This window comes from Malaclemys terrapin, chromosome 2, assembly GCF_027887155.1.
Source record: "Malaclemys terrapin pileata isolate rMalTer1 chromosome 2, rMalTer1.hap1, whole genome shotgun sequence".
Taxonomy (NCBI): domain Eukaryota; kingdom Metazoa; phylum Chordata; order Testudines; family Emydidae; genus Malaclemys; species Malaclemys terrapin.
The window spans coordinates 140829476-140948089 of NC_071506.1; the positions used below are offsets into that span (position 1 = coordinate 140829476).

A 118614-nucleotide genomic window follows, 5' to 3' on the forward strand; every position below is an offset into this window, starting at 1 on the left:
CTATCACACACTTACCATAATGGGTTGGTTTTTTTGTTTTGTCTTCATTTTGGAAAGAATGGTGGGGTTTTATGGTTAAATCCAGAGCCTGATTTATTCCAGTTTGTGCAGTGAGATGTCCCTTGTAAAACAGACAGGCTGCAACCACCATTGAGCTAATATTGCTCTTGGGGCCTTGACTTTTGCATTGCCTGGCTTTCTGTGATTTTAATTATGCAAATACGCTGTATTAAATTAACAATCGGATTTTAGTGTGTGCCTGACATTGCATGCTGGGCAGGTTAAACACCTAGGCAGACAGATGGACGCTGGATTCTGTTCTGTAATTAATTTAAATGCTCTTTTGTTTTTCCTTGGGGCAGTGACATTTTCTTCTCCCCTCCGCAAGTCTTGAAAAAGAGCAGCACCCGGAATGACAGGGCTGCCAAATGGCTCAGTCCTGCTGCCCCAGGAATGGAAACTGGCCGCCTTGCTGAGCAGGGGTGAGTCAGGCTATTTTCTACATTTGCCCAACTGCTGCAGAGAGGGGAAACCATGCAGTGACATTCCTAGCTCACTGCTCAAGCCACAGCCAGACTAGAGCGCTCCACTCCCAGAGCTGTTGGCACTACCAGGGAGAGAAATCTAGGGAAGGGCACCAGCAGCCTTCCTAGAAGTGTGCCCCTAACTCCCAGGTGTTTGGAGCATTACTGCCTGCAGATGCCTCCTTCCTAATCAGTGTCGTGTGAGGGGTTCACAGCTGGATTCTTCCTTCCTCCGGCCCTAGAGCAATGCAAGCTTAGCAGGGCTCTTGTGTGGAGAAACCCATTCTAACAGGGTTTAAAGCAGCTGGAGATTGGGATGTAACTCGAGTCCCTAAAATGTCCCCTCTCTGCCAGATAAGAGACACCTATAGGCTGGAGTGGCAAAAAGCTCCTGGGGATGGAGAGACTGAATCTCTCAGAATGTATTTAGTGCACCTTCAGATAACCCCCTCGCCCACCTTTCCAAGCCAGGTGCTGCTCTGTGTTCCGGGCCTGAGGCGGTGAGAGGGGCAATGCCCCAAGGGGGAGAAATGCTGGCTGAGGGGATTTGTTTCCCCGGGGAAGGCTCCACATTGAACACGCTCACACAGCAAGTTGCAGCTGCAGTTTTATTTCCTTTTGTAAAAACAGGATTAGAGGGGGAAATTTCCCCAGCGACGTAACCCCCTCCACTCCCCACCCCCGACCAAGTAATCATGGGAGGAAATGGGGCAGATTGTGCTGGCATCGTCCTGGCAAGTCACACTCCCTCCAGGCTCGGGGCAGGAGTCTTGGCCCTCTCCAGGGTGGGGGATGTACGCTCCCTTTGAGGGGGGAAGGGTGGCTGGCACTTTTCTGCGGCAGGGGTCCGGCGTTTCTATTTTGTTTCTGGGACTCAGAGTCGCCGGGAATGGCTGTTAATGGGACAGCCCTGCTGGCTGGCTGGCGTACGCTGCCCGGGTGGGCACCGCTCAGAGTTAGCGACAACCACCCTGCAAATGCCGCAGAGAGAGGCTCCATCTTTACAAGTCCACCTGGCCAAGGCAGAGGCAGGAACAAACCGCTCGGCCTTGGCTCACGCGGGGTTTTTGTTTGTTTTTAATAAAAACGGTCTTTAGATCGACTACTGGAAACAGCTCCGAGCATAAAGCACCTTCCTCCAGAGTCCACTTACAAAGGAGTTCAGAAAGGGTCAAATATTGACCAATAATGGTTTGGCTGCTTTTGAATCTCGATTGTGGCTTCAGCAATGTACAGCAGGGGTGGCTGGGGAGGGCGGCTCCTCCTTAGTCAGCTGGCTTGGTGACCAGGGAGAGCGGCTGGGCCTGTAGCACAGCCAGGGCAGCCTGCGGGGAAGGAAGGGCAGCTGGGAAGGAAGGTGGCGAGGTCAAGAGAGCCGTGTGGGTCATTGTGGCAAACGGGATGGGTCTGGAGAGAAGAGGCGACGGGCTGCTAAGGCTGGAGGAGGAGGCGGCAGCCTTACTCGACAGAAAAGCAGCTGAATGGAGAGACAGCTGGGCCCTGGCTTCCGGTTTGGTGGTGAGTGAGAGGGGCTGAGCTTGTTCAGAGTGGGTGGCGGCTGGGGCAGCGGGCGATGCCAAGGCGGTTGATGGGGTGGCAGGCGAATCCAACATGCTGCCATGGGAGGAAGCAGGACTATCGCAGGGTTTCTCAATGGGCAGGTACTGCACACATGGCTTTTTACTCTTGGAGGCCAGAGAGCCTGTAAGGGGCAGAAAAGACACCGGTAAGCCACACTTCAAAGACCCTGTCAGCCGGTCCCCAGGGCCTGTGGTTAGGTTTTGTGGGTTTGCCCAGGCTTGGAAAATAGCAGGTGCAAATCCCATCTGCGGTTGGAACCAGATTCATTAACAGACTGTTGTTGCTCATGGGCAATGCTAATTCAAGAGCCTGCACCTGTGAATGCACAACACGGGTACATCTTCACTGCAGGGTTAACTGGGGTGATTGGCACCTGGATGTGAGCACCCGGTTAGCTTGGGCAGGGCTTTGCACCTGGGCTAAGTGAAGTGTCCCCTCACTGGTGCAGCACTCCCCTGCGGGCATTGCAGGGACACAGCCCTGGTTCTTCGCACTGCCGTCAGCTGAACAGCTCTATGATTCTTTCCCAGTGAATTGCAGAACGTGTCTGTTCTTCTGGGCACACGGGGAACTGGGGGAGGGCAGTGGAGGGCTATCAGCACTAGTGATTTAGCCTGTGTCCTCACTACAAAGTAGGTGGGCTACCAGCCCGAGTGAAAGTCTCACTTGGGCTTAACCCCAAGCCCCAGATGAGCCAGCTAGCCCAGGTTGGAAGCACCACCACACTCGGGTAAGAGGGTTGTGTGTGGGGATGGGAACAGGGTTGGGGGCAACCCCCCCTAAGAGCCTGAGTTAACTCTGCCGGGAGGCCAGACCTTAAGGTACTTACAACTTGCAGGTTGTCGGGCGCTGAACGTTCTGCTCCCCAGTCGCACTGATATAGCCATTCTGAGCATGCTGACATGGGGCAAAGAGCAACGTACTACTGCTGACATTTAACAACAGCACAGTGCAGGGGACCCAGGGGACTGTAATTGTGGCTTTAGTACTTCATACAGTGCATCTCAGTGTGCTTTCACCTAGGGCACTAGGGTGCCATTTTTCCGAAGCATCTAAATGACTTAGGCTCCTGGATCCCATTGAATTTCAGGGCCATTGAGGCTCCGCAGGTAGTCAGGTGCTTTTGAAAATCATGCTCGCGTTCCTGGGCTACACTTTTCTAACTGGATGAGGCACCTAAAGCTGACAGGGATGGTTGGTGAATTCTCTGCTGGCCCTATGGCCTTTCCTCCGCTCCGTATCAGACCAAAGGAGGGGAGCAGGCTGTACTTACTCTCCGTGTCCTGGATCTGCTGCTGGGGCTGCTTCTCTCGCTTTCTCTTCTTCTTTTTCCCCTGGAAAAGAGCATCCCACTTGCAGCTTTTGTCGTTGACTCTCAGTAAACCCCCCAACCTCTCTCCACCCCGATCCATGAGAACTCGCGGGGCTCAGGATAAGGACAGGGCACCAAGTGGAACTGCCCCCAGGGTCTGAGCACTGACCAAGCAGTGCGAGAAGCAGCAGGAAGAGGTGACACTAAATGAGCCATCCAGAGAACTGACAGTTCACATCGTTATACCCCCCACTCCATCCACTCACGTCTCACCCACCTGGTGTGTTCTTTAGACTAAGCTCCCTGGAGCAGGACCTGTCGTGTGTTACATGTGTAGTGCAGTGGGGCTCACCCGGGCTGGCACTACTGCAACAGCAGTGTTAATAGACATTGGGGAACAAGACTCTTCTCTGGAGAAGGGGGCATGAGGCACTTCTGCATTAACCTGGGGCTTATCACAGCCTTTTCACTGGGGCCCCTTGAACTCTGAGCCAGGGTCAACCCCTGAAGAGCAAAACCCTGATGAGGCTGCTAAATCAGACAGGGACAGTTCAGGAGACCTTGCCTTTGATATGTGCTATTTATTGTGTGTGTACTACTCTGCCCGCAGTACACCACCAGCCCAGCCCAGATCTGCAGCGTGCACTGCCACGAGTCACCTTCTGGGTCCTGCTGACCTCAGTCACATGGCTGGGGCAGGCAGAGGGAGGGCCACCAAAGCAGGTTCATGGGCAGGACGCAATGGATGGCCCCTGTGGGCCAGTTTTACCCACTCCAAGGGAACAAGAATGGGGGCTGCTCTTTGGGAGGAGGGATAGCTCAGTGGTTTGAGCATTGGCCTACTAAACCCAGGGTTGTGAGTTCAATCCTTGAGGGGGCCACTTGGGGATCTGGGGCAAAACAAGTACTTGGTCCTGCTAGTGAAGGCGGGGGGCTGGACTCGATGACCTGTCAAGGTCCCTTCCAGTTCTAGGAGACATCTCCATTAATTAAAAAAAATTTCTATTGCTAAGTCTGGCATCAGCATTCACAGGCCCCCGGTTAGAGGCAGGTCACAGGCTCCCAACCGTGGACATTAGCAGACCCATTAGGTGCCATCTAACACATCCGCCCGGGGCCAGTGCAAGCGCATCACTTGCAGCACGTTTCCTGGCCTAGTGCTGCACAGTCCTTAACGTCGCACCTCCCCACCCCAGAAAGGTCTCCCCGATCCGGCGCCTGGGGCCAGCTCTCAGACAATAGAACCTGCCACTTCCTGGCTCTGGAGAAGCAGAGACGGGAGAGCCAATGCCTCACACGCAGTTGCACGTGTAAGGTCGTCTGATTTCATTTCAACCGCTGTGCAAGAGACAGCAGCACCTCCCCGAAAACCCCACCAGGAGCGTGTCATCGCTGTGCAGCCCTTCTAATGGCAGGGCCCTGCTCTGGGCAGTTTGTTCCACCCCTTCATTAAGGCATTTCCCATTTTCTCCTTAGTAGTCCCCTCTTCAGTCCTAGATGGTTATTGCCCATTTTCTCCCCAACCCCACCTGGAAAGAAATGCCTTGGTTTCCAGAAGCCTACTTCTCCCACGACCCAGCCCTACGTTGGGTGTGCTGCCTTTGTATGAACTTGGACATCCAGTAGCAGGGCGTTGCGAACCAAGGGCAGCTGCCTCCAGATGGGGTTAAGCAACATCCAGGCGTGGCTCCCCCAAGACATCCAATGACCACCCTGAGACTGGCTAGGGGAGCGGCAGTGGCTACTTCCCTAGGTCTCTCATCGCACTGGCCCCAAGTTTCCCATCTCTTTATTTGTAGACCCTTGAGGCCACATCCTGATTACAGAATCATACATAGACTGACAAGGCCAGGAGGGACCATTACGACCATCTAGTCTGACCTCCTGCACAGTGCAGTCCTCAGACTGTCACCCAGCGACACCTGCAGAGGACGGGATAAGTCAGTGTGCTGATCTCCCTTCCCTCCAGCAGCTACATGAGGTGGCAACTTACATAGTTATCCCGCGCAGACCAAGTGGGATAGAGCTGTGAATGAAGCTGTCGCTCCTTCCGGGCTAGCTCATAGTACTTGGCTTGTTCCTCACGTGACAGCGAATGCCACTAGATAGGAGAAAAGGAGAGCCAGAGCTGAGATTCGCGGGAGGTTACCCGCCACCCTCCGACAAAGGGCTGAAGCTCACCAGTCTGGGTCCCTTCCCCAAAGCCCAGGTCCCAAAGGTGAGGAAGCGGTCGTTCTCTTTACCGGCTCCTCTGAATTGTGGCAGCAAGACAGTGAAGCTGCTGGGTCATTGTGTTGCACCTCTCAGGAGCAGCAGCCCAGGACTGGGGCTCAGTGTGTACCTCAGAGCAGCCTTACGGGTGCTCTAATTGATGGCAGCTGCCCACAGCCCAGAATAGCTGGAGCACAGGGTGCACTGGCCATGTCCTAGCAGGGCTGCCACCAGGCTGACAGTGCAGCCTACAGTCAGCTTTGTGGGATTCACAGGCAATAGGTGCCCAGGCTCCCTGTTTCAATGCTGCTCCCAACCAGGAGCCCCAATCCCTCCAGCTGGTGAGCTGAGAAAACATGCTACACTCTGTCTCTGTGGCTGGGATCACTCTAGGCAGGTCATGGTGCCAGATTTTCCACAGTGTTTAGGTGACAGGGACATCTGCTCCCCATTTCCCAGGCTTGCCTGGCTGCAGATAGCAGCTGAGTGGCTACAGCAGGGCTCTGCATGGGAGACACTTAGACACTACAGGGGGAGAGTGGGGGGTGTGTGCCAGTAAGAGAACCTGGCTAGGTGGAAAATTGCACCTATGGTGGGTCCCACTTACCCCCTTCACATGTTGCTTTTCCTTCTACACTCCCAGCCCCTCAGACTCAGAGGGGATGTGCAAGCGCATATATTAACACCTTGGGGGAAGCGGACGGGAGCCTGAGTCAAAGGGGGTTGTCTAATGAGCCCAAGGCCCTGTCTACATTCAAGAGATCTGCAGCAGTGTAGTCCTAATGCAATCCCTAGTGCAGACACACTGCACAGGTCCAAAGCAGGTCCTCTTCCCACACCACGCGTCCAGGCAGAGGGAGCCAGCCTACTTGACCCAGAGCCACACACCTACACTAGGGGTTTGCACTGGCAAAACGACTTGGATGTGTTTGCCTCCAGCACCAGTTTCTGCAGCGTAGACAGGGTCTGGACTCACCTCTGAATTGGGCCCATGGAGTCTAGGGAATGGGGAAGAAAGGACAGAGGAGAAGGCGTCTTTACCCTTCGTCCCAGGATCTGGTTGATGGCCGCGCTCTCCTTCAGCGTACACTCCGCCACCACCTTGGCCCGCATCTCCTTCATGTACAACATGAACGCGTTGAGCGGCTTCTTTATGTGGGGCTTTTTCTCCTCCTCCTTCTTCACACTGCCGGGGGATTTCCTGGAATCATCACACGGGCCAGTAAACACCTGCAGTGCCCACTGTTGCCACGCTGCAGAAGAGCTTCCCCTTGCTGCACCGCGTGCAGTTGTGTCTCTTTGTAATAACCGCCAGACACCTAGAGCTCTGGGGGACACATCTTATTACTGGAGAAGGTGAATGCAGACCCCTCCCCCCCACCAACGCCTGTCCAGACGATATCACCCTCTGGTTTTATTCTTCCAGGTGGATTTGACAGCACGTCTTTCACACCGCAGGTAAAATGGAGAGGAGAGCGCGGGGCTGCTTATCGGGAGTGGACACACAAGGCGGGATGGCTAGGATCGCAAGGCTGGCAGAGCGCAGTAAGGGGAGAAGATGCATAACATCCCACTGGGCTGTAAGATGGGGAGTGGGAAGGAAAGGCGGATCTGAGAAGGAAGGAAAATGGTGGCAAGGGCAGCAATGAGGCAGAAATCCAACAGACCAGGAGTAAGAGGCAAGCAGCTACAGCGTGATCAATGTACCTGTCAGTAATCCACTGGGGAGGGTGGGGGCCTAAGGTGGTAACCAGCCACTTAAATAGTAGAAACCAGGGGGACAACAAAGCTGCAAATCAGTTGCTTAGTCAGTCATGGGTTAACTAATGGGACATCGCAAAGGAGAGGGCCAGAGAGTTGGCATAAACTCAGCCCATAACCAGGCGTGAGCACAGCCAGGCAGTTCCTGAAGAACTCTTCCTTGGCACTTGCAATGAATTCACGTGGAACACCTGCTTCCAGGAAAGTCTAGTAAACAAGCCTTTCTTGTTCCTGTCACCACAGAGCTTGCCTTGCCCAGCTATTGTGTTAAAACAGACGTATAGATTGCAAGGGAAGAAGGACCCTCTGTGACCATCTAGTCCGACCTCCCGCATTATACAGGCCATAGGACTGCCCTGAACTAATTCCTCTTTGAATTAGAGCAGATCTTTTAGAAAAACCTCTACGTTCGTTAACTGGTGAATTCCAGCATAACCCCTAAGTCCTTCTCGCAGTCGTCATTTTCCAGGATGCAATCCCCCAGCCCATATGTGTAACCTGCATTCTTTGTTCCTAGAAGTGTGACCTTGCTATTGTGAAACACACGTTGCTTGTCTGCACCCAGTTCGCCAAGAGATCTAGGCCACTCAGGACAGCCAGGCTGGGCTGTACAGATCCCTGTCCCATTTGTCACCTGCCCCATCCAGCTGGTGCTGTGCTGCTCAGTTACTTACGAATTCCCTCCGGGGCTCATGTTGGCCTGCGTGGACTCCTGTTTGACAATGGGTGAGACGATGGTGGGGTGTGGGATTCCCGAAGGGTGGAGGCCATGCGCGGCAGGCGGGACCATGTGGGGGGAAAACCGACTGGACATCAGACTGCAGCATGGGAAATAGAAAAGCAGGATGCAGGCGTTACAAATAAAGGCAACAGTAATCACGCAGTGCAAATCTCTCCCTGTACCCAGCTCCTCACACCCCACCCACAGGTACATGCCCTCCCCCTTGGCCACACCCTCCCCATGGCAGGGGGCAGATAACCCAGTGTCGACAGATGCTGGACTCCTGGCTGAGAAATGAGTCCACATAAGACACAGTTAATGCTGGTAGTGTGAGAAGGGCTGGTGAGGATTAAATCAGCCTCCCTCAATTTAGGGGCCTGGGTCCCTGCCGGATTCTGAGAGCTTCTAGCTACCCCTGGTAGGATGAAGGTGGTTTTTGGATGTAGAACCTTGCCACGCTTACCTAGCCCAAGCCTGGATTATTGAAATGCACTCTCCATGGGAATGTGCCATCGCTTCAGTGCAGAGCACAGGCTCTCCCGCTGACAACACACACATTCCCTGGGAGCTACCAGGTGGGATTTTCATTTTTAAACCCCTAAATGGTTTAGGATCAGCTTACTGAAGATTTGCCTCTCCTCACAAATCATCCTGCCACAGCTGCCATCAGGAACAGAGCTCGAAGGGATCCAAACCATGTGACTACAGAAGGCGTGGTGGAGCCCAGGAAAGCATAATTTAGGAAAGCATCAAAAAAGATATTTGGGGGGAGGGATAGCTCAGTGGTTTGAGCATTGGCCCACTAAACCCAGGCTTGTGAGTTCAATCCTTGAGGAGGCCATTTAGGGATCTGGGGCAAAAAAATTGGTCCTGCTAGTGAAGGCAGGGGACTGGACTTGATGACCTTTCAAGGTCCCTTCCAGTTCTATGAGATAGGTATATCTCCAAAAATAAAAAAAAATAAAAAAAATTATATATATATAGATAGATAGATAGATAGATAGATAGATAGATAGATATAGAGAGAGAGAGAACTTGGAAAAGGTTCAGAAAAGGGCAACAAAAATGATTAGGGACATGGAACAGATTCTGTATGAGGAGAGATTAATAAGACTGGGACTTTTCAGCTTGGAAAAGAGATGGCTAAGGGGAGATGTGATTGAGGTCTATAAAATCATGTCTGTTGTAGCGAAAGGAAGTGTTGTTTACTACTTCTCTTAACACAAGAACTAGGGGTCACCAAAATAAATTAATAGGCAGCAGGTTTAAAACAAATAAAAGGAAGTATTTCTTCACACAACACAGTCAACCTGTGGAACTCCTTGCCAGAGGATATTGTGAAGGCCAAGACCATAACTGGGTTCAAAAAAGAACTAGATAAGTTCATGGAGGATAGGTCCATCAATGGCTATTAACCAGGATGGGCAGGAATGGTGGGGAATGAGCGACAGGGGATGGATCACTTGATGATTCCCTGTTCTGTTCATTCCCTCTGGGGCACCTGCCATTGACCACTGTCAGAAGACAGCATACTGGGCTAGATGGACCTTTGGTCTGACCCAGTATGGCCGTTCTTATGTTTTCCCAATTTGACCCTGCCCAAGCTGGACTATCAGATATGGAGTAAGAGCCTCTCTGCCAATGCGCACCTCTCCGTCACATGAAGGTGTTGTGAAAAAGGCAAACTGTTGTTGGATGTATTAGCAGAAGTATGGTATATAAGACACAGGATGTCATCCTTCTGCTCTATTTGGCATTTGTAAGGCCTCATCTGGAGCACTAGGCCCTATTTTCGGCACTGCACTTTAAAAAAGGTGTAGACAAATTGGAGAGAGGCCAGAGGAGAACAACAAAAATTGTAAGTGGTTTAGAAAACCCGATCGATGAGGGAAGCTTGAAAGAATTGGGCATGTTTAGCCTAGAGAAGAGAAGGTGGAGGGGGGACATGATAACTGTCTTCAAATACATAATAGGGTGTCAAAGAGGGTGGCGATCAATTGTTCACTGAGGCAGGACAAGTAGTAATCGCCTTCCTTAGCAGCAAGGGAGATTTAGGTTCGATATTAGGAAAAGGTTTCTAACTACAAGGGGAGTTAGGCTCTGAAACAAGTTCCCAAGGGAGGCTGTAGAATCCCCGTCACTGGAGGTTTTTAAAAACAGATTGGCCAACCACCTGTCAACGATCGGGGTAGGTTTACGTGGTCCATCTCAGCGTGGGAGGAACGCTCGAGGTCCCTTCCAGTCCTACAATTCTATGATTGATCAACGTGACGAACGTCTGTCACATGAGGCTTGGGCATCCATGATCCAGCTTCTATGACAGCAAATAAAGGATTTCCTGCTCCAGGACTGGTCAGAAATGCTAACACTCATCAGGCCTCCTAGCAATTGCTTGGAGTGACACAAGAAGTGCCCAAAGGCCCTCTGCCTTTGTCTTGGAATTGCAAGTACATTGAATAACTCGTTAAATGGACAGGGACTGGACAAAGGACCGTAGGGCTGTCCAGCTTCTCAAACAAGGTAACAAACAAGCACCTGAAACTCTGACCAGGCACACTGATTCGGTCTGTCACTATCCCCTACTCTGGTTCCAGCTCCGTCGCGGAGATGTGGACAGAATCCTATGAATTCTCATCCTGCGTTACAAGCTGCTGCTGTTTTACTCATGACCACAAGTTGGGGAGAATCAGAGAGGAAAGTGGACAGTGAAATCAGCCCTTCTTTGTGGATGTGGAGCAGACACTCACCTGATCCCAAAACATGTTGAGATGCTACAGACGGCCAGTATGGCCACATGAGCACAAAATCTTGTCTAGCCCAAAGTCTCTTGAGCTCATAACTTGAATAGAGGACGAAGAAAGAACCAACCTCTTTGGTGCTGAGTAAAAAGACTAAGAACCAGATGATCCCACTGGGGAATGTAGGCCTCCCCATATTTAAACTCTTGCGGATGGGATTTTCCAAAGGGCCTAAGCGATACCGACAATCCCACTGCAAAGACAGCAGACTGTTCAGAACACAGCATCACATCCAAGACGGATGATGGTGCTCAACTAGTAATTATGAGACCAAACACAGCACCAAGCTGGGAGCCACAGCAGAGACGGGTATGGGAGCAATTAATTTGTGTCCAAGTTCTGACACAAGGTAAGGTAAAGAGAGTGAGCTAATAGTGCCATAAAAGTCTAGTATAAAGTAAGGACAGCTGACAAGCATCTTCCAGTGTGTAAACATGGATCCAGCAATTTCTTGGCCTTGTTGTGGTGCTTCAGAGAAGGTCTGCAATGCACCGAAGTCGGGCTGGGCAGACCTTCTCTCTTGGTGCTCTGGGACGGGGAGTGAAGGCCTCGTTCTTAAGGAGAACCCGAAGGCATATTTCCCAGTTCCCCCAAATCCCAGGTTGGCAAAAAGGGAAGGTAGTGCTCCCCCACAAAGAATGGCCTTCAGCTAGTCACACAAGGTATAAATCGTGCTGGTCTTGTGTGCAGAGAGGCACATCTCAACCCCAACTAGTTGTAGGCTTCAGCCACAATGGCTCGAACCACAAGAAGTCTGGAAAACACGTATTCACTGTTATTTTTTTCAGTGACAAGAAAACCCCCACTGAAGCTGCTAAGAAGAAATACTGAGAAGTTTCATCCTGAGAACCTCCAACACGAGACCCATCGACAGGCAGAGGAAAGAGGGGCCGCTTGCCGCAGAGCAGAGATGCAACCCCTCCCACAGGTAACAGATTTTAGTGGTTCTGAGGTGCACGTGGGAGCGCTCCTGGCCACTGAGAGTGGAGACAAATTCACAGGACCCGTCTCCGGGGCCTGCAGGAGCCACTGGACAGGGGCCTTCCCCATTCAGCTTGTGGGCCACAGGGATTCAAGCTGTTAGTTGTTAGGCAGAAGTTCGCCTGTTTTCCCCAGCTCTTCTTTGTTCTTCTGCGCTTGTGTCACAGACCTTCTCATTTGCTCAGCACAAATGTTCGTCCAGGAAGACCCCTATAACCACAACCCCTGCCTCTACAGGGAAGGGGGTTTGTCTGCTTGGCACTGGGGGTCCTGTTAATCTTTTGCACTCTCTAGTTCTAATCCCGACTGAACCCTACCCCTGCCAACATCCCTTCCGCTCCAGTGTGGACTCACCTGGACATTGAGGCATTCATAGCTAGGGCAGGGTATGGGTGCCTGAATCCCCCGGGAGGAATGGAGTACACTGGCTGTCCTTGCCTAAAATGGAAGAGCAAGGGGGGGGGGGGGAGGGAGAGGAAGTCCTTACTAGAAGCACAAAAGGAAGAAAAAATATCACACACAGGGAAGCCACAAGAACCAGTTCCCCTCTGATTATGTTCTGAAGATGCCCGTCACAGCTCTGTACTTCAGGCTGACTTTTGTACTTAAAGCAGGAGTCCCCCTCTTTGTTAGGTATGCCAAATACAGCATGTCCTGCACAAAATTAAAGCACTTACTCTTTGAACACAGAATATGTTTTCTGAGAATTTACAAGTAAATCCATAACTTTTTTGAGTTCAAATTAACTTTAAAATGGGTCAAGAACTGAAGCTCCCTCAGTCCTTTTTGAGTGTCTCTTGAATTATCTTAATAAAACAACACAAGACTCTTCAAACCTCCCGCACAGTTAAAACTCACTGAAATCTTGTTCACAGGCTACATCTAAAGAATCTGTTTAGGGTTTCTGATGAGATTTTTCCCCCATTATTCTCCACAACGTAAAGTTTCTTCTTCAGCAGTGGCTGAAGAATAACGTTCTACTTCATCCACGAAGAACTGGCCTTTTGCAAAATGCTACCCATCTCTTACTGTTCTCAATGAGACTGAGAAAAAAGGCTGCCCCTGCTCTGAAAATGCCCTTCTCCAAATGGCAACCATTTCCCATTGTTCCTAGGGGACTGAAGCCACAGATTGCCCTTAGCAAAGATGACTCCTGCCTCTATCCACCTGCTCATTTCCTCCTCCTGACACCCACAACATAGGGGTTTTACTTTCTCCCCAAAGACAGGTTGGCTTCACTTCTACCAGGAACAATGGGAAGTGGTGGCCATTTTTAAAAGAGGGCATCTTAACTGAGGGCAGCATGGGGCCTTGATGCCGCTGAGAACAGCTGAACGTGGCCATTTCGAAAGGAGTGTGTATGTGTGTCTGTGCGCGCGTGTGCACGCACGCCGGACTATGCAAACGAGCGAGAGAAACAGTTTTGTTCCTTCCCAGCTGCTCTGCATTGCTCTGGTGATGCAAAGCCCCCACAAAGCCAGCTTACCTGGCATACATGCTCAGGCTGCTTTCTGCTGCTCCAGAACAGCCGAAGGTAGCAACAGCAAACCAGTGACTCTTCCCCTGAAAGTTTACTTATATATGGAAGGCTGATACTGTACATCTTCAAATCGTTAGAAATATCCCATGGAAATGGTATTTTGGGTTCCTGGCTAGGGTTCAGGTATGCAATTTTTAATAAGTTTTTTAAAGACCAAGGAATACCCACAAAATTACATTACGAGGGAGTCATGGTTACGCATATCTGTTATTAGCAATTCAGGGTAAAATACATTACAGAGCTGTTGTAATGATGACAAAAACAAGCCCTCTAACCCCCCCCAAAATCAAATGTAAGATTAAATTTAAAAGAAATCCGAACATTTTACAGAATAAAAATGCACAGGGATCCCAAACAACCGTATTCTGCCCTGTATGACACAATAAGGAAGAAAAAAAAAAATCTTGTGTCTTTAAATATCAATTTAATCCAATATGGAATCACAAATACTAAAATGCATCATCATAGATGTTACAGGAGGCAATATATAAGAAGGGTTATGGGGGTTAAAATGGATTTCAAAAAGCAGAGCACTGAAGGTATAAAGATCAAATACTAGAAATTCTATAAGTAAATCAGAAGCAGAAAGCCTATGAGTGGACTGGTGGATCTGTTGGATCATCAGGGTTTAAAAAGCACAATTAAGGAAGATAAGGGCATTGTTGAGACGCTAAATGACTTTTTTGTGTCAGTGTTGGAGAGAGACCCATCCTGGTCCCATTCTTGCCTGGTAATACGGATGAGGTGCTATAAGTGATTGAGGTGTCAGAAGCAGAGGTGCTGGAATAAATTGATAGTTTAAGAAGCAAGTCACCAGACCCAGACGGTCCATGCGAGAGTTCTGAAGGAGTTCAAGTATGAAGTGGCTGAGCTGCCAGCAAAGTTACGCAATCTCTCATTAAAAGCAGCTACTGTACCAGAGGATTGGAAGGCTGTAAATGTTATACCTGTATTTTAAAAAGGTTCTAAGGGTGATCTGGGGAATAACAGACTTGTCAGCCGTACATCTGTACCTGGTAAATTTGTTGAAACAATAATTGAAAACAGAATAATAAAACATGGACAAGCATGACATGCTAGGGTCTAACCAACATGGTTTCTCTGAAATAAAATTGTGTCTCACTAAAACTGCGTCTCACTCTTCTGTTGGAATTCTCTAAATGTGTTGATAAAGTAAGGGATAAAGGAGAAGATGACATCATTTATTTAGACTTTGAAAAGGGCTTTTGACAAAGTCTCTCAAGAGGCTACTACAGAAGCTAAATTGACATGGGGTGAGAGGCAAAACATCGTCACAGATCAAAAAGTCGCATGAGAAAAAGCAGGAATAAGTGGACCAAAAAAGGTTAAAAGCAGGGGCCACAAGGCCCTGTATCAGGGCCAGTTTTGTTTAATATATTTATTAATGGTCAGGAAAAGGGGGTGAACAGTGAGGGGTAAAATCTGTAGATGACAAAGGTATTCAGTTAAATCCAGACAGGACTGTGAGGAACTTCAGATTCAGGTGACTGGGCAACAAGATGGCAGACTAAGTTCAATATTGATAAATGCAAAGTAATACCTATTGAAAGGAAACACTTTAATACTCCTTATCAACTCAGAAAAGGACCCTGGGTCTCACAGTGTGTAACGCAATGGAGAGCTCTGCTCCAGGTGCAGCTGCAGTCACACGAGTAACCAGGATGTTAGGCTGCATAAGGAACGGGATGGAGAATAATAGAGAATACTATAAAGCCATTACAGAAACTAATGGGGCAGCCTCATCTGAATCCCGTGTGCAGCACTGAGCACCCCACCGGATAAAGGAAGTTGCGGAACTAGAGGGGTTCAGAGAAGGGTGATGAGAATGATTAAGGGCCTGGTAAAAGCTCTCCTACGGAGAGAGACGGAAATGATTGGCATTGTTTCCCCATCTCATAACGTAAAAACAAGGGGACAGTTCAATAAAACTGAAAGGTGGACAATTCAAAACTGATGAAAGGGAATACTTTTTCCAAATGTGATTAGCCTGTGGAACTCATTGCCACAGGAAGTCTTCAAGGCCAGGAATTTCGCAAGATAGAAAATGGGATTGGGCATATAAATGAACAACAAGAGAAACCAGAGTTAGAATAATTAATTATACAAACATCTTGGGAGGGATAGTAATCTTAAGCTTCAGTTTTAACCCATTTTTTAACAATTAGGGACTACACTGGGGGATCAGGTTATCCCAAAACTGCCTGCTGTGGCGTCTCATGCACCTTCCTGTAATGCATCTGGTGCTGGTCACAGTTAAGGACAAGATGCTGGACTAGATCTGAGGAGGAATAGCTCAGTGGTTTGAGCACTGGCCTACTAAACCCAGGGTTATGAGTTCTCTCCTTGAGGGGGCCATTTAGGGAACTGGGGTAAAAATCTGTCTGGGGATTGGCCCTGCTTTGAGCAGGGGGGTGGACTAGATGACCTCCGGAGGTCCCTTCCAACCCTATAATATTCTATTCTATTCTAGATGGACCACAAGGCTGATCCAGTTTGGCAACAGCTTTGTATAAAAATATTGCTTGAGCATGCAGGGGTGTAATCAGGAAGGCCAAGTCACAACTGGAGTTGCAGCTAGCAAGGGATGTGAAGGGTAACAAGAAGGGTTTCTACAGGTATGTTAGCAACAAGAAGGTGGTCAGAGAAAGTGTGGGCCCCTTACTGAATGGGGGAGGCAACCTAGTGACACATGATGTGGAAAAAGCTGAAGTACTCAATACTTTTTTTGCCTCGTTCTTCACAGACAAGGTCAGCTCCCAGACTGCTTCACTGGGCAGCACAGTATTGGGAGGAGGGGAGCAGACCTCAGTGGTGAAAGAGCAGGTTAAGGACTATTTAGAAACCTGGACATGCACAGATCCATGGGGCTGGATCTAATGCATCCGAGGGTGCTGAGGGAATTGGCTGATGTGATTGCAGAGCCATTGGCCATTATTTTTGAAAACTCATGGCGATCGGGGGGGGGTGTGTGTGTGTGTGTCCCGGACGATTGGAAAAAGGCAAATATAGTCAGGGCCGGCTCCAGCATTTCTGCCACCCCAAGCCAAAAAAAAAAAAAAAAAGCCACAATCTGCAGCAGCAATTGGGGAGGGGGGGGGGGGAAGAGCCGCGATCGGCGGCGGCAGTTCAGTGGCAGGTCCTTCACTCCTAGAGGGAGTGAGGGACCTGCCGCCCCAAATTGCCGCACGTGCTGCCCCTCTCCCTTGGCCGTCCCAAGCACCTGCTTGTTAATCTGGTGCCTGGAGCCGGCCTTGAATATTGTGCCCATCTTTAAAAAAGGGAAGAAGAAGAATCCGGGGGACTACAGCCTCACCTCAGTCCCTGGAAAAATCATGGAGCAGGTCCTCAAGGAATCCATTTTGAAGCACTTGGAGGAGAGGAAGATGATCAGGAACAGCCAACATGGATTCACCAAGGGCAAGTCATGCCTGACCAACCTGATTGCCTTCTATGATAAGTGGCTCTGTGGATATGGGGACGTGATATATCTTGACTTTAGCAAAGCTTTTGATACGGTCTCCCACAGTATTCTGGCCAGCAAGTTAAAAAAGTATGGGCTGGATGAATGGACTATAAGGTGGATAGAAAGCTGGCTAGATTGTCAGGATCAACGGGTAGTGATCAACGGCATGATGTCTAGTTGGCAGCTGGTATCCCCCGGAGTGCCCCAAGTGTCGGTTCTGGGGCCCATTTTGTTCAACATCTTCATTAACGATCTGGATGATGGGATGGATTGCACCCTCAGCAATTTCACAGATGACACTAAGCTGGGGGGAGAGGTAGATACGCTGGAAGGTAGGGATAGTGTCCAGAGTGACCTAGACAAATTGGAGGACTGGGCCAAAAGAAATCTTATGAGGTTCAACAAGGACAAGTGCAGGCTCCCACACGTCGGATGAAAGAATCCCATGCACCGCTACAGGCTGGGGACCGACTGGCTAAGCAGCAGTTTTGTAGAAAAGGACCTGGGGATTACAGTGGACGAGAAGCTGGATGAGAGTCAATAGTGTGCCCTTGTTGCCAAGAAGGCTAATGGCATATTGGGCTGCATTAGTATGAGCATTGCCAGCAGAATGAGGGAAGTGATTATTCCCCTCTATTTGGCACTGGTGAAGGCACATCTGGAGTATTGCGTCCAGTTTTGGACCCCCCCCCATTACAGAAAGGATGTGGACAAATTGGAGAGAGTCTAACAAAGGGCAACAAAAATGATCAGAGGGCTGGGGCACATGACTTACGAGGAGAGGCTGAGGGAACTGGGATTATTTAGTCTGCAGAAGAGAAGAGGGGGAGGGGGGGGAGGGGGATTTGATAGCTGCTTTCAGCTACCTGAAAGGGGGTTCCAAAGAGGATGGAGCTCGGCTGTTCTCAGTGGTAGCAGATGACAGAACAAGGAGCAATGGTCTCAAGTTGCAGTGGGGGAGGTCTAGATTGGATATTAGGAACAACTATTTCACTAGGAGGGTGGTGAAATCTCCATCCTTAGAGATTTTTAAGGCCCAGCTTGACAAAGCCCTGGCTGGGATGATTTAGTTGGGGTTGGTCCTGCTTTGAGCAAGGGGTTGGACTAGATGACCTCCTGGGGTCTCTTCCAACCCTAAGCTTCTATGATTCTATCACATGGTGTCACGTCAGGGCAGAGTTAAGGTTGTTTGCATATCCTATCTGCATTTCCAGACCTTAACATGCTTGGATTTCTTTTAAGTTAAACTTGGAATTTCCTGGGTTTCTCATGCTGTTTTGGGGGCTACCCACAAGAACCCTGTAAGGTATTTGATCCTAAATGACTCACGTGCTCTCCACTCTCCAACTATAGAGTAACATAATTTTTGTTGGTAATATCTCAAAAAAATAGTGACTATGGAGCGAGAGGGAACTCAGTGGACACTCGAAGCACGTGGAACCTGGTCCAATCCACGGCAGGCACAGGGAACAACAGCACGGAGCTGGGAAGGGTCCAGCTGCAGCAGCAATTCCGATTCAGTCGGCTGGGAAGGTGCAGAATTCTATGTTTGCAGAGGGAAATCTGCCACTGTAGGTGAGAAGCAGGAGGAGCGAGGAAGGGAAAGGTTAAAGGGTGAATCTTGATCCTTACTGTGGTACCAGCCAGCCCAATGCATGAGGGATTTGGCCAACAGCGCCAGGAGACAGCGGGTAATAAGGAGACAGTTCTGAAGGGTGAGGTGGTCGTGGAATTCCTATATGGGGGGAAAAAAAACCAAACAAACAGGCATTAAATCACCGTAATGGCATCCCGGGGTCACGGCTGTCAGGCTAGACTGCTGGCACTCCTGCACTACCTCGCCAGTTCAATACACTGAATGCAAGGATGGTGCTCTGTAAATGGATGTGCAGGCTCCCACACCATGGTGCGGTATTTCTTCCTGGCTAGTCCTGGGACTCTGAGCTGTTCTCTCCTGGCAGTCTGCTCAACATGGGGAGATGTTCTTCCCAAAGAGGCCTTCCAGGCAGGATGGCTGAGCACAGAGCTCACTGCAGAAGGAGGAAAGACAGCCCCCTACACATATACACACGTAACAACCTTTAATGTTGCCCAGCCAGGACATGAGACTCAAAGCTACTACCCAATTTGCCCCCGCTCCCCGCACTGCCTGCCTTGTGCTGGTTACCAGGGGCCAGGGAAAGCTGGGGGCCTGGGAAGTACATCGGTTCAGAGGGTGTGAGCTCTCCATATTGGTTTACCACAGGACTTGCTGATTTCTACACAAACAAGAAGTCCCATGGCCACAGCCAGGTCTTTATAAGCCCTGCCCTGGACAAGATGCAGGATCAGGCTCCTCCTAGGTGTGAGCGAAGCAGGTAGGGTGCAGTACCCCATAATGGGCAAGCCAGCCCGATGTGTGGGTGAGATGGCAACAGGGAAAATTCTACTGTCCTGGTTTTGCAGCTGTCAGAGGAGAGAGCACTTGTAGGTACTCCCACATCTGAAGTGTACTGCCGCTCTTCTGGTAAAGAGACACGGGACCATCGCTTGTCCACCAGAGAGTGCTTAGAGCTGAATGGCATATCCCCTTTGTACTATCACCAGTGTTCTCTGTCACCTGGAAATAGGCCAGATTTTCGCCAAAGAGAATGGATAAGGGTCTGATGGTAAAAACCGTCCCAGGCTGTCTGTTCCCTGTCCGATGCTAGCTGTGTGTTTCAGCCAACATCCTGCAGGCGGTTGGCCTGCGTACCGCTGCTTCACTCAACTCCTTCGTTGGGAGTGTTTTCCGACAGGGCGGGGAGAAGCGGAGGAAAGCTGGGAGTGGAACCATGTGTACCACTTCCCATAGAAAGGCTGCGTCAGGCCAACCAATCTAGCCAAAGAATCACCAAATTAACAGCTGGTCCCTCAAACAGCAGGTCAAACACCCTCATGTGCACATTGGCTGATGAAGGCTGCCCATGCTGTGTCCAATGAGGACAGGAATGACATGACTAGTCTGGATCCTCTCTGAATGGGAAGTGCTTGACCCAGAAATAAACACTGTATTGTGCCAGGATAGCTTGGTAACTTGCAATCTTCATGGCTAACCCGCCAACAGGTACATAGGTACATCCCCTACCAAGTATATCTAGCTTCTCTGCATCCTCAGACAAGCTGGGTCTTGCATCTCCCAAAGCCAACTGCTGCTTTAATGTCAGCACAGCCAGGACCACAGATCCCTTTTGAGTAGTTTGTGGGATTTGGTGGGTTTTCCTTTAAAATCTGATGCAGCAGCAGTTCACTGTGGAGGATGGTCCTTGAGTCAGACAGTTAGTACCAGATGGCATTGCAAGAGTTAGGAAAGTCAAAAACCCTCTGCAGCAAAGTCACAAATCTGGAAGGGAAACCGCCCAAAGATTTCTATGGCCCTTGCTAGTATCCTAGGACTCTGCCCCATCTGTCCCTGTGTCTGACCGACTCACTCTGGGAACCCCCTTACATCCCAGCTTCTGTGCCCCAACAGCTCACCCGTCTTTGGATCGATCTCTGGCGAGAGGTGGGAAGGAGGCGAGCCCGGGGAGAAGTGGTCGCTGCTGTACGTGATGAGTGGGGTCAGCGGGTGCATGTGATGTGCGTGCTGCACCACGGGCACTTTGTTCGACTGCAAGAGAAAAGGAAGAAAACATTAGTACTTGAAAAATAAATGCAGAATCCTCTGCAGAAGGAAACAAAAGAGCAGGGTAGAAAGGGATCCAGATACGAATTTCAAAAGGACCCACGTGATGTAGGAGTCTAAGTCCCCTGTCCAACAGCGATTTAGGGTAAAATTATCAAAGATGGCTAAGACCCATTTTCAAAGGTCAATTAGACATTTAGGGGTCTGAATCCCATGGACTTTCAATGAGATTTAGGCTCCTAAGCAGTAAAGCCACTTTTGAAAGTGGGTCTTAGGTGCTTTTGAAAGTTTTACCCTTGCTGACCTGCAGTTTAGCTGTAGGGATGATGCATCCCAGAATTGCTGCCTCTACATCCACCAGAATCCCTCACTGCACCCAGACGGAGGGTTTCATCTCTTAGCGCATTTCCTTTCCTCATATACTACTGGAATGTTCACTATGTTTTTGTAAAAAGAGATACTGTGGGATGCTCTGGAGGTCACCCCCCTTCACAGACTTGGCTCTCTGGCATATCAGGTCCTCCATTTCTAAAGTTACACCAACCCCAGATCTCACACACCCGGAGATCTCCTCCACAGTCTGGATATCCTGTGTCACCCACACCACCTTCACACCAGCAGGCGAGTCACCGAACAGTTCTCACCAACGCCACGCTCCCAGCTGTCTGCATTCCTGATCCACTCCCCGAGCACGCCAGCCTGTCTGCATCTCCCAACATAACAACATAAGAATGGACATACTGGGTCAGACCAAAGGTCCATCTAGCCCATTATCCTGTCTACCGACAGTGGCCAATGCCAGGTGCCCCAGAGGGAATGAACAGAACTGGTAACCATCAAGTGATCCATCCCCTGTCACCCATTCCCAGCTTCTGGTAGACAGAGGCTAGGGACACCATCCCTGCCCATCCTGGCTAATAGCCATTGATGGACCTATCCTCCCTGAATTTATCTAGTTCCAACTGTGTCCCCCTGCCCTGGAACGACGCCTGGGTGCGTGAGGAATCATCAGCCTCCACTAGCGTGGTCACAAAGAGATCCAATCCACCTAGATGCCCCTCCATCATGTGACTCGCTCCCTCAAGCAGAAGATCAGGGATGTTAATTTGGTGGCCTCCTCCACAACGTCTTTCTACGCCTCCTCTGAAGACAGTTCCCTCTCTCTGCTCCTCCAGCTCACCAAGTTTGCTTGTGAGACCTGTTGCACTTGGGCCCTGCAGGCCAGGAGCTGCTCGCTCCGGGTGCATAGCCACTTGGCCACAAGGCAAACAGCTGTTCATTCTGTACTCTCTGCAATTCACTGCGGGCTGGTGGCGCTTACAAATTCAGATGCTTCATCCACAAAGCTTGCAAACACTCCACAAGCTGGCACATGCGTACCAGCCCATCCTCTACTGCACATGCGTCGTATGTAGTTTTCAAGGGGGCATCTCTGTTCAATCTAAAGCAATTCTTTTCAGCCTCATCCTGCTCTATCTCACAGGAGATCTACGTCCAGGCCAAGTTCTCAGGTTTCAGGCGTAACCCTTCCCCTGTAGCCTGCAGAGAAGTGTGACGTTAGTCAATCTCCTAGAACTCAACACGCCTCGAGGGATTTTACTCAAATGTACAAGAATGAAAAATTCACTCTGGGCAGCGGCCAACCCTTTGCAAAGCTCACAGCGAATGGGAACCGGGGGTTATAACGAAAGCAGTTTTTGCAACCTTAGCGATAGAGGATGGAATAAATAAGGGCTGGCAGGGGATGAGGATGAGAAAAGGATCAGAGCAAACACTGCGTGGGATGGGGGGAAGCTGACTGAAATACCAGAGTATCTAATCCCTTGTGCGCACTGAGGTTTCCAGTGACAGGTTTTGAATCATGGACTCTTACAGCACAGAGAGAACCAAACAGCCTCAGGCACCAGGTGAGTCTGTCCAGCTGCAGGATTGAAACAATGGAGATGGGTATTTCTGTATTCCCTCTCAGCTCCCTCCCTAAGAAAATTATTTTGAACACTCCTTAAAAGGTCACCCGCAAAGGAAAAAATTAACTAGGGCTTGGGTCCTTTTTAACTCTTTTACAATGGTTATAGAATGCCTGAAACATTTCTTTTTTTCCTGATTGCTTTTTACATTGGAAATACAAGTCTTGTCTGCCCTGGAAGACTCAATGGCCACTGGAGAATTAGTGAAATTGCGACCTCGCAGAAGAAAGGAAACTGGAAGCCGACCAATTGAGAGGCATTAGGAAATACCCATCTCATTTGCCTTTGGAGAATCCAACCCTTAGTCCAAGGGATCATGGCCTCAACCCTGCAGTTGCATTTCAGGTAGGCCCATTAAAACTCTTTTAAAACTTTGTTTTTGTTAACCTCTTTGTTCCAATGCTTAATGAACAATTTAGGAGGAAAAAACATCTTTGTTAATTTCAGAACCCCTGGCTTTCAACGAACAGGTGAGAGTTCACAAGAAAGATCTGATGCCTCACAACAAAATTCTCCAGCAAAACTGGGAGAGACGAAATCCGGTACAATGCCGAGTGTACCAAACCCTCCCAGGCCTCTTCCTGCAGCATAATCAAGAATAATTACAAAAAATTCCTTTGCAGCCACTAACAGTGATTAGTATATTTGGCCTGGGCTTGGCAGCTACCAACATGGAGGGACAGACACACAGAACGGGAGCCTTGCTAAGTGCTGGGAGACGCCACAGAAAAGACTGTCTGGGAATGCAGTTTATTCCACTCCACCCCAAACATGAGCACACGGGAATCCATCCGCCCACTATCCCCATGGGTCTAGGGACCACTGAGGGACCCGAGACCTTAGGCCAAAATGCTCATAACTCGGATGCCTGAAGTTAAGACGCCTTGAACTCATGCACTACTTCAGCACCAGCATAAAACTGGCTTGATTCTCAAGGGCTTGGAGCACATACAGCCTCCATTAAAGGCAGTGGGAATTGTGCTCTCGTGGACTCTGAAAACCAGGCCTCTTATTTAGGAGCTAATTTTAGGCCCACAGATTGAAAAATGTCATTCTTAATGTGTCATTGCAACCCTTCATCTGCCTTTATTTGTGACCCAGGCTTATCACCTGATACCGCACCAGGTATAGGCACCCACAGAAATCTCTTCTTTCTCCTCTTCTGTTGTCTGCAGTCTCATAGCCAGTTTGGTCCCAGGATATAAGAGAGATAAGGTGGGTGAGGCCATATCTTTTATTGTACCAACTTCTGCTGGTGAAAGAGACAAGCTTTCGAGCTTCACAGAGCAGAAGAGATAAGAGAGATTACCTCACTTGCCTTGTCTCTCCTTTTCTCTTGTCACTCAGAATTGATGCTAACATTTTCACTTCCTGTTTGACATATTCACAGATTCTAAGACCAGAAGGGACCTTCAGACGGTCATCTGATCTGACCTCCCGTACATCACAGGTCAAAGAATGTCACCCAGTGATCCTGGCATCCAACCCAAGAACTCCTGGCTGAACGAGAGCACATCCTATAGAAAGAGATTCCACATCCCTAGGTTATTGTTCCACTGGTTAATTACCCTCACGGAAAACTTTGCTCTTTATGATGTGGTTTCCGGAAGGTGTTTATGGTCTGGGGGATATAACGAGACACACCAAACTGGGGGAGAGCGTTGGGTGGAGATTCTGCCTGTGATTTGTGCCTGGTCAGGTGGACCAGGTGCAGCTACAGGAAGAAAAAGCAAGCTGTGCATGCAGGGAACCCTCTAGCCAAAGCTGTGCAGGTAGGTTAGTGTACAATCAAGCAGAGAAGCACTTACTAAGTGTGCGGGCGATGGAGATCTGCTGTCTTTCAGCGTAGCACCAGCCGGAACGTCAAGAAGCGGCCACTTCATCTGCAGGTACTGGAAGAAACCCAGATTAAAAGGATGAAACAACAACAACGCTGTGAGGAAAGGGGACTCCCCTAAGCCCAGCTGCTTTCACAAGAGGGATTTGTGGGGCATGTCAGAAGTTTGGTATTTAAAACAATTCTGATACCGCAGGGCCTGTGCCTCGGCTCTGGTCAGTCACTTCCAAGGTCAGTGGAGGGTTACAATAATATAGTAATGCCAAACTATAGTCACACAACAGCCAGCTTTAACCACAGCAGGCCTTGAGGAATTGTGAGTTTGTGAGCATCTCTTAGCCAGCTCAGCTAGGAGCAGCTGGGAGGCATCAGCGTTTTGTACTAGGGTGATACATGTCTCTCACCCAAACCCTCCTCGCCCCCACCAAACAGCCCAAATCCTCCCAATCAGTGACTCAGCCACCCTGTGGAAGGTACGGAAAGGGATCATCTTTCTGCTTGTGAGCCATCTGCATGGTCCCAGCGCGGAGCGGCATGCACTTGGACATGGGAACCCTAAGCTGCACCCACACCACCTCTCCTTTGTTAATTACACAGCTTGCTCCCTTAGCACAATCTACCAGCAACAAGTTCCCCTTCTAGTTCCCCCTAGAGGATCATTCCACAACCTCCTGCTCTTAAGTAATAGGCTGTGATTAGCTAAGCGCTTGTCACCCTGGGGCCCACAGGATCTACAGGTCAAGTGTGAATCGCCCTACCAGTTATGTTCTCATGTACCATACTGGAGTCACAGGTCTCCACGCACGGTGGAGCTGTATACAACACAGACACCAATTCCCACGTCTGGGAAATTGTTTCACAATCCTCCCAACTACTCCATCTCCATTAAAGACTGATGCATTTAAGGGCAGCCTGTAAAATCTGCACACAACCCCGCTCCCTGAAAATCTGGCTGGCGACCAGAGAAGTGCAGTGGAGGGGACCCTCTGCTCAGCAGGGGCACGGCACCCTTGGCCGAGTTCTGCAGGAGGCAGTACTACGTGAAGGCTCAGGCATCCTCTGGCAGGGCTGAGCTGAGACAGGGCTGAGCGAATGGTCAGGGAGATTGTGTTCCCGTGGGATCTTGCTGCGCTGACTCCTCAAAGACACCGGCATTGTGTCTCGAGGAGTCAAGCAGAATCCTCCGCAGGACTATTTTTTTTAATCCCATTCCCACCCGCTCCCGCATTGTTTCTTGCATTTTTATCCCGCTCCGACCCACAAAGACCTTAAATCTCACAAACGAGAGAGATTCCCCCATGCTACTAAAAAACAACCCCCCCCCCCACAAAATGCTCAGTTAATACACACACACAATTTTTACCACTAAAAGAATAAAACAAATCTTGCTTAAACCATGTAAAAAACGACTTTAACTCCTGTTATAATAGACACCAAATCTCTTCCAATCCCTCGCCTAAATTTAAGTATTAAAACCCTAATTTAAAAAAAGAAAAATGGGGTTTCCAGGGGCAGAACAGGGAATAGAACCCCAATCTCCTGAGTCCCAGCCCGGTGCTCTGTCCACTAGACCACACCACCTCCAGCACAGCCAATCCCAATGTTATAAAATCATGAGTCAGCAGCAGCCCCCCATGAGATTGCCTTAAAAACCATGACATTTTAAGATAATGCATTTTAGGTTCTATTTATTTGCCTTTTTTGTTTTGGTTTTTTGAATATTAAGGTGCACTGAGGTCACATTTTCAAGCTTTTCTCACCAACCAGGAGAGCCAGAAACTTATTTCTCTTAGGAAAAAAAAACAAAAACACCTCCCAACAACCTCAAAATGGAAATTCTTATGTATTCACGTGACTCCAGAAGTTGAGGCTTTAAGAAAAACACCAGTCATCATAAGAACTGCAACATGCTTATTATGGCTGCGTCCAAGGGCCAACCCAGAGTGCGGCCCTATTGTGCTAGGTGCTGTACAAACACAAAGTAGTAGACGAGAGTTAGCAACACAGAGTTTTTATGAATGGACATGGGCTGTTCACCAGTGTTCCCTGAAGTAGTCACTATTCTGGCTGTGAGTTGTCACCTAGCTCTCATAGCAGCCCCCAGCGAGAGGACTTGAGAGCCAAAACTATTTCCGGGATCACTTCCAAGTCCTAATAATAATTGCTGTTTGTGATGCTGCTGCTTGACCCTCTCCCGCCCAGGGCTCTGGGGACTGATGGCAGCTGCCACTCTGCTGTGGCAGGCGTCCAGCTGTTCTGGGCGGGTGTTCTGCCAAGCACCGAAGACTGCAGCATGACAGGCGCTTGTGGCCTGAGTGTACAGGAGCAAACTACGGACTGTGTGTCTGGCGGAGCATCTGCTGGGCCAGCATTACCAACAGCAGGGTCAGTGCCGCCATGCCCCGCGTGGATTGGAGAAACACTGCCCTGCATGTTCTCCCGGCTGATGCCCTCCCTCGCTCTCTCTGGGTTTGCGGCCTCCAAGAGAAGGCAGCGTGCCATGGCCTGCCTCAACCATGGGCCGGTCCTCCAAGCACAGCCTGAAAGATCCTCACTCACTTCAGCTGGTCTTAGGTGCCTGTGGTTTTCTCACCTGTCACACGGCTCCGGCTCTCCCTGCAAAGCAGGCTCTCTCCTGACATGCCTGACCAAGTAAACCTCCATGAGCCTAGGAAGCAGGCTCCCTGCACAAACAACCCTGTGATCAATCTGCCTCTAGCAAGAAGGGCTAGGCTGATCGCTCACAAGGCCATCTGAACCATCGAGCTTACCCTCTGGAATGGGCTCTGGCATTCCCCACTTGTTTGGTTTAGCTGATAGAATCCAGCTTGTCCCAGGGACGGCAGGGGAAGAGATTAGGGAAGAATAGATCATAAATCCAAGTGCTCAGCCAAGGTCTCCTCCTTTCGGTGCAGATAACACTTCATTTCCAAGGAGGAGGATGGCCCAATGGTTAATGACTATCTAGGAGTTGGGAGACTCGGGTTCAAGTCTTTACTATGCCACAGACTCCCTGGGTGACCCTGGGCAAGTCACTTAATCTCTCTGTGCTTCAGTTCCCCACTGGCCCAATGGGAACAGCATTTCCCTACCTCTTGGGGGAGTTGTGAGGCTAGATCCATTAAAGGCTGTGCGGTGCTCTGATACTATGGTGACCCGACCAGATAAATACTTTAGACAGGTAGACTCTGAGTGTTGTAGCCCCAGTTTGATCTTTAACATGACCACTACACAACCCTCCACCAACAGTTTGGTGGGACGTGCACTTGAGCTGCCAACACATGGAGTACGTTCCAAGGCATTCACTCCTACACACGACACCCTGCTTTCATTGAATCATAGAATGTCAGGGTTGGAAGGGACCTCAGGAGGTCATCTAGTCCAACCCCCTGCTCAAAGCAGGACCGATCCCCAAACAGATTTTTGCCCCAGATCCCTAAATGGCCCCCTCAAGGATTAAACTCACAACCCTGGGTTTAGCAGGCCAATGCTCAAACCACCGAGCTATCCCTTCCCCCCCTTCACCTTCCTTGACACCCATACATCTCCTCCCTCCTACTCACAACCCTAGCTCCACCCATGTTGTAACAAGACAGATGTGAGCTGTCTATTGCTTTGCTCTGGTCTATACACGGGGGCTGGCGTCGGGCTGCGGCCTGTTGGTGGGACAGGGTGAGTGAGGAGAGGGAATTTGTAAGCACGTGTCATAGTGGCTGGAGAGCGAGCAGGAAGAAGGGCTTGGTTTGCTCATGCCTGGGAAATTCCTTCAGTCACAAATTGATCAGTAGTGATTTTAGGGATGTCTGCTGTGGGGGTAAGACAGCACACCTGGGGTATCGGGGAGAAGGCCTGTGTGGTTCCTGGGGGTTGCAACATGGCCAGACTGGTACGCTGGGGTGGCAGTGTAGTGTGTAGGGTGAATTGTGTCGATAGTTGGTGACTTTTCGTTGTTTTTCACCAAGCCTGGGACTAGGATGTGCCTCTGAACAGCCTTAACTGTGAGCTAACAACATTTTCTGGGCTGAATTTCCCAGTTTTTACAATAAGCACAACAGAATATCAACAGGGATGGCTACGCATGGGGACAGAGCCAGGGGTGTGGCCGTGGCCCACCCACTTGCATCCAGGCTCACCCAAATCTGAGCAGGGGTGCAGTGCTGCCACAGCAGCCTGCAGCATCCTTCGGGCCCCTGAAATCCAGGACGGAGCTCTGCGCCCACCCTTCAGAAAGCTACGCTCCGGCAGCTCTGACTGGCCGTGTTCTGAGCCACCCCATGCGCACGCTCAGCTCGGCAGGTGAAGCCCTGTGTCTGGGGGCACCAGGGCTAGGAAAAGGGCATCGGCAGAGAAGCTGAGATAGTGCAGTCTGTCATTGCCCGTCCATCCGAAAGTCGGGGCCCACCCAAACTTCCACTCCTAGCTATGCCACATTCCACATGCCACCTTCTTGCCCCGCTCCCCCATAGAGCTGCACTGCTCCTGAATGTCCCCTCCATTGCTCCATTCCTCAGCACACTCATCCCTGCAAACCTGCCAGACCCCCCCTTCCTCCTCTACAAAACATTCATCCATACATTGCTCCAGAACAGCATTTCACAGGCGAAGACGGAGGGGGAGTTGCCAGCGTGGTGAGTGGTAAGGATGTGCGGGGAGCAGCATTGCGTTGACAAAACATCCGGCTAAACTGGAGGGGAGAGCAGAATACAGCACTCTATGCTGGGTGTGGTCTGGGGAACACAAGTGGGGGATTTCGACTTGAACGTGGTGCAATAGGGAAGAAGTGCTGGGGGGCCTGGGAGAAGAAAAACACAGAGGAGTTGTGCTCTGATGAGCCACCATAGTTCTCTGTGCTGATGTTCTTACACCCCACTCCTCCACCATGATGCACCCACAAAACTGATCTCCCCCAAGTCCCAATAATCCCCTGCCACCATTCTTTCTCTCTGCTTCTGCTGCCACCTGCTGTGAGGGTGATGGCAGAAACATGGGGTCCTTAGCATGGGATTGTGTGTGCTGAGGAGGGGCTGGGGCTGGCTGTGCCTCTGCACTCAAACAGCATTCCTGCACACACAACAGCACTGTCTTGGGGAGCTTGTGATGCCCTCGGGACGGCTCAGCTGTCTGGGTGCTGGGACTCTGGTCTCTCACCCTTCCCCCAGGCTCCTGTGATGGAGCGAGTCAGCATGCACGCACCCGTGCTTTGGAAGGGCCAATTTCACAAGCTGAAAACAATTATGAGCCAAATCAGATGGGAGAAAAAAAATGTAAAGAGAAAAATGTCGGTGATAATTAGGAACTGCTCAAGAACATTTTTCTAAATGTCCCCAAAGCCATAATCCCACAATCAAGAACGCAACGATGTTTTTGTTGTTGTTGTTTTAATTGCCTGACTTAGAAGGGAAGTGAAAGCAGTAATATAAAATAAAATAAAATAAAAAAAACAATGTGTAACAAATAAAAAAAGCCAACAATGTGTGACAAAAGGGGAAGTTCATAGCAAGGAAAATAAATTGGAAACTAGGAATTGTAAAAAATTGATAAGGGAAGAAAAAGACACAAAGAGAACTGTATGGTTAGCAGAGTTAAGGACAATAAGGAGTTTTAAAAAATATATCATAAGCAAAAAGAACCGTAAAGATGGAAATGGTAGAATTGTGAATAATAATGTAAAAAAAGGAAAGAAGTGTTCAATAATATTTCTGTTTTGTATTTGGGGAAAAAATAAACCATGTATTTATATCATATGATGATATATTTTCCATTCCAACAGTAGCTAAGGACGATGTTAACAGTAGCTACTAAAGTTACACATTTTAAAATTGGTAGATTCAGGTAACTTGCATCCATGAGTTTAAAAGAGCTTCCCAAGGAGTGTTCTGGACTTTTAATAAGACTGGGAACACTGGGGAAGGTCCAGAAGACTGAAAGAGAGCTAATATTGGGCCAATATTTTCAAAGGGTAAATGTGATGATGACCTGGGTAATTATAAGCCTGTCAGCCTAATACTGATCCTAGATAAAATAATGGAGCAGCTGATATGGGACTTGATTAATAAAGAATGAAAGGAGGGGTAATATAACTAATGCCAATCAACATCGGTTTATCGAAAACAGATTATCAACTAACTTGATTTTTTTAATGAGATTACATGTTTTGTTGATAAAAGGAATAGTATTGATATAATAAACTTTTGTAAGGCATTTGACATGGTATTGCACAATATTTTGATTAAGACACTATAAAGATACAAAATCATCATGGCACACGTTAAATGGGTTAAAATTAGCTAATTGATAGGTCTCAAACGGTAACTGTAAAAGAGGACTCAAGCAAGCAGTTTTTCTAGTGGGGTTCCCTGGGGATCGGTTCTTAGCTCTATGCTATTTAACCTTTTTAATCAATGATCTGGAAGAAAACAAAATCATGACTGACAAAGTTTGCAGATAACAAAGATTGGGGGAGTGGTAAATAATGAACAGGACAGCTCACTGATGCAGAGCCATCTGGATCACTTGCTAACCTGGGCACAAACAAACAATATGCTCTTAAATACAGCCAAATGTAAACTTATACATCTAGGAACAAAGCGTGCAGGCCATATTTACAGGATGGGGGACTCTAAGCTAGGAAGCAGTAACTCAGAGACTCATGGGTCATAGTGGATAATTAGCTGCACATGAGCTCCCAGTGCAAGGTCGTGGCTAAACAGGCTATCGCGATCCTTGGATGTATAAACAGTAGGTTATTTTACCTCTCTATTTGGCACTTGGGCAACGGCTATCACAATATTGTATCCAGTTCTGGAATCCACAAGTCAAGAAGGATTTTGATAAATTGCAGAGGGTTCAAACAAGAGCCACGAGAATGACTAAAAGACCAAAAAACCTGCCTTACCGTGAGAAACTCAAGGAGCTCAATCTATTTAGCTTACCAAAGACAAGGTTAGGAGGGACTTGATCACAGTCTGCATGTATCTATCTACCTGGGGAACAGAAATGTGATAATCAAGGTCTCTTCAATCTAGTGGACAAAGGCTGATAGGAATTAACCACTGGAACATCTTAACAAGGGTTGTGGTGGATTCTCCACCACTCTCAATTTTCAAAATTGATTTTTTCTAAAATATATGCTCTAGTTCAGTGATACTCAGACCTCAGTGGTTTTAGAGCCAAATTAGCGGTCAGCATTACCCAAAAGAGCCACAGTAGTGTAAATTCATTGTTTCATTTACTATAGTATTATTGATTCATATTTAAGCAGTCTGACAAGGGAAATATTTGGTTTGTTTATATATATAATTCTCACAGCAAAATGACTGACCAAGTATTATCATTTTATCAACTACAATTGGTTAATAAAATAAGAAAAGCTTCCTGACTGGTTAATAATGAAATCCTGTTTTAATATCATGTGCTGCAAAGAACCGCAGGAGACACATTAAAGAGCCAATTGTGGATCGGAAGCCTCAGTCTGAGTGTCCCTGGTCTAGTTCAACCACAGCTATTGGCCTTGAAGCAGGAATGAAAGGAAATCCTATGGCCTGTGTTATGCAGGACACCAGACTAGACAATCACAAGAGTCCCTTCAGGCCTTGGAATCAAGGAAACGTCACTGCTCCCCCATCCACACACACACAACCCACGTCCCCACTCTGGTCACCCTGCACATCCCCATGCAACCTCCTCACACTCCAAACCCCACTGACCCCTGCTCCCCACATACCCATGCCTCCCCCCACACTATGGCCCTCACCCCATTGGCTCCCCATCACTGCCTGTGGCACCCGAGAACTAGCAACAAGTCCCACTTCTCCAGCTTTCCCCCTCAACACTCCCCCCTTACTGCTCCATTCGATGAGAGCCCCTTCTCACTCTCATTCCTTGCCAGAGACCACCTCCCCTCCTGTCTCCCCAGGGTCTCTGTGCTGAGCAGGGCAGGGGTTTGGGATTGCGGTGGAGAACAGATGTGTGACAACTACCATTTTGGCCAACACACTAGGGACTGAACTGGGAACCTCCTGAGCTTAGAGCAGAAGCTGCTACAGCTTGAACAAAGAAGCCAATTTTCCCTAACCGGGGCTGGAAGAGAATTATATCCTCTGTAGTTCAGGCACAGAGGGGGGCCTGTAACATACACTCACCAGTAAGATACAGAGGCAGCTATATAAATACATCTACTCTTCCTTGCAGAAAATCAATGGCTTACAATGAGTAAAGGGAAATCACCTCTTTTTTTCTTGTTAAACCTGAACATTTAAAAAAAAAAAAAAAAACAACCAAACACCCCTGTTTTGTCCCTGAGCTGTTCTGAACCACATTGTGTTGAGAAGCTTAGAGTTTACAGGGACTGTGCTTCTTGGGCTAGAGAACACACAAAACACCAAAATACCCAGGGGAAATGGCTAAAAGGGGCCTGGACATTTTTGGATTGGCCCTTGAAAAGAGAGTGTCTTAACTTTGGAACCTATACTCAACAACTGAAAAGTGAAACAGCAAAAGCATAAATTAAAATCCTTAAGTGCAAATCTCCTGGCAACCTTTATTACAGAGCTGCCTATTTCCGCAATGTCTCAGCACCACTGGTTTCTGTTCTCTATGCCACATACTGTTATGCTTGTCTTGCATACTTCGATATAGCTTGGAGACAAAATAAAGGTACATTGTATTGTATTTTTCAGTGGAAGGAGAAGTTCGTTTCACCCCAAGCAATTGGATGGAGCATGTCCTGTGAAATACCGGGATTTGGGAATGTGGAGTGGATGAGTTGCAGCTGTGCACTGGAATTTCCCAAACATACAAATCTTCATGATGTAAAACAGCTGGGAGGAAATCCCAGCATGCCATTCTCAGAGACAGGACAACCAATAAGCTAAATGGAAGATTAACCCTCCAGCTTCTTCCTTTGACAGGCAGCACTGCATGAAGTGCAGATGTATTGTACCATGAGCAGGTTCCACACACAAATTGCCATGACATAATGAATCTCCTAAAAAGCTCAAGCTAGCAACTGCAAACCCACAGCACGAGCAGGATCAGAAAGATCAGCTTTGCCTCCTCAAATGAGCTGCATGCATCTCTCCAACAGGTCCAATCAGACTAGAACCGAGAATAAAGTGCTGTCCTTTGTCATCCCATTGAACCCACTGTATGTGCAGCACTGCACACAGGAAAGGTGAGCCCCCGTCACCGACATACCCTCAGGTAACTCGCCCCCGTTTCCCTCATACCTCTCTATTTTTTAAGAGGGGTAAAGAGGTAAAAGGGGCCAAGTTGATATAAAGAGGCTACTTATGAAAAATCCTCCCCATTTATTTTTTGAATGATAAAAATTGCACCTTTTGCCCCCAGGGTGTAGAGACAAATATTAAAAGGCAACAATATCAACACCGTGTAAGCCCTCTTCAGCTAAACCTCACCAAATACTTGTGTCCTGCCTCCAAGAGGGAACAGACATGCCCTGAAATGGCTCAGGTCCCTTCCAATCTCCTATAAGGACCCTTTGGGTTCAGTCTAACTCTTCCTCTTCTTCCTCCTCCTCCATCGCTCTCATCTGTGGAATCCCACAAGTCTCTATGCTCTCCCCCAAGTTACACACAACCCAGAGGAAGCCATCAGGGCCTGCTGAGACAACAGGGGCTGATGATGGCTTTGGTGAAAGCGTCATCCCAGCAGGACGAGGACAATTCCCAGTTCTGCACGCTCTCCTCATCAAATGGGGTCTCCCCTTATCCCAGTTCTGTTGCTCCAGGCAGAAGGGGAGCCCTGAGCCCCTTCCCTTCACACTGGGTCCGGATGGTGGCTTAGGCAGTCTGGAGCTCCCCTTCGGAGGGCAGCCTAGGAAGCTTCCCCACAGTCCACCTTCCTCATACAGCTGCATCAGCCATGCCCCCTCACTGCTACCACTTCCTCGAAAAAACAAGGAAAACACACATCAGAAACACAGTTACCAGAGGGAATAGCGTGAATGCTATTTTTCAGTGGAAGGAGAAGTTCGTTTCACCCCAAGCAGTTGGATGGAGCATGTCCTGTGAAATACCGGGATTTGGGAATGTGGAGTGGATGAGTTGCAGCTGTGCACTGGAATTTCCCAAATTCCTGTGTCCTTCCACGCTGGAAGAGTTTAATTCCCAGAACTCAAGCACTGCCAGACCAGAGAAAGCAGAGTTAAGGGGACACTTCATACCCAACACAGCCATACCCCCTTAACTCTGCCCCCAGCAAGATGGCAATTGGAATGGGGAATATAACAGCACCTCCCCTCTTCAGCTAAACCTGCCATTGTCCCTGTGTTCAGCACAGCTCCAGCTGACATCGTTCGGTGGATCTGCGTCAGAGACCCGGCGATCCACACCTCACACTACTTGACTGGTACCGGGAGCTAATACGGGCCAGTTGCCGGGAGGATCTTCCTGAGTAGGGCGACCTACTGCTAGGAGACGGGTGATGATGGCACAGCGATCTGCGATCCTCGATCGGTCCTGTGATCGGTCCCGGGCCCTTGGAAACAGTCAGGGCTGGCCCAGAAGTTCTTGCCGGGTGGCGCATGTCTCAGAGGTTCTGCGCCAATCTACCGGCGAAGTACGCCTCGAGTCCCTCAATTGGGGACCCCTGTGCGGTGACCAAAGAGGGCTCCGCTGAGCCTGCCTCTCTAGTCCTGAGGTGTGATGGCTTCAGGCGGGCGAGCGATAGCAGGATGGTCTCTCTCGATGGGGAACGGTGCCGCTGAGGCGGGGAACACACATAGGCCCCAGCGTAGGTTTTCCACAAGACCGGGGTACCGCTGGAGCCAGTGTGGGTGGCACCGGGAGCATCAGGATCTCCTGAGCTGCTTGTAGGGCTTCAGGTATCGATGGCACCTGAAGTTGGCTGGGGCCTGCGCCGCTATCCGGAATCGCAGGCAAAGTGTGGGATGGGCTGCACCGCTCGACTTGAGCTGGGGCCTGACTTCCCAAGGGGGGCATTGAACTGCCCGGCACGGGTTGTGGCTTGCCCCCAGCCCTCTCCTGTCCCTTACGATAGGAGACCTTCCCTTCACAGTCTTTTTTGTTTTCTTGACTGGAGCCGTGCAGCGGGACCGGTGCCAGCTCACGGACGGCGCCGCTGGAGCATTGCGCATGGAGGCCGCGGTGCTCGGTGCAGAGTCAGACCCCTGCTCCGGTGCCAGAGTGAGGGCCAACTCCATTAGGAGTGCTCTTAGACGGATATTGTGCTCCTTCTTCGTCCTAGGTTTAAAGGACTTGCAGATACGGCACTGTCCCTCGCCTCAGCACCGTAGACAGCTGGTATGTGGATCGCTGATGGGCATAGGCCGTTTGCAGCAATCGCAGGCCTTAAAGCCTGAGGACCGGGGCATGCTCCATCCCCCAGCTGAGTCCCGCTCGGGACTAACCAAGCATTTGAGAACTACCACCAAGGGTAACTAAGAAATTACTAACTATATACAACTATATTACAGGTTTTCAAAGTTCGCAAGAACAGAGAACGAAACAAGGCTAGCCGAAGCGGCAGAAGTTCCAGCACCGTCACTGATGGCAAGAAGGAACTGTAGGTGGGGGGAGCCAGTGGCACCCCTTATACCATGCCCTGCGGGCGCCACTCCAGGGGGCACCACAGCCGGTCCCCTACAGATACTGCTGAGGGACAATCTTCCGGCACCGGTGCATGTGGCAAGCACACAAATAATACGGAATGGACATGAGCAAACACTCCAAGAAGAACTGGTTTGCTCTATCCTTGCACCTTAAAAGAAGAGGAGCCAGTTAGACACGGAAGAGAAGAGAGGCCCAATCCCAGACTGTATTTTCCAGGCAGCTAAAAATAATTGCATGGGAGGAAGCTAGAGGTCTGCACGCAGGCTGGACTCTCCTGTTGTCTGACAACAACCTATTTGGAGAGGTGCATGTGGGCTCTTGCAAGCTGCAGCAGGACAAAGGGGAGCTCTGTATCGGCCCTGATGAAGCAGAGAAGCAGTGGCACTATCTCAGCGCTTCGTGTTCCCCCTGGAAGAAGCTGTTTGCAAACCCACAGGCTGCATTCACATTCCTCCCTGGGTGCAGAGAGCAAACATTTTAAAATGTGCAGAGAGCGCTCTGCCAAGAGGAAAGCTCTGGAATCTGGGAGGTTCAGGATTTTTTTCTTCTCTGGGAGGAGGAGAAAAAGTTGGAAAGCATCCCATGTATTCAGCAGCTTAGGAGAAAGGAAACAGGGTTTGTGTATGTTCAGCATGGAACAGGAAGAGCGCTTATCTCATTCCTATAAAACACACAAACAGTCCAGAAGGAACCATGAGCAGAAAGTGCGGTGCTCTCCACAGCACACACTGCATGGAGGGGCTGTATGTGCTGCAGAGCTCCGAGCAGAACCCAGCCAAAACTAACAACTCCAGGGCAGACAGGAGTGGGAAAGGCACCAAGCCCCTTGCAAGGTGACAGCCAAGGGGAATAGTCCATCGGGCAGAAAGGTGTCTGGACAACAGCGAGGATATGTCATTTGGTCCCCAAGTTAGGGGACCTCCCCGGGGATGGGGATGGGAATGCCGCTCCAGCTGCCAGAGCCAATGCGTCCGCATCAACACCCTGCCCCTCACCAACCTCATCCCCAGAAACTGTGCGACTTCAGTGCTCCCAGCTCACTACACGCAGGGAGGTCAATGCTCCTCCTCCCCTGCCCCCGGACCTGTTTGGCACTCTCAGCACTCTGGCTCTGCTGGCACAATCAGCCCCCCACGACCAAAGCGTGCAACATAAAACGTTCTCACAACATCCTGCACCCCAAAGTATGCAACGTGCAAGGCAGCAACAAGACAGCACCTCCCCCGTTACACATGCACTCCTATGCCACATCCCCACGGTGACACAAACACGCAACCCGTCACCCATGTGTTCCCCGCTCCAAAATCCCCAGTGACAAACACACAACCCCAGTCACCCACACTCCCACCTACCATCCCTGCAGTGACACAAACACACAACCCCAGTTGCAAATGCTCTCCTGCCCTGAATTCCAGCAGTGACACGAATGTACAACCCTAGTCTGTGTGTCTCTCTCTCTCACACACACACACGCACGCACCCTTCTCAAATTGACATGAATTCAGGTCCCTGGTCCACAGGCACTCCTGCTCTGAATATCCTGTATTCTCCAGGAATACCCTACCCCAGGTACAGAGTCTGTTCTTCCAGCTCTGTGCCCAGAAGCAGGAGATGTGCCAGCGACAAGGCAGATCTGCACCCTGCCGATTATGCGCTCCAGCAAAGCCCCTAGGACAGGAGCACGACTTAGGGCAGGCCTGAAGACTGACCAGGCCTGCACTAGGGGGAGCACCTGCCCACACAGCCTCTGAACTGGGGAAGTCCAAATTGCCTCCTCCTGTCCAATGCAGGGATGAACCTGACCCGAAGACTTCGCCAAGCATACGCCAGCTGTACGTTCATCTGTCCTGCCAGTCACACCAGCAAGCGGCCCTCACATCTCCTGCTGCGAAATGGTCATTTTGCCATGAAAGCAGCTGGACATGCTGCTTCACTTACTTGTCTAAGTTCCATCCAGCTTTTATAGTGAGAAATCCATTCACTGGGTATTCAACTGAAGAGGTCCGGTAGGTTTGGCTGAGGCCACTAGGTCACATTTCAGAGGGTTTGTTGCAGCACAGGTAACTTACCACATGAAACTAAATCGGTTTAAGCATGATTTAAACCAGTTTAAGTGCAACCATGCAACTAGTGTAACTGGATCGATTTCAGTTACGCTGGTGCAGATTGCCCAATACAGATATGGCCCTAAGTGAGAAAGTACAGCAGCAGTGCATTCCGTGTGCTGGCCACACACAGCTGTAATGGGCCAGATTTTCTATGGCAAACACCCCGCATCCCAGACCCTTGAGAACAACAGTGAATGCCACCCATGCCCCATTGAGAACACAGCACTTTTGAAAATCCAGCCCTGTATCTCTCTCTCTCACTTGACCCACTCTAGGGCAACCAGACAGCAAGTGTGAAAAATCGGGACGGGGATGGGAGGTAATAGGAGCCTATATAAGAAAAAGACCCAAAAATCGGGACATCTGGTCACCCTAACCCACTCATTGCTGATGAACCCAGTGTCTGGCAGGGGCAGGGATCCGAGGGTGAGCCAAACTCGTTGACGCTGCCTCTGGGTAAGACAGAAGCAAGGCTAGTAGGTTGGAAGAGACAGCCTTTCGTTAAGGGTACGTGCCCAGCCTTTGCTCCTAGCACTTGCAGTCTGGGATCTGTGGATCTGCAGCGGCTGTCAGACCATCATGCAGGCGGAGGGAGCAAGGAAACCTAGCTTGAGCAAAAGCAGAGAATGCGACCACCTCTTTTGGAGGAGGGAACCTTTGCACGGTTATCCAGGTGCAGCACCTCAAACTGGCACAGACACCGGTGCTCGCCCAGAATTGTGAAGACATGAGGGAGGCATAAAGCCTCCCTTACCCCCTGCCCTTGGCAGTGCTGCACACAGTCCCCCCCAGGCACAATTTTACAATGTATAGAGAGGGAGGCTTTGCCACCAGTGGATTACGGGGGAGAGAGCGGGGCCCCCGAGAGCTGTTGTCTATAAGGGGCTTGTTGGTGAGGGATTCCTTATCCCCATTGTGAAGCCCTATGGGGAAGGACAATACAGCTGCACATTTGGGCCCTCCAGGGAGAGGCGGCCTGGGTTAAGTGGTGAATCCTTGTCCTTTATGTAGAATCAGGGCTGGGAATCTGTAACCAGATCTCACCCTGCAAAGCTCCTAAAAAGGCCAATTGTGGAGGAGGCAGGGAGCCAGAGTCGTCATCTGTACGAGGAGTATGTTTGGTATGCAGCTGGCCCCGTGACCCTGCACCAGCTCTCAGAGCAGTGACCTGCAGTACACTCTATACTCACACTAGAGTAGAAGTAGTTTCCTAAACTGCTGCTTTGATGTTCTCTCCAAACCCGAAGATCAAAGAAGCCGGGCTAGAGTGGGGAAGTCCCTGGATCTGGCTGCTGTACACATCCAATCTGTTTCAAAACATTGAGTGGTGATCTGAGTTCACTCTCCTTTACTGCAGAGTCATTTTAAAGGGAGACGCACAACACCCATCTCCCTGTGGCAGCAGTCTCACATCCCACTGGTGAGTCAGCTTTCCGCTGGCAGTGGCTACAGCCGAAACGGCCGCGAACCCACGTGCCCAGAGAAGACGTACAGAAAGCTCTCCTCGGTTCGTCATTTTCCAGCTGGTTTATTTACTGAGCTTCCCCCTCCCTTCCTTTCCCCCAGAACACTCCGATCACAAAGGGGGCTTTCTAATCTATTTGGTAAGTGGAGAAGCTGCTGGGGAATGGGGAACGGTGCCTCTAGGAAGGCCGTATAAAGGCTGCTTCTCATTTCAAACAATTTAGAAGGCCGGTGGGGGGGAGGTCGTGGGGGGAGGGGGACCTTCTCAAAATATACAAAGAGGGGGATCTAGCTAATGGTTCAGTGGCAATGTGGAAAACTGAACTCCCCCCCGAGCAAGAGACAGTGCCTCTCAGACAGACACTCACTGTACAGCCATGTGCAAAAATGAGTTAATGGCATATTGAAGCTATAAAAGTTTCAAACTAGTTACATTCCAGAGAGATTAGAACAGGCCCTGGTTGCTCGTTACCACCCCCAACGCTCCCCTCCCCAAGGGGAGGGCGCTGAATAGGATTTTAACCATTTCTCTGCTCACATGCTGTTGCACCGCACACACAGCACAATGCACCCTGCTGTCTGCGCATTAACCTGCCATTCGCCAGACAGCTTCCCCCTGGCTGGGGATTAACACTCACCAATTCAAACAACTGTCCTGTGGCCCTGCAATCCTGCTCTTGAACAATAGGATGCAGAGAACAGGCCTCAGCCCGCCCTGCACTGTAATAATCACTCTGCCATTGGCAAGCCAGGCTCTTGCAGGGAGGAAGAGCTCACTGCAAACTTGGGGTGGATGGACACGCTACAGGATTTGTTAATGCCCAATTAGGAACTTTATCGGCCGGATTTCCTGCCCCTTCCGCACACAGGAACAGTGTGAAGTCTTTATCCCAACACAAGATGCTAGACAGACTTTAGCCAGTGCCCTAAAACTAGGAACTTCTCTGGCTCTTCCACAGCGGGAACAACTTTTCAACAGAGAGATCACCTTGTGGATGTCTTACTCTCATTTGCCATTGGATAACCTCCCCGGGGCAACTGCCTAGAGAGACTTAACACTGAGAAGCATTTCATGTATTTTTAACACCTTTTAATCTATTAGCAGTTGGAAACAAGTCAGTGTCATGTGACCAGCCAACTCTCCACAGACCACCAGCAAGCACTGTTTTATACCATGCAAGCCACTCCTTCTGCCCACTTTCCTTCAGGGGCAGGGGCTGTCACCTGTCAAATTCTAGCAGAACAAACAAGCCCTTCACCAATAGCATCCATCCTGCACTACTAGCCCTGAGCCAATGGACCTTCCCTCCAAGAGTCGCTTCAAATCACGGGCCAATTCCATTGCACACCCTGCTTTTGTTCAATAAAGGCAGCCTTCCAACCATACGCCCTCCCACTCACTTGCCTGCTCCTTCCTTGTCTTTCCATTGCAGAACAGTATGGGTAGATTGAGTTACCAAGAGATCTTTGCCCTAGATGGCACCGAGGTGTTGGAGAGGCTGAGCTAATTCTCGCAGGAAAACTTTTAAGGGGCCATAACAGAAGTACAGGCAGGAGGTAGTGAGGATTCAAAATCCAAGGAACTTTAGACTAAAGATTAAATTACCGTGTCACATTTTCATACTGCGCACCCAGGCATGTAAGTGGGGGAGGGGGAGGCAGAGAATTACAGCTGGGGACGGATATGTCAACACAAAAGGAGGTTTCTTAGGAAACTTTGGTAAAATTCCATTGGGCTGTTACAAAGTGACTGGGGCTGGAAGGTGGGGGAAGGGCTTTTCCATCTAAGTCCCTCTTTTGACACACATTGCACACCAAGATCCCTGTAAACGCCCAGAACTGCTGTTTATTTTCAACGTGTATAAGGAGGAAAGTTATTACTGCTAATGATATGAATTGCGAGGATCTCCGCCTGGCATAAAGGCACTTTTTATTCCAACTCCTATCCATCTCTCCCGACAAAGCATCATCAAGACTGATGTGAGATAAACTTCCCCAGCCCTCTTTTCCACTCTGCGAGACAGAATTTTGTTTTCTTTTAACTCGGCATAAAACCTGGATGCAAAATAGCTTTCTGGACTGTATTGTCATCGAGGTACTGGAGAAAGGACCTAGTTTGCAAGGTTTGTATCATACACATAAAGCCGTAATGAGGGGAAAGATAAAGTGATGCCTCTAGTGTGACAAAGTGGGATTTTTGTAGTATTTTTTATGAAGCCGATGTGTGCCTCAATTTCCCCTCTACAGTGCATTTAGTATCCGGGGGGGAAGGGGGGGGGAGATTAAGTTTGCTCTCAGGGCAGAGTGGCAAGTTTCAGAGTAACAGCCGTGTTAGTCTGTATCCGCAAAAAGAAGAACAGGAGTACTTGTGGCACCTTAGAGACTAACAAATTTATTAGAGCATAAGCTTTCGTGGACTACAGCCCACTTCTTCGGATGAAGTGGGCTGTAGTCCACGAAAGCTTATGCTCTAATAAATTTGTTAGTCTCTAGGGCAGAGTGGGTGTCACCTCTCTGTTTGGGTGGCATGAAGAGTCATTAAGGAGGGGGCTGAAACCAACACATATCAACAAAGGGGGCCAGAGAGACAACATAAGGTCCAATGACCCATGGATTTCCCCACCTCTCAGGAGGGAAGCTGAGCAAAGACCCCAGTGTGAGAACAAAGGACTGGAGAGGTGTGAGGTGTGGGGGGTAACAGTTGGCTGCTGGAAGGAGTCGGGTCTCTCACCTGCAGGGATCTGTGAAGGTCAAACAGAGACAGAGCTTGAACAATGGGGTTCACTGCAGCCTGGCTGGGCTCTGGTCTAACACAAATGGACTTGGGCTGTTCTTTAAACTTCCTCTCTCGAGTATTAACCTGAGGACTTCCTATGCTGTGTTCCACGTGATTAATAAACCCCCTACTTTGACAACGCAGTTTGAATGTCACTGCAAATGCTGGGTGAGGTGCATTAATCCCTGAAAAGCGTACAAGTCTCCACCAGGAGTACCTCAGTTGGACTCACTGAACAGAGCTCACGGTGTGAAGCAGGAGTGCTGGAGCCCCAGAGGTTCAAACTAAAGAATCAGTGAGGCCACATGGCCTATCCTGTGCAGGAAGAGTGAGACCCTGGGGGTCTGGCACGCTGAAGGAGTTCCTCCTAGAGGCTGTTCCAAAGCTGGGGCGTAGCACTGACCCTGTGGATCTATGACACCTTGTACTTTGGCTTTAGACTGAACCTAAAAATTTGCGCCTTTTGCCTCCACATCCCAGTTTGGGGGAGTTGCGGGTAGCCAGCATCTACTTCTGAGGAGCAACATCAGGGAGTGTGGAAGTGCCTTCTCCTTAGTAGATCATGGTGTAGTGTCACTTGCTATCTTGCTGGCAGCATCCATAGTCAGGGATTTTAACCAGCTGAGTAGCGTTGGGTCAAAAAGCCGTCTATGCGTGTTCTGACTAAAAACATCCCCACCGGATTACAATTTCCCACTAACAATTACATATTCTAGGTAACCATGTAACCAGCCTGTATCTGTAGTTTTAAGAGGGTTTCATGGATGTGTTCTTTGTTGAATGTTTATTTCCTCTGATGTACTGTCTGGGCCACTTGATTTCTTCAGTTTAAGCTGCTGGATGGTCCTTAATGGTGCCCTCCAACTGTATTTGTCTTGTTCAAACTGTGCTGTAAGATTTAGGGGTTGGTTCCTGCATATAAGACTGAGAAATGTTCTGCCAAGATTTCCGCTTTCTGGACTGGTTTGAGGACAAGGTTGTGGGCAGTCAGGCCTAGTGGGTAGCATCAAGCGCCGGGGACCAGAGCCAAGGGATCAGAGCTGGAGACGGAGTCAGGAGTCATGCCAAGGGTTGGAAGCGGAAGCCAGAGCCAGAGGATGAGATGGAGTCAGAATCAGGAGTCAAGAGTCGAAGCCGGAATCAGAGACAGGAGTAGGGTGAAGGAACAGGAACAGGAGGAGGATCTGGAACAGGGACGGTAGGAAGAGGCGCGGGATGCAGGAATGCAGGGCTCAGGAGTCAGACAAGTAGGTAAGGACCTAATGACAGCCAGCCAGGGATTCACCTAGCTGCTCGGACAAATTCCTGTGCCAGTCGGTAGGGCCAGACATCTCCCGCAATCGGGAGCTTCATAGGTGGAGCCCTTAGAGACCTAGGGCTCTGCTAGCCCTCTCCTCCGCTGATTCCAGTGAGCTGCCCATGGCAGCCGCAGTATGAGCAGTGCTGGGGACCCACGGTCAAGACCCGCGATCCGTCACACCTGGCAGCTTTCAGCTGTTATTACTGGTTAGCCCAGTAGCATCCCACAGACCCATCAGATCAGGAGCTCAGGGAGCTAAGCACCGCACAACCTCAGACAGAGATCGTCCCTGCCACTTTCCAGGTTTGCCAGAGGAGCTGGTGCCTCCTGAGACTGCAGCTTGTATCAGTTTCTCCTTTGCCTCCTATTCTCTGCCTGTGACACACAACAGTTTAGTCTCCTGAGGGTTGTAATACTTGGGTTTAGTGTGTGGGGGCTGGGTAATGTTGGTGGCCTGTGCTAGACAGGAGATCAGACAAAGTGATCTGGTAGTCCCCTTTGGCCTTATACCTATGACTTTTTCTTCTGGGGAAGCCCTGGTTTGTAGTTCCTCAGCACCGTATGCCCCTCCAGGTTCCTGTGGAGTGAGGTGCCATAGTTCAGGTTGGGAGAGCTCCCTTACTTTCCCTCTGTTTTTGATAAGTCTATTCTTCCACTTTTTCTGAGCTGCAGTTTTCTCTCTTTGGGCACATGGTTAGGGATTGTATTGACCTTTAGATGCGAGGTTAATGTCACCTGTGGTTTGGCTGAACTGTTTGTTTAGGGACATCTCAGTCTGGTTTTCTATGTTGGGGATTTTTGGTGTTCCTTTGGGTTTTTCATTGCATACTTTTGTCCATATAATTCCTTTGGTCGTCGGTGGAGATTTCTGTGGTATGTGGTTAGCTGATATGGTTTGTTCAGATGCAGGATGCTTTGGCTATGAGCTGACAGACATGGCTGTGGATTGACTGTTAGTGCATCTCAGTGCATCTCATGTTCCTGGCAACGCTCACCATGCTGGTTACTCACGTGGTCTCCCTGGCTGTGTGGTCTGAACCACCAGAACTAAATCAAAGAAAAACAACTAGTAGCTAAGAACACTGAGTGCCGGTAAGAAAGTGCATCCCAAGAGCCATCCCTCAAATGCACAGGGCTGCTCAGGAGCCTCTGAGCTTTTGCTACTGGCTTTGTCACTGTTCCTGCTTGACACCAAAATTGCTCAAGTAGCTAAAAATGCCTGCTTGACAAACGCCTGCTTCCCCTGCTCTCTGACACAGATCTGACCAAAATGCTTCAACCTTAGTCACTTCTAGGCTCGACTTCTGCAACATGGTCTACCAGGGACCAGCTATGAATATCGCAACTGGTTCAACTCCTAGAGCAATGGTGCTCTGCACTGACTCTTTGGCCGCTTTCAGACAGAGTTCGAGGTGCTGCAGATAATTCTCAAAACTCTTAATAGAATGAGATCAAGCTCTCTCACTGACTGCTTACTCCTGGCCATGCCACAGCAACTACAATCAACAGGGACACGAGAACTGAAAACTTTCTTGACAGAGGGCTCTGGGTAGTGGAATTCCTTAACGCCAGCCATCAGGATGTGTCTGAACCTTGACTACTATTAGAACACAGCAGAAGCCCCATCTCTTTTCACAGGCCTCTCCAAGCGAGCTGCTAAATGCCCGGCACCATCCTCCAGAAAGACAGGCACCACTGAACCCACATAGGGTATTGGATAAATTGAGGGATGGCGGAGAGATTTTATCATTTGGGACAGAGCCAGTGAACCTCATACAGTGTCTGTGATGGCTCCTAGAGACTATGGAGATAGATTAGAAAGACAGACACTCCCTCCAAGACTACTTTTTAATGCAGCTGTACTTAGGTTGTTCGTGTTTAAGGCTGGCTGTGCCTAGTGATAGGAAAAGGGGGAAGAAAGAAAGGTGAGTGGCATGGGAAAGTGGGGACAGAAGAAACAGAGAAGTCAGCAAAAACAAAGAACATTTATCTGATAGCAATGACAGCACTTCCTGGTCTTGCATTTGTCAGCACTAAATTTCACCTGCCATTATACTGCCCATTCAGAGGGACCTAACCAAGCCAGGTGAAATTCCTCACAGTCCTCTCTGGATTTGACTAATCTGAACACTTAATTTTGTGACATCTGTAAATGTTTCCACCTCACTGCTCACCCCTCCTTTCCAGATGATGAGTAAAAATACTAACCAAATCCAGACCTGATACAGAACCTTGAGGCATTTAGCCCCATCTTATTTCCCATTTATAGGAGTTAAGTCCCACTTTGAGAATTTCTAAAATGAACCCTGTTGCCAGTTGGGAAGGGTAAAGTTCCAAGTCTCTAACCAAAGGCCCTGGCTGTTCTATTCCTTATATTTGCAGTATATGAATTCTGGAATCTGGGTGCTTTAGAGTCACAAAGAGTATATCTACACTGGGAAAATGAGGTGTGCTAGAAACCATAGCAACTCGCACATTTTAATTAACATTTTGTTAAATACCACATAGCACCTAGTGTAGATAAAGAGTAAAATTTCACTCAGAAGCCTAATCCTATTGAGTAGAGCAAGGTCTGGTCTACACACAGGCTATGTTACACTACTAGTGCTACAGCTACGCTGCTGTAGCACTGTAGTGTAGACATTTGCTACAGCGACGGAAAACCCCCTACCAATGCGGTAGTAAATCCACCCTCTTGAGAGGCGGTAGCTAGATCGATGGAAGAACTTTTACGTTGACCTTGCGGTGTCTATATGGGGGCTTAGGTCAGCTTAACTATGTCTCAGGTCTCACTAGAACTTACTTTGGTATAACTTGCGTCGCTCAAGGGTGTGAATAATCCACATCCCTGAGCGACATCAATTATACCAACCTAAGCGCCATTGTAGAGAGCACTATGTCGGCAGGAGAGCTTCTCCCACCAACGTAGCTATCGCCTCTTGTGGGAGGTGGAGTAATTAAGCCACGGGGAAAGCTCTCTCCTGTCAGCTTAGAGTGTCTTCACTGATGCAGCTGTGCCCTTCCATCAACCAGTGCGGCAGGGGAGGGCGCCGAGCCCGGCCGCGGGCCCGCAATCCCCGACCGGCCGGAGCGCCGGGGGGAGGGCGGCGAGCCCGGCCGGAGCTCTCCGCACTCCCCGGTGGACAAAGCGCCGGGAGCAGGGCAGAGAGCCCGGACGGGGCTCTCCGCTCTCCCCGGCAGCCAGAGCGCCGGGGGGAGGGCGGAGAGCCCCCGGCGGCCAGAGCGCCAGGAGGAGGGCAGAGAACAACAAAAATGGTAACAGGTTTAGAAAAGCTGACCTAGAAGGAACCGTTAAAAAACAGCTGGCCATGTTTTAGTCCTGAGAAAAGAAGATTGAAGGGGCTGATAACAGTCTTCAAATATGTAAAGGGATGTTATATAGAGGACTCAGATGAATTGCTCTCCATGGCCACTGAAGGTATGACAAGAAGTAATCAAGGGAGGTTTTTAAGAACAAGTTAGACAAAACAGCTGTCAGGGATGGTCTAGGTTTATTTGGTCCTGCCTCAGTGCAGGTGGCCGGCTTGGTGACCTCTCGAGGTCCCTTCAAGCCCTACCTTTCTATGATTCTGCAATAACCAATGGGCTAGGTGAGAGCAAGTCTGGAAGCAAGATTAGAGCTACCTGTCAGAAGAATTGCAGTTGTTCATAGACCTGAGAAGTGTTAAAGGAGAACCCTACTTTCAAAGGACACCCCCATTTGTACTGTGGCAGACACACTGCTGCTGAGCAGTGGGGGAGATCAGAATTCGTTTGTTCTGTGAGCAGTGTCAGGTTTGCAGGTTTGACTGTCCATAGAATTAGGGACAAGGGAGGCAAAAGGAACAGAAGGGAGGGAGAAGAGGAGAAGAAAAAGAGAAATAAGCACCAACTGTCCCCTCATGCAGGAGTGGGGGAGTTTGGACACAAACAGAAAACAAGTCGTAGCCCCTAGGCAGCATGTTTTCAAAGGAGAAGATATATAACTAGCATACACCAGCTGCCTTCCCATGTCTTGCCAGATTCCTAGAGATTACAAACCCCACGCTGACAAGTCTGAACTGGCCGGAAAACCTGTCCCCAGTCCCCACTCACCCCCCCCCACACCCATTATGCATGGGCTCTCCCATCCCCCAGCCACCAGAAGCCTCTTCTCTCCTTTGTCTGTTTACACAGCTGTGAAATTAACTGACAGGTCACCCATTCCCCCTCCCCCACCCCAACTACTCCAAGCCAGAGAGCTACACCAGGTCCAGTCGGATCTCTGCTAAACATTCCCATATTCCTGGAGGACTCAGCACTCAGGCACAGTCTGCAGTTTATTTGGGATGTAACATGGACAGAACATGGGGTTTTTTTCTTTTCTTTTGCAAACAGAAGCTAACTGTGATTGTTTTACACCATCTACAGCTCCAGCGAGAGATTCTGCTCCCAGGTCCCTACCCCACAAACCAAGAATCTGACCTTAAAAAAAAAATCCAAGCAAACCGAAAAAAGGAAACCTTCTCCCAACTGGACACAGGAATGAGAGATTCCAAGGCAAAAGCAAAGTCACCAACGTTCCTGAGAAGCCAAATAGTGCTGAAAAGCTGCACCTCAGAGGCAGTTCTTCACCTCTGGCAACTTGTCTAGACTAGGCTTTAAGGTGTGTTGTTAGCACGTTCCTGCTAACCCAGGCTAACACATACATCTGGAAAGTCTAACAAAGACACTGTCTTTTGCATATACTAGGCTGGATGAGATTAAAGGCTCATCTACATGGGAAAATTATACTGGCATAAGCCAAGTTGTGAATGTAAACCTCTGGTTATGCCAGTATAACCCCTTGTGGCCACACGTATTCTAGTATAAGGCCCTGTCTACACTTAACCTGCATCTACATTGTGGGTTAGAGCAGTGTAGCTACAGGACCATAGATATGCTGCTATAGCCATGTAGTGTAGACAAGTCCTTGCTGTGTCTTTTTTTTTTTTTTTTTGGTTGAGTTTATGCAATTTGGGAAGGGGATTAAGCTAAATCCCCCAAAGCCTCTTTTATATAGGAATTAAGGAGTGTCCACATGGGCAGTTATACCAGTATAACTATATTAGCTTAACTTGTCACACTTTCCCATGTGGACAAGGCCTAACCCTAGAGGGGGAGCCTAGATTTTAGCTAACACATGCTAACATCACACCTAGTTTAGACAATGCCTGAGATTGTAGGGGAGCGGAATGGATTTTTTAAAATAGATATGCCCATATCTCCAAGTTCTCAAGAAACTAGGTGTGCAACCCACCCGCAAGTGTTCTGTCACGGAGGGAACAGGCCCTTGCCCCATATTCATTCCCCCTTCTAGTTTTACACAGAGCAGTGAAAAACCTGTATTTTTCCTTGGGTTGGGTCAGGTGCAGGGGTTTTCCTCTTCAACCTCAACTTTATTATTATTTTGAACAGTTCTTGTAGCTTGCAGCACATATACCCAAACAGTCTGACACCCTACCCCAACTCCTGCACACATACACCGCCCTCTAGTATTGATAGTACTAACTCACCCCTTGCCAACCCCTCTGATCAGAGCTGCAAGCCATGTGACCCAGCAGACCTGTCTGGGCAGAGACAGCATGGCACAGAAATGTGGCATCCGAAGGCCAGAACGAACTCCAGCTAACCACAACAAACAGGCTGTTACGCCTGCATGCAACACAGAGCTTTGGGAAGCTCCTGAAAGGCAGTTGGGCCTCTCGCCCCCATGGGAAAAGGGAATGAGACCGAACACTGGGGCTGCAAATCCAGGCATACCAGGGTTTAACAGGGTGGTGGCAACAAGTGGGTCAAAGGCCAGCCGGACGGCCTGTTCTGGTTTCCATGGATATGTGGCGTATTCATACAGTGCACAGAGGGCTCTTCACAGCCACTTACACACAATTGAGCTATTACTCAAAACTCCGCAGGGCTGTTTCTGGAGCACAAGACACTAGACAGGGGAGAGTTTAATGGAGTTGATTAAAATCACTATTAGGGAATTAGCACTGAACAGAATCAGTCCTGGAAGAGGTTGGGGAGTCAGACTCGCCTCGTCTTGGCATTCGGCAGCAGGGTAAATCCTAGAGCCTGAAGCTGCCCCCCTGCCCCAAAGAGAACCCTTGTCCCCACCGTCACCTCCCCTCCCCCCAAGGGTGATCCTAGATCATTCATATACCTTCTCCACTTCCCCAAGTGAAACCCCACCCCTTCCTGGAGAGGTAGGTTCCAGAGTCTATGTGTCATCCCCAGATCCTTACCTCAGGCCACCATTCCCCAAACTCACCTCCCCAGACAGATTGCAGAGACTATGTCCCTTATGCCCCACCCGATCCCAGACCACTCCCCTCCCACATTCATTTCCTCTCACCTACTTTGCTGGAGAAAGATTCAACTGCCTCATTCAATCGCCTCTGTCAATCATCCATATCCCTGCCCTCCTGAGAGATTCCAAACCCTACAGCCTCCCACCTCCACCCTAGGGGTATGCCCAAAGGACTCCCATCCCCTTTCCTTTGCTAAGGTTTCACAAAGCCACTCAAAGCTGTGCAAATTTAGCTTGAAAGGGGTGTGCTTATGGACAAGCCCCAAGGTTCACAATGGTTTTGCATTTGAACAAATCCACTTTCCCCCTGGCTGAATTTCATTGTGAATCCACAGGCAAAGATCAGGTTTGGCAGAACCAGCAGGGAATCCCTGGAGCAACAGAAATGCGATTTCAAGGCAACAAGTTTATTTTATATGACACAAACAAACTGACACCAAGAATTAAGGCTGCCTAAGATTTTCCATTCTAAAGCGTCAACTTAGTTAGTTGCATAACGCTTTCTCCAAGCGATCCCTTCTCTGCTGAATTTGGTACTAGCCAGAGTATGATCTCTTCCTGGAAGTTTCATCAAGAAAGGATTCAAGCATGGAAGGAGTAGGGGAGAAAGGGTTTGTTTGGTTTTTTTAATTAAAAATAAAAACAGTTCTAACATCTCAGAGGGAGGGAGTGAAACCCTGACATTTGTCAGTGACATAAGCCATGATTCAGCAAAGTGGTTAAGCACACAGCTTGATTTCAGTAGGTAAGTCCCATTGAAGGTGAGCTCTTTGGCACCGGGACCAACTTTTTGTTTGTACAGCACCTGGCATTATGGGGTCCCGGTACTAGGGCTCCTGGGTGCTACTGCAACATAAATAATAAAGATAAAAGGTTTGTAGCGATCCCTTTCAATGCCTGGAGGAAATCAGAATGTGTCTGGTAGAGCTGTATGATTTAAAACGTAACTATGAGCATAGGCACTGAATTATTATAAACAACAAAACTAATCATCTCCCTGTATTCTGTTGGCATCACCCATGCCGGTGCATAGAAACAGGGAGAAAAATCTCCACTCAGTTAGACAATGCTTCAGGATTTCACTAGCTGGGCGCGTGTGCATAAGGAAGCGGTGTGAAATTTCATTTTAATAGGTAAGGGATTATGGAATATGATCTGTGAAGGTTCATATGGAAGGAGGTATGGCTGTGAAGGAATTTTGTCTTGTTCTATAAGATGTATCTTTGTTCCTTCATTTTTCCTTTCAAAAAAGAGTAGGAAATTCCATTACAAAACTATCACCATGCATTAGAACTACGGAGGAATGGCAATGTCGGACGAACAGACTGGTTTTCAAAGTGCTCGAATATCCACACTCCTACTCAGATACGCCTGAAAATTGCTAGGAACATAGGAATTTCCAGAGTGGAACAGAACCAAGATCCATCTAGTTCAGTATCTGGTCTCTGACAGTGACAGCACCAGATGCTTCAGAGGAAGGTGTAAGAACCCCCCAGTTAGCAGAAGAGGAGTCAGCTGAGGACCCAGGGTAGAGTCTGTGGTGCAAAATTTGGGGTCTTTTGGTTTGGGGTACAAGGTACAACATTCAGACCAGCTTGAAATCTGGTATTCCAGCTAAGGATCTAGAGTACAGTTTGGGCGGTTCGTTTGGTCATGAGGTTTCTGATGATCAATTTTTAATTAACAAAATGCTCTAAAATGCACTTGCAAAGCCCGACTGTCGGATAGTTGTCTGTAGATGAACCATGGTAGCAAGTAGTGCAAATCTGGGCGGTTCCCGAGAATAAGAGCCTGTCCTGCAAGGACGTATGCTCTAGAGTCTGGCACTCAAACTGCCCCAAAGCTCATCCAATATCGGGCACCAAGAGCTCGTTTAAAACACACGGAGGAGCTGGGATCCCCTTTTCCTCCCGTGGTGTCACCTGAGTGAAATCCAGGGATCTTCTCCACAGCCTGACTTCCTCCCACAGCTGCCCCTCAGTCATGCCCCCACCTCCTAAAAAAAAAAAACAAGGAAAATCCACTCCCTAAAAACCATAATTACTGGGCAGAGAAGGTTATACAAGCGCTCAGCACTGTCATACTCCCCATACCCTTCCCGAACATGAGAGTTTAAATTCCCAGAACTCAAAGGATGGCAATAGAAAAAACAGTGTTAACACACTTCGCACCCAGCACAGCCACACACCCTTTACTCTGCCTCCCTCCTCCCCCAGGTGGGGGGGGGGGGGGGGGGAGCTGGGATATAACAGTGCCTCCCCTCCCTAAACAAACCTGCCATTGTCTCTATGCTCAGCACAGCTCCAGCTCAGCTCTCCTCGTCAAATAGGCTATGCTCTGTGCAGCACAATGGATCTGGAGAGATCTTATTGGAGATTAACAGAGGCACAGAGAGCCCCCTGAGGAACTTCTTAGGACAGGGATCAAAGAGGGCAGAGTTAAGGGTGCATGGTTGTGTTGGGTGTCACTGTAACGCCACATTTCCTGGTTTGCCAACGTTTAAGTTCTGGGCATTAAATTCTCACACTTTGGAAGGGCATGAGGAGCACAGGCCAGCGCTGTTCACCTACGGTTACAGAAGATGTCTGCATATATGTAAATAGATATGGGGCCAGTAGACGGTGCTCAAGAATATGTAGCACAGTTCCTAGATTTTGCAGGATGAATACAATATCTTCTTCTTGTGCACTGTGCATTCCCCCTTTTGTGCAGCTCTTTATATCAGTTCTTAACACGCTGCTAGAAGTGAACGAGTTTTTACTGCTTTAATTTTTTGCCGTGGCTGACCGGAGGCATTGAGTCACTTCAGCCACGGCTGTGAGCACATCTCACTCCCTGTTGTGATGCAAGCGCGCAAGATTCTTCAGGGCCTCGTGGATCAGCTGTGAATGGCTGCAAAACTGGAAGCATGGCAGAGTGGGCAGATTGAATACAGCATTGGGCAAGGATTGCTTCCTAGTTAGTCAGCTAACAGATGAAGAAAGAGATGCAATGTAATCTAGGAGAGGTGTATTTTTGATACGTCTGATCAAAATGAAAATGAAATTATCGGTATGCAATTGCAAAGAGGCTGTCCCAGTTAGCCTCTTCATGTAAATATGGCATACTAACACATGAAATTTATTACCACTCAAATAGTTTTATGCACCAAAGATAACGAAGCAAGAAGCCATATGCTGTGACAGTCAAAGGTGGAACTTCAACGTGTTATTTTATCTACCACAGTGGTGTGCAAGCAAAGAAACTGAAGGCATTAGAAGCAGTGGAAAATTTGCACCACAAGGAAAGATAAAAGTGGACTAACACAAGCAACAGGAGAGTGGTCTGCAGAGAGAGGCAGGTACTGCATGTATTGAGGGAGAAACGGGAAAGGAAACAACCCACATATAGTACCACATGAGCTTACCGAAAATAAATCATTTTGCAGAAGAGTTTGCAAACAGAAGCAACAGCCCACTGCAGCGTCTCATCTCCCACTACACATGGACTCTCCTGCTTTCAGCAAAAGACCTCTGAAGCGAGTAGTAGTGGAAAAGGTAACCGAACAAATTAAACAGTATTTAAAATCTGTGGGGCCCAACTCATGATTTTTCAATATTTGTGGCTGGCAACAAAGGCATGCGTGCAGAGTAACACCAAGGCTAGGGTGACCAGATCACAACAGTAAACTATTGGGACATATTGGGGTGCTGTCAGCCCTGCCCACAGTCCACCCCCACTCCTTTCCCACTATGCCCAGGTTCCACCCCCTCCCTGCTTGGTTCCCCCCCCCCCCCACCAACCCGCCCTTCCTCATCCCCCGGCCCGCCACTGGCTTGCTGCGTCCCTCCTCAGTCCCGCACCCACCGCTTGCCTCCTCATCCCGCCCGCCGCTTGCCTTTTCACCCCCCGCCTGCCACTCGCCCTGCGGCACCAATTTCCCCTCTGCCCGGTGGGTGCTCGCCCACCTTTTCTCGCCCCTGCACCACCCTTGCCCCGCCCCCATTCCACCCCGTTCCCAAGTCCCTGCCTCTTCTCCGCCTCCTCCCCTGAGCACACCACGTCCCCGCTCCGCCCACTCCCTCCCGGAAAGTCCTAAGCGCCGCCAAACAACTGTTAGGTGGCAGGAAGCACTGGGAGGGAGAGAGGGAGAGGAGTGGGGACACAGTGTGCTTGGGGGTGGAGCTTGGCTGCCGGTGGGTGTGGAGCACCCACTAATGTTTCCCCGGAGCACCCATGGAGTCGGCCCCTCCCTCCTGCTCACCTCCTTACCTGAATATCGGGATAAATGGGGTCCCGATCATACACTGATCAGGATGCAGGACAGAGGGTTAAATATCGGGACATCTGGTCACCCTAACCAAGGCCTACAACCCTACATGGTAGAAGTATAAGGAAAACTCTACTGCTGCATCTACACCTCTACCCCAATATAATGCGACCCGATAGAACACAAATTCGGATATAACGCGGTAAAGCAGCACTCCAGGGGGGCGGGGCTGCGCACTCCGGCAGATCAAAGCAAGTTCAATATAACATGGTTTCACCTATAACACGGTAAGATTATTTGGCTCCCGAGGACAGCGTCATAGCGGGGTAGAGGTGTATGGTTTCCTAAGAACAACCAAGGAAGAACTAGTCTTGAGAGACAACCCAAGTGAGACCCTCCCACTGCAACACAGAAGGGGAAGCAGTGGAGTTTGGCAGTGACTGTGATAGAAGTTCATCTATCCTCAGGAGTTGGCAAAGGTGATGCCAAAAAAGCTAGCAGCACGGAAAACTCCAGAGGGCAAACGGCAGGAGAAGGGACTCGAAATACAACCATACAAAGTGGAAGAGCAGTGAAGTTACTTAGTAATTTCAGAGACTCTATAATTAGATAATTTTTTCATATCTTAGCTACAATAGTTAAGCTCTCACAGAGCAGCAAAAGCGAGTAACACTTTCTACCATTTCTAATTGTCTAGGAGACTCAGAGTACTTCTACACTGCAACAAAAGACTGGTGGCACAGCTGTGGCTGGCCCAGGTCAGAGACCCTGCAAGGGGGGGTGGATCTCAGAGCCTGGGCTTCAACCTGAGTCAGCTAACCCAAGCTCTGAGACTGAGTGCCACAGGTTTTTTATTGCAGTGTAGACGTACCCCCAGCCCTATCCTGGCTAACATGACTTGACCTGTACAAGCCTTCGTCACCTCCTGCCTGGACTGCAGTGATGCACCATGCCAATGAAGCCATCAGTCCTTAAGAAACTCCAACTAATAAGGAATGCTGCAATGCCTCCCCTCAACAACACCGGCTACCATGGAACCTGCTTTCCACTTTCTACACTGGCTTCTCAGAGGATATTGAGTCAATAATGCACCTCATCGTCAAGGTGCTCAGTGGGCTGAGCTCAGTATAGAGACGAAAGCTCTGGGATGGGGACAGAGGCTGACAGCTCTGCTCTTCAGGCCCAAAAGAGCTTTCTACCACAAGAATAAAACTTGTCTGTGTAGAAGACTGAGTGTCCTCTGAGGCTGGTCCCAGACGGTGGAACGAACTCACACAGGAACTAAGGACCAATGCAAGCTTCCTGTTCCAAATGCCAAGCACGCTTCTCTGACATCACACAACAACAATGTGGACATATACAACAACTGAAATTAAAACAACAAAAACCCTGTTCAAACAAAATGCTTCCACTGCGCACACAATTCTTCCACAAGGAGAGGTTGAAAGAACGAACAAACCAGGCAACAGATGTTAGTCATATTGCTTAATGCATGACTGGAAGGTGCTCAGAGGCTCCAGTGATGAGGGTGGTCTAAGAGCCTATATAGAATAGAATTGAAATTAGTCAGTTACCATGCATTAAATGTAAATAGATACAGGGACAGTAGATGACATTCAAGAATACATAGCGTAGTTCCTTGATTTTGTAGAATCGCTAAAACTTTTTTGTTGTGCAATGCAGTAGCTCTTAGCAAATATGATCCTCCCAAAGTCAACCAGATGGGACTTACTTAGTTTTACAGAGTAAGGTCAGCACTATATCTAGATAGAGCATTTTTCATTAAAATGTGTTTTCATCAAAGCCAAAACATTTTGGAGGGATGCTCATTCGAAAGGTTTTGCTTTTCCAATGAAGAATGAAAATAAATGTCAAAAGCTCAAAAGTTGTCACAAAACAGAATTGTTGTCTTCCAGTCAGATCTATTCAATACAACAAACAATTCAAGAGATTGTTTGGCTGGTGTAATTCCCTTCCCTAGCCATAGCAATGCGAGTTCAAACCTCCATGCTTTGGAGCCAGTTCACAATGGGACATTACCCTCTTTGTTGACCTAATCCATAACTATAACATGTGGTGCTTTCTGCACCCCTTTGTGGTGGATACATGCTTATGGCACACTCACAAGCGAATCGCCCCATTTCAGTACCACAAAGCTCTGGGCAACCCTAATGTTCTGGTCTACCATCTTTATTTCACACATTAGGACCACTCACAGTCATACACTGTCAACACTGGCTGCCTGAATTGCTCGCATAAACCCCACATTCACACTTAAGCAAGTGGTGACCCCATTTGCTCCCATGGTTTGAGCAGCGAACTCTGAAATATGAGTTTTTGCATAAAACCCAAATCACTATACAAGACTCATGAAGTAACATCAGGCTTCCAACAACCTTCAAAAAATGGCGATTGACTCAGCATAACAGACTGTCGGGCTCAATTTTGGTGAACAAAGATTTTATTTTGGGGGGAGGAAACATGGATAAAAACTCATGGAAATCTAAAGCTTGTTAAAGTGATGCCTGACTACACTATTTTCTGAACACATTATGGGGTATTAATTGTGTTCTCGTTTGTACATTCACTACAAAACTCAATGCTGCTGATGAACATACATCTATTCACATTTTAAAATATTTCTTCAAGCCTGCAAGCAGACGGACCCAGTAACCCTTCCCCAAGCAAGCTATTTAACATGGATCAACGAAGCACCAAGCGACGTAAATGTCAAGTAGCCTCTTTGGGATCAACGTCAATATTTTGGGGAGGGGGAGGGGGGAACTCACCCTCCCTTTGTTTGAGTAACTCTCCATTCATCTCTTGCAAGCTCTCCATTTTAGGGAGATCCATCTCCCAGCATAGGACTGTATGTGGAACTACTGCCCCAACAGCTGACTCTGGCAATGAACACAAAATAGAGATTGTCCACTTCAAACATTTCATTCTCTAGCTAGGCCTCAGAACCCTAATTTGACCACAAAAACCTGGCCTCTGGTGTTTCTGTTATGAGTATCAGATTCCTTCAGCTGGACTTGGCCGTTTACTGCCTGAACAAATTACATTAACAATGCATAGAAATGTATACAGGGCCTTAAATACACTATGGAGCTGGGACCAAAACAAAGGCCTTGGTGTCCTAGCAACTAGCCTTCCCCCCCTCCCCACAGGATGGGCTAAGGCCCTAGCCATGAATTAAGAGCCATTGAGTTTTGCTCTTTTCTGCAAACAATTAGGGACGGAGAAGTCCCAATTACAGCTGGGATTTACAGCCAAAGAAACAATCTATAAATCACTGCACCCGTCCCCCCTCTTTCCAACCAAGTAATCTCATCCAGATGTTCAGCAGCAACTGCCGAAATGTGTGGTACATTGTTATCCAACAAGACTAAGATTTTCTCTGCAAAATGTCAAGGGCTGAAGCACTAGGACTTCATACAGGCAGAAGAGGCCTTGCCAGCCTCAAATGATCAACTACAACATGTGGCTATGATCAAGTATTTCCCAGCAGGACAGAAGAAGGGCTTGATTTACTTCCACAGGTCGCATCGAATACTCCTGCAGGGATGCACCTTGCTCCTGTTGTGAGAACAGTCATTTATCTTGGTCTCACCAGAACATTCCTCTAATCTAATACCTACAGATAGGAGCTTTCTGTCCTAATTCGTTGGTCTATGTTGTTTCCAAATACTCGTCTACCTTGAGCCATTCACAGCAGTCCTCTGACCAATTTACGGCAGCTGCATTTTAGCTCCAGAGTACAGAGTTGGGTCAACTCATTTGGGGCTTTGAAAACCAGCTAACACATTCCAGCCAGCTTTAATGGATTTTTAGTCAATTATTTGTTTAAACTTACATACAGGTTTACATTTCTTTTCCCATCATTTCTGTTCCATAGATTCATAGGTTTAAGGCCAGAAGGGACCATATGATCATCCAGGCTGATGGTTCAGAGACCCTCACCCAGTGATTCCTGTATCAAACCCATAACTCCTGCTTAAGCTACAGCATCTCTTCTAGAAAGAGACACCTAATCCTGATTTAAAGACTTCTAGTGATGGAAAATCCACCACATTGCTAGCTAAGTTGTTCCAATGGTTCATTACCCTCACTGTTAAAAACATGCACCTCTTTTCCAGTCCGAATTTAACTCAATCATCAAAGTATTTGGGGTAAACAAAACCGTCTCCCTTTTAAAACAGCCTTCTCTTCCCACTTGTATCTTTTCAGTGATGTCAGAAACACTAGATTCTGATGTTACAATGCATTACACTGGGAAAAGATGATGTCATAAGCACACCCTACTCTACTTGTGTAAAGCACCATGGGATCTTAAATGACCACAAGTCATCAGGACCTTGGCTTGTTAAGATGTCCACTCTGGAAGAGCAGCCCCTTCCCCCAGATATCCTGAGGTATTGCAGTGGTTTAGGCAGACTGTGAGGAACCATCAGCCCCATTTCCTGTAGAACTTTGAAGGTCTCACATTGAAATATTACACCAAACCTTCCCCCCTTCCCACCCTGGTTAGCTTGGGCTAATTTAGGATGCCACTGGAAGAACTGGAGAACGGGAGGTGGCTAGTGTGAAAAAAGAAAACTTCGGTTTAGCTATGATTATCCTCAGGAGAAAGGAAAACCCAGAGGTACACCCAGTTTCACAGGGTAAGATATTTGCGCACGGTGCGCTAGTGTGAGGCAGCGCCTTTTAAAACCCTTACTCTGCCCGACACAGCAATCTGCATAGTGTTACAGGCGCCTCTTACAGAAACAGATCTGGAAGCCGCATGCCCAGAAATCCTTCCCCCCCAACCCCCCAAAAAAGAGAGCCTTAGTCCTTCCTTCAGGGGCGTTTTCCAGATTGACTGGGCAATAGAGCCTGCTTCGCTGTAACATCCCTTGCCCTGGGACACGGAAAGCACGGGCGTGGGGGTGACAATAGCAAGCCCCTGAGGTACTCCACAAAGAAAAGCAGCAGCACACCTGGGGTGGAAAACTGGCTCCAGTGTCTTGAGCTGATGATGAGGACATTTGCAGACTCTTTTCTCCCCTCCCTAGTCTAGTCCTTTCAGAGATACTGACCCAGTTTTAGACAAGCTTCCTGTAGATCAATGTTATTGTCTAAACTAGGTTTAGAGCCTTCAATATTGTTTAAACCCAAGCTGAGCCATTGGCTCATCTGGCCGTTAATCCCTTGGCAGTGACACAACAGACCAAAACCAACGCCAAAAATATGTGCTCGATGCCTACAATAGCTGGATAACAACAGAACAATCTAGGAGTAAGAACCTCTTCTCCCACCCATACCTCTGAGCCCACATACCCAAGCAGACATACAGAGCCAGACCAAGGGCAGAAGCTTGGATCTGGACTGCCTGCTCAGAGGGGGCCCATCTGTTTATGAAAGAAGGCCATGCAAGACTTGGCTGAGAATAGGTCAGCCGTGTGTCATTACATGCAAGAAGATGCGACACTCCGTAGCGAGGGAGCATTTACTCCAGGGGTCTGAAAATTCCAAGTGCCGTGTAGACAGGAGTATTTAAGAGATCTAGGCCCCAAACCATTTAGGTAATTATATGTCAAAACAAAAACACCTTAGTACTCAGCTGCTAGTGCAGAGCTCAGGTGTCATATGTTCTGCATGAAACAATTCCACATTAGCTGCAACTCCTGAATGTTTACGGTTGAGAGTGCATTGCACTCATCCACCTGAAGGTGCCAAAACCTTGAGTAACCATGGAAGGGTGTTGCCACATCCACAAGATAATAAAAATTCTCTTGGCAACAACTGCAGCCCTGACAATCCAACACCACTGGCATGTCCAACAAAACTCCCAAGCTGCAAATCTTTGAAACTATTGACAGGCACACCCCCTCCCATCTGTGACACTGATACGCCCAGGCATTTCTTCCAGTTGCTCCCTCCACCAAAAAGCACTCTGGATTGAGTTTTATCCAGGCAGTCCTTACCCAACCAGGCTTACGACACCAATGCCCAGATCCTCAAAGGTATTTAGACATTTAACTCCCATTGGGAGTTAGGCACCTACATACCTTTGAGGGTCTGGGCCTAAGTCACTGCACTGTATCACCACGTTTGGGAGAGATAGAAACATTGAGCTGATCCAGCTAATGTAGACAGCATGAACCCCCGACCTCCATCCACCACCAGGAAAAGATCAACCAACACCAGCAGAGCATTCTCCATGCTAGCCCCTGACCCAAAATCACACTGACTGGGGCAAGAATGCCAGAGGAGTCCAAGTACCACCACAGCTGCTCTGCCACAGCCTTCTCAATAATTTCCCTAACGAGGCCCATTAGAACCAGGACAATAACTGGAAAGCGTGTCAACCTCAGAGGGTATCGTGTCTTGGACGAGGTCCTGATCGTCATTTCGAACGGGATGGGATTTGGGATCCACTGCCATTCAACTCCAATAAAGGCCCCACATCTCTCCGCTGGTTTTCACTAGTGGCCCAGGTCTAATTCACAGCTGGTAGCATCCACATCCCCCAGTCAGGGCTGCCCAGAGGAGAGGGCAAGTGGGGCAATTTGCCCCGGGCCCCGCAGGGGCCCCCATAAGAATATACTATTCTATAGTATTGCAACTTTTTTTTATGGAAAGGGCCCCTGAAATTGCTTTGCCCCAGGCCCCCTGAATCCTCTGGGTGGTCCTGCCCCCAGCACTTCAGCAAGTATCACCAAAAATCTCAGGAATCTCTGAGCAGGGGGTTGGACTAGATGACCTCTTGAGGTCCCTTCCAACTCTGATATTCTATGATTCTATGATTCAAGCAGAGAAGGTTCAGCATTCATCCCCTAGAACGAAGCATAAAAAATGGTGTCCACTGGAGGTGCAAGAGCGCTTTCGTGCGAGGGTGTCATCATCAGCTCTGTCTATGTAAGGGAGCGCATGCTCTGCCTACCTCAGTTCCTCTCCCTAGCCCAGAGTTCTGAAATGAAAAAGGACTCTGAGACAGATGAGGAGGTGGGTGACGCAGGTGGGCAGCGTCCAGGAGCGGCTCCAGGCACCAGCGCACCAAGCGCGTGCCTGGGGCGGCCTGCCAGTCGCTGTGGAGGCAGCAGTCAGGGAGCCTTCGGCAGCATGCCTGCGAGAGGTCCACCGGTCCCGCAGCTTCGGTGGCAATTCGGCGGCGGGTACGCCGAAGCCATGGGACCGGCGGACCTCCCGCAGGCATGTCGCCGAATCCGTGTTACCAGCCAGACCTCCCACAGGCACCCCACCAAAAGCCGCCCGACTGCCATGCTTGGGGTGGCAAAATACATAGAGCTGCCCCTGGCAGCGTCAATGAATAGGAGCAACTCTCAAAGAACGAGTTACTGGAAAGTAACCCCTCTTTCTTCTTCCATGGCCTGTGCACATTCCCATTACTGTAGTGCACAGACAGCTCAGTCCAGTCCAGAAAAAAAAACACAACAACCCATGTCTGGATTCTTCACGACATCACCATGTAGCAAAATCACTTCCAGTAATGAGGATTTTGGGGGTGCTGATTACATTTTAAAAATTCAAAAATCTGGCCCGTTTCCTCCAGATGTAAATGTACAGTAAGTGTGTTTTTCATTCAGTGTGTGGGAGATCATCTTTAGGTATAAGAGGGACAGTAGTTTAAAATGAGACCATGGGATATTTGTTTCTTCAAAAAGGATTCAATGCCAGAAGGGATTGTTTAATCTAAACATCAAATACTGGTTTTAGCAGAGCAGAGGAAAAAAAAATAATGAAAACTGAGACCTACTAAAGCCAAAGCTTTCTCATCTCTCTGCAGATGGAGCCAGCCACTAGTAAACTTCTGAATGACAATTATTCCAAGCGTACTCTCCATTGCCCGGCACTGTCATTATTTACATCTGTCGAAAATAGGTGTAAAATGTTTCCATTCTAATTTAAGCCTTACCTACAAGGGAAATTTTGTTCATGATAGCCTAAGGTGTGACAACAACCCAAGGTCCACGTCCCAGCCAAGCTCCAAACCTCAGACACTTACAGAGAGGAAAGGTTTTGGTTTTCCCATTGCAATTTAAAACCAGCTGAATGGGTTTTCTCAAACTCTAAAACATAAAAAAGTCACCCTGGGAAAGAGACCCATCTTGAAAACCAAGTATCAGAGGGGTAGCTGTGTTAGTCTGGATCTGTAAAAAGCAACAGAGTCCTGTGGCACCTTTAATGCATGCATCCGACCAAGTGGGCTTTCATCCATGAAAGCTTATGCTCCAATACATCTGTTAGTCTTAAAGGTGCCACAGGACTCTCTGTTGCTTTCAACTTGAAAACATTAATGTAAATGTTTTGGAGAATTCAGTCGTGAAAACGGAGTTAGAATGGAAACCACTTTGGAGACTCATCTATAGGGGGCACTTCTTGGCATAAATGACTGCATGATCCAAAGGAACAATAAGCCACTTGGTCTTCCAAAAAAAGATACAAGAAACACCAGGTGGTGACTTACCCTACACAACCCTCAGCAAATACACCGAACACGAGTTACACCCAACCACCCCTCAAGCACATACACCAAACGCCAGACACTGAACACCCCAACATATGGAGACACGGAATGCTTTGGAACAACTGACTCAGCGAGCGATGAGAGCCTAGGCTGGTCCCAAAACACTCGTCGACACTCCACACCAATCCCTTTCCTGTCGGTTTTCTTGGCAACGTGTCAAGCCGTCTTTGATTAGCACAGTCATTAAAGGGGACGGCTGGTGTCAGGCCTTAAAAGCTAAGAAATGCAGAGTGCTGAGTTGGCCAGAGCACCCCAGTCTGCCCCGTTCCCATCCCACATCTACCCGTCATTCCCACTGCTTTTCTTGGGCACGGGGGAATGGCATCCACTCAAAGCTCCACTGCTCTTTGTCATTTGTCAGCCTCTCCTCGGCTACGGGCAAGTCCCCGCGCTGAAAGTTTTACTGACTGCCCAGTGGCTTTTGTCTGCAGCTTTCAGCTCCTGTCCGTCAACCTGAATGGCTCCATTCATACCCATTCATCCACAGTCAATATCCAAGCCAACTGGATACAATCAGTCGAGAGGGCTCTCCCCCTGCAAACGAAAATCCCACCAGCTCAGCCTGCCTTCAGAAGCCCTTGATTGTTCCCCTTCTCCCTCCCCAGCCTCTGGTTAGCTAGACCAGAAAGGACGTGACATGGAATGACCATTTGGAGGCACAGTCACTTTACAAACCAGGTAATGAGGATTTAAGAATGAAGTGCAAAAGGAGCGAGTGCATATTTAAAAACAAATCCAATCTAAGGACTGCTGGGAGGCCTTGTCTAATGCAGGCCTAACTGGGGCAGGACTCGACCTGGCTAGAGAAATAAAGCAGGCACATTGGCACTGGCAGGAGAGAGACAAACACCACAAATTTGGTTAAAGGTAGTTCCCAGACCCAAAAATATGTGAATACAAATGTGAGAACTATTAGGATTAATTATTTGCGCTACCCTAGGACCTAGGGGCCCCAGTCATGGACCAAGGTCCCATTATGCTAGGAGTTGTACAAACACAGAACAGGAAGATGGTCCCTGCCCCAAGAAGCTTACAATTTAAGTATAAGCCAAGAGACAAAAGATGGATCCAGACAGATGGGGGAGTACAAGGAAACAATGAGACAATACTAGTCAGCCTGATAGGCAGTGGGCTCTGGACACCAGCAGCCTAGCCAAACAGTGTGGCTATTAAAAACACATGAAATTCCACATGGGAGGAGAGGTCGTGGTTCTCGTTTCTCTTCACCATCCATGTAGAAATCCATCCTTGTTGACAGCCTGTAGGAATGCTAAGTGGATGATCGGTACAGAGGCTACGTGGGTCACCTTCACTCACCTGTACTCTGTGACGATGTGCAGATTACATGTTTTTCTAATGCACCTCCCACTGTGCTATCTGGGTACCCTTTATATGATGTAAGTTGTTTCCCTGTTATTCCAAATAAGAGGAACAAAAACACTTTGCCTCTGCCCCTTTAAGAGAGCAAAGAGATCTGTCTAGCCAAGTGGCTAAATGTATGTCTACACAGCCAAAAAAAAAAAAAACAGAAAACCCGTGGCAGAGAGTCTCAGAGCCCAGTCAACTGACTCAGGCTCACGGGGCTCATGCTATGGGGCTAAAAATAGTGGTGTAGACATTTGGGCTCAGGTTGGAACCCAGGCTTTGAGACCCAGAGAGAGGGGAGGGTCTCAGAGCACAGACTCCAGCTCAAGCAGGAAATGTCTACACCACTATTTTTAGCCCCATAGCACAAGCCAGGTGACCCAGATTTTGAGACTCACTGCAGCAGGTTGGGTTTTTTTTGTTTTTTTGTTTGCTGTGTAGACATACCCAAAGAGTCCAGAACTTGGATGAGCTGAAAGCCTGGGCAAGAAGATGCATCTTGCAACTCCTTCTAATCCATAGTCAGATATAAACTCAAGTATATGTTTGGTAGGAGCAAACTCAAGAGATGAAGGCCCGCTATGCAGAATGCTCCACTCCCACGCTTGGAACAGTCAGTTCCAGAGAAGCGTGGATCATATAGCGAGTCGGAGATGAAAAGGCAGCTGTTTTAGGGAACTTGTGCCAATTATCTAGGGGTTTGCATAGTGGCCGGCACCTTGAATTTCAAACAGCAATCAGCGGAGGAAGCAAAGCCCGGATGTTCAAACCAAAGAGCCTGTGTAGAGTCCTGCTATGTCAATATCCTTAGAACATTTCCCAGAAAAGCCAGAGTGGCACTTGAACCCGCACTCATGATGCCCCCACTGCTAACAGGAGCAAGAGAGTCATTAAGTCTGCAAGGTGTCTAACTTGGGGTTCATCAGGGGCTGTGAGTGAGGCACCCATCTGCGTAGCTCACAGACCACACTCAGACACAATGGAAAGACAGGGAGAAGAACTGAGCATGCTTGAATAAGTAACGTGCAATGAGGAGGTTGTAAGTCCCAGGGCTAAGCAGCTTGCTGGGAACAGAAGCTCTGTAGCTCCCTCTAAAGGTGAAAAGGGAAAATTGAGGGTGTGTTCCAACCTGCTGCCATGTATAATTTGCATATGCTTCAGTGTAGTTTCACAAATGCTCAAAGCAGTCTTGTTAGGAGTTCCTTCATGTTCATCTTCAGAACAGAATTAAAAGTGAGGTGTCACTGCATATATTTGAAAGGACATATTAATCTATAAAGGTTTTTGCAGATAGGAAGTGGGTCACCCTGAGCTGATGCACTGTAAGCACAAATTGGGTAGCACAGCCGAAAACACAGCAAGGTACAGAAGGGTCTCCGAATTTAGCATTATGTTACAGCTGAATGTGGTGAAGTGGGGCCAGTCTGGTCAAGTGGCATCAGTGGACTGGACTGGACCTGGTTCTGACGTGGTTAAGCAGCAACCTGGACTGGACTGGAACTTGTAGCCATGGCCCAGAGGAAACTTGGGTAAGCAGGGACAAACTAATCAAAGCATATGTCATATGTTGTTGAGTGCAAGCTAAGCAGAACATTTACAGCCCCTGCACTGAAGCAGGGCCACACAGGAGTTGTGATGAAGCACTGGAATGGGTTACGTAGGGAGATGGTGGAATCTCCTTCCTTAGAGGTTCTTAAGGTCAGGCTTGACAAAGCCCTGGCTGGGATGATTTAGTTGGGGATTGGTCCAACTTTGAGCAGGGGGTTGGACTAGATGACCTCCTGAGGTCTCTTCTAACCCTGATATTCTATGATGTAGCTGAGACTTTGGTTTGGGGCTTCAACAAACAGACCATCTGGGGGTTCTGAGTGAGATGGTTAAGGTGTGCTTTCTAGTGCCAGGAGACCACACTGATGGGTGAAGGAAGGTGCTCACTGGCAGGGAGTTTCATGCCTGTAGCACTCAAAGCAGTAACTGGAGCAGGGCACAGACCACACTGGCTCAGCCAGACACAGCACCAGTTCTCAGGAGTGGGCACTTTAACCTTTCCTTACTCACCAGCTGGCATGCCCTCTCTGAGCTGAGACTGAGTCCAACACTCAGCTGCTGAAAGCCCTATGAGGGAGATTCCCGCGTGAATATCGCCCTTCCTGCCCCACCCTGATGTATGGCAGTCTGAGCCCCACACACCACATCCAACGGGCAACAGCCACATGGATGCAGATGGCTCATGAGGTGGCAGGCTGGAAGCAGGCACCATGAAAGAGCAAATTCAATGAGGGGCCACCCTCCATGAAAGCACCCAAGACCAATGCTGCCCTTAGCCCCCCTGACACACCAACATCCTGGCCCTATTCTATCACACACACCCCATCCCAGTTTCCCTCCTAGCCTCCCAGCCTGATCTAAAGTTAATGCACAGTGCCAACTCCCCCCCCCCAAACTCCAAATCAACCCTTTCCATAGAATATTAGGGGTGGAAGGGACCTCAGGAGGTCATCTAGACCAACCCCCTGCTCAAAGCAGGACCAATCCCCACCTAAATCATCCCAGCCAGGGCTTTGTCAAGCCTGACCTTAAAAACCTCTAAGGAGGGAGATTCCACCACCTCCCTAGGGAACCCATTCCAGTGCTTCACCACCCTCCTAGTGAAAGTTTTTCCTAATATCCAACCTAAACCTTCCCCAGTGCAACTTGAGACCATTACTCCTTGTTCTGTCATCTGGTACCACTGAGAACAGTCTAGATCCATCCTCTCTAGAGCCCCCTTTCAGGTAGTTGAAAGCAGCTATCAAATCCCCCCTCATTCTTCTCTTCTGCAGACTAAACAATCCCAGTTCCCTCAGCCTCTCCTCATAAGTCATGTGCTCCAGCCCCCAATCATTTTTATTGCCCTCCGTTGGGCTCTTTCCAATTTTTCCAAATCCTTCTTGTAGTGTGGGGCCCAAAACTGGACACAGTGCTCCAGGTGAGGCCTCATCAATGCCGAATAGAGGGGAACGATCACGTCCCTTGATCTGCTGGCAATGCCCCTACTTATACAGCCCAAAATGCCATTAGCCTTCTTGGCGACAGGGGCACACTGTTGACTCATATCCAGCTTCTCGTCCACTGTGACCCCTAGGTCCTTTTCTGCAGAACTGCTACCTACACTTACACTTTCAAGGTTATGGGGCTGAATGGCTTATCCAAGTGCTAAGTCCAGGGATGGGGGCTGAACACAACTGACCTATGGAAGGGGAAAGGGCAACTTTTGGGACAATGCAGTACAGTATTTGCATGTTGCATGACCATCCGGGTGGTGTTTATGTAAATATATTAATACATATTCACATAAAATATGCAAGCATAGTATCATCTGCCTATGCGCTCCAGATTCCCAAGTAAGATCTCTTACAAGAGCAAAAGCACGGCTCCCCTTATTTCCAGTGACAGGATACCACCCTAGGAGTTTGCATTGCTGTATGGAAAAAACCTGCAATAGAACAGATTGTGACAAACTTCCATCTCTCCTGTAGCATTGTAAGCGTTCTCTGTGCTGATAGGCATCTGGGGTAACAGAACACAGATAGTCACGTCTGCAGTTAGCCGGATTCAGCTTGTGGTCGCTCATGGAGAGTTAGAGTTTGTGGTGATTACTGCAATATGAGCTAGTACCTTGTTTGGGAAGTGCAACTTTAAGTCTTGTGGCCTAGGAGGCCTCAAGAGAGGAAGCTCGATACAGCAGACCTTAGGAGGTCAGCGATTGGGGGGTGGGCGGGTGGAGGGGAATGGAGAATTCCCCTTCAATTTGCTAGCCACAAAGCCACCTGCTAACCTCAGTCCCCACCCACTGTCCTGTGGTAAGGAGGCCCAATGCTATAAACTGGCCAACGTCTACAAATGGGAGTCTGACTCATGGAAGCTTCTGTAGGTCTTTGGAGCTGAGCTCATGTCCTGGGAGGTGCTTAAGACTGAGGCTCCCCAGCTAAGCTGGGCAGGAAGGGTCACCGGGAAGAGGCCTAGGGGTCAGCAAGGCAGGAGAATAAAACATCCCAGTCATTCCTGCTGCTCCCCACCTCCAAGGGGGGGGTGCCCTGTGGAGAGTAATGAATCCCCTCCCTGCGCCCTCCACCTGTAAGCACTTAATCCTGTAACAGCTTCACAAACGTCTCTGCCCTCCCCTCCCCTCCATGAGACATGTTAGGCCACTCCAGTGAGCCTTAAGTACATATTCCCCACCCACCCCCTTTCATAGGCATTAGTGCACAAGCCTGAATCCACAGCTGCCTATGTTCCCCAGGAGAGGCTAGTCAGCAGCTTTCCCGGCCCTGAACCAGATGATCCAAAATACCCTAGGCTGTCCCAACCATCCCACAGGGAATACAAAGCCCCCATACCGCCTCTGCACAGTGTTCAGAGCACCACCAGAGATCCTTAGGGGATTAGGCACCACCCCACACCTCTCAGGCACAGCGTGCTCAGACCAATCCAACCAATCCCTGCCTATAATGCAGTCGACGTCAGACTGATTGCACCAAACTGCCCCTCCACTCCCACCCGTGACAGAACTGCCTCAGAGCAGCCCCACAACACTGAGGGTACAACCTGCGTGTGCTGACTGGCTCAGAGCAAAGCGGACTGGCCGGTTCCCACCTCCCAGGGCCGGTGATGTGGCTCCCACCCCACAGCAGAACAGCCAGGGGGCATTCCCCGGGGTCCATGATGCACCCCATTCTACTTTACAGCTCCTCCTTCCCGGCTACCACCAGTGACTCCAAGGAGGAAACAATAGTTTAGTGACCTAATCAAAAGCAGCTGCTCAGAATACCAGAAGGATGATGAATGCATGTTAAGTCCCCTTAACAAAACCAGGTCTTACCAGGGTTGCCTGGAGCACTTATTTCATTGCTTTAATTTGTGAATCGTGTTGGAAAAATGGGGTGGAGAGAACCTCCTGTAGGTCTCATTTAGCCAAAAACCCGGGGTAATTAGCCAAATAGCATAATTAAGGAGCAGCCATAAAGGGCCCATTGTGTTCAATGCCCCAACAGCAAGGAGCACCTCCAAGCACTACACATTTCACTATTCTTTGCAGGGATCAGAGGTTCTGCCCTGGCCTGCCCAGCCAACACCCCCCTCTTCCCCATTCTCCTCTGCAGGGAAACAATGCCCAGGGAGAGAACTCAGAAAACTCCTTGACACAGATGTAAGGACGATGACACAGATCCAGTCCAGGGCTCACACACTTTTCAAGACACGCAAATATATGAAAGACGGGGAGAAGGATCGCACTGCCCAGGAGCAACCTGCTTCTGAGGAAGCAAACACTACTTTCCTCGCACCTGGGTACTGTCCTGGATCCTTCCTGAAGATTTTATCATAGCAACGGTCAGCTGGTAGATGTCAGATAAAATGTGAAGCCCCACTCTGCCCCAAATCCCCTCTGGCTGCTAGAGGTTAGAAAGAATAGTCTCTTCCTCTGCTCCCCACCCCCCCGCCGCAACCTTCAGCTATACCATCCCCAATTTTGGATTCTTCTCCAAGGATTGTGAACTTCCATCCGCCGAAAATATTTACATGGACCCAACAGATATTTGAAAGTTTTGGGATACCAGAAACATTAGACTCCCACTTCAATCAGTGACTGGACACTTAAGTCTTCTGAAAAGTTATAAGGGAAGCAGGGTCCTTCTAATGAAGATTAGGATACAATATGAAAATTACCAAACCATCCAGGAGCCAAGAGGGGAATTGGAAGGGATGGGGTCATCGGAGAGAAGAGCATAGATAGTGGGAAGCATCAACAGGCATTGGAGGTTGAAGAGGAAGGAGTTATGAACTGGTAAGGGAAGCTGGCTCAACAGAGTTTTGAAACTCTGGATGATGGGCAGGGCAGCTGAGCACGTAGTTCCATTCAAAACTGGTGAGCTCAGCAAATTTTTCAGCCTTTGCGGTGTTAAAAAAATAAACAAACACCTAGCTCTTATCTAATGCTTTCATCTATAGATCACAAAGCACTTTACAAAGATCAGTATCACTGTCCCCATATTACAGATGGGGAAACCGAGGCAAAGAGGCAGTGACTTGCCCACGGTCACCTATTCCCCAGTTCCATTATAGGGCTCATGTCTCATTCTAATTACTAGACGTGAAAGCTACGCATGCATGATTAGTGGTCAGTGATTGACAAATATCAGTGGTGAGTTTATCAGAATCAACAGGCCTTCATGAAGTAGTAGGAAGCAGCAACTGAATGGACTGAAATAAAGAAAATGGATAATTCTTCCAAAGCAGAATGCACACAACGCTGACAGCTGTCAAGAAGCAAGACAGAAAGACTTATGCTCATGTCAAAAAGTGCAGAGAAATCCATTTAAGAATTTGCATAGAATGAAAAATGTATCTGGCCAACTGAAGTGGAAGAGCAGAACACAGAGTTTGAGGATCTTGGGAGAGAGACATTTTTGATACTGTCATCAAAAAAGTAGCTACAATGACCATTTAAATTCCTGTTCCCGCCCGTTCAGCAACACTTCAATGTCAACTTCATTCTGAAGCATCTTTAACCCAAAAATAGCAAAGATCACTCTGCTTATGGCATAAAAAACAACTGAAAGGTAAAGACTTGAACTTGATAAGCCAGTTGCAACCTTTTTATGCTAACATTGCCTTCAATGTAGCACAAAATGAGCAATTTAGAGAGATAATAGAAGCAATTCACCCTTGATAAACTCCTCCCAGACAGATTTAGACCTGTAGGTCCACTACTAGATACTGTAAGTGTAGTAAGAGAGGAAGAATGAAAAGAATGAACACTGACAACAATGCAAGAACTTGCCAGCCATGAGAAATGACCCGACAATGGCTATGAGCATCCATACAGGAAAAAACTGCATTCCTATGTAATGCTGTGGATTCTATGTCTGCAGGAACATTGTGTCACAATTTGCTGAAGATGTCAACAAGGAATGCAGAGAAAAGTATAATGAGGAGGTGTCTCCTATTTTATTTTGCTGTCTGAGGTAATAGCAAAGACAAGAGGAATTCTCTGGTCCAATCACCCTAAACTCCAGATGTATGATGGTCAACACATTATTTAAACCTTCCTGACAAAGTAGTAACAACTAACAGTCTAAACCAGGGGTAGTCTATAAATCAGGGGTTCTCAATCTGGGGGTCTGGACCCCTCAGGGGGTCGCGAGCTGTCAAACTCCACCCCAAACCCTGCTTTGCCTCCAGCATTTATAATGGTGTTAAATATATAAACAAGTGTTTTTAATTTATATGGGGGGGGGGGTCGTCGCACTTAGAGGCTTACTATGTGAAAGGGGTCAGCAATAAAAAAAATTGAGAGCCACTGCTATAGGTGGACCGTCGGCCAAATCCGGACTGCCAGATGCTTTTGAACGGACCCCAAAATCTTTTTATTTACTTATTATAATTGTTTTATTATTAATTATTATTAGAAATTTGGACCTTAATAAAAAACAAAAAACGACTACCAGGTTGTAGTACTATGGACATGATCATTGTCATAATTGACTATTCCTGGTCTAAATGCACATTGCAGAAACTCAAAAATACTTCCAACAACCACTATTAGCCTCACTGATGAAAAACAAGGGAACAATCCTCTTTCAAATGACACTCTTAGAGCATGTCTACATGGGGACGCTCAGGAACAGTTAAGCCGAATTAACTAACAACATGAATAAAGAACATGTTCTTTTTACGGATACAGACTAACACGGCTGCTACTCTGAAACATGAATAAATTTCCTTAAATCCCATCTGGATACTCTCATTCAGAAGTGGAATGGCCTTAGTTCACCTGCTGAATAAGAGCATCCAAACAGGGGTTTAAGGCATTTTAACTAAGGGCTTGTCTATGCAGGGAGTTATTCCAGCATGGCTATTTCTGATTCACTTCCGATGTGGACGTTCTTATCCTGGAATAAGTGCCTTGATTAAGCTAATTCAGAATAAGCCACTCATTTCCAGGATAAAAACATCCATATAGGGAGTGAATCAGGAATAGCTGTTCTGCTTTAAATTCACACCCCATTTTAATCCAAATTAATGTCCCTGTATACACAAGCCCTAGTGCACTTTAAATTCATATCTCTGGTTAATTTGGTTTAACTTCCCTACAAAGGCAGATTAGAAATTAACAAAAGCAATTGAAGAAAGTTTTGCAGGAATTTGACAGATTACAGGATGCAGAGATGGCTGTCAAAGTTTTGCTGTAAATCTGGCTTGATCTAATTAATGACGCCTGGAGCCACCCAAGGACGAGAAGCTATGGAAACTTTCCATTACCTAGGCAACATGACTGAGCCCAAACAGAAAGTTCACAGGTTTAGCTGAGAACAGGAAAAGGCTGAACTGTGCTTGATGGACTGTAATCCTGACTTCTCTCCTTCTCTTATAGCAAGGGTGGAAGATCCAGATTTCTAATCCAATTTATGTTTTGTCAAAAAGCTGCATCAACATCTGTAGCATTAAGGTGGAAGAAAATTGTGGAAATATCATCACTAAACTGAATTCAGATTTCAGTCAGTGGTTGGAAGAGTTGCACCTGTCCAATCAGTTGAGCAGACAAGTGTGATTTTAACCCGCTTGGTTTGGTTGAAACTTGGAAAGAGGCAAGGGCCTGGATCATCTAAGTGTTGTATCCATCTGTTGCCTCTTATCTTATAACAAAGTCCCTGTCCTGAAGTGTTTACAGTGTAAGTATATGTTTGTACAGTCCTAGCACAACAGGGCCCGAGCCTCCAGGTACTACTGCAGTACAAATAAATTGATAAGAACAGATTTAAAAATGTTATTAAAGTGAATGTTTAAAATGAAATATACACGAGTTAAGAGGGAAGGTACTGTACATCTGGGGTCAGGCTTCGGTTATGGGAGGTTACAGGTATCGTTTGCAAGTCAGTATCGGTGTACCGGATAAGTACATAGGTGGGGTGTGTCCCTTGGTCCATCAGGGAAGGAAGTGGGTTATTTCCCTGGTCGGCGGTCTCAGTTACTCAGTGTGGTGTCCTGTGATGTGTTCTGTATAAATGTCTCTGGACCACCTGATGGTGCCGGACACCATATGCTGTCTCATGAGCCGGGCATAGTGTCGACCGACTCCGCACGCTCTCAGAACCGGCTCGTTGTGGGGGTCCCACGAGCCCAGGGCTCCCACGATCAGGGCGTGTATCTGGACCTCACAGCCCTGGGCTCTCAAGGTCTCGGCCAGCAGGGTGTACTTTGATGCCTTCCATGCTCGGGCCTCGTGGAGGGCCGTAATGTCCACTCGGTTCCAATCCATCAAAGCATTTTCACATCCGCTTACCTTAATCATGCAAATAGTCCCACTGAAGACAAAGATAGAGACAAACTTGTGGTTCAGAGGCTGAACTAACTCAGACTGGGACTCAACTATTTTCTTGTGTTTTACTAACAGAATTGCAAGCTTTCCATTTTGGATTGTGTGTACCTCTTTACAAAGTTCCCCTCAGCAACAAGGAATGGCAAAACAGGCAGCGAGGAGGAATCATAAAGGGTGTTGAAAGAAGCATACAGCTGAGCATCAGCAGCATTCAGAGAGCAAGGAGAGCTAAATGCAGAGAGGGGAGGAGGAAAAAGTAGCTAGCAAATGGCAAGGGACTGGGAATGCAGCCTTGTAGTATTTGATGGAGGTGTTAGGAGCCAGCAGAGAGAGAGAGCAGCTACCCTGGCAGGAGTAGAACCTTGCAACAAATGTATCAGAGGGGCCAACATGGCAACCGGGGCAAAACCACTACTCATGTGCTGAACTGCTTTACTGGATTGGGGCCTAAGAGAGGACAGGCTTGAGGTAAGGGCCTGCCTACTGAGCATCCTCTGTGGCTGACTCCTTCAAATCCTATCCCAGGGAAAAACAGACAAGGCATTCTTCTGAATACAAGTGTCATAAGGATGTGTAGGGCAAGACGCATCTCTGAGATCAATGATCTCAGTCCAGTTAGGCCTTTACAGATAGCAACCAACATCATGAATTGCCAGCTAGGTGTAATATGTTCCTATTGGTCTTTCCTGCCTAAGAGATAAACAGACACATTCTGACCCAGATGACGCATCCAATGGCCTTCTTGGATAGCCTTAGGTAGAGTACATTACATACTCTAGACATGAGTTGAGTCAAGTCAAGGGTAATTGTGGAGAGAGACGGATATAGTCTTTTTGGCAGAACAGACGAAAAATGTGTGCGTCTTCAATGAAGTTGCACAAATGAAGAATTCATCCCTATAACCTGGAATTTAGTTAACAATCCCATATGAAAAACTAAGTTAAACGAACATTACGATTGTTTGGTTATGCAGGAAATGCCAAAATTAAGGATGAACGGTCAACCGTAACCTTGTTCCCTAGCGTGAATGTTGCATTATGATATGGGATCAATTTTTCAAAAGCAACTTAGGCACTTAGAAGCCTAAATCTCATTCAAAGTCAATGGAACCTAAACATAAATTTCTTTCAAAAATAGGACTTGAGGAAATGTTACTGCTCGTCTAATTACATAATCCCATACTATTTCTCAAATACATTATATCATGGAACTTTTTCTACAGTCTTAGACGTTCATGTTTCTTCTTGTAATATTCTGTTACGCTTACCCTAATTTTATTATCTAATAGTTTTAGTATATAGGCATCCATTTGGAGCCAGATCTTAAGAGCTGTTGAGCTTCTGAAAGTTCAATTAATTTCAATAGGGATTTGAGGTACTCTGCCCTTCTTTTGGCAATTAAAACTTCTATAGAAGTTCTCTTCTCGCCAAGGTCTATATTTTAAAAAAATGTCTTGGCAACCAGGAATGTATGTGTAAGAGGATATATTTTCTTTTGCAGACAGATACACTTTTATACAGCAGCAGTATGTCAAGCTCATTCTCAGACAAATGTATCACTAGGGCAAAAATATGAAAATCTAATGTCATTTAATCTGGGACCACAAACACTAATATACATTAATTGTAACTGTATGGTTGCATGAAGAGGTAAAGCTGTTTGAGTGCCTTAACTGCATTCCCATCTCTTAATATGTTTAGATTTCTTTTTTAAGATTCACTTTAACTCTGAAATTCCTGGGATGGGTACTGCTTATTGTGGGGATAATTAAAACATCTTGTTTTTTTTACTCTAAATTTCTAATATGCACTCTCAAATTTACAGTAGAACCTCAGAGTTACAAACACTCGAGAATGGAGGTCGTTCATAACTCTGAACAAAACGTCATGGTTATTCTTTCAAAAGTTTACAACTGAACATTGACTGAATACAGCTTTGAAACTTTACTGTGCAGAAGAAAAATGCTGCGCTTTTCTTTTCTGTAGTTTACATTTAACACAGTACTATATTTGCTTGTGTGTGTCTCTCTGCTGCTGCTGCCTGATTGTGTACTTCCAGTTCCAAACGAGGTGTGTGGTTAACTGATCCGTTCATAACTCTGGTGTTCATAACCCTGGGATTCTACTGTAACTCTATTTAAACACAGCTTTTGTCTGGGAATAGTAAGAGAGACTATCTGCCTACAAAGCTTACATTTACCATGAAGTTTAGATACTCTCTCCCCACACCCCCTCATCTGAAGAGTTAATTACTCAGAGAAAGAGAGAATTTAAGGATCATTCAGTTGAGTACAGCCTTAAAAGTTTTACCAGCACAGTTATGTTGGTTAGGGGGTGTGATTATTATTTAAAACAAAACAAAAAACATAGTTACCCTAGTAAAATCCTTAGTGTAGATGCAGTTACCTCAGTACAACTATGCTTAGCTGTGAACCACCACAAGCTACACCAGTATAAGCACTTTCATACTGATCTAACTGCACCTAACAAGAGGGGTTTGTAGGTATAGCTATTACAGCAAACCGTCAAGAGTGTTGATAAGGCCTACTTCAAGTTCAGAACTTTAGGAACATTTCTGTTTTTGTTAAAGAGATCTGTCCGCTGCACTTGGCCTCCCAAAATGTTTAGCATGTGAAATTGCAGAGGTTACAGAAATCCAGACAGTTAGGTGATGGGATGAAACAGATACATTTTAGTCTCCTGAACCCTGCATTCTAGTACACTGCTCTAGCATTTTTTCCCAAACTACTCAGAGACTCTTCCTTTGTAAAGAACCTATATGGCTGTGTGAGAATGTGGGGAGGAAAGGAGGGGTTAAGTATTAGAAGCAGCATTACTGTATTCATCTCTGCCCTTAGCAGGAGTGCATTAAGAATTTCCAACCTAGTGCCCAGCATCCAAAGCAAACATCCCTGCAGCTTGTCTGCACTACCCTCATCAGAAAGTGGCAAAGCAATGTCTGCGCGCAAAGGCACACGTAACAGAGAAGCAAGGAAATGAAGGCGTATATCACCAGGAAAATGAACACTGGGATTAGCTCCCCCAACTGCCATTCACTCTAGTCTCAACTTGTCCCCTGCAAAACAAGCATCTACTTTGTTCTCCACTTGGAATAAAACAGCAGGTGACGTCCATACTATTCATCACTTGGAGGAGTCCTGTCCTTATTCAAGGATATTGTTCCATTGACGTTGCCATGGCAAAACAAGCAGGCTAATCTATTTTAGCTGTTCAAAAACAAGGAGAGAAAATACCTGAACAATAGAAAAGGCTTTGGAGAGGATGTAATCTGAAGGTGTGTGAGTAACACAAGACGTTAAGCTTGCCAAAGCACCTGGGCTCCTGTGCAGCAGACACCATCTTTCCTCACCAGCAAATGCTAGAGGACTGTACTGCTAAGATCTTCTGCATTCAAGTTACCATAGCCCTCCCTCCTCAAAAAACACCACGCAGCTATGGTGGGAAGATTTGCAGCACTGCCAAAGAAAAACTTGCTACATTATTCCCCACCTAAGAAAGCAGCAGAGAAAGAATGTTAGACTTACAGAACACAAGCATGCAAAAGCAAGTGCAGGCTTATGAGCCAAGTTAACCAGAATTTGTATTCGCTGAGAACCTTAATTAGGAATTTCTAAACTCCACAGTGTTTCACTTTTATAACTGATGCGCACACATGGCTTTTTGTGAGCAAGCCATAATTTAACATGATGTTCACAATTTCCAGTCGGAAACTTCCTTGAATTATCTTGTCTTTACACCCGTGCATGGTGAAGGGCAGTGTCGGGGAGGGAGGTTTCAGTGTGTGCGCTGTGGCCCTGAAAGGGGTCTGAATTGGAAGAGAGGAAGGGGGTTCCTGTGCTCTGCCATTGTTGTCTAAAGAGGGACTCTCCCTCTCCCATCTCGCTACCCTCTCTTCCCAAGGCCTGCGGTGTTCTGTCCCCGCTAAGCTACCTGTGTGTGTTCTCATGACACAGTGCTGCATCCAATGCCCCTATTCACGGTTGCTGGTCTCACCATTATTACTCTGTCTTTAGTATCCTTTGTTTACTGTAAGTGAAGACCTGAGAAGCTTGTGGTAATACTGAAGTCCTCCACACCATCCCCAATCAAGACTTCAGGCCAGAGACTGCTGCCTCCCCAGCCCATGGTCTGCTTTTGGCCACGGACAAAGATCACACCTCAGTGCCAATTCCTTTAACTCCATCAACTGGGTTTGATGCTGCTAACTTGCCTGTGAACCACGACAGGGACAGGTTGAGACATGAGCGTCCCTCTCTTCTTTCCCCTAGGAGAGGACCCATAAGGTAGGCTTTAGTAACTGCTTCTGTGCCCATGGATTCTGTTGCATAGGACACCAGTTTAGTTACCCCTTTGTATGAGAGGCTGAGATGGATTAGGTCAAAATTCTGGCAACACACAGTTCTGTGTTTCATCTGACCCAGTTGGTGCAGCTGATTGGCTTTCCTAGGATCTAGCCGAGACTGGAACTTGGAGGAAAGCAAGCTGCTAAAACAGAGTTAAACAGGTTGGGGAAACAACCAGCTGAAGTGATAATTGCCACTGGCTGATGTACTCTGCCCAGTCCTCTCAACCCACCACTGCAGGACACAGTGGATGACAGAGACTCAGCAGTACTACTGCAGAGACACTGTGGGATTTGTCCCTTTTTGTAAACAATCTTCTCTAGCCTCGGGATTTTTATTTTTTTTATGTAAGTTTTCAAAAAACAAGTGAGAGGATGGCAAATTAGCATGGACAGCAGGGAAGTAGGGGGCACTGCAGGCCTCCGGCTCCACCCACCTTGCTTAGTCAAGCTCGCTGCTTGTGTGTCTTGGATCTACTGTCCTAATAGCAAGCAACCAAGAGGGCTTCTCTGCCATATCCAACAAGGAGTTTATGACCTTTCCCCTGAGACGTGGAGCCCTACCCAGCTATCCTTGCCTTTAGCACCATGACTCCGTTACAGAGGCATGCTGAGATTACACCTGAAAATCACTCAAACTTCAGATGGTGCAGGAAGTGGCCATCCTGTCACACAGTGATGCTTCTCGCAGGCAGCATGTTGTACAGCTGGGTTCCATGCACTAAGTCATGTCCAGGGGCAGTACAATTGTGAATTATAAAACAGGAAAAGTTATATCTACACAGTTTTTTGACATGTGGGAAGGAGACTTCTCGGGATCCATGACTACTTTCATTAAAAATGCACCTCAAGGGTCACTTCTCTTGATGGTGACCCATGATGATGGAAGCAGCAGGTAAGCAAGCATTTGTGTACCAGCCAGTGCTAGAATAATTAATGGCTTACAGCTCCTAGAGGAAAGGAAAGTGATCAGGAACAGTCAGCATGGATTCACCAAGGGCAAGTCATGCCTGACTAACCTAATTGCCTTCTACGATGAGATAACTGGCTCTGTGGATGAGGGGACGTTTTATTCCTTGACTTTAGCAAAGCTTTTGATACGGTCTCCCACAGTATTCTTGCCAACAAGTTAAAGAAGTATAGGCTGAATGAATGGACTACAAGGTGGATAGAAAGCTGGCTAGATCATCAGGCTCAACGGGTAGTGATCAACGGCTCCATGTCTAGTTGGCAGCCCGAATCAAGCGGAGTGCCCCAAGGGTTGGTCCTGGGGCTGGTTTTGTTCAATATTTTCATTAATGATCTGGAGGATGGCGTGGATTGCACCCTCAGCAAATTTGCAGAGGACACTAAACTAGGAGGAGTGGTAGATATGCTGGAGGGTAGGAATAGGATACAGAGGGACCTAGACAAATCAGAGGATTGGGCCAAACGAAATCTGATGAGGTTCAACAAGGACAAGTGCAGAATCCTGCACTTAGGACGGAAGAATACTGTGCACTGCTACAGGATAGGGACCGAGTGGCTAGGCAGCAATTCTGCAGAAAAGGACCTAGGGATTATAGTGGACGAGAAGCTGGATACGAGTCGACAGTGTGCCCTTGTTGCTAAGAAGGCTAATGGCATTTTGGGCTGTATAAGTAGGAGCATTGCCAGCAGAATCGTTCCCCTCTATTCAGCATTGGTGAGGCCTCATCTGGAGTACCGTGTCCAGTTTTGGGCCCCACACTACAAGAAGGATGTGGAAAAATTGGAAAGAGTCCAGCAGAGGACGACAAAAATGATTAGGGGGCTGGAGCACATGACTTATGAGGAGAGGCTGAGGGAACTGCGATTATTTAGTTGGCAGAAGAGAAGAATGAGGGGGGATTTGATAGCTGCTTTCAACTACCTGAAAGGGGGTTCCAAAGAGGATGAATCTAGACTGTTCTCAGTGGTACCAGATGACAGAACAAGGAATAATGGTCTCAAGTTGCAGTGGGGGAGGTGTTTAGGTTGGATATTAGAAAAAACTTTTTCACTAGGAGGTTGGTGAAGCACTGGAATGGGTTATCTAGGGAGGTGGTGGAATCTCTTTCCTTAGAGGTTTTTAAGGTCAGGCTTGACAAAGCCCTGGATGGGATGATTTAGTTGGTGTTGGTCCTGTTTCGAGCAGGGGGTTGGACTAGATGACCTCCTGAGGTCCCTTCCAACCCTGATATTCTAGGATTCTAAATGCTGGCTTTGATCTGCAAAACCCTTGTGGTTTGGGCCTAACGTAACTTAAAAGACTCACTACCTGGTAGCTGAACGCTACAGATGCCCAATCTAGATCGGTTCACCCTGGCAGTGCAACCTCAGAGGAAGGCCTCTGACTCAAATTCACGCCCTCATTTGGCCTGAATTTATCCCGCAAATGTAATGTAACGCCCATCATCATCATCCCTCATCCCTCATCATCCCTAATATGTCACTTCAATTTTTCCTAAAAAGCTTAACCTCTCCAATAAACCAAAGAAGATTGAACTTCTTTAGTCTCTCACTGTAAAGCAGTTTTCCCAAACCACAAATCATTCTTGTAGCTCTTCTCTGAACCCTCTCCAGTGTATTATTCCCGTCCTCACCAGGCTTGTATACAAAGGTAAGACCACCACCCTGATCCTACTCAACATACCAGTCATCTATCTAAACACTGCACTGGTTCTCTTATGCACGACATCACCCAGGAATCTCATTGTCAGTTATTTCTCCACCAGGACTCCTAAGTCCATGTCAGAGCCACTCTGTTCCAAAATACAGCTCCCCATCCTACAAGCATGAATTACAGTCCTTGCTCCTAGATGTACAATCTTACATTTAGTTCAGTTGTTCAAATGAGCCCATCCTATGCCAAAGAGATCCAGATCATTCTGCAGAACTGACCTTTTTTTAAAAAAAAAAAAAAAAACCACTCCACCAATGTATGTCATCTGCAAACATTGCCAGAAGTTTTATATTTTTTTCCAGACACTGATCAAGGCCAAGAACAGACCTCCTGCTCAACCCTCTAGAAACACCTCAAGATGACTATTCTTTTTACATTTACTTTTTGAGATGTATCAATTAGCCAGTTTTTAACCTATTTAAAATTGCCTACACTGATTTTGTATAATGCTGGGTTTTTTTAATTAGAATGTCAAATGCCTTACAGAATATTATGTTAACAGGCATTTTTATCAACCAAACTTGTAAACCCATACAATAATTATATCAAGTTCGACAAGACCTGTTTTCCAAAAAAACATATGGACTGACATGAATTGTGCTTCCAACTTTTAACACTTTAGTGACTGATTTTGCCTGGGATCAGTATCAGCCTATAGTTAACTGGGTCAATCCCATCTGCCGTTTTCAACACACAATTTGACACAAAATTAGCTTTTTTCCCCATTCCTCTAGAATTTCCCCAGTATTCCAAGAAAATGGCATTGTGGGATTCTACATTTGCCAACTGGTGATTCTGCAGATGACACACAAGGAGGAATGCAGAAGACAAACATCGGGGGGATAAACTGTAACAGGAACTACCAGTAACAAGCCAGGTCTGCACACAATGGAAATTCCGTGGGGCAGGGATCCAGCTTTCTCTAGGCCTGCCCAGTGCCAGCAAATTTGTGGTACTCACATTTATTGCAAAAAGCCACCTGGGGTTTTACACCAACAGTGTTTCCTACTGGGGGCTGAGTGACAGGAGACATTCCACGCTCACTGTCTGCAAAGAATTCACACCACCTCAAGTGCAACTAAGTGACTGGGGGAATCCACCCCCAACACCTTGGTGTCGTGATTTCCTCTCTTCTGGAGAAGGACCATCTCAGCACACTGGTGTGCAGCAGGGGCTGTGCAACACCAGTACTAGAGGCCTTCAACAGTCATGCCATACCCGGACACATTCCACCCAAAAGTAACAGGAAAAACACACAGGAATGCCTCCGCCATCTCCAGGGAAAACACAAGCCTCTCACCCTCTATCCAGGTTTAGGCCTCAGGCACAATAGAGTAGAACCTCAAGTTACGAACAACTTCCATTCCCAAGGTGTTCATATCTGTGAACAAAATGTTATGGTGGTTCTTTTAAAAGTTTACAACTGAACATTGGCTTAATTCTACTTTGAAACTTTACTATGGAGAAGAAAAATGCTGCTTTTAATACTCCGTGTGGGAATTCTGCGCCACTGCACATGCACAGAATTTATGTCCCCCACAGAAAAATGACTTTCTGACAGGGAAGCCACAAGAGTGGTCATGTGACCCTCCCCAGCAGTATGTTTCAGGTGCCAGGGCAGCCAGCAGAGAGGTAAATCACTATGGGGCAGGACTGGGGAAGACCCGTCTCAGCTGCTAGTCCTGGCTGGGCTGGGGAGGACGGGACTTCCTCTTCACGGCATCCGGGGCTGGGTCAAACCCACCCCCAGATTTCTCCCCCAGCTGCAGGAAGCTCTGCAAACTCTCTTCCCCCACAGCCTGCTTCCTGCACCCATCGCTCCTCAGCTGCAGGAGAAGGGATACCTGTACAGGGAGCTGCTCCCCCATCCACCCAACCCCCCATGCATCCAGATCTCCTCATACCCAGACCCTCCCACCGAGCTTCACCCCCCACATCCTGCACTCAGCACCCCCTCACGATGAGCTCCAGCCCCCCACACCCAGACCCCCCTGCCAAGTTCTATCCCTCCCACATCCAGATCCCCCCTGCTGAGCCCCAACCACCTTCACCTGAACCCCCCTGCAGAGTCCCATTACCGTTGCACCCAGAAACCCCCAACAAGCCCCTGTACATCCAGATCCCTTCCACACTCGGATCCCCCACTGAGCTGCCCACAACTAGATTGCCCCACACAGAACCCTCTCAACCCACATCTGGACCCCCCGCACTAACTAAGCCCCTCCACACTTGGATCCTGCCTTCCCACACCTTGTGCACCTGGCATTTGGGGGGGTGGGGAGGGAAGAGTTCTGGGGCAAGCCCAGTCCTTGCGCTGTGTCAGGGTTGGGTGCAGCCTCGCTGTCTCCAGGGTCGGGGGAGCCGCACAGTGATCTTCCACCTCTGTGCAGCCAGTGGCCTGTGCTCCCCAATGCCATGCTGGAACCTCCACACTTATTTGACAAATAAAATTTGCAGAATTTTTAATATTTTGGCACAGAACTTTAAATTTTTTGGCGCAGAATGCCCTTAGGAGTATTTTAACCATGTTAATTTAAATGAAATAAGAACAGAAACAGTTTCCTTACCTTGTCAAATCTTTCTTTTTAAACTTTCCCTTTTTTTAGTAGTTTACATTTAACACAGTACTGTACTGTATTTGCCTTTTTTTGTTTGTTTCTGCTGCTGCCTGATTGTGTACTTCTGGTTCCAAATGAGGTGTGTGCTTGACGGGTCAGTTCGTAACTCTGGTGTTCATAACTCTGAGGTTCTACTGTACTCTTCCCTATGCAAGCTGAGCAACACGCTATACGCCCCATGCAGGTGCATGGTTCAGGAACCATAGTTGTGGAACCAACATCCATTCACTTTTCCTGCATCTGAGGATTTCAGGAGAGCAGGACCTTAATCTAGTCTAACCGTGGGCTATCCAAGACTAGACACTCATAACCACTCCCGCACTTCCAGGGACTGGAGAGCTTCTTTTGAAAGCGACCATTTCCCTGGGCATAGGGGTCTGGAATTCAGAAATACTTCTTTTCGACCTCATGGTTCACAACCCCTTTACACAGACTGACCTCAGTAATTGCTTCATACCCAGTTCTTGGAGAGAGAGGAGCCTCTGCTGCATTGCACTGGAGAAACAAGAAAATGCTCCATCGTCTTGGAACGCTTCTAGCGCTTTGACAGTTGTTCCTTCAAGTGGGCTGCTCTGTGAATCTCTTGCCAAAATAGAGGGAGAGTCTTGCTTAAAACATCTTGATTGGCAGAAGTAAGCATTCCAATCTAATAACTACTAAATAGACACCTTGTAATTGGTCCTTGCTAAATTCCACAGCCCGCTTAGAGGAGCCTGGCAACATAATGAAAAAGCAGCTTACACTGAAAGCTAAACAAACAGTATATTCAGCCACAATCTGTATCTCTTTGCAGGACATTTTCAGGGTAGGGAGAAGTGTCCACTGTTTAAGAAAGTAAACGGGCCTTAAAACAATTACAAGTGGCCCATTAGCACAGCTTCCTGTTGTCACTGCAGCCTCTCAAGATGTCAAAAAAGTGCCCAGGGATAAAGGGCTGCTAAATCCACTAGCAGAAACCCCAGGTTGCAGATAGCAGAGTTCTAGTTAACCCGTTTAGAGTCTGGTTACTGTCTTCTTTGAACGCGCTCTACAGAGCAGACTTCATGTTGCCTTACAGATGCATGGAAGTTTGACAGGAAATGAAGATGCTGCAGTAGGGAAGGGGTGTTAAGCTCCTGCTCTGTGATTTCCAACCCCTCCCACCCCATTCCAGCTATGACTGCATGGGCAGGGGCAGCGAGCTATATGGGCCCATGGTGCCCATGCTCCAGCAATATTCAGGGCCCGGCTCCACCAATGTTTGGGGCCAGGTCTCTCCCCTAGCCCCACCTGCCACCCCGTGCACCTCCCCTGGAGCGTCCCCCAGCCCTGCCTGCTGGACCTGAGAGGGGCCCTAGGAGCATGTGCAATGACAGTGGTGTGGGGTGAGTGTGCTGCCAGAGAGGAGAGGGGAGTCCTCCTCTCTGGCCCCAGCCCCGAGGCAGCCTGCCTGCACCCCAAACTCCTCATCCCTGGCCCCGCCCCACCCGAGCACCCGCACCCCCAGCCAGAGCCCTCACCCCACCCTCTGCCCCAGCCCTGAGCCCTCTCCTACACCCCAAACCCCTCATCCCCAGCCTCACCCCATAACCCTCCCCCGCAGCCAGAGCCCTCACCTCCCCACACACACACACCCAAATTGTGCAATAGAGGGAAACTGTTAAACACTTACTGTTTCCAGTCCATTTTTACACTATTTTAAAATATATATATTGGCTTACAAGGTGGGGGGGGAGGAGGGGGCAGGACTTGGATCCATTCTGGGCACCACCAAAAATTATACAAACCTGCCGCCCCTGTGCATGGGGGAAAAGCCCCTCTTGCCCATTTCCTCCCGTGCCCAGCCAGCATGAGGTCTTTGGCAGGGAAAATGGACTGGCCTTCTCAGCAGAATCCAGTCGCACAGGGTGTGGGAGGAAACTGCAATACAGCTCCTCTTCTTCCAAAAAGGCACCGAAAGAATCAGGCCAGATTTTTCCTCTCCCAGCAAGGAAACATCATGGTTCAATCATGCTGGAAAAATCCACTTCCCCGCTCACCCGCGGCGAGCAGGAATCCTTCCCAGGCAGGGCCAGCAGTTTCTGCAGAATCTCAGCTTACATTTAGGGGGGGAAAAAAAAAGTTCCATATCCAGCCCTTCTGGTTGTGAAGAAAAGCTCCCAGCCGTGGCTGGAGCGGGCAGGCAATGCAGAGATGGCTGGCTAGTCTGCAGAGACACCCCTGCTATTAAGGAATGGGCGGGTGGAGGGGGAAGGGCTGAACTGCCCAGGCTGAGGGCAGCTCTGAGCAGGAGGGGGGCCCAGCTGGACTGGTGAGCAATAGGTTGCCCTCGAAGGCAGGCTGACACCCTTTTGCTCTGGAGCAGATTGTGAGGGGACCCCAATTATCCCAGCAGTGGGGCAGTGAGTGGGCACCAGCAGAGGGCTCAGTGGGGAAGAGAGGCTGATTCACTGGTGGGGAGTCTGCCCAGCATTGATTTATTGTGGGGGCGATAGCATTAGTTGGTTTATTTAAGTGCTGCGGGGGAAGGAAGCAGCCCAGACAGTAACTGATTTACTGGGAGGGTGTCATTGATTTATCAAGAGGTCTGGGGGAAGGCACCCACGCTCTCACCCCACGCTTCCACACGGTGGGCAGCTTCCACCACTCGACACAAGCTTGGGAAAGAAGCTGAACAGACAGCCACAAAGTGACTAAGACGACACTGTCAGAGGTGGATTGATTTGCGGGGGATGGGGGGACATTTTCATTTCATCAGGCTATTGGGGATTAACTGGGCTAGTGCATTTCTATCAGGGGTGGCTCTATGTTTTTTGCTGCCCCAAGCACGGCAGTCAGGCAGCCTTCGGCGGCACGCCTTCAGGCGGTCCACTGGTCACGCGGATTCGGCAGCATTTCTGCGGGTGATCTGTTGGTCCCGTGCCTTCGGTGTACCTGCCACCGAATTGCTGCTGAACCTGCGGACCTCCCTCAGGCCTCAGGTCACCCTCACAGCGACCGGCACGCCGCCCCCCGCAGCTTGCTGCCCCACGCACGCACTTGCTGTGCTGGTGCCTGGAGCCACCCCTGATTTCTATGGGAATTTTTCAATTCTAAGAAGTTACACAAGTAGCAACATCATTTCTCGTGAAAGCTCACCCTAGTCCTAACAAGGACCAGCTGAATTCTGGGAAAGGTTGTCTAGCTACAGAACCCATCTGTGAAATCTCGCCAGCAATTACTGACAGTAAGTGTCTGTTCCATAGACCCATCTGTCCATATTCCTGGCCTCCAGGTCTACTAAATTCATCACCAGGGACCAGGAAGACACCAACCTCTAGCATTTACTTTAGAGCCCATGAGTGGGGGCTGGAAGCAGGATGAGCTAGCAGTCGGGACACTGGACTAGGGTGCAAGACACTTGGCTTCAGTTCCTGGCTCAGTCACAGACTCCCTTGAGGCAAGTTACTTGCATCCGAAGAAGTGGGCTGTAGTCCACGAAAGCTTATGCTCTAATAAATTTGTTAGTCTCTAAGGTGCCACAAGTACTCCTGTTCTTCTTTTTGCGGATACAGACTAACACGGCTGCTACTCTGAAAATTGATCTACCCTGTGCCTCGGTTCCAATTTGCACCATAGAGGTGGTACATCCCTACCTCAAAGGGGTATTGGAGAGGATAAAATCCATCATGCTTGCCAGGCGCACAGACACTAGTGATGACAGCCACAAAAGTATTTAAACAGAATAGTCCATCAGCCCACTACTATCTTCCAGTCATGCTTTCCTTACACTGCAGGAATGCACTCATCCAGAAAGCAGCATACCCACACAATAGCATTGGCTGCTTTAGAGAGTCACTGGTTTAAGACCAGCTTCTTTCTTCACCTCCAGCCCGACGATGTCAATCATTCCTTGTCCATGCACAGGCATCCGTGCACCCAAATCACATTCTTACAGTCTTTAGTAACATGGAAAAAAAGCCATTCCAGAGTTCACTCACTCCTCATAAACCATTACATGAGTTCTGTGCATTTATTAGGTAGAGAAGCAGCTGCAACTCATCTCATCGAGCCCCGTTCCACTGCTGTTCTGAAGTCAGAATGTATATCTCAGGATTCAGGAGTTGAAGCAGCTACAGCAAATATGAGAACATAACAAAAGAGCAATCCAAAATATAAAACAGACTTTCAACCTAAGTTAGAAAAAAGAAGATACTCTGGAGACAAAAGAGGCAGGTTCCAGCCTTGTCAACATCCACACAACTTACAAAGAGCTGAATACATTACAAAAAAAGTTGAAGCAAGCAAATCCAATACCCCCAAACATACCAGGGAACCTAAACAGGGACTAGTCAGTCCCTCAGCTAGGCAGAATTGCTTGTGGCAATCTTTATGACTTTTGCAAAGGAACTTACCCTTGGAATGAACTTTTTCCTATCTTTTCTTTTTAATTACTATTCATCCCAAGTCTGCCCCAGAGCAAAGCTCAAATCTTCTCTATGCAGAGTCTTCTGGGAATTCCATAACATATTTTAACAGTAACAATTACATCTCCCCAATAGAAGGAGAAAGAAATAGCACCAGGATGGAAAAGGCGCCACAACTCAGGACTACAGCTGAGCAAATACCTGATTTTGCAGTTTGGCCACTGAACCAAAAAGTCCAAAAAGATTCAGTTTGGTTCAAACCAAAACTGCATTTTTTTCAATTTTACTTGTCAAAACACAAAACCAATAAGTGTTTGTTCAGGTCGATGCAAAACCACATTTCCAAAATGAAAAGTTTTGTTTAAAAACAAATTGTCCAAAAAACAACAACCCATTTTGACCTTTTGGAAAAAAAACAACACTTTCCTCATTTTTCATTTGGCTGAAGCTATTTGTCAGATTCAACCCGAATTCAAGAATAGTTTCAGTTGCCCTGACACTGCATTTTTCAGCAAATTTACTAGTTGCCAAAAAAATTCCACACAGCTCTACTCGCCCTTTTGAGCCCCTCTCCACCTTCTTGTTCCAGGGAGCCTGATTCTTGCACTGCCTACAAAAAAGCCAAACAAAAACAAACAACAAGAACCTATTTTGAGAAAATGTTAGGGTTGTAAAGTCAAGCACTCCCAAGGCAGCAAATACTAGAATTACGATTGCCTGTCCAACATTAATTCAGCTCCCTTGTGCGTATGCATTATGATACAATCTTTCATTGCATGATCATATGCTATTTTTTTCACAGAACTTCTACCTCACTGAGTGCTGAATGGGTAGTTATTTAATAGTCTTTATATCCTCATTGTTAAATGTGTGACCTTAGGCGACGGCGAGCACTTCCGGGATCGATTTATCGCGTCTAGACAAGACACAATAAATCAATCCCAGAAGACCGATTGCTTACCGCCGAACCCGGAGGTAAGTATAGACGTACCCAAAGAAATCCTATCTTGAGGAACCATGCTGATGAATCAGCAGCACCATTGGAAACTTCAGTTCCACAACACAGACCACTTTGCTTGAGTTAAAAGGATAACTGGTAACAGTAGTAGGCTGTTATCCTCTATGCTGAATGGCTCTTTTAATCTCTACACAGTCAATCCCTCCAGCACCTAGATACCATCATTATAGGCATCATATAGAAACACAAGACAGACAGACCAATCCTGATCATTTTTGTTGCTCTTCTCTGATCCCCAAGCAGTTCATCAATATCTTTCTCATAACATGATGCCTCAACAATGAATGTCATTCATATATGGGAGCTGCTAGTTCCCTATCTAGAGATAATGTCTCTGCAGTCACAACCCAAAACTGCATTGCCGGTACTTAGGGCTCTGAAAACTCATTTTTAATTTGCTGCCCATCATCACTCCAAGAATCTTTTTCTAGCATCTTCCCACTGAGTATCTGTTTCCAAACTCCCACACCCACACCACAGTCCAGAAAGATTAATTACATATTTCCAAGATGAATCTCAATTTGTCCCCACAGGGGTCCATACAAAACAGCTGCTAAAACCTTAAGTGGCCTGATCACATCACCCCTTCCATTCCATCCACTGTCCCCCACCCCTTCTCCACTGCATCCAATATAAGCTTCTTGTACTTATCTTTAAGTCCATTCCCAGTAGCCCTGCCCTACCTTTCTACTCTGTTACCTTACTGCTTTGTCAACCTTTCATTCCATCAATAACAGTTAACCTCTATCATGCATGAGCCTGTTTCTCCCACAATCACCTTTGAGCTCCCCTCCCCATTCTTCCCTTATGCCTGGAACATCCTCTCTCTCTCAAAAAAAAAAAAAAATCCATAAAGCCCCACCCTCCTTCAAGTCTCATTTTAAGCCTTATTTCTACTGTGATACCCACAAAACACTGACAGCTGATAATGGTCAGTCAAGACGAGGACTATCCCTTTATTTGTCTCAATTACTAAAACCTTCTCTGTGCCAAAAGATTCTACTGTTCCTATTACCCTCTCCTCCATCTCCCTCCTCCCCATTTGCTCATTTCACCTGTTGAATCTTGTCTTAAACTAAGCTTTTCAGGATGAGGACAGTGATTATCTGTCTGTACAGTGCCTAGCACATTGGCTGGGGAGTCTAGGCAGTACTATAACAGTTTTGGATTTTAAGGCCAGAAGGAACCATTAAGATCATCTAGTCTAACCTCCTACATAACAACGGCCATCAAATTTCACCAACTGGTTCCCGCACCAACTTCATAAGTTCTGATTGACCTGTAGCATATCTTTTAAAACCCTAGGAAAGTTGTTGCAAAGCTAAGTTAGCATCACCGCTAAAAATGCACACTTTACCTCCTGTTTGAATTTGTCTAGCTTCTATTTCCTGCTGTTGGCATTTTTTTATGCTTTTGTCTGCTGGAATAACAAGTCCTCCACTTATCCTCTCCTTGGGTGGGCAATTTAGACTGCGATCAAATTGCTTCTTAACCTTCTGCTTGATAGGATAAATAGATTGAACTTCTTAAGTCTCTCCATGTAAGGCAGGTTGTCCAGTCCTTAGATCCTCCTGTAGATCTTCCCTGAACACTCTCCAAATTTTCAGCACCTTCTTTGAAGTGTGGTTACCAGAACTGGACACAATATTCTAGTAATGGTCTCATCTCTGGTGTATACATTGATACACCACCTCATTGTTCCCCTACTTATGCATCCTAGGATAGCAAAAGCCCTCTCAGGCCTGGTCTACACTGGGGGGGGGGGTGAGGGGGGACGGGGGGGTGAATCTAAGTTATGCAACTTCAGCTACATCAATAACATAGCTGAAGTCGATGTACTTAGATCTACTTACCATGGTGTCTTCACTGTGGTAAGTTGACAGCTGACGCTCTCCCGTCAACTCCGCCTGCGCCTCTCGCCCTAGTGGAGTATTGGAGTCGACGGGAGAGCGCTCAGTGGTCGATTTATCGCGTCTACACCCCCACTGGATCAATCGCTGCCCATCGATCCAGCGGGTAACATAGACAAGCCCTTCGCTACAGCATCACACTGGGAGCTCAAGTTCATTTGGTGGTTCACCACCACCCCAAGTCTGTTGCAGAATCACTGCTCTCTAAGATGCAGTTCCCATCCTGTAAGCATGATCTACTTTCTTTGTCCCTAGATGTATGATCATGCATTTGGCTGAATTGTATTTGATTGTGCCAAGCTTATAAAAAAATCCAGATCACTCTGTATCAGTGGCCTGCCCTCATCGTCATTTACCGCCTGCCAATATTAGTGACATTTGCAAACTTTACATGAAATTTTATATTTTCTTCCAGATATTCGAAAAAAATATCCTCAACCCAATCCTATATAAGAATCCCTGATGAACCCCATCAGAATACCCCCATTCAATTATTATTCCCCATTAACAAATATGTCTTGAGATCTATCAACCTGTTTTTAAACACATGTGCTGCACTGGTTTTGAACAATGCTAGTTTTTTAGTCAAAATGTTGTGCAGTACTAAGTCAAATGCCTAAAAGAAGGCCAAGCATATTACATCAACATAGTTACCGTTATCAACCACTTGTAGTCCCACTAAAAAAAATGGTATCAACTTAGATGAAGACCTCTTTTCCAAGTAGCCCTGTTTACCAGCCTTAGTTATATGACCATCCCTTAGTTCTTTTTTGATTGAGTCACATACCGCTGTTCCATTATTTTGTCTGAGATCGATGTCAGGCTAACAGGCCTATAATTCCCCAGGTTATCCTGTTTACCCTTTTAAAAAATATGGACACATTAGCTCGCTTCTGGTCTTCTTGAATTTCCCCAGTATTCCAAGATTTATTAAATAAAAATATTAATTTTATGCCTGTTTCTAATCTTACTCAGTCCCTTTTTATTATTTCTTAGTCCTCGCTGGTATTTGCAATTCCTCCCAATCAGATATCATCTGTGAAATTTATTAATACAAATAATGGTGACAAACTGCAACTATAACCTTTACCCATCACACAACTGTCTGCCACACAGACATATTTGTATAATCATGTCCTCGAGGCTAGTACAGTCTAGCTGTTAAGATCTAAACGAAAGGCCAAAAGTTCTAATGCCTAATTATCAGTAACCGTATAATTAAAATACAGTTATGTCATACGGCTGAATGCAGTACTGACCCATGTTAATGAACGAACAACCAAATGGCTAATAATTCAAACATCATTTAACACTAAATGACTGTTCAAGCTCACTGGTTTTAGATAACATATTTTAGAGATAGGTGTAAACAAACTAGCATTAATTTAAGTCACAGCTTAAAGGAACTGTATCTTGTTCTATGTTCTCTTTGTAGGAATGCATGTAAAATCCTCCTATCAATAATTTAGCAAAGGCAAGTGTGAATAATGGATTCATTAAAACCTGGCTGAACAGTGGACGTCACTAAAAGGATTTTGTTTCACAGCAGTAAAACATACAAGAATCGAGAAGCCTTCCATGCTAACTAACCCTATTAGTTTAGAGCATTATTTGTGCAAGTGCTCGTGCCAGCTGCTTTCAGGCATACAAGGAAACAAGCCATCCATGCCCCAGGTATGTTTTAATGCCACAAGTGAATAGAGCAGCTTCCAATTGCTGAAAAGCAGGATGACAGCAGAATTAACTGGTTCTGCTGGGAAAGTTTCTCAGACTTCCCTTAATCATTATTAAGAGCCAATCAGGCATCACATTTATCTTGTTCAGGCCCTTCACCTTAAAAGACAAAAGTTCCAGAATTAAATCAGAAGCCCAGAGGAGGGCACTGATCTGTGATAAGGTGTGCACCTCACCAAGGAAAGGATAATAATAGGTTCCTGTTTGGGGATAAGCATGCAGGCAGGGAACCTCTAATGGTCACCGGAACACAATGAGCTCCTGAGGGCAGTGGAGGATTTGGGGATGGGGCATTGGTTTGTGTTCTGGGGAATTCCAATTTGCTCTCATTTGCACTCTGTCTAACGCTTGGTCAATTTGCTTAATCACTTCTTTAAACGCTGATGGAGAGACAGACAATGTCAGCCCATTAACAGCTTAAAAAAGTCTAAGAGATCCCTTTAAATGAGAAAAGCAGGGCAAACACAAGAAAATCCTGGTCAGGTTTCTCAGGTTTACACATGTAACAGGGCTCCCCACTGGATTCTTTATTAGTTTTCCATCCAGAATTTACATTCAAGTTTTAAACTGCAGGAGTCAGAAATCAAACACCATGCACGTTTCTTTTGCATAGAACTTTAAAGTTATTGCAGAATCAACTGCTCCACCCCAGCAGATAAGAGCTGTGGGTCTTGCTCTGAAAGTAGTTAAGTAAAACAAATACACCACCAAGTAAGAATCTTGGATTTTCCCCTCAAATATCCATTAAAGAGATACTGTCAAGTCAAGTCTATCCCTTATTTTGTGTGCCTGTGTGGTTTTAAAAAAAAAAAAAAAAAAAAAAAAGTTTTTACAAAACTCAGATCCAAGAGAAACGACTCCATGAAATTACAAAACACACACCATGGCCCTGACCCTGCAATTTGTCACACACAGGCAGACTGCTGTGTCCACATGGGCTGCCCCCATTAAATACAATGGGGGTCTGCGCAGGCACACAACTCCATTTATGAGCAACAAATTGCAGCACAGGAGTCTTAATTTTAAAGCAAACGTTCCTGAGCAATGTTTGTAACCCAAGCATCAGAGCATAGTACTAATGCATTAATGTTTGTATTACAATAGCCCCCAAGGGGCCCAAGCCGGACTGGGGTTTCTTAACATTGAGCAGGCTACAGAAGCCCCAATCCTGCAATCAGCTCAGCCCAGGATTCCCTGTGCCATCTCAGTGAAGTCACTAGGTCTCTGCACAGGCACATGGGTCTTCCCGTGACCATTCAATTGCAGGATTGGGGTCACAGAGTGACAAAATGGGCCTCACCCCCAATGAAACCGTGAGCAAAACTGACTAAAAACTGCGTGTCAGCAAGTGAAAGGGGGCTTGTTTTCACCTTCCAAGTTGAGAGAAATGTGAAAAGTGACCAAACAGCATCAAAGAACGAAAATTAGATTTGATATTCTGGAGTTTTATTTTCATAATCTAAGGTGATATTAGTCAAATAAACCAGGGCATGTGTGTGTTTGTTTGAAATATATGTTCCTTATATATACATTATATATTATATATATATCACAACATATAACTTCCTAAAGAGCAATGGGGACAAGTTTGGACCCCAACCCTAAAAACAGATCCTCATGGTGTTGGATCCTGACTTTAGTGGGGTTCTACAAGGATATTATGGTCTGCCTGCATCAGCTTGAATGATCAACCCAGGAAGGAGGAAGAATGAATCAGGGAGCAAAACTGTCACTTTCCTCATCCCTGCCAATTCTTTGAGAAGTCTCGCTTTGCGAAGGGGAACATATGCACCCCATGGAAAGGAATGAGGATCAGAAAAACCGCCCAACTCATCTCTTCAGCTTCCAAATAAAAAAATCTAACTTCACCATGGGGGCAGTTTCCCCATCATGCATATTATTAGATCCTTAGGATGAAAATGCTACTCCAAGCTACTTTACAAAAGATCGCTTTTATGCAATCAACGCCACAAACAAGAGTCAGAGCAGACATTTCTACTCCGCGAGACAGCAAAAGCCCCCTGCTCTCTGACCACATACATTGTCCCTGGACATCAGGGGTCTCTCCTCAGCTAGGGTGAAAGGACAGCTGAACAGTGTCTGTGGGGAGAAAGAGGTTCTTCTGGTGACAGCAGAGGGGCCAAACCAAAGTGAGCAGCACTTACTGTGCGAGCACCGCCAGGGGACAGGGCTCCGTTGGGCAGGTAGGGGCTGCCCAGCTCTGGGATCATCAGGAAGGGGTAACCTGGATATGGGGGCCCCTTAAAGAAACCTCCATCTTGCTGTCTTCTCACTACTGGGGAGAAAAGAAAAGGCTCAGCCAGGGGCATTCAGGGGGTTGGGGCTGGGAGCAGGCCAAGAGCAGCCCGGGAGTGGGAAGATGGTAGAAGTGGCTGAAGTTGGGGGGGCGGGGGGGGGGAGGGAAGATAGGTCTTCACTGCAAAGTTAACTCAAGTTATCTACACTGGGATTACTTCCCTGGAGTAAGCCTAGCTCAGGGAGGACGGGGTGGGAAAGCAGGGAGGAGGAGGAGAGGGTCTGAGGGCGGGCGACGGACACGGACGAAGAAAACAAAGAGGTTAAAAGTCTTGCTAAGCGTCTGCAAGTATCCGAAGGATGTAAACATCAAGGAGGGCTGCACGGCTGGGGGGGGGGGGAGGGGGATCCTCCAGGCCGGGACCGATCTGGGCAGGGACCTAAGGGACCCTTCCCGTCCAAGGCGAACTCCCAGGGGCGCCCCCCGAGAGGGGGACATGGGGAAAGGGAGAGGGGACGGAGGATGGCGCGCTGGGGGAGGGGGCGGTGAGATGGGGAACAGAAGGGGACAAGTGGGCAAGGAGTGGGGGGCTGTGGGGCAGAAGGGAGCAGGAGTGGGAAGCGGGCTGGGGAAAGGGGCACAGGGCGGGACAGGGGCCCCGGGCGGAGCAGAGGGAGGCTTGGGGGCTGGGGAAGGGGTCGGTACCTTCGGCGAGATAGTCCCGCGGCTTCTGGAAACTTTCGCGGGGCTGCGGCGGCGGCCGCTCCGCCTGCGGGGAAGACACAAAGGGGAGAGGGATGAGCGCTGCCCCTCACCCCGGCCCCAGCCCCTCACCTCCAGCCCGCGGCCCGGCCCCTCACCTCCGAGTCGGAGCCCGAGGCGCTGGCGCGGCGGTTCTCGGACTCGTGGACCAGCGAGGACTTGAGCTCGTCCAGGTCCCCATGGGCCGAGCCGCGCCCCGCGCCCTTGTCCTGCTCGTCGCCCTCGTCCTGGAAGGGGATCAGCTCGTCCGGGGCGCCCAGGTCGTCGCCGCCCGCGGGCGGCAGCTGGGGCATGGTGCGCCCGGCCCGCCCAACTTCGACGCGCGGCGCCGGCCGAGTGCGGAGCGGGCTGCGGGCGGGGAGCGGGCGCGGCGCTGCTGCCTCCCTCCCCGCTCCCTCCGCCGGCGGGGCCGGCCCCTCGCTCCCCGCCGCCCGGGGAGGGTCGGGAGTGCGGCCGGGAGGGTGGAGCTCCCGCTGCAAGCTGACACCGGCCGGCCGGAGCGGAGCGGGAGCCCCAGCGCGTCACAGAGCCCCCGGGCCGGGACCCCCAGCACCTCACAGAGCCCCGCCCCCTCGGGCAGGGACCCCCAGCTCCTCACAGAGCCCCGCCCCCTCGGGCAGGGACCCCCAGCTCCCCTCACAGCCCCCCACCCCCTCGGGCAGGGACCCCCAGCTCCTCACAGAGCCCCGCCCCCCAGCTCCCCTCACAGCCCCCCACCCCCTCGGGCCAGAACCCCCAGCACCTCACAGAAACCCGCCCCCCCGGGCTGGGACCCCCAGCTCCCCTCACAGCCCCCCACCCCCTCGGGCCGAGACCCCCAGCTCCTCACACAGCCCCCAGCTCCCCCCACAGCCACGCCCACCCAGGCTGGGACCCCCAGCTCCCCTTACAGAGCCCCCCCTGGGCTGGGACCCACAGCTCCCCACAGAGTCCTGCCCCACCCCGGGCCCCCCAACTCCTCACAGCCCCTCAGGCCATGACCCCACAGAGCTCCCGGGCCAGGACCCCCAGCTACCCTCACAGAGCCCCCAGGCCCACCCAGTTCCTCACAGCTCCACTCCCCTGGGCTGGGACCCCCAGTTCCCCTCACAGCCCCCCATTCCTGCCCCCAGCTCTTCACACAGCCCCACCCACCAGGACTGGGACCCCCAGGTCCACACATAGCCCCCCACAACCCTGGACCCCAGGGCTGGGACAGGACCCTCAACTCCACTCACAGCCCCCCACAGTTCACCCCCCCCTGGGGCTTGGTTCCCCCAGCTCCTCACACAGCCCCCCACAGTTCACCCCCCTGGGGCTTGGTTCCCCCAGCTCCTCACACAGCCCTGTCCCAAAGGGCTAGGACCCCCAGCTCCTAACATGGCCCCCCACAGCCCAGCCCCACCCTGCTGGGACCCCCAGCTCCTCACACAGCCCCCCAGAGCCTGGCCCCATCTGGCTAGGTCCCCCAGCTCATCACAGCCCCCCACAACCCCACCCCACAGGGCTAGGACCCTCAGCTCCTCACACAGACCAACCACACCTGGCTGGGACCCCCAGCTCATTACACAGCCCCCCCCCCTCCCCGGGCTGGGCCCCTCAGCTCCCCTCACAGCCCCCCAGTTCACCTCCCTGGGGCTGGGTCCCCTAGCTCCTCACACTGCCCTGCCCCATGAGTCTGGGACCCCCAGCTCCTAGCACAGCCCCGCACCCCTAGGGCTGGGACTCCCAGCTCCTCACAAAGCCCCCCACATCTCTGCCCCCTGCACTGCTCCCCCCAGTGGCCCCTGATACTATCACACCCAGCCCTGCAAATTATGCCTCCCACTACCCTGTCCAGGGCCGGCTCCAGGCACCAGCTTGTGCTAGGGGCGGCATTCCGTCCAATCCTAGGGTGGCACAGACGCTCTTTTCTTCCTTTTTTTTTTTTTTTGGTTTGCTGCTCCGGCCGCCCTGTAGGGGGCAGCGACGCGGAGCAAGGGAGCACCCTGCTGGGAGCGGGCTGTGCGCTCCGTCTGCCCCAGCTGGTGCCAGGTCTGCAGCAAGCCCGGCAGCCCGTGTCCTTCCCTCCCTGCCGACCTTCAATTCACCTGCAGGCGGGAGCGGCATGGAGCCCTCCCAGCAGGCGGTGCGGCAGGAGGGGCTGAGTGGCGAGCACCCCGGCTGAAGGAAGCCCTGGCCGCCCCCTTTCTCTCTTCCCCCCCTCCCCTCCCCCTCCCGCTGCCCGGGGCACGTCTGCAGCACAGGGAGTCCCACTAGCCAGCACGGCCGGGGGAGTGGCACCGAAAGTTTGCACCCTGGCTCCGGCCGCCCTGCACAGTTTTGTTGTTGTTTTTTTGCCTCACCGCTCCAGCCGCCCCGCAGGTTTTCTTTTTTTTTGGCTTGGGGCGGCAAAAAAGCCAGAGCTGGCCCTGGTCCCCCACACTGCTACCCCCAACTCCTGCAACTTCCCCTGTGCTGCTACTGATCCCCCAGCGTTGCTTCACCCAAGTCCTACAAGTGCCTCCCCGACATTGCTACCACCACCCCCGTTCCTGTAAGTGCCCTCCACCGGTGCCCCTTCTTGCCCACACCAATTTAACCTTCTCTGCACTGCTATCCCTCCCCCTGTCCTGCAGAGCTCCTGCAGCCAAGCATACTCATCCCAATCCCAGCACTGCTAGCTGCCTACAAATGTCTCCTTCCCCACACCAGTTCCTCTAATTACCCCCAACACACCCCCACCACTGTTCTCTCCCTGCCCAGCTATCCCCCTCACATAGCCCCTGCGAGTGTCACCTTCCGGCTAGCACTTCTACCTCTATGCCCCCCTCCGCCACACACACAAAGCTCCTGCAAGTGTCCTTCCCCTGCTTGTGCCCCCTTTCCAGCACTACTCTAGCTCTGTTCCTCCCCTGCACAACTCACACCTCTCAGGTGTACTGGATTTTGCTGAATCAGACTGTCTCTGCCACATTTAGGCTGAATCAGGCTGTCTCTGCCACAAAGGCAGGCTATCACTCAACCTGTAGCCTACCGCAATGTATGCTGAGCTGGAACCCAGATATCCATGAGTCCCAAACTATTGGGTGAAGCAGTCGATGTGCTATAGCTTTTGACACAGTCCCACAAGCCATTCTCATAAGCAAACTAGGGAAATACAGACTAGAATAAATTACTATAAGATGGGTGCACAACTGATTGAAAGACCATACTCAAAGAGCAGTTATCAATGGTTCGCTGTCAAACTGGGAGGGCATGGGGTTCCACAGGGATCAGTCCTGGGCCTAGTACTATTTAATATTTTAATTAATTACTTGGATAATGGTGTGGCGCGTATGCTTATAAAATATGCAGATGACACCAAGCTGGGAGGGGTTGCAAGCACTTTGGAGGACAGGGATAGAACTGAAAAGAACCTTGATAAATAGGAGAATTGGTCTGAATTCAACAAGATGAAATTCAATAAAGACAAGTGCAATTAGGAAGGAAAAAATCAAATGCAGAACTACAAAATGGGGAATAACTGGCTAGGTGGTAGTATGGCTGGAAAGGATCGGGGGGTTACAGTGGATCACAAATGGAATATGAGTCAACAATCTGATGCAGCTGCAAAAGGGGCACATCGTTCTGGGGTGTATTAACCGGAGTGTAGCATGTAAGACACGGGAGGTAACTGTCCCACTCTCCTTGGCACTGGTGAGGGCTCAGCTGAAGTACAGTGTCCAATTCTGGCCACCACACTTTGGGAAAATGTGGACAAATTGGAGAGAGTCCAGAGGAAGGCAACAATCTCATGTTTAGAAAATCTGACCTATGAGGAAAGGTTAAAAACACTGGGCATGTTTAGTTTTGAGGGAATCAGACTGATAACAGTCTTCAAATATGTTAAGGGCTGTTATAAAGAGGATGGTGGCTAACAGTTCTATATGGCCGCTGAAGGTGGGACAAAAGTCAGCAGCAAGAAAGGTTTAGGTTAGATAGTAGGAAAAAAATGTCTAACTGTAAGAGTAGTTAAGCTCTGGAATAGGAAAGATGTTGCAGAAAGTAACTTCATGCAGATGGTAGGACAAGAACCCAGATCTGTAATAGGATAACTTCAAGATTTAGCCACTCAGTCACTTCAAATGTGCTTTGGTTATAGAGCCATAGGAATTGCCAGACTGGATCAGACCCGTGCTCCATCTAGTCTAGTATCCTGGCTCTGACAGGGACCAGGACCAGATTCTGCAGAGGAAACTGCAAGGCACAGTTGAAAGATGTGGTGTAATCTGTCCTCCAGGAAAGCCTGGTTCCTGGTCTCCCAAAGCAATAGAGATGAGTTTGAACCTTGAAACATGAGGTTGTATATCTCTTCCAAAACTCTTAGTTTGCATTAACTGTTATAACTCTTGATGTTGTTATCCATATAAACGTCCAATCCACCTTTGAATCTTACTAAATTCTTGGCACCCATGATCTCCTGTGTCAGTGAGTTACACAGTCTAGTGATTGTTTGAGTGAAAAGTATTTGCTCAGTTTTGAACCTGTTGCCTTTCTGTGTCAAATGTTTCCCTCCAATGTGCATTACTTTTCATCTATCAACATGGAACTTCATCTGCCCTCCCGTTACCCATTCACCTAATTTGGTTTGGTCTTTCTGAATTTCCTGATTCCGATTAACCTAAATTACTTTGTGTCAGCTGCAGATTTTGCTACCTCACCTGCTAAATAATAAGTATATTAAACAAAACTGGACCTAATACGGTACCTTGTGGTCCCCGCTATTAACCTTTTGCCATGATGAAAATTGGCCATTTGTTCCTACTCTTCGTTTCCTCTCTCCAAGCCAGTTTTTGATCCATGACAAAACTTTTCTTCTCACCCCATGATGACATAGCCTCTTCTGAAGTACTTTGTCAAAGGCCTTTTGAAAGTCTAAATACATTACGTCAGTGGTTTTCCTTTACCTGACTTCTAACAGATTATTATTTATATCCCCATAGCACCTAGATGTCCAGTCATGGACCACGGTGCCAGATGCTGGACAAGCACTGAACAAAAAAGCAGTCCCTGCTCCGAAGAGCTAACAATCTAAGAAAAAATTTCCCTTTACAGAAACCACACTGGTTAGACCCTATCATATCATAATCTTCCAGGTGCTTTATTCTTCTAATTTCAACAAGATTATCAGATACAGATGTATGGCTTACTGGTCTGTCATTCCCCAGCTCCTCTCAGAGCCTTTCTTAAATACAGGTACAGTAGAACCTCAGAGTTACAAATACCAGAGTTACGAATTGACCCGTCAACCACACACCTCATTTGGAACCGGAAGTACGCAATCAGGCAGCAGCAGAGACAAAAAAAAAAAAAAGCATATACAGTACAGTACTGTGTTAAATGCAAATTACTAAAAAAAAAAAAAGGGAAAGCAGCATTTTTCTTCTGCATAGTAAAGTTTCAAAGCTGTATTAAGTCAACGTTCAGTTGTAAACTTTTGAAAGAACAACCAGAACATTTTCTTCAGAGTAATGAACATTTCAGAGCTATGAACAACCTCCATAATTCTGAGGTTCTACTGTACAACATTTACCATCCTCCAGTCCTCTGGTACAGTAGCTGTTTTTATGAGCTATCACATATCTTTGCTACCAGCTCAGCCACTTCATACTTGAACTCCTTCAGACCGTACAGCCGGATCATCTGGGCCTGGTGATTTGATTTGTTCCAGCACCACCTCTTCTTCTGACACTTCAATACAGCACCTCATCGAACCACTTCACTACTGTGCCAGAATCAGGGCTAGACTCTTGGAATCCTGATCTCCAAGATTATTCTGCCGTCTAGCAAACAGTTCGATAATCCACTGGTGAAGTGTGTGTCAAGTCCACCTCTAGTGGCTGGTCCCCATAAATGACAATTACTCATGTATGAAGCAGTAGTGCATTGTGCTGGGGATTGGAAGCCCAGAGCTCAAGGCCTGAAATAACCCATGGAGGGGAGATGTCATAGTTGGCTAAAATAGAAGTTGTTTTCCCAGTTTTCTTTTTTAAAAGAAACAGGTTTATAATTGTCACAGTGAGAAGATATCTTTAAAAACGGGGTTTATAATTACAAGAACATTACAATCAGTTAATTAGGGCATGAGGCACAACCAAACCCACATGTTCCACCTATATTGGTTCCTTTTCATACATTACAATTGCTGGTGTCACATACTGGCAGGGTAGAAGGTTGAGAGGTATGCTCGGCCTCCCCCTAACACTGAAGTTAATGATGCTCTCTGCATGGGTATTCCATAGTCCCATTGGCCTATGCAAATTGCCACCCCGCTCTGTGCTTCAGCTCCCCCATCTGTAAATGAGGGATAATAACAGCTCCCTACCTCACATGGGTGTTGTGGTGAGGATAAATGCATTAAAAATTGGAAAGCATTTTGAGATCTACCAATGAAATGTATTATATCAGAGCTATATGCAGTGTTGTAGCCATGTCAGTCCTAGCACATTAGGAGACAAGGGGGAGAGGGGGAGGTTGAGGTAATATCTTCACCAGCAGAAGTTGGTCTGTAGCAGGGTGGTCACCCCACTCCAGCCCTGAAGGGCATAAAACAGCCCTGGGAGAGGGCTGCAGCGGAGAAAAGCCAGGCTGATTGGGGGAAGCAGCCACAGGTGGGGCGACACCCCAATCAGACCACAGCTGGCCCTATAAGAGGGCTGAGGGCCAGCAACTGAGAGGAGAGACACTCTCTCTAGCTCCCTAGAGAGAGAAGGACCTGGCTGCCTGGGAAGCTGAGGAGGGTACCTAGGGTGGAGCAGTGCTGGGGAAGGGTAGAGGGAGCTGGGGAACTCCAGCCTAGAAAAACCCCAGGCTGCAGGCCGAGTTAAGGGCCCACAAAGGGTACTGGGGCTGCAGAGGGGCAGCCCAGAGACAGGCAGAGGCAGCTGGTCCAACCCCCCTTGCTGATGATGAGTGGTTTATAGACTGCAGCCTGCCCCAGGGAGCAGGGGCTAGATAGTGACTGGCAGTAGCCACTGAGTCAAGGTGGGGAAAGAGGGTTGGGGGTTCCCTTAGGTGGGGAGACCCAGAATGTGGGTTACTGTGGGGGGGGCAGAACCCAGACATACAAGGGCACCGGGGTCTGGGAGGGACATGGGGCCAGCGGCAGGTGAGACACTGGCCTGCAGAGGGCGCTCCGGGCTGGAAGAGCTAATTCCCAGGACGACCAGCAGGAGGTGCCATGCCGGTGAGTTGTCACCCCGCCACATGGTCTAATAAAAGAAATTACCTCACCCACTGTGTCTCTCTATATAAGAGCTAGGCATTTTTATTATTATTTATTTGTAATTCTTACACACTGCTGAGTTCCCTACACAAATGTCAGAACTAGTATTGGTCAATTTAAGGTAAATATGTTTAATGGAAATTTTTAAAAAATCGTTTGTTCTACATTGTTCATTTCTTGACAAAAAAATTTAAATTAAATTTTTCAATAACATTAATTTTTGTTTTGGTGGGAAATGTCCCACTTTCTCTATTTTTTTCCTCCCTTTTTTTTACTCAGGTGAATAAAAGCAATGTTACTTTTTAAAGTGAAAGGAAAGGGGATTTTCTCCCACAATCATGAAACAAAGTTTCAGATTTTTTTGTTTCAAAATCTGACAAAATTAAAATGATTTTTTCCACAAAATGTTACTGAAACCTCAATGAAAAAATAATTGAAATAACTTCAACCAGTTCTTGTCCTAATCAAAATAGACCAGTGGCCTAATTCTTCCTACTTCCGCAAATCAATGGGGACTTTGGCTTTTTTCCCCTCCTTCTCTCTTGTCTTCTCCTCTTTCTACTTTACTATCATCATTCGTTATTTTAACTGGGGTAGCGCCTGTGAGCCAAGATCACCAGAATCTTTGTAGAAGTAGGGGGGAGGAGGCCAAGGCCAAAATGCCCCCTCCATCTCTGCACCTGGCTGCTCCAACAGTGAGCCAGCTGCCCTCTCTTCTGATGACAGAAGCCCCTGGTGGGTGAAAGGTATAATTGCAGTGCCTCCCTGACAATGTATTATTCTGAAGAGGGCAGAGGGGAGTTTGCGGGGGACATGAATTCTGCACTAATGTTTCTTTTGTTAAAAAGGTGGGGTATAGCTGTGAGCCCCTCTTGTGGGTCAGAAGCCCATTGTGATAGGCGTTGTACAAACAGAACAAATAGATGGTTCTTGCCCCGAAGAGCTGACAATGTAAATAGAAGAGAAAAGACACAACAGAGGGACAGAGACAGATGGGGGAGTACAAGAAAACAATGAGACAATATTGGTCACCACGCTAGACAGTGGTCTCAATACTTATCAGATTTCTACTCCTTGACTGCGGGTTCGATTGTGGTTGTAGAAGCTGAAGAAATAATTTAACACTTTGTTCTGAACACAGTGAGCTTGTTGGTCATCCCTCCCTCCTGTGGGAGCGATTTCCAGCCTGTCGTACAGTCATGCACCATTCTCCTTCAGAACGTATGGTTTCATAGTTTTGAGGAACTTGGCTCTCAAGAGGAGCAGCGATGGAAAAATGGAGGCTCTGTGAGGTATCTTGGGCTAATTCCACTGAGGATCTTGAAGAGTAATAAGAGAACTTGACCTATTATTCTATATCGAGCTGTCAGAGACAGCCAGTGCCAGGAGGATGCATTCTTGGTGGCTACAAATGACACTTGTATAACAGGGCTGGTTGAAACAATTTTCCATTGGAAAATGCTGATTTGATGGAATCTAAACATTCTGCAGGGAGATGTCACTTCTGCTCAAACTTTTGATGGAAACAGGTAGGCAAACTGCCCAGTGCCACAGCTGGCTGCCTCACAAGCTGTCTGGCTGCTCACCTGGTGCATGGGCGCGTGGGCTGCTCAACTCCACGAGCAGGTGGGCTGCCTCGTTCCCTGGCTGCCCAACCAGCTTGCCAGCTGCCAGTTAGGCTTCCCACTGTTCCCAGCGTACCCAGAGTCCTAGCTGTAATTCTGCAAGAAACTTAGAAATGTCTAATTTTTGTGCCTATTCTGGATAAAACAAAATTTACAATTTCAGATTTTTCTGTGGAACAGGAATTCTGGGTCCTGACCAGCTCTGCTGTAGAAAGTCCGGGCTCATGCATAGGTGTAACCACTGAAAAAGTAATGCAGGCAGGCGGTCACAAAGGCTACATCTCTGAGGCTGGGTTTCTGTATGAAAAGATGGGGCAGTTTCCTGGCCAGTTCCAAATGGAAAATCAAGTTTTAGCAGCCATGGCTATTTGAGCATCCAGCATCACTTAGCAATCCAGAACAATTCTTTGGACCAATCTGACCATCTGTGGACAGGCACCCTGAGTAGAGGGTAAGGTGGTAGAAACCACCACCACCAAGTCTTCAAAACGTTAGCAGCAACTTCACCTCCAACTTTGCCCTGGTTCTGCATCAGTCCCTGCCTTTTAGTCTGGAGCTCAGCCAGGCAGTCAGACAGCTGGGAGATGGTGCTGTTTGCTTTGGAGATGTAAAGTTGGATGTCATCTGCATTTGGGACCAAGACTTCACCCAAGCGCTTCATGTAGTTGGTTAGGACAGGCGGGAGAGAATTAAGCATGGTGGGATTTTGGAGGTGAGCAGTAGAGGCAGAGAAATAGTTACCTATCATCATTTCCTGAGAACACCCTTTGTCTCTGAAGCAGAAAAATAGGATGGCATACGGAGACCCATACTATACATATGGGCATCCGACCCCGACATACCTCACTGCCTTCTCCATTCACGTAAACAGAATAACCATGCATATCACATCAGCACAGTTACTTTGGTCATCCTGACTTGTCTTGTGAAATAATTGTTTCACAAGATCTATTTCCCAAGAAACTATCTAGATTTGAATTAATTTGGTGAAAATCAGAACAAAAAAAAATTGTGGCCTTTGATCGCTTGATTTTTTTTTTTTTTTCCAGGAAAGTTTCATGATTTTTTGGGGGTCTGACCAGGATTTTTGAACTTTTGGGGCTGACAGTTTTGTCAGTGAGGGGGGCAGCTGGCTAGGTGTCCATCCCGTTCTACAATGGGAAAGTCAAAGGGACTTAGAATCCAAGTCCTATGTGCTTTCAAAATTTTGACCCATTGTGTCTATGGGCTATCTGCACCTGACTAAGGGAGAGCCAGCAGAGATGGCATGATCATATTATGAGTTCCTGCAATCAGTAAAGTGGGCGGGGCTCACCTTGTGGGCGAAGTTCAGAAGAATACCACATTCACACCCACACACAGAAAGTCTATTGGGAATTTTCTCATTCTTTATAAATATAAGATTCTTTGAAAATTTCAACTGGCTTAGCACAGGCCCATAAAGTTTACTGTGGTGTAAAAGCTTCTAGCACTTTGGGTAGAAAATATTATGCACCGGCCAGATAAGGTCTGAGTTTTCACCAGCATGGTAGGAGTTGGTGTAGGAAGCATCATGCAGTGTACAGGGAACTTCTCCCTTAGCAACTTTGCTGACAGGGCCTTCTAATTTGGACATTCCTCTCTGTCTCAGACAAGTCTATGGGTGGGGAAGTAAAGAAAACTAGCTAACAGCAGAAAGAAGGTGACAAGGAGAACTAAGGCCTTTTCTACCTGCAAAAGTCACGTTGGAATAGTTTATGTGAATTTAAGTACAGCCATAAAACTGCACCGGCTGTTTGTTCACACTGCCACATTTAAAACACTTGTCTATATAACCTTGTGTCCGCACAGTGTGCGTGGCATCAAATGGAGCCCATCGCACTGTTTCTAGGTATCCTCTCCTTAGCACCTGCTGTTGTCTCTGTACCCAGCACAACTCCAAATCAGAACCTGCCTACCCGACCCTCCCTGTGCTCCGCAAAGCACTGTCAATACAGGGAGCGATCGCTACTGGTGGCACCAGAGATCTCTGACATGTAACATAAAACTGGGGCTCCTGACCAAGCCAAAATGGGAGACTAAAGCATGGAGACTCACACCAACCAACCAACCACAGGGGTCAGAGGAAAAAGAAATTCCAGGAGAAATCAGCCCTTGACAAAGACTCTCAGTTTCTTCAATTTGGGCCCTGAACAATTTCTCCATCCCTGGCTAGTATTTTTCTTCAGCTGCCTCATTCCTTGCTGCCCTGTACATTCCATTCCGCCTGGTAGCAGGTGACTCCAGTCCTCCTGGAGACTCTGACTCCTGGGGTTGGCACTTGTTCCTGCCCCCGTCTACATAGTAGCAGCCCCTAGGAGGAGAGGACAGGCCAACTTGTCCTCCTTATTTCCAGCTGCTTTTCCAGGCCTCCAGCCTCTTCTTTGCAGTGAAGAGCTCAGACATCTATAGAAGCAGTTGGAAATGAAACATCACACCCCTGGCTGGGTCATCAATAGTGAACATTGAACCTGGGACCTCTGAATCTTAAAGAATGTGCCACTCCTGCCTGACCTGAAAGACGCAGCTCTGGAAGCTAAGGCTAAGGCAGGCTGCTCAACCTCTACCCATGTCAGTCACCTCTAGAGGGAGACACAGCGCCACAGGGAGTCGGGTGTCGGTTTCAGAAATTCAAACCAGCTCAGGGCAAGAGTTCCATGGCCCACCTATGGCACATGGGGCAATTGTTTGGGAGCCATTGCTGCAATGGGATTGGATTGGGGTGCAGAGAAAGGTGAGGTGTTTCACAGCCATGTCAAAGAGGACCTGCCATATCTCTTTTTGTCCATTTTACCGATCAGCTTCAATGGCCAATAAAATCTTGGTTAACGACAAACAGCACAGACAAAATTCAAAAGTAAACAATAATTCCCCCAAATGTCCTCTGATCACTTGGGCTCCTACATTAGAAAATCAGACAGTGACCCCCTATTCCTCAAAACAGTGGCAAAATAAAGCAACACCTTGAGTACAGAGGTGCAAGATGCATTCATGTTAATGCACAGTGAAATACCACAACACAGCATTATAGTGAAAATCAGGGGGGACAGACTCTACCATCTGATTGCCTAGACCCTCACCCCTCTGCCCTTTATTCACAATATTGTGATCCAAGAAAAGCTTGAGTTTCCATATCAAAGCAAACATTTTCTCACCTGCAGTAGATATAGGTTTTGAAATGGAAAGTGCTGACCTAATGAAGCTGGTTGATCGAAAGCTCAAACTCTTTTTGTGTGCACCTATGTAGCTCAAGATATATCAGGGAAAATATATGTCGGGGGAGCGCCATGTAACTCCCATATTCATCATTTATATATAATTGTGATATTTCACATAAAGCACGCCATGTGAGGTATTAGGGGAAAGGTTATGAACTGCTGAAAGCCATTGTTCTAGCTAAATATGTTTATCATTAGTGCATATGAAGTTATGAGATTGTGTTGTATGGCTGTCACTAAAATATGCTGTGGGTTTGGGAGGCGCCCAGATACTAGCTCTCCAGAGACCATGACAAGGGAGGTACCAACACCCGGGTGGGTGCTGAACAGACATCACCAGCCATTGCCCAGCAAGGGAGCTACAATTCAATGACTCACTGGCACAAGGCCACACCAGAGAAATTACTGAACCTTGCCTGGTGACATAGCAATGTCCACCAGACATGCCTGCACTTGTGTTCTCCAAGCACATGGACTAAGGGTATAAAACAGAACACAATGGCCACATGCTTTGCCTTTCTCCTGCCCCCACCTATGCTTCAAGCAACAAGGACACTGAGAAGACTGAAGACTCCAAGAGGAGACTGGCCCAGGTTTCAAGGGTGAAACCTGTGTACTGTGAACTGCAATATCTGATGGGATGAGAAAAACTGCTTAATCTGGATTGTGCCCAGTCTAATAAGGTTGAGAGTTTAGACTGCGTGCTTATATTTTATTTTCTTTTGGTAACTAACTCTGACTTTTTGCTTATCATTTATAATCACTTAAAATCTATCTTTTGTAGTCAATAAACTTGTTTTACTGTTTACCTTTACCAGTAAGTTTGCCTGAAGTGTTCGGTAAATCTGTTCAGGTTTACAAAGGCTGGTGTATATCCACTTTCCATTGATGAAGTGGTGAACCAATTAATAAATCTGCATTGCTCGTCTTGAGCAGTGCAAGATGGTATATTTCTGAGGTACAAGGCTGGGAGCTGGGGTGATTCAGCTGGTGCCTTTCTCTGTGATTCATGAGTGGCTCTGGGAGCATTCATGCAATCGAGCTGGGTGTGGGGCACCACATACGGCTGTGCTGAGTGATCACAGTGCCTGGAGGGGTTTGCTGCTGGTCACTAGCAAAGCATTATGAGAGACAGCCCAGGTTGAGGAGTTAAGGGGGCACAGTGGTCCCACAGTCCCAGGCTGCATCCTGGGGATCCCGGCACAATAGTTTTAACTTAAATGCGATGGATGGTTCAGATGCTCCCCTGTCTTTATCAGTTACTGACGCAAATGTAACTATTAGTGTTTGGCAGAAGGAAGCAGAAGCCACAGGTGAAAATGTACGTGGAATATGGAACACTGAAACAATCTTCAAAGATGACACATTTTCTTCCCAAAATTATTTCCATCAATGAAAGATGTTTATCACAGAGATCCATCTCATTGGAACAAACCATCAAGGGAAGTGGTGGATTTGCCATTTTGTGATGTCCTCAAATCAGTGGGTGCCTTTCTGGAAGATGCTTTAGCCAGATACAAACTACTGGGCCCAATGCAGGGATAACTGTATTCGTAGGGGGGAGGGATAGCTCAGTGGTTTGAGCATTGGCCTGCTAAACCCAGGGTTGTGAGTTCAATCCTTGAGGGGGCCACTTATGGATCTGGGGCAAAATCAGTACTTGGTCCTGCTAGTAAAAGCAGGGGGCTAGACTCAATGACTTTTCAGGGTCCCTTCCAGTTCTAGGAGATAGGATATCTCCATATATTAATAAAAACAGGGTGAAATTCTATAGCCTGGGCTATTCAGGAGGTCAGACTATGATCTCATGGTCCTTTCTGGCCTTAAAATCTATTAATCTGAGTCCTCTAGATGCTACAAAAAGGTCCAATATACTAACATTATATGAGAAGAACACAGGAATTATCAGACTGAATAAGATCCATCTAGTGCAGTATTCTGCCTCTGGCACTAGATCTTACAGACAAAGGTGCAGGGACAACCTGGTGCCTGGAAAAGTTGCTTCCCAACCCCTATTAGGGTTTAAATTCCTTCTAAAACCCTTGTTGCGGGTTGTAATCCTTCCTACTATAACTCTGAATCCTCTCATTATCCATAGAAATGGCCATTTTAAAAATCCTATGAACTCTTGACCTCTGTGTTATCGTGTGGCAGTGAGTTCTACAGTCTAATTTTGCATTGTGTGGAAAAAGTATTTCCTTTAACTAGTTTTGAACTAGACAGCTTTCCATTTCATTGACCATCCCCTTGTTCTTGTGTTATGAGTCAGGGAGATCTGGAGCACTTGATCTTCCTTCTCTAGATCTGCCATTATTTTGTATGTCTTTATCAGGTCTCTTCTTCTGTGCCTTCTCTCTAATGTTAACAGTCCCAATAATTTTCAGCGTTCTTCAATAAGGTGGTTTTCCTATGATTAATTTAATAGATTTCTCTCTAATGTTAACAGTCCCAATAATTTTCAGCGTTCTTCAATAAGGTGGTTTTCCTATGATTAATTTAATAGATTTATATATTACAAAGTGAAGGGCCATTAAAACACTGGAACAACTTACCAAGGCCTGTGATGGATTCTCCATCACTGGAAATTTTAAATCAAGATGGGGTGTTCTTCTTAAAGATCTGCTCTAGGTCAAACAGGAATTAATTCCAGGAAGTCCTACGGCCTGCATTAGACAGGAGGTCAGACTTAATAATCATAATGATCCTTTCTGGTCTTAAAAGTACTTCCAAATGTTCTGGGAAGCCCAATCCTCGGCAGATGCTGGTTGTATTATAGCTTCCTCTGATAGATACCCAAAGTTTATTTCTCTTTTATACTTTGGAAATATTTGTCGCGTTTAGCAAGTCAATAAAATACTGTTGAATTGCATTGTTTGGAATCTCTCTCTCTTTCCAAGTCAGAATAGTGACCCTTCCTGTCCCTTCTCCATGGAGTGGATACTCCAGACCCACAATTCTGGAAGTCCTGAAGTCACATGGCTCATAGATGCTGGGGAGAAGGTGTCATGTTTACAGGTTTTTCCCTTCCTGAGGTGTGAATCTGCTACTTGCTTATTGTATGTCTGAAACAGGGACGCAACTAACACTCTTCATTTCGTCCATCTCTGATCTGCCTGTAGATGGAAACTGTAGTCCTGCTGCCCTCCATTGTATGTCCCCAGAATCGAGCTGTTAGGAGCTGGAGTTGCAGAGATTGCTTGGATTTGGGCTGGAACAGGTGTCCTCAGGTGAGCAGTGACATGGAAACCTTTGGGGCTGCATGAAGCATGCCAGAGCTTGCAGAAAGAGTCATTCCCAAATGCTGCAAACACGGCAGAGATCCAGAGCCAATGCATTGTAGCAGCCTGGAGGAAAGCAGTGCTAGCAGGCTCCTGGCAGTTGGCTCACTCGCTGTCTCTCTGCTGGGACTACGCCTGAAACTGGCTCCAGAGACATCCCAGAACATACGTGGCACTTCCCCAGGAGCGCTGGGGAGCTGGAGACATTAGGCTGGCCTCCTACACTGCAGTGCTCAGAGTGTGATGAAACAAACCAGGGAATTCCTGGGACTCACAGCCAGGTCTGAGCTGGGAAGCAGAGTCCAGAGGAGATGGCAAAGCCTGAAGGGAAGCGTAGCTGTTTCAGCACCATCAAACCCAGCCATCCACAAATCATCTGTCAGGAGCAAGGGCCAGCAGCTAGCCTGATTCCCTGCTTGCTTAACACCCCCCCCCCCCCCCCGACAGTCTAACGAGGGCAGCTGGCCCCAATTTAGCCTCCTGAGTGGCCCAACCTCCCGATTGGCTGAAGGGATCAGCAGACCGGCTTTTAAGGCGAGCATCACAGTGCTGGCTGCTCAAAGCATTTGCCCATGGCTGTGATAGCTTCTGTGCCTGCTTTTTCCAGCCTTGGACCCAGGCCTGCTCCTGCCTGCCTCACTCCAGGTAACCTGGCTCTGGTTCCTGATTTCTGCCTCCAGTTCTCACCCTGGGCTCTGATTCCAAATTGCTGATTCATGCTCCAACCACTAGGCACGACTGCCCATGTCCCAGTCCTTGCAACCCCCCAACCCCCCCGGAATAAAAAAAAAAAAGATTGGATTAAAAATCATGAGATTTTAACAAAAAGTACGATTGTGGGTTGTTTTAATTTGCCCTCTAGTTTCTGAGCCTTTCGGGGGCGCTCCAGGTCATGTTTTCAAGCTTTGCTCTGCCGACACATGGCCTAAAATCTTTTGTGTTAAATGAAGGCTGAGAGTCTCACCTAAGCACCTGAACCCAGGAAATGGGGCTTTAAGCAAAACAGCACATCATATGGGGCTCAGGTACAAACGCGAGTTGGCAACGCTGGGTGATTCAGCTCTTTTAGTAGCCTTGCCATTTCACACTGCCTTCCTCCCCGAGCCCACACATGAATTACTGCAGGCCCCTGATATTTACAGCACTCTGCTCCCTCAAGTTCACCCTGGAGAGGCGGCCACTGTTCCAGGATTAAGGGAACATCTCATTTTCCTTTACGAACTGAATTTTGTCCCCCAATCTAAAATTCACACCACCCTCAAAAAAAATGTAAAAGCAATATTGACCTCAAAATTTGTGTGTAAGGCCTATGGGCAGTTTTTTCTTTATACTACCTGTGACAAAAGAGAAGTTATGAGACATTAAAAATTATCAGTTTTCATTAGATCATCTACAAATGTTTTCTGCTATGTAGCATGAAACCGAAAGTATAAGAGATGAACATCATTTACGGGACTCCTCAAGCTGAGATCTGATGCTCAAGATCAGCACATTCTAATTTTAAAAGTGATTACCTTTTAAGTAATAACATGCAAATACTTATTCTGGCTTAAATTGGGGCATCAAATGACTGCTTGCAGACCCAGGCTTCCGTATTTAAAAACGTAAGTCTCTAGAGAGAGACATCTGCATATAACCCAATCAACTTTGGAGAAATCTTCCACCAAAATGGAAGTTGATCGGAAAAGCTGCTTGGCAGTTGAAGCAGATGAGAACAAGAAGTGATCAGCCCAGATAGGTGGTGCCCTGAACCTTTTTGCCAGAACCTAGCTTGAGAACAGAGAATTCCGATTCCATGGGGTGGATTCAGCTGGTTGAGATATGAAGCACGGACCCAAATGCTGAACTTCACCATCAGGTTTTAAGTTATTAAATGCTAAAACAGGTTGGTACTTCGAGCTACCCTAAGGTCCTGGGAGTTCTGATCCTTGGGAAGTTCACAGGGATGCTGAGAGTTTTCCTGCCCTCTGGCTCAGCTACAGTGTGCTCTATTACACCTGCCAGCACCCCTCCTATGCACAGTAAGGCCTCGGGAGTGGCACACGTCTCCTGGGGACTGTCTAACACATGCCCGGAATGCTGAGGCGGGTGAGGACTCCCCAGTGACATTTCAGATGCACTTCTCCAGGCTCTTGCACCTCTGGCTGACAGACACACAGAGGGCATCAGGTTCTCTGTGCATGGAGCAGTACTTTGAACTTGGACAGTGGGAAGTCTTAGGGGCACCCCCAAACGCACAGGCAGATGTGCACATTCATAGATTTCAAGGCCAGAAGGGACCAGTTTGATCATATCGTCTGACCTCCTGTCTAGCACAGGTCAGAGACCTTCCCCCAAAGAATTCCTAGAATAGACCCTTTAGAAAATCAAAGAAGCACTTGGAGAGCCCTAGGCCTAACCTGGTGAGCCTTGTCTGGGACAAGCCTCCATCCATCACAGCATTTCTGGTTGGTAACCCACCTGTTACACTAGCGGCTGCATTTCCTGGCTTACCCATGTCGTAATTTCAAAGTGATTTGTTCCCCTTTCATTGTCATTTAACCCAATGGGACCCAGGCTACGGCCACCTTTTGCCCCTCTGCCCCCACATCTATAGGTGCCAGTGCGTCTTTTGGGAAGCGTTGCCCTGAACCACTGCTTCTAGGTGTCAGGAAAGGAGAGTGATACAGGAGACACCCTGAATCCTGACTACGCAGCAGAGCCAAGCTCAGAGCCCTAACGCTGCTAGGCAGTGAATAAGACACCCCTGGGAAAGTTTCCTATCTGTTCCTCCAGAGATGGCCCGCCCTGATTCGTTCACCGAATGGAGCAGGAGATACTCTGCAGTCAGGGGGTTCATGCCTTGGCCAAGCCAATCATCAGCTCATGATTGTGACACGTTCCTGGACAGGCTGGGCTTCCTCCCTCTCCTGGGCTCATCTCTAATTATTTTTTTTCCGGGGTGGAGGGAGGATCATATTTTTTAGCTGTTGTTTGTCTCAGCTGCATCCAAACCCGAAGGCTGAAGCCATCGAGAAAAAGCATTTGGCGCTAGTGCTGGTGTCAGGAGCTGCTTTTGATTGACAAAAGGGGGGTCCCCGTGGAGCTCATTAAACTTGACCTCAGCCCTCCCCCAGGAGGCCTCAACACAAGACTGATCAGCTTGAGTTTAGACCCCTGTTACTCTGCCATTAGAATACGCTGGCTCCTCTGCTGATGAGTTGACTGTGCCGGTGTTTTCTGTAGCATTAATTCCGTTTGGAGGCACAGATGCTTTTCCTGCTAATGACGAGCCGCGACGCAGGGTCAGCGGGAAGGTGGGTCAGTCGGCGCTGGAGGACCCCCCAGGCACCTGACAGCATGATTATTCATGAAGGCCTTCCTGCCTGCAGACACTTTCCTGCCTCCTCTCTGCTCCCATCCCCAGTTACAGTTGTTTCCTCTGGCTTGCTTGGGCAGTCCTGGAAGAGAAGGTCGCTGCCACAAAGTGAAACTTGTTTTCTTCAGAGCCTACAACTTGCCTGTGCTGCAGAGATAGATCAAACACTGAGCGGGCCCAACGCCTGATGTTGAGGCTGGCAGGAGAGGGAGTGATGGGGCACGAGCCAAATGACAGGGGAAAGATCCGGGGACATGCCTAAAGATGGGGATGCACAAATGGGCTGGATAGAGGCTTTGGCCACAGAGAGAGGGGCCCTTCTCCCATTTCCAGAACGGAGAGCAGCCAGCTGAAGCACAGGCAGACAAGGTGTGGGCAGGGACAGCCTGGGAGCCTCAAGTACAGCGCTCACAAATGCACACCCTCCTACACATGTGTGCACACCACACATACAAGTCAGCTGAGTTGGGAGGAGAGTTTGAGATACGGGGAGCAAGGGGGGACAGAAAGAATGTGGCAATTGGGCCGGGTTTCAGACAGGCCTTGGAGGCTCTGTGGGGAGTAATAAGCAGTATGTGGAGGGGGAGACCAAGGAAGAGGGAGCATTGCTTAACCTGCTTGTACTGAGACAGGTAGGTGAGGAAGGGACACAGCAAAGACATTGCTGGAATCAGTCTGTTGCCTCCCAGTGCCTCTCTCTAGCATAATGGGCACTGGTCAGTTTTTAGGTGTGCATTAGAAATTACCATATGTAAATGGTTCATTAGCACATGAATTGGGACAGGTGGCTTCATGGCCTTGCAGCCATGCGCATGCTGTGCCTACAATCTTCCGAACCTCCTCTGCTATTGTAGATGCATTCCTGGGTGCCCCCAGATTCACTGCCAAAGCAGTGTCCACAAAACGTCTGGGGCTGAGAGCGTGGAAAGCCAATTCCCAAGCACAGCAGGGGTTGCTCCCCATCTATTCAGGTGAATAACAGCTAGATAAAGCCTTGTCTGTACTGGGATTGCTTGCACTGGGATCACTGAACCAATGTCGGTGCAAATCCCTATCGAAGACGCGCTGTTGTAATAATGATATCAGGCTTTTACCTGCAGATCGCAGATCACGGTACAGAGGAGCTCCGTATCATTATTAGGGAACTGAGGCACAGAGAGGAACTGTGACTAGCCCCTGGTGACCCAGCAGGTCAGATGATGCCTAAGTCCATGTTTGGGGGGCAGCTGAAGAAGAGAAATTGCTGCAATCTTCCAGACAGCACCAGAGACGCTGTCAGAGCCTCCTTCAAATGCAAGCAGCTACCGGATGGCACGGCTAAACCCACTCAGAGGAGGAAGATACAGGGGAGAGTAGGCAAGGAAATCCCCTTCCTCCACCCTTCGCCTGAAGCCCCTAGAAGGAAGGGCTCTGACTCAAGGAAGCCTCTCCCACTCATCCATCAGGGGAGACAGCTGCTAAGCAGGCCTTTATTCCATAAGCCTCAGGCCCAGCAGGCGTGGGAACAAAAGCTCTTGCACTCCCTCTAGATGTCAAGTGGAAGAACTGAGGGAGTCTCCTACCTGCTGCCTACATGGCTCTCTGGCACCCCTTGTGGGCCAATGGGGAAAACAGGGGTCCCGGTGCCTTGCGGGCAGGCAGGATTTGCATATACCCCATCGGACTTGCCCCAAACTGCACAATCCAGACCCATCTCCTGGCCCAAGAGCTCAGGCTCTAGGCCTGCTGCTTCCCGCTTGTGCCCCAGCAGTAGGGGCTCTCCCAGCGTGCCATTCCCATCTTCCTATGAGAGGAGAGCTGCAAGTAAAAGTGGGATTTTCTGCCAGTCAGGGCTCTGGCAGTGAACCAGCCAGCTCCTCCACTGGCCCAGCAGCAGAGCTGGGAAGGCTAGCCGCGTGGAATGGAGGACACACACCAGCAGGTACAAACAAATGTACACTTCCACTTCAATAGCCTCCTAGGGACAGTTTCTGGCAGCTCCTGCAGGGACGGGCACCAGGGCTCCTTGCTTCCTTCCTTAATAATGTGTGAATAAACCCCACCCCACAGCAGCTGTCTCCGATTGTTCTGAAGCCACCACTGTCCCAGCGGGAGGAGGAGGCGCTGCATTGGGAACCTCAGTCCCATTTCCAAGCTTGTCAGCAGAGAGAACGTGTCTTTTCATGCAGCCATCACGGCCAGCTTGTCTGGCAGGGATTATGGCCTGGAGACGTTCCCAAGCACCCCTGCCCTTTAGAGAACTTAGTGTTTCTTCTGGCCCCTCCTGCATGGAGAGGGGGCCAGTTAGCCTGCTCTGGCATGACTCCTCCCATCCCAGGAGCCCGTGAAGGGCTCTTTGCTGAGCAAGGAAGGGGTGGGCAGTGGACAGGCCAGGGAGGAGTGGGCAGTTTGGGGGAAGGTGCAGGATGATATTTCCAAAGACATCATCCCCTCCAAGGACCAAGGCATGGCATGGAGGCATAGGTCCTGGGCCTCCTAAGGCTTGAGTGGGATGCTTGGCTCACGACCCTATTCCCTAATGGAACGAGGTAGACCTTTGGAACACAAAACCAGAAACATGTACTATATCAATCGGCCAGCAGGCACCCATTCTTCCCCTTCAAAACAATTGGTAAGTCAGGCACAAGGCAAGATTTAAAGGTATTCAACCTATCACAGCCTCTGCAAGAGCAGGGGGAGGATTTGAACTCAGGACCTTCAGCATCCAGAGCAAAGGTGAAACCTCAGCACCAGAAAGTTGCTTCCTGGCTAGCCCTTCCCCTCTCCTGTGGAGGAGCTTGTGCATTTCTAGGCAAGCAGCATAAATTCCCATGTATAATTTCACACAAGGGGCACGTGCCATCTCTAATACTCAAACCAGATTCACTCACAGACACGGGTATTCAGAAAACAAACACCCGGTAAGAACAGGATCTGTGGGGGTCCAGCCTTCATGGCACCCACCATGAGCCCTTGAACAAGGTATGGAGCAACCCCACCTCCATCATTAGCATTTGAGCCCTAAGCCTCCAGCATTCTAGCACAGTTTCTGCCGCTAAAGTAGCAAGGTTAATTAGATCAGCTAGCAGCAGGAGAAAGCTTTACTCCTCCCGCAGCGGCTCTGCTCCCAGAGTTCTTGTGCTGTTCCAGGAGATGGGAGAGCTTTTGCTCATAGTGATGATCTCAAAAAGGGACGCGGGCCATTGGAGCCACATGCTGATCTGTGCAGGGAGGAGCCTGGCTCCAGCGCTCCCTTGCCATTACAACTCCTCTGGCAGGAGTAGTGGATTGCCAGTGCACAGTATGCTGCAGAGAGACGCTGGGACTAAGTGCATATATAGGCCTTGAATATTTGGGACGGGGGGGGGGGGAGGTCTGATGTGATGCCCAAATCCAGCTATACTACCCAAGCCACAGATGAGAAACGGCAATTTTCAGCAGTTTATAACTTGGACAAATTTGAAGGGAGTTTCATAAGGCTAACAGATTGTACCTCCCTGGCCCCAGGGCCATCCCCACTGAAGGTCAAAGACCTGCTGCCAACAACAGAGCTGTATAACCTTTTAATTTTTTTTTTTTAAATTGCAATAATCTTGTATAACGAAAAGTATTAGGCAGCTTAAATATAGGGGCTGCTGCCAGCTCCTCTTGTGTCTGTGAAGCGACTCACACAGCACTGGCACTAAATAATAATAATTAATAGGCACTCACCGTGCCAGGCTTAATTAAGTTTCCCAATTCCTTATGAAACCCTGCATGGCATTATTGTGATACTGTTGCCACCTAGTGGCAATTCCGAACATTGCAACATTCAAATAATATTTAATACATAGCTATTATATTGTGCTTTGCATAAATAGATATCAAAACACTTTAGAAAGGTCAGTATCATTATCACCATTTTACAGATGGGGAAACTGAGGCACTGGGGAGTAAAGTGCTGTGTTTAAGGTTACCCAGTAGCAGGGCCAGGAACAGTTCCCGAGTCCCAGGTCAGTGCTCTAACCACTAAGCAACACTGTGGTGGCAAAGGAATGATAAACAAATAATGCAAATACAAATATTATATTATATTATTGTTATTATTTGAACCTCATTGTTCTAGGTGGTTACAAACCCAGAACAAAGAGACAGTCCCCTGGGACTAATGTTTAGAGCCAACGTTTATGAAAAGTCCAAAGGGGTACAGTCAAAACGTAATACATTGAATAGAGAGAAAGAAACAAGGCTGGGGGAAGGGAAATGGTTGGATATGAAAGCATCTTGATTTCCTGCCAGTACTATGCTTCCCGACTTCATTTCTACAGCAGACAGTTACATGCCCCTTGGACAGCAGCGGGTTAGGATATTAACACACAGAATCAGCTGTGAAACAAAGCGCGATATGAGCAGGGTCACAAGGCCCAAACATTCAAAAACCATGAGTTAGGCCCCAAAACTCATGAGATTGACTTAAAAATAATATTCTGATTATTTGCTTTCTGGTTTTTGAACCTTCAGGTTCACATTTTCAAGCTTTTCTCTGCCACCACAGGGGATAGAAGCTTACTTGTTATGTAAATGAAGGCTGAGATTCTCATGTGATCACCTGACTCTAGGAGCTGGGGCTTTAAGAGAGACACAAGATATTTCAAGGTTCATGATAAAATCATGAGCTTGTGACACTGCAAGAAGCATTCGCTAAGTAGGGGCTGGTCCATGGGGAAGTTATTCCAGAACATAGTGGGGGTGTGAATTTCAAGTGTAAAGAGC

General features: G+C 48.2%; 1 protein-coding gene across 2 annotated transcripts; it reads right to left on the reverse strand.

Moving 5' to 3' along the window:
* Positions 1–1118: 1118 nt before the first annotated feature.
* Positions 1119–95542, reverse strand: TCF7L1 (transcription factor 7 like 1). 2 transcript variants are annotated; one of them, XM_054019344.1, is made up of 12 exons: positions 95260–95541; positions 95105–95168; positions 94308–94438; positions 24332–24415; positions 20409–20541; positions 18546–18648; positions 12244–12327; positions 8064–8207; positions 6670–6829; positions 5411–5518; positions 3379–3439; positions 1119–2226 (listed from the first exon to the last, which is right to left on the reverse strand). In XM_054019344.1, exons 1-12 carry the CDS (start codon positions 95452–95454, stop codon positions 1790–1792), a joined length of 1704 nt encoding a protein of 567 aa, XP_053875319.1. In that variant the 5' UTR covers positions 95455–95541; the 3' UTR covers positions 1119–1789. The 2 variants fall into 2 exon arrangements, with proteins under 2 accessions (XP_053875319.1, XP_053875320.1); XM_054019345.1 differs by lacking the exon at positions 12244–12327 and having other exon boundaries at positions 95260–95542.
* Between the last annotated feature and the right edge of the window lie 23072 nt (positions 95543–118614).

Excerpts from the sequence above, each read along its gene's own strand:
- TCF7L1 (XM_054019344.1), bottom strand. The coding sequence starts at position 95,454 with ATGCCCCAGCTGCCGCCCGCGGGCGGCGACGACCTGGGCGCCCCGGAC. Across the intron at positions 24,416-94,307 it reads CCCCTGGCGGTGCTCGCACA|TACCTGCAGATGAAGTGGCC; the intron begins GTAAGTGCTGCT and ends GGTTTCTTCCAG. Across the intron at positions 6,830-8,063 it reads ATGAGCCCCGGAGGGAATTC|GAAATCCCCCGGCAGTGTGA; the intron begins GTAAGTAACTGA and ends TGATGATTCCAG.